This window comes from Mastacembelus armatus, chromosome 23, assembly GCF_900324485.2.
Source record: "Mastacembelus armatus chromosome 23, fMasArm1.2, whole genome shotgun sequence".
In the NCBI taxonomy this organism is placed as follows: domain Eukaryota; kingdom Metazoa; phylum Chordata; class Actinopteri; order Synbranchiformes; family Mastacembelidae; genus Mastacembelus; species Mastacembelus armatus.
In genome coordinates, this window is record NC_046655.1 from 4,896,503 (window position 1) to 5,021,778 (window position 125,276).

The 125,276-nt window shown below is 40.2% G+C and overlaps 3 protein-coding genes and 2 long non-coding RNA genes across 9 annotated transcripts; 2 read left to right on the plus strand and 3 right to left on the minus strand.

Annotated features, from left to right (window-relative positions):
- Positions 1–2,754: 2,754 nt before the first annotated feature.
- LOC113141998 (protein mono-ADP-ribosyltransferase PARP12) lies at positions 2,755–15,461 on the minus strand. The gene is made up of 12 exons (XM_026326709.2): positions 15,084–15,461; positions 13,483–13,618; positions 12,254–13,007; positions 12,106–12,156; positions 11,864–11,990; positions 11,581–11,746; positions 9,816–9,936; positions 9,633–9,729; positions 9,441–9,519; positions 5,162–5,292; positions 4,748–4,899; positions 2,755–4,482 (listed from the first exon to the last, which is right to left on the minus strand). The coding sequence occupies exons 1-12, from the start codon at positions 15,350–15,352 to the stop codon at positions 3,701–3,703; spliced, it is 2,865 nt and encodes a 954-aa protein (XP_026182494.2). The 5' UTR covers positions 15,353–15,461; the 3' UTR covers positions 2,755–3,700.
- A 2,480-nt stretch (positions 15,462–17,941) lies between these two features.
- Positions 17,942–39,685, plus strand: etv6 (ETS variant transcription factor 6). Of its 4 annotated transcripts, none has more exons than XM_026326385.2 (8): positions 17,942–18,371; positions 20,790–20,919; positions 32,686–32,850; positions 35,482–35,625; positions 37,281–37,901; positions 38,093–38,235; positions 38,898–38,998; positions 39,135–39,685. In XM_026326385.2, the coding sequence occupies exons 1-8, from the start codon at positions 18,342–18,344 to the stop codon at positions 39,235–39,237; spliced, it is 1,437 nt and encodes a 478-aa protein (XP_026182170.1). In that variant the 5' UTR covers positions 17,942–18,341; the 3' UTR covers positions 39,238–39,685. The 4 variants fall into 4 exon arrangements, with proteins under 4 accessions (XP_026182170.1, XP_026182171.1, XP_026182172.1 ...); XM_026326386.2 differs by having other exon boundaries at positions 17,944–18,371; positions 20,793–20,919; XM_026326387.2 differs by having other exon boundaries at positions 17,947–18,371; positions 35,482–35,616.
- On the minus strand, positions 19,154–27,371 carry LOC113141821 (uncharacterized). 2 transcript variants are annotated; one of them, XR_004463023.1, is made up of 4 exons: positions 27,327–27,371; positions 21,316–22,877; positions 21,072–21,176; positions 19,154–20,915 (listed from the first exon to the last, which is right to left on the minus strand). It is a non-coding gene; the product is annotated as an uncharacterized LOC113141821 (long non-coding RNA). The 2 variants fall into 2 exon arrangements; XR_003296823.2 differs by lacking the exon at positions 27,327–27,371 and adding an exon at positions 24,567–24,710.
- Positions 39,686–40,425: 740 nt separating the features above from the next.
- Positions 40,426–84,656, plus strand: tafa2 (TAFA chemokine like family member 2). Its single transcript, XM_026326389.1, has 6 exons — positions 40,426–40,897; positions 68,634–68,737; positions 75,943–76,098; positions 79,660–79,784; positions 80,391–80,447; positions 84,185–84,656. Exons 2-5 carry the CDS (start codon positions 68,635–68,637, stop codon positions 80,418–80,420), a joined length of 414 nt encoding a protein of 137 aa, XP_026182174.1. The 5' UTR covers positions 40,426–40,897; position 68,634; the 3' UTR covers positions 80,421–80,447; positions 84,185–84,656.
- An 18,571-nt stretch (positions 84,657–103,227) lies between these two features.
- Positions 103,228–108,136, minus strand: LOC113141815 (uncharacterized). The gene is made up of 3 exons (XR_003296821.1): positions 108,070–108,136; positions 104,110–104,229; positions 103,228–103,361 (listed from the first exon to the last, which is right to left on the minus strand). It is a non-coding gene; the product is annotated as an uncharacterized LOC113141815 (long non-coding RNA).
- Positions 108,137–125,276: the final 17,140 nt, after the last annotated feature.

The window sequence follows — 125,276 nt, forward strand, 5'->3', positions numbered from 1 at the left end:
TCCATCCATCCACCATCTCCCTCTTATTCCTGCTATTCAGGGCTGTGGGGGCCTGGAGCCAATCCCAGCTGACACTGGCCAACAGGCGGGGTACACCCTGGACAGATTACCAGAGTATCACAGGACTTGTGGCACTTAATCATTTATTTATCTATTAATTTTCACAGTCAATTTAATTTTTCTATTTACTCATTTATCTATCTGTGACCCTTTTGGGCTCCCCCATACCCAAAATCCTCAGCTTCATTTTGACAAACTAATTAGTGAAGAAAACAAAGTGCAGTGACTGAAATATCTGTCAGGCTGGTATTAGCAGAGGTAAATATTTGATGATAGCACTCAGGCACAGAAGGAGTCAACTCACATCTGCCACTGATGTAACCAAGAGTAATAACATCAGTTATGTCTTTTATGTCCCAGTCTGCAGCCTTGACATCCCTGCACAGGACTGCTCTGCTCTGCTGTGTTTGCAGCTCAGGAAGAAAAGCCACAGTGAGGTTAAAGACACATTTCTTTCAACTAAGTTGATACCATAAAGGTATTTTTTAAAACATTTGATCATATCTTAGAAAGTTTCCATTGATGCATGGATAACTGTGTGAATGAAGGAACAAATCCTGCAGTGAAGCTTATTACACTTTAATGAAGAGCTGTGGTGCAGCTTCCAGCCCACTGGAGACAAATAAATTCACAGATACTCTAAAAAGCAACTAATTACTGTAATTCTGCATTTAATGTTGCAATGCAGTATAATCCTTCAAGTTGGCTATTTATAGATAAACAATTTTTTTTTGTATTTTACCTGCCTCCTTCCCTCGTCAGTCCTCCTTTGGGCTCTTTAACGGTGTCAGTGAGAATTCAGAGAACTTGAGCCATGAGCCACTTTGTTGTCCCTTCTCCCTCTTGCATCAGTGAAACAGCTGTTGCACCTGTCTACAAGAGAGACGGAGACAGCACCCCAAAGTGTTGTCATCCAGCCAGACAAAACTGCATACTGCAACTGAACAAAAATAGAAACAAACATGGTGGGACAGCCTCAGAGGACTGCAGTTATTTCACAGCAGGAGTTTTGCTAATACAAATTTCTCTACACACACATATATGGTGATGAGGCATGATGGAGGGCAAATCATCATGTGTGTAATGAATCTCGAGTCAAAGTTGTGGACCAGTCTAGGATAAAAAAAACAAAAACAAATGTGCCGTAAAGCAGTTTTGAAGTAAAATAAGTGGAGTGATTGGGTTTGACATGCTGCACCTATAAATACACAGAGAATGTGACTAACAGGAAGACAGAGTTACCATATACCTTTAATAATTAGCTGATCCACAGGTGATTTATTGATCTTTAGAGGCTGCATATGCTGTAGATATGCTGAGTGCAGCTGTTGTTTCATTCACCACAGATATTTCAGAAACTTCTCCTGGCATCAGCCAAATAAAGATCTGACTCACTTCCACTCATCGTTAGGCTTTTGCCGCTGTTGCATTCTTTAATCGGCTGGAACTAAGCCATTATGACTCAGCAGAAACATAAGAGAGAGATGCACACAAAACAAAGGGAATCATATTTAATTCATAACCTCTTGTGATGCAGGAAAACCAGATTTTCCGACACACTGAGGTCTGGAGGCTCCTTGCAGCTGGCTCTGGAGGATCTGCACTCTCTACCAGGAAACAGCAGCCGCCGCAGGCACACTCCAGACAGGAAGTGGCTGCTTAGGCTGCTTAATGTCAGTGGATATTTACTGTCACTGGGTGGCCTGTTGCTTCCTGCAGGGCACAGCTGCATTTCCCATAGGACAGCTTCATCGTAATGGCCAGTAAATACATAATGCAGCACAGGTGGCAGAGAAATGGATGTAGTGGTCATGACAGACAAACCCATTTTTATTTTCTTATCTACTAGTTAGAGCTGCTTGTACTTTTACAACCAAGGAGGCATAACTGTTCTTGATAAATGCCATTATACCTAACCATTAACACAAATTCATTCAGAATCATTTTATTTTGAAATAACACAGGATTGTATGAAGTAAATTACATTAGTGTCTCGATAAAAACTACGGCAGCCTTTGAGGTCCCAATAAGGAGCCCTCATGGATGTACATTTGTTTGTACAATGTACTGTACATTTCCTGTACATTTGTGGAACTGATTTAATAGTCCAGGGGGCCATCTGTTGAGGCTGTTGGAAAGATTGAAACAAACAAACAGCAGCAAAAATTGAAAGTTGTGGGCAGTAAGGTGTGTACCTTTAATGCTCACATTTTCTTTGATCCGAACCAAGCTGGTGTATTTCAGTAATTTTTCTATTGGGATTTGGCATTTGTGAAAATCCGAAAAATTAAGCAAAAACCTTGCAGAGCGTACAAAACAACAGTTCAGTGTGAAACAGAGAAACGTCTGTATATTCAAAAAAAAAAAAAATTCTAAACATAGAACAGTGTAAATCACAGTCATCACTGGAAGAAATCAGGGTGTTTAATCACATCCACACTTCATCAGGAAACACGACGGGAGATGGTTGCCAGTGTACATATAGTGCATGTAGGTGTGTGTGTGTGTGTGTGTGTGTTTGGGGGGTATAATGTCACAAGAAGCACAGACAACCATATTGATCATTCTTCATACCATGCCTCATTTCACTAAGAGGCTCAAACCAAACGCTGGTGGCGCTTTCAGGTTATGAGAAAGCTTTAGAGAGATGAATGGGGAAAGCTATATCAGTAATGAACAAAGCCACACAGTGTGAACCTGAAAATAAGAGTTTCTCTGAGCATTTATTTGTATTGAAATCAATGTCTGCAAACAATACAGTTTGAACAAAAGAAATATTTTAGTTGTAATGGAATCACAATGTTCAGCAAATGAATCAAAACTCCAAATTTGCAAGTGGTAATTTAAATAATGAAGACGTGTACAGCCCCAACAATGTGTGATACATAAAGTTTGCACCCAACAAAACCTCACTTGCATTTTGGGAATGTGATTATTTGCTGCAGAAGGTACAGCCAGGCTGTGTACATTTTTACATGTTTATGTGATAATAAATTAAAAAGAAACATCACAGTGTAGTTAATGTAGGTTTAGATTTTAAGTGATTTCAGCAGGATGGTCTTCACCTCCATGTTTCACAAATGATACCATCAATTTCCTATTTTTGAATGTCAACAAGGGCCTTTGTCGCCCTCTGCTGTGGCAATGCAGCTGCATCTTTTAATAAAATTATTTCTAAAAATGATTAATTATGACAACTACCACACATGACTTATGACATGATTTAAAATACACTGTGATGTGTAAAGTTTCCTGAGCAACAAATTATGAATCACATTGCATTTTTTCCAAATTAGAGTTTATGACACAGTTTCATAAACTGAACATACAAACATAAAATGTTTTTCATAAACCATGTCGGTAAACTGAAATGGAAACAGATGTAGTGAATTAAAATCCATAACCTTTATTCAAATGAATAACATAACAGTAGTAGACGTAACATTAGTAGATGGACCCTCACAATTGACATTTTGCTGATTGCAGGATATTGGATTAATTGGATTACTCATTACACCCTTTTAGTGATATTATTATTGTATTTAATCTATGCACCCAATTACCCAAACCAGCAAGGTTTTTCAGAATGATCATCCAGCAAATTATTCAAAAAACACCAGGCCTCATGTCAGCTTTGTACCTAAGCAATGACACAGGAGTCGGAGTTTTTCTTTGGTGTGGGACTTGGTGAAGAAGTATTTGCTGTGGTACGTTGGTACTGGTACATGCCTGTGCGGGAGTTGTAAGACAATGTGGGGCTACTGTCTGAGGATGTATTGTGATTAACTGATGTGCTAGGTTGGTAAAATGATGAGGAGGTCGTAGTGAACTGGTATGAGGTCGTGCTGGGCTGGTGTGAGGTCGTGGTGGGCTGGTGTGAGGTCGTGGTGAACTGGTATGAGGACGTGGTGGGCTGGCGGTATGAGGCCGTGCTGGGCTGGTATGAGGACGTGGTGGGCTGGTATGAGGACGTGGTGGGCTGGCGGTATGAGGCCGTGGTGGGCTGGTATGAGGCCGTGGTGGGCTGGTATGAGGCCGTGGTGGGCTGATATATAGATGTGCTTGGTTGGGCAGCTGGTTTGCTGGGCTGGGGAGCTGCTCTTGGTGCTGTTACTGATTTTGGTGCAGGTACTGATGCAGTACCGTATAGGTCAACGAGTGCGTCCATGGTCTTGTACTGCAGCAGGTACTCAGGAAAGATCTGGTGCTTCTCAAACACAACAAAGATAGAAGGGTTTGAAACATCGTCGACACAACTGTCGTAAAAGTTTACGTCACCACCGTCCTTGGAAGGAGGTCGAAGGTAGCCAGAGGACCCTTTAGTGTAGTCGCCCACCAGTACACGGGAGACAAACATGGATCTGACATTAGAGTCTCCGGCGTAGTTGTGGGAGTATTTAGCGTCACGAGCAAAGTAACTCCCTGGGTTTGGACACAGAAGGAGATTTCAGATGTTTGAATTATTGTATGTGGAAAGATACAAGGGCTGCAAGTAATGGTTTTCATTATTGGTTAGTATGAGAACTTCTTGAACAAACACCTATTTATTTAGTACAGTATATAAAGTGTTATCAGATAGTACAAATTGTTTTTTAATAATTTGAATTTGCAATAAACTGAGGTTTTTGGATTGGTTTACCATTGTTAATGTTTCAGACATCCTTTTTAATACAGCTCAGCCTCTCACCTTTCCCAAACGCGGTTCCATGAGTTCCACAGATTCTCCAGTCAAAGTTGGCGGAGCAGATAGCATCTACGTGTTTGGTGTCAGTGCCATGAAAAAGCTTTTTTTCCATCACACTTTGCACTCGATTCTTGCTCTTCATCTGATTCTTCTGCCTTTAATTTCGAAACAAACCAGAACACTTAAAGAAAGCTAGTACATCTGAGGATGTCTAACATAAAGTCAGGGTATGTGGACAACACAGTGGACAACAGTCAATGTAGACACGAGTGGCAATTACAGCATAACGATAAAAATTTAAATATGGCAGTAGAACAGCAGAGAAATTAGAAAAAGACTGACACTGGAGCTTTCCAGAATAACTGCGAGTTTGTAGTTTATGATTGCAGAATAAAAACAGCACAATAATACACATACCACTGGAAGACTTCCCAAAGAGCTCTGTTCTGAATCCTCTCAATTTTGACAATGTCAAATCCTCTCATGGTGTGACAGAAAAGAGCTTGAATCTCCTTGAATTCATCAGAGGTGTGTGGGAGAGAGACTCGCTAGAAAACAAACAGACAAAAGAAGATGTTCAGGAGAAATCACCTGGAATAACTGATGTCCACCTCAGCTGGGAACAGAACAGTAACATATCAGCTTTTAAGTTGATATGAACAGTTTCTTAGTTTCACAAGCTGCAATTACAGGGCAACACTATCATTCCTTTGGAGCTGTGTTTCCGTCTTTTTAAAACTCTACCAACTTCTAAGGAACAGCAAATATTGATTCCTTACAAAAGTGACATTTTAAAAAGAGCAAATGGGTGGCTATTGGGTGGCTACCTACTGGCTGTCCTAAATGTTATTAATAAAAGAAAAAAAAAAAAAATACAGATAATGTCATTCTCTTATTATTATTACTTATGTTCAGCAATAAAGGCGACCTGCTCACTATGTAGGTTTAAAAGGATCGAAGATTAAGAAAATCCAATGGCTGATATATTCCGGTGATTACACACTAGTAATAACATGCTTATGAATACTATACTCAATTTCTGAGGCCCATTCTTCATACATGCATTAACACGTATGAACACTTCTTCCAAAGTCATGTTGAGATTGTTGTCCTGGCAACATATCTACAATCTCAAATCTGTTTACTTTTAGGAATGAATACATTTATCTGATACCTCTTAGCTTATAAATAATGTTTGCATAGTTACACACACGTTTGTAGAATACACTTGTATGGTACTTTCATTTGTTCCCAGGTTCTATCTGCGAGTGTACTTCCACTGCTGAATGCAGAGAAATATAAATAGTCCATGTACTGTCATGTTAGCACAGTGGATATGATATGCAGTTGTGGCGACTGAAATGATTAAAAGGAATAGTTAAGCATTTCATTTGTCCGCCACTTTTCAAAATTCATTCTCTGCAGTTTCAATTTATACAAAGTGGCCTTGGGTATGAATTTCTTCAAAGTCTTCATAGTCTCTGGCACCAGCTCCTCTTCTGCTGTGGTGAAAATATGCGCTCCATCCTTCAACACTGTAGCCAGTGGGAATTTAGCTGATCAAGGTTTCGATGGTTGATATATATATGGGTTTGTCAACAATCATGAGAGCATGCAGTTATCCCACCAACATAACCACATATCCTGATCCATGATTAGAACATCCAGCATTACTCTTTTGATCTTGGATCTGTTAAGCGGCGTATGAAGAACAGACCTCTGCTAATATGCCACTGTAAATATTACACATTGAACTTTTACTTGATTGGATGTTTAAAGTTAAAGAATGGGAAATAAGCAGAGCAACAGAAGACAGAGAATTAACACACACCCTCAAGATCCAGCATTTATTAGTAATTAGTTAATGAGACGGTTACATTTTCACACATCATGAGGGAACAGTGAGACATGTTGATTTTAAGACACATATTAGAGCAAAGATAATTCTCAGGATAATCAATCACTGCTTTTGAAAAAGGGCCAATGATTACAAATGAAACACAAAGCATACTGAATAGCAAATTAAGTAAATCAGTAAGCATTCGCTACAAAACAAATAAAAGCCAAATCAAATAGAATTTTGAAAGACAAAAGCAGAAGAACACATTTACATTGTTTCATTTAAATCCATATAAATCAGAACATTTGAACAATAATAAATGCTCAACTTATAAGGAGGAAGAAAGAGATAATAGAGGTAGAAATAAATCACACTATAATATTGATTATATAAAAGCACATAAACTGTAGGTGTCTCCATTAGATTTTACACCAAAATGGTATCATCATCAACAGTGTTAAACATACAACATACCAAATTAATGGATTTTCTACCTGGAGTGATGTATGTAAAGCAACTGTACTTGAAACTGTATTTTCCGGACTATAAGTCATGCTTTTTTTAATACTCTGGCTTATCGGCTGACTTATATAACAAAGCAGCTCATATGTGTTATATTTCTTTACTGTCAATCTGTCAAGTAGACATTAGCGTTAGATGGCACTCTGGGCACAAATGAAGATAATACTGCCCGGCCATAAAAGTAAAAAAGCTAATGTTGACGCTAATCTACGCATCCTAATGTAACACGAGCGAAAATGTCGCCCAATAGAAAGAGCTATACTGCAGTATAGTCTGCAGCTGAAACAAAGTTTGGAGTTGTTTTCATTCAGACAACCTGAGAGAGGAGGAGGACACGCTGCTTCACCTTTTCCCCGACATTAGCACAGTTGTTTAACGTTACTTGCACAGATTAATGAATTTTGTAATGCACTTCTGCTTGTTGTTATGCCTAGTCTACATTCTTCATAGGCTAATTTAGACTATCTATCTATCTATCTATCTATCTATCTATCCATCCATCCATCCATCCATCCATCATCCATACCCCCTTATTCCTAACCAGGGTCACAGGGATCTGCTGGAGCCTCTCTTTGGGTGGAAGGCAGGGGTCCACCCTGGACAGGTCACCAGACCATCACAATAATTGAGACTATAATTAGAAATGCGACTTATATATGTTCTTTTTCTGTTCAATAAGGCCACTTTTACTAAAAGCCACTAATATTCTAGTACGACGTATAGTCTGGAAAATACGGTAATTTAAAAACAAACAAAAGGACATGCTTTAGTATATATATTATACTGTTGTATAAAAGAAAAATAAAGATTTATATGGATTTATCACTGACAGCTATACGTGTAAACAGCCCCTGTGCCTGCTGCTATTGGTGGTTATGGGTCTTCCCGTTTGTCCTTGCATCTCTGCTGCAGCTGTGTTTTGGCCCTAACTGGAATTCCCGTATGTGCTCCATTGATCACAAGTAAAACTGACTTTTGCTTTCCAGAGATTTTATTTTTACTTTCTACTGTTCCTGTTATGCCACCACAACATGTTCTATCAAAGCATATTAAAGTTAGTAAAATTTATACAGGGACACAGAGCTCATTGGATTTAATGGAATCTCAAAGTTGAATGGAGGATTTTAAATACCAGATCATCTTCCTGCTCAGATATTCTACTTGCATTGTAACATTCAACATAGCAATGGATTCATACTCAAGACGCAGGAGTCTAACCTAAAAACCTCAGTCCTCGGATAGCTCTTCAGAAGTTGCCTTTAAGTCGGACTACATGGAGGAACAGAGGAACAGAAAGAATTAATGACTTCAGGACTTTTATTCCCTGAATAAATTTGCAAAATAATTTAGCCTGACTAATGCAGAATTTTTCAAGTATATGCAACTTAGAAGTCTAATTTGCATCTGTTTTAGATTTATTTGGGAAAACTTAACTGGAAGAAATTTGGACTCAGAAATAATAAGTATGGTCCAGTTTAAACGATATGATATGTGATATATGATCACTTTGACGATATGAGATGTGATAACTTGTGACTAATTAATTATAAAATAACATATAAAATATACCAGAGATAAATTGATAAATAAAAAGAAACTTAAATTGAATCAATCACTATGTATATTTCATGATATATTAGGTAACTGAGCTGGATTATTTGTTTGTTTCTTTTAATCAATTATATGCAAAAAAAAAAGTTTAACTCAATATGAAGATCTATGTTTGATCTATGGTCAATCATGATTGATTGTTTTAGAATTTAGAGCATATATTTAATATACAGCGCAAAGGTTTTAGGCACTTTAGATGTTTTTGAATCTTATCACACACCATCAGGTGTCTGATTGATCCCAGAGTCATAGTGCAGCCCACTGTGCAGGACAACACCATAAAGTATCCATTACAGTTCATGAAGAACTATTTTCAGAATCAAGAAGAACCAGGAGTCCTGCAGCAGATGGTCTGACCCCCACAGAGCCTTGATCTCAGCAGTGTGGAGTCACTCTGGACTTTGTTTCACTCCACTTTGTATGAAGTTAACTGATAAATGAAAAACTACTTATGTCCATCCATCCATCCATCCATCATCTATACCCGCGTATTCCTAACCAGAGTCACAGGGATCTGCTGGAGCCTATCCCAGCTCTCTTTGGGGGAAAGGCAGGGGTACACCCTGGACAGGTCACCAGTCCATCACAGGGCACTATTTATGTCATTTATGTTGAAAACATCACCTGTGTATTTTTAGTGCCTAAAACTTTTGCACAGTGCTGTATTTGATAGTATGTACCTCTTATTCACAGTATTTTGAAGGTGTGATGCATTCACAGTACCTGAAATCCTGTTGGAGGAATCTGTGTCTTGTCCCAGTGTTCTGGTACAGTGGCAAAATTTGGTTCACTCTGAGGTCTTCTGTGGAAAGGAAAGTGGTGTCAGGTTTAGTGTTCCTGTGAAGCTGAAGCTCAGATGAAAGGCCTCAAAGAAAAAAAGGACCAACATACAATAGTACACATGGGATGTCCTACCTCACTTTCCTTGTTTTGACATCTACTGCAGAGACAAACACAGGTCGTCTTCTCACAAGCCTCTTGGTGCCGTACTTCTTGTTGGTTTGTATCATGTCTGAGGATTAAAAAAAAGACTCTGTTATAATACACCTTAATATTTTAAAACCATAAACTCAGATTGTTTGCATAATCTTTCCTTACCCTGGAAACTGAGTGAATACAACTGTGAACCAGCAGCAAACTCCAACACATCTTTGTCATTTTCCAGAAACCTCTGCTCCAGTTTAGCGCTGTTGATGTCTGCTACTTTGTGTTCACCAGCCTGGAAATCACAACAGATGAGGTTGTTTTTACATTAAAAACATTTCCAGATTGACAGATGACCAATCAGGTGCCTGTTGGTATGGTATGCTGAGAGATTCTTGTCTACACAAACTGAAGATACTCATGTAATCTTTAGTCCAAAACATTATAGAGCACATGTATATCAATCAGCTTGGGAATGTTTGATGGTTAAAAAGTCTGTCCAGGTAACCATCAGAGTCAAAAAAATAACCTTATTCACCAGCCTCATTAATTAACATGTCATTTTTAACCTTCAGTAAGTGAAAGATAACTACACATAGGTGTATTTTGTCTTCTCTGGACAGAGCAGGACAGCTGTTGCCAGTTTTCCAGATTTTCTGCTGACCTAAGCCCCAATTTCTAGTCTTTATGATCAGCCAAGTTAACTGGCTGTGAGCTTCTTTACAGATGTTTAAAAAGTGCTACCATTTTTCTCATCCAACTCTCCTGACCAAAAAAAAAAAAAACACATATCCCTCTTTTTAATTGCATGCCATCTGTTCCAGGATTAGATTTTCATAATTTCATGGATTTTTACACCACAATATATACATTATTTTTATGATGTGTTCACAAGCTGCTCTGAAAGTCTGAAATCTATGACTTCATATGAGTTTCCTTTTGGAATTATAAACCTTTAGGACCAAACGTTAAATGTTAAAATTTGAGAACAGATCAGCTGTAGTGGAACTAATGTCAACACATGCCTTTAAAACATTTCAACATTCAAATGTTTGCAATCTTGCTACAGTCTCTGCTAGTGCTAATCCACAGAGATCATTACTGTCAACATAAAACAGACAACAGATTATAAAGAGCTGCAGGGTAAGAACGTGGCCACCACTACAGTGCAGTTTTACTAGAACATGAGTGTGAAGTTCAATCCTGGTGTTAGTTTCTGTCCCTTTAAAGACTGAATCAGAGGTTGCTGCACTGTGCCACAACAGCTGATAGAGTCCACATGGACCAGAGCCAGTGCAACTCCATTTGCTGGCTATTATATCAGAAGACTAATATTACATAATAAATGTCAGAGCACACCTTAGACAGTTCTCGTTGCTTCGTCATGATGGGCAACACCCAGAGCTTAAACACACTTGTCATTACAGTGACATTTAGGGTTGCCTGGAAAATGCCACTGAAACAGAGGTAAAGTTTTTAGCCCAATTTTATCCCAAATCAGCGCCACTGGTTTTACTTGCCCAGACATGTTGACAGCGGGCATATCTTCAATAAAAGTCTTGGTTGCAGCAGCCACTTTTTAATGCAGCTCCACTGTTTGCTAACCCACACTGCTATGTATAAGGTACTGTTTCCCATTGCCAACAAGAGATATTTAGTTTCTGTGACGTGCCTGGGAGGAATCCTGATTCCATTGTACAAATGTTGGAAATAGGGGATGATGGGACATTTATATTTCTGAATATTTAGCAAATGAAAAATAATCTATTGTGACCTTCAAATGTATTAACTAAACATTTTTGATACGTGGGGCCAGAGCAACAGGCTGTAAGCAAGATGAAATTTTGTCCCTTTACAAATGGATATGTTGAAGATTCCTGCCATGTCTCATGCGTCACCACTGCTAAAATGGACTAAGATTGTGTTGCCTGTCACTCACAGTTGAAGCGTACAGGTTCCAATTTCCAAACTCATCCTCCCAGTACCAAGCCCACTCAGTGGTGTGGATGAAGGTCGGCTGAAGCAAAGAGTTAATGGTAGAGAGTCGGCGTACTTTATTCGTTCCGCGGGTCATCGTGTCAAAGTGCACAGATGGACTGCCACCACTAAAGACAGCAAAATAGGTCAACTTTGACACTGAAAACAAAACTGGAATTGAAAAATAAAACATTGAAGGATATGTGAGAAAATTATTTATACTGAAGAAAATTACTAGAGAGTACCCGCATGTGTTTTTGGGGTCACAGTAGTCCTTCTCAATCGTCTCATTACCAGGCAAGGCGAGCCACTGATTCCCCTCCTGGACCTGCCATCTGTACGGCATCTTGTCATGGGCCTTAAAACACTTATCTGAGAACACAAAGGTCCCATAAAGCAATATTTCAATCAAACAGCTGTGACAATCATACTAAAGTAAGTGTAATGATTAATGTTTTGCATGATGATCTGTCATTCGATGACTCACCCTCATGTATACAGTGTCCTTTGATGAAGTACATGCATATCTCAGTTTTATCTAAAGGAAAAATACAAGAAGTAAACTATGAAATATTTTTTTAAATTGCATGGATTTCTTTCAGAAAATTGTGAAAGGGTCTGCAGCTGGAAAGTACCTCTGGACAGCTTCTTTGGTCCGTCATTGCCGTTTGCATCTTTGCCCCTGGCACCAGAGGTGAGGTCGTTAGTGGAACAGGCTTTTTTCATCTTGTTCTGGTTGCCTCTGTTGCCGCGCTTTCTGTGGTGGCCACCTCTCCCTCTGACGGCACCTTGAGTTTTATTCGGCTTGTCTGTTTGCTTGCCGTTCTGACCGTTGTCGCTGTCAGTGTCGTTGGCGGCAGCGGAGACATCACTGGTGGAAGAGTTGTGTGGACTGCTGCTTTTGTTCAGCTCACCAGAGGTGTACAGATCTAAAGAATCAATGTCAGCAAGGATGTCACTAGTGGAATAGGTTCGTTGCTTCAGTTGATGGTAATTATTGGTTCCTTGGCCTCCTCTGCCTCTCCTGTGGCCCCTATTTCCACCGCGCCCTCTTCCTCTGTACCATGCCCTTGTTGTTCCAGTGTCACTGTACACATCAGCACCTGCAGCACCAGAGGTGTCTCCGGGGAAAGGTTTGTGGTGGTTGTTGCCTCTATCAGCTCTCTTGTCGAAGAACCTCAAAGCCTCTATATTTGCATAAACAGGCTTCAGAGAGTGAATGAGGTCATCAGGCAAGGCTCTCTTCTTCAGGTTTTTTAAAGGCTGTGGGGCATTAAAATCATGAGTCCTGAAGCAGCTGCAGTCGCGGTTCAGGTTCAGCTCGCAGACGTGCAGTCTCTGGCACTCATCTCCTTTCTGACACCGACCATTGTTGTAATCGTGACATATCTGACAAGGAGAATAAGACAAGGAGATATGTGGTGACAATCAAGCAAAGCAAATCTGTGATATTAAAAGCATGTCATTTGACAGTCAACCATCTTAACCATATAAATCTATAACAACAAAGCAAAAACAGAAGCTTCTAAAGCAGGGGTCTCCAGCCCTGGTCCTCGAGAGCTACTGTCCTGCCTGTTTTCCAAATATCCCTGCTCTACCCACTGGATCAGGTGTGTTTAGCCAATCAGAAACTGTTAGGGCAGGGACAGTTGGAAAACCTGCAGGACAGTAGCTTTTGAGGACCAGGCTTGAAGACCACTGTTCTGAAGTATACCCAAATGCAGGTACAGAGACCTTAAAACCTCTAGAGTCTTTAGCAATTTTATTTCCAGGATATTCAGTCCATACACTGAGTCCTGATATACTTGTGATTGATTTAACTTCCTCCTGTTTGAGTGCATCCCCTCCATGTTGTCAGACTTACAGAAGGCAGCAGCATGTTGTCCGTCTGCAGCAGCAGAGTGCACAGCTCCCTCCTGCTCAGACTCTCCAGCTCATGCTCTCTGAGGATCGTGGTGTTGTATTCAGAGTTTAGCTCATGTGAGAAGCTGCATCCTCCCCTGTTATGAAACAGTTCACTTATGAGTTTGACTGTTCATGTGTAGTTTCTCCATGATGTTCTGTAAAGCCTGACATCCACAAAGTCAGTGGCTGCTCTGTTTCCTTCACTCTGTCGCTCTGTGATCAAACTCGGCCCAAAGTTGAGAGAAAGCAAAGAGCAGTGGCATCATTAGACATAATCATTCAAGGCTTCAGCTCGATTCTTTTGAGCTCAGCCCTGAACATATTAGGTTCTGTCAAAGGTTAACACTAACACTAACTTAACGGTAGATTAACTCAAAGGCCATGGACTGACTTTGGACTGAACAAATTACACTGGCGGAGAAAAGTGTGGTGATTAAGTGATGCACATCAAAGGGGAAGCGGAAGGAAGGTGCAAATTCACTGACTAGCACAGTCATAACAGTATGAAACGTTCTGATGGGAACACCCAGTCTAAAACACTGAGAAAAGTAGAACATTAAACTGTGTATGAAACAAAGTTGATGGCTAAAAATTGATTCTATTACAGATAAAACTTCTGGTTGCAATGCAAACCAGTGGGAATATTTTCTGCCAAATGCAAATTGCCCCCTAAGTTACACACGCTTAACAGTGGAACCATTTGCCACGGTTTGCAAATTATTGTGTGGCCACGAAAGGATGGACAGGCAATTATTAATATGAAATATTTCATCACCTTAGAAACAGAGAAGCTAACTGCTAAGGCAAAGTACAATCTTAATATGTACAACTACATAATCAACCTGAGTGGATGGATGGTGCCCAAGAACTGAAAAACATTTACTAAAGACAAATACAGCATTATTTATTATATATGTAGGTGAAACCTCTGCAGCCCAACCTACAGTATGTCTGCTCTCACCAAAGAAAACATAAGTCCAGTGCATCAAGACCTTACTGACCACTTCAGGTGCTAAAGTCGCCCCTGGCAGAGACCATCCAAAACTGTTAACAAAAACTCAATTTTCATTTTATTTCACTTGGTCTGCTCTAAAATCCTGTTAGTGGCCTCTCTTATTTGAATATATTCAGCATTAATCGCCAATGCAGAAAACAAAAACAACAATAAATAAATAAATAAAGAGCTGGATGAGAAAGTGTTCCAACTTTTGAAGCTACAGCGCCATCAGACTTTAATCGTCCAAGCTGTTAGATCAGAGCTGATGTCACGTTTGTTCTTACGGTGAATAGAAACCAACAATTACAGCTTGGACTTTCCCAGCAGCACTTAAACGCCTCAGCGTGCCCTGGCCTTTGGACAGGTAGACCTTAAAGTTAATGGTATTCAGTTTACCAACATGTGACAGTGAACATTGGCTCGTCATAGACAGTAAAGTGATTCCCAGCAGTAAAGCTTCTCTTAACAAACAACAGGGGCAGGTTGTCGTTGAAGGAGTCACAGGCCTCGAAGTGCCAGCTCATAACCAATAACCGTGACTCACCGGAGACAAACATGTTTACCTCATTCGCACGAAGTGGCAGGTCCCGCTGAAGAGGATGTTTTTACACAGGTGCAGCCCCCGACACGTCCCCAGACACTCTTTGTCTCTGCACAGCCTCAGCCGGGTCCGGGCCACCACCCTCTGCTGTCCATTCAGATACAACAAGGCAAATTTCTCCTGGTTACTGACGATACCCGAAACATCAAAGCCGAGATTAGCCTCCAACTCTTTACTGTTCGCTGCTCCTTGGTTGCTGCAGATAAACCGGAATATTTCTAATTCCATCATCTTTGATCGCTCTCCGCCGTGTTTCCGTCCGTCTCCGAGCAGGACAGCGGCTGTCGGGGGTGTCTGCTGGGTTACACCGTGGGAGGACGGCTCGGTATCGTTTCTGACGATTGGAAAACGAAACTTAACTATTGGCAGCCGGCAGTGACGCTGTAATGCTGTAATGCTGCTCTTTTCCACTAGGGGGCGCCACGGTGTCACACAGACCTTTACAATCATGAGGTCAGAGGAAATCTGTCTTCTGATTTACAGCTGACAGATGTTCTTTAACAGGCATATTCAAATTTATGTCTTTCCTGAACTGTGAAGTTTCGTTGTACTGTTTCTCTGTTTTTCTTTAAAGCGAGTAAATACAGAATAAAACACATTTAAGAAAGAACCAAGTAAAAAATCCATGATCACCAAAACAAATAACATTGACGTTATTTATTAACCTAAATGTTTTCTGCATTTCTTGCAGTAAGTATGTTTTTTTTTTCCATATTTGTGACTGCAGTCTAATTACTTTGTTTTCACAATAAGTGCACAAGAGTAAGACAAGAGTAATCCAACCAGTCCCTCAGCTCCTGCCTATAGTTTGTCAAGTCAGTAAAAACACAAGAATTACACTCTATATAATTTCCTCCCTACAGCTGCATGAATGACAGATCTAAAAATGATTATGAATATGTCTGTATTGTAAAAATAACAAATATAAATGAAATAATTATAATACTGTTGTGTAGTTTTTGACAGGAATGGACTAACAAGCAGTTTGATCTTTCAAACACAGTTGTCTGCATCATGACGTTTTACAATCAACGTAAAAGGCATGAATACTTTGTGTTATAGCTGTCCTAAGTTTGAATTATTTTCTGCAGAGTTGTTTGCACCTAATATGTTGCAGATATAAAGAAAAATAACAAATTATTTTCCAGGTCTGATTCTGCAGCATCAGGTTGACCGTGTAACATCCCTCGGCTTCGCTGATCTGCAATCGCTCATTAATTTGCTGCACATTTCCCATCAGCCTCATTGCTTCCTGTCCCCCTCCTTTTCCCTGAAGAGAATATAAATGTTGGAAGTGATTCTCACTCCTTCCACCATCTGCTGCCACCAGAAAGTCTGATGCTTTAGGTTTCACTTTAGGTTTCACTGCTCTGAAAGAAAGCCACTCTGATCTGGAAGCTCACAATAGTTCAGTCTGAAGTCAGGAGGCAATCTCATGGTCCACCAATCTAAGATGCATACCACATTATCCAGAGGTTATCATGTGCTTCCATACTGAAAAGTCTAAGACTACGAACATTGTCATTATCAGATCTCAAACTGGTTGAACACCTATGGCGGACTTTGTACCAACATGTTAACCAGTGTTCACCAGTGCAGCCAGCAAAACACCAAAGGAGACAGGATACTTTCATTTCTAACGGGAAATTCACCATTTTCTACTCAAATTTTAATTCTAAATTCAGGAAATTTTGTTAATTTTAGTTTGTGATGGAACATAAACTGCAGAAATAAGTCTGAGCCAAGAAGTAAATCTACAGCCACTAAATCCACATCAGCTTTGGCTCTCTGCTGTTTGACCCTGAGCAGGTAGAGTGTGTTTAACACTTTTACAGTAAAAAATAAAAGGCATGAGCCAAAACGGTAGTTACAGCTGTAAAACCAAAACAATAAGACGAAAGATGCTAAGATGCTCCACAGAGCTTAGGAGAAAGTGGTAATAATTATCTGTTGCATTGCCTGCAGCCATTCAATCCATTATTAATATAAAAATATTGACTAATGCAGCCTTAATTTTTCTGCCAATTCAATGTTCATTCAGATGTGCACACTGTTGTTGTACATTTCCCCCATTGTACACACTAATAATTATACAGTGACGTAAAATCAGCACAAAAAACTATAGGAAACTGGACCTAGCTGGGTTCCTGAACCTTACTTTGAAAACCACATTATATCTAAAAGTTTTTTCTATTTGGACCAATGTAAATAAATAAATACATAAATAATAATAATAATTTCTTTATTCTCTTTGAGACCATATGAAGATAAAGTATTTAATGTCTTACATGCAACACAATATTCATTCCTATTTGAGTCTTAGTTTTCCTGTTGTAGACCCTGTGCCTCTGTACAAAAACAGCAGGGACTATCTCAGAAGTTACCTTTCTGTACTTTGTGGTATTTTGTTTGTTTGCAAAATAATCTATATGCAGTATTAACCAATTCAGATGAATAAATAACTAAATATGTATGAATTCACATGGAGTCCCTGTCCCCTGAGCTACCCCCTGTGTGCACTGTGCACTGCATGCTGTCAGATTTGACCTATTATGCAACATCACTTGCATTAAGCCTTGATTGAAATCAAGAAATAAAGAAATAGAACAAGTCTTTGTGCGGCTGCATGTCTTCAGCCTGTAGTGGATGTACGTCTGCAACGCGACCTGCTGCGATTTCCTGCTTTGGGTTTCCCTTTAAAAGGGGGCAAGGCTCAATGCTGGGAATTCACGTCATTTCGCCGTTTTACACACATCCAAATCAATGAGAGAGAGACAGAGAGAGAGAGAGAGAGACGGACACTTCTCTCTCTCTCTCTCCCTTACTCTCTCACTCCCTCTCTCTCTCTCTCCCTTACTCTCTCTCTCTCTCTCCCTTACTCTCTCACTCTCTGTCTCTCTCTCTCCTCGGTGTCTCTTCCAGGAAGGGATTATTAACCAGCGCGCTGCCGACATGTGAAGGGAAAACACACGCAGACAAAAGAAGTTTTCACACCGACAGCTGCGCTATGGACCCGACTAGGAGATAGAAAAAGAATCAAGACAAAAAAAGGGACTACATGAAACAAAAACAACTTCTGCCTCGATAAGAAGCCGAGCAGTGGGACCGCTTCTCTTTCCTCTTCTTGTGCCGCTGCTGTGCGGGTTTGTGAAGGAAAGAAGAGGAGCTACAGAGGAGAAGCAAAACGGAAAAGTGCAAGGAGAGAAGTTGACGGGAGATCATGTCTGAACCCTCCTCCGCGGCGATAAAGGTAACACCGTCGGCTCCCCCTTCTCCTCTTTTGTTTTCCTTCGGCGGACACTAGTTTGCAGTCGGGGTGTCCGGCGCTATGGCCGGGGCTCTCCTCCTGCAGGGGGGTTGCAGGAGCTCGGAGCGCCGTGCAGCTTTCAGGCGCGTTTGTTTTGCTCGTCATCTGTTGCTCCACGCTTTACAGCTCGCCTCCTCTCTGCCGCCGCCGCCGCCGCCGCTGCTGCTGCTGCTGCTGGGAAACAAGTCGTGACTGCCTGCGATTTAACGGCACCGAAAAGTGACCGGAGCCGGTGGGCGAGCGCGATGTGAGCCAGACGTGGAGACATTTCTGCAGAGGAGCAGTACAAAACAAAAAAAACAAGGCTCAGTCAGTTACTACATAACAATAGAGACGGAGAGGAGGTGGAGGTGTTAAACTCACTTTAACATATACTACAGTTAACTAGGGAGCAGTTCTTTACTCCGTAAAACTACATGGAAACAGACGCCAACGTTGATATTTTAGTCATTTCTGGAGCTGAAACTAGAAGCTGATCTCACTGATTAATCGACTATCTGTTTCTTTTGGTTTTAAATGGTTAGTCAAAAGAAAAAGACACATGAAGGCTCCACTTTGGACCCGCCATTTCCCCCCTATATATAAACAGACGAATCAATTAATTAATAAAAGCTATTAATGCTTTTTAAAACTGTCAACTCTAATTACATTTTTTTTTTGGTTCGGTTGTTTCTGGTCAGACTGTGCAAACAATCAGAACACACGTTGTGCTTATGATGCTGTAATCTAAATAACAAATCCTTTATTAATTAGTAATGAATAGAATCCTATCACAGGTGAAGAAAAACAGTCTGGGATTTATGCCAGCAATGATCAGCACAGAGTCATCCTCAGAGCCAACACTATCCAGAGCTGAAAAATTCATTTTGCTGTCCATGATGCAGCTTCTGTGTGTTTTCTCTTTCTTGAACTTCAATATCTGGGGCTTTGGGCTGTTAGTGTGGAAAAAAAACAAAAGATATTTAAAGGTGTGATGAACACTTTTTAAATTTCTTTTGACAATTCAAGAATCAAATCAACAGGTTAATGATAGAAGAGATAATGACATCATTAATTGGGATGTCAAGAGAAGAGCAGCTACAGCAGATTGAGTTATGGTGTAAGTGAAAACACCCTGAGCTGTTTAATGACAGAAAGTGAAATATGCTGCTCTGTTTATGACTGTACGTCTCCTCATTATTGAGTCTGATGTCACTTGCGATTGCAGCTGCATGCTGACGAACGATCAGCACTTCACTCTGATAGAAGTTTTCCACCACACACAGGACTCCCCGCCCCATTCACCTTCACACTGTCACAAATCACTTTCCCTTTTCTGCTGCTTGTCCTAAAGTGTGAACGCTGCAGTGGCAGCAGAGAAGAGGCTGCTTCCTTTCTCTGGATGACTGAATTTTTAGAAAGTGGATGTCAAGCTGGGCGAGAGAGGCGTTCGCCTCTGAGAGGAGGAAATAGAAGTCCGAAAGATTATTGCCTGGCTTCCACAGGAAATTCCTGGTACATACAGTTGGTGTGCAGGTCCTTGAGTGGCTGGGGGGGGGGGGGGGCTGGTGAAAGTGGAGGGACAAACAGCAAAACCCCAAGCTTCATTTCCTCTAGAAACCGAGGTGGCTTCATGCTCTGTCTCTATTTGCAAGAAATCAAACAAGTCAGTGGAGAATGACCACAGAGTGGAAAACCTCATACCTTACACTAGACTAAAAGCTCAGCGTATCCTGGGGAGGGCTGCAACTAACAACTGTACTGTTTCAAAATGTGCTGATTAGTTATTAATCATTTAGTTATTAATCATTTAATTTTATACAGTGGTATAAATACATTTTTAAAAGTCCATTACTGTGATGCAGAGCACACGGAGGGATGTTGATATTTGTGCTTTGTAACTGACTACAAAGACTGATGGATTATTGAAAGATGAGATGTGATTTAACACAGATGCCGTTCCAGTTGAAGGGTTAGACCCATTAATCCCTTCATTAGAAAAACATGGATGTCTGTATGTGCATGTTCTGCTTGCATTGTGACAGCTGATGTAGCTGGTAACATACTGATGTTAACATCTTATCAAACAGGGTGTTGCTTAGTTTAGGGCTTTACTCCACAGCAAAGCAACACATGCAAAAGCATGGATGGTGCTGTGTACATTTGCATTTCCAGGATGTTGTCTTTGCAGCATGACAGGTCAGTGTACCAGTTAATAGAAACATAGACTATACTCCCCTGTTGCTGCGATGAGACCAAGCGTGTCCTGCGTTGTGGGTGCACAGCGAGGTGAGGTGAGGCGGCGTGGGGCTGTTTGGGTTCAGGGCGGGTGTGTCGTGGAGCTCTGTGAGCCATGCTTTGTGTCTCTGTGTCTATTCATAGCAGGAGAGGAGCTCTTTCAGTCCTTCCGCGAACCCGCTGCCAAACTCCACTTCCTCCCCCGTCCATGCTCCCACCACGAGGCCAGCCAGTCGAATGGAGGACGAGCCTGCCAGGCTGCCTGCGCACCTGCGTGAGTCACACACACACACAGACACACACAGATGAGCAGTGACTCCTACACGCATTGATCAGACAGATTGATTTTTTGTTTGGCTTTTAGCGTCTTGTGCTGTAAATGTTTTAGTTTGGCTGATGTGGTCATCTGGGAAATCCAATATTTACCTGGTGTCATCCCAGAAAATCACTTGTCAGTCAAGCCATGTGGGTTTGAGCTTCTGCAGGTGGTAATATCAGAGTCCAGGACAGCAAACAGAAGCTGTAGACAGCCTTATCAAAATGAAAAGAGCTAAGGTAAATAAAAAATGTTGTGGAATATCAGTTTTAATAGTTAAACCTATCACATTCAATCATGGCAACATACACCCACCATTATTGCTGCATGAGTGCTGGCTCAGTCAAGCCATACCTTTCAGGTAGGAGGTGTTGAAGCAGATCCGGGGTCAGACACATGAACCGTACATGCTTTCACTGGACCAGAACTGACAGTCCTACTGCACTGGAATAACCAACAGTTTCACAGAAGCCAGCTATAGATAGTAAAGAGCAGAGAACACACAGAGGCTGGGAGTGATAGAAGACGGGTCAATGGTACGACAGGGCAGAGAGAGTTGATTAAATAGACCCCTGCAAATTTCAGTACAAATATGAACCTGCCACTTAAAGAGAAAAGTCTGAAAACTCGAGTGTAGGACGTTGATGCACCTTCCAACATCATATGAAAAAGTCAGGTCCAAGATGCATCCATCATCTCTGATATTTTCATTGATTTAAATAGGTCAGGTCCAAACTGATGGCCATTCTTCTGTTGAAAATCAATTTCAGCCAATCACAGCACAGCAAGCAACTGTGCAAAATATAATACAGCATTTACAAATGCTCTAAAAGTCTGCTTTGCTGAAACAATATAAATATAACTTTTTTTAATCATAAGAAAACTCCATCTTTTAATATTATGTATGTTTGATCAGTGGGAGGGCAGGTGTATCAAAGAGTAGCTGGAATCCATTAAACACACTAACTGGGAGTCATACAGTTTTTGTTTGCACTGAATCAGAACACACCAAATATAGAGCTGAAACACAACAATGGCAAGTTTTCTACATTGGTTCAGACCAAGGAAAACCACCTTTATAACGCACAGCGGTTTATGACACCTGACACTACCTGGACCTTCTTCTGTTCATTTAATTTTAGATGCAGTGTTAATTAAACCACAAGAGAAGCCAAAGGTCTATAGGTCAGTCAGTAAAATGAAAACATGTTGAAATCTGTTTTGAAAAGGTGTAAGTAAACAAGGTGAAGCAACGCAGTGACATTCACGACTCCACAGGGCTTCGGTTCGATTGCATCGACTCACTGTTGCTTAACCAATCACAGGGCAGGTGGGGCTGGAGCGATGCCAAGAGATAGGCTGCGTGTTCAAAGAGTAACCCTGAGCTGCTTTGTCCATGCGTCCGTCAATATTTAACCAGTTTATTATTTCTTTTTTTTTCTTTCCTGGCAAGTGTGAAGTTCAGGCCTTGTGTGGGGCGTCGGGCTGGGCGTCTGCACAGTCTGAGGTTGGATGAGACACACAGGAAACTCCCTCAGCCCACTTCCTCTTTTGCATTGTTGCAGAAAAAGGAAGAAGCTCAACAGGTCCGCGTTGAGTTTCCTGTCGAGTAAACCGATGGGTCAGTTCACATCCGCAGACATGTGGAAGTCCCACTTTATTTTAGTCAGATTTCAAACACAGTTCCTCACACAGACTCAACACATCTGCAGGTCAGGAAAATGTCTTTTTTTTTTTTCCCTCTACAGTGTTTAGTTTGTGAATGTTCCTGGTTGGGATCCACTTTCATATCTCTGTCACTGTGCACACACTGTCCAAAACACCTCTGCTCGTCCTTTCTCCTCGTGCCTATCTAAACACACACGTGTTGGAAAACAAGCCGTCCATTAACCCCCACACTCAGAGGCAGTTTTGTCCTGAGGGGAGAGAGGCAAGGAAGAGAGAGGGGTGGTGGAGAGAGAGAGAGAGAGAGAGAGAGGGTGGGGGAGAGGGGGGAAAAGGCAGAAAGAAAAAGAATGAGGGAGGAAATTGCAGTGTGGGCAGAAATCCGCCTTCTCCATTTCCTGGGGAGGAAGTGGATTAGATCGGGGAGAGTTGCAGCCTGCTCCTCACACTAAAGAATGCTACCAGGCTCGATTTTTAACTCTTTCAGCCAGACATGACTGTATCACACTACAACATATAAAAACATATGAATAGAACTGAAATACTCTCCTTTGGTTACCACTTTGTCCATCTCGTTTGTTGTTTTGTAGGTTTTTAAAATCAGGTGCATCACAGTCATTTCACTGAATCGTCAGTGGAATTAGTGTAATAATCCTTTCCATTCATTAGAAGAGACATTTCAGTAGAAATGATTATAAAAAGCCAAAAAAGCCTCTTAATTCTGAAATCATTATGGCTATAACATTATATTTAAAATACAGACATGAGGGTGGTATCAGTCTTTTCATATACCTCTGTGTATTCTCCAATATGTTTAATTTTTGAGGTAGAAGGTTAAGTAAACGTGAAAGAAAGAGCGGGGACTACAGGTTTCTATTCACACACACTCTTTTGCTTAAGATGGCACTGTCTAGGAATCTGTATCAAAGGATATCTACTGTTTTCTTCAGTTGTAGCCATAAACACATCCACATTAAACAGGTCATTAAAGAGTTAAAGGAATCATCCTGGACTATTAGTCTGCCGGTAGACAAATGTGCAGTTAGCAGAGGAGTGTTGTCAACCACCCGTGACATTTTGTTTGTTTGTTTGTGACAAAAGTGAGATGAGTCTTAAAAGGCCTGGGAGGGTTTCACCAACACACACAATGAAATAGTGCACACACTAGCCAATGAACTGGATTTGTCTGTTTTAATTCAGTTGCAATCCAGGCATAATTACTCAAAATGGCTCCCACGTTCTAAAACATGACGCAACAGAGATCGTGAGTGAGAAAACAGTGAATTATTTAAAGGTCTGCAACACAAGGTGTTCCAGCATTATTTCACAATAAACTTAAATACACAAGAACAGTAGCTGCAAGAGTAGAAATATATTTCTGGATGATAAGAAAAAAAATTCTATGTCCATGGAAACAAGACTGGCTGGTTTCCTTGGTGTGTGTGCTCACAGCTGGGTTTGCACTATGCATGCTTGTAGGAGTGGGTGGTTGAGTGTGTGTGAATCTTGTGTCTTTGTGCAAGGCTTGCCAGAGGTAGTGTAGGTGTATACTGTGTGTGTGTGTGTGTGTGTGTAAGTAAGTAAGTGTGTCTTTGTTTTACCGTACATGACTGTAAACCCCTCACCAGCTTCCTTTGGTGTCTGTCTCTTTCTTTGTGGTATATTACCCATTTTACAATGTGGGGGAATTGATGTTATAAAGTGTGTGTGTGTTTGTATATTGTGTGTGTGTGTGTGTGTGTGTTTAGGCCTTTCTGAGGGGAAATTTCCTGCCCCTGGAAGCAGCTCTTGTCCTCAGGAATTTCCTGAGTGGGCAGACGGCGCTTCCTGAATAAATGTTGTTGTTGTTGTTGTTGTTGTGGTGTGTAACTGTGTGTGTGTGTATGTGTGTGTGTTTTAACTTGCTGTCTTTTCTCCTCTGAAAGGGAAACTGTTCTTACATGCCAGTGAGTGAGCTGAGCACAGCCCCCTTCTCTTCCTGTTCACGACATACTCCACATGGCGTCTCAAACTGGGGGGTGGTGTGTGGGGGCGTTGCTTTACTCCAAACATCACAATCAACACGCACTGTTAATGATTTACAGGAAAAGTCTTAAATAATAATAATGATAATAATAATAATGATCATGATATCCCCTAAATAATAATAAATATCCCTGTGAATCAGATGGACTCTACAAAAGAGAATTTCACTGGTCATGGAAATGACAATTAAAGATAGTGTGATTATGAAAAAGTCTCTGGAGAGTTCAAACACTGAGCTTGGCAAATTGCACAGATTCACTTTACAACACTAATTATCATTAGCAAACAGTAGTGTATAAAACACTCAGGTAGCAGCTTCTCAGTTTTAGGGGTGCTAACCGTCGTTTTCACTGGTTAAAGTGACAAACATGGCCGGCAGCGGGGCATATCAGCTCCTGCTAATTAACGTTAATTCCATGAGTAACTTGATGACTGGCCAGAATGAAACCGTCTGTTGTGTGGTTAAAGCGCATTCTGCAAGCTGGTGTCTGTACTCAGCCAAAGACTGTCTGTGGGGGAACAACCCTCACAAATGAGGTTTTCAGTTGCGAGCCGATTTCTGTAGTTTACAGTGATACGTCTTCTCTCCAGCTGAAGGTGCCAGTTCATTTTCATGAGCCACATTCTTCCAGTTTGTCCTTTAATTCTATCAAATCACTACAAAAAATAAGGTGTGTCAGATTTACTAGGGTACAGCTGTTATTTCATTCTCTCAATCTATTAATAAAACATTTAGGTAAATATAATATATAATATAATCTGATTAGACTAAATATTGGCAAATACCCAAAGCAGTTGGTTTAGGACATCTGCATAGAAATGCTGAGATTTAGTATCACACACTCATAAAGTCAGGGCACGGGCGAGACACAAAACAGAGGCAACAAGGGCTCAGATACATGGACTGTTAGTCCTCATTATGGACCAAAATCCAAAGCCAATAAATCCTAAGACTTCCCCTAATGCAACACTGATGTCTATCAAACTCCACGTCTTTGCCCTATTTTCATACCACTGCATGCTAATTTCAATTAAATAAAGTATGCACTATATACCGTTCTTTAATACTGTTATCTGATAGTATCTGTACTGTCATGATGCAGTACAGATAATATCAAACTGGGACTTTGTAATGACGTCAATTAAACTTCACAAAGACATAAATGTTTTTTTTTGAAGATTCATTTATTTACTTATTGCACATTTGCCTTTATTGCTAAAGATGGTGGAGGCAGATAAGAAACCCAGGAGACAACATGCAACAAATGTCCTCAGCTGGTCTAACAGACTGTATCTTACCAAGACACCCCCGAGAGTTCATTCTAAAATGTTTTTTTTTATTTGTTTTCCACTGCCTTCCCAGAGCTTTTCACCATTTTCTACAGTGTATTTTAATTCTTTCACAGCTGTGAATAGCTCATATACTTCTTATTAAGCACTGCATGAAGCAATAGCGCACAAAGATATTTTTGTCTGCATACTGAGTGTTATGAGATTATTGAAATGGTATGGTTTGAACACAACACAGACCAATAGAGAGGTACAGAATAGAATTAGGGCGTACAGTGTTGCCCCCAGATTTGTACACAGGCTTTTTAACTCACTATGATTAACTGGCTGAGACTTTTGATGTAATTTTCTCACAGTTAGCCACACACCTCCAGAGCAGCAGAAGACACTGCAACATTTACAGGCTGTGTAGATAATCACTGTGGCTCATGAATTGATTCTGATTTATAACTATTTCTTTTTAGTTTAATTGGGGATTCTGGGAAATGCAGTGTTAAGATCCTGCATCACACAGTGAGACTGTCCCAAAATAAGGACTTTCCATCTGTCTTCTTTGAAATAAGTGGCATAAATAAGCACTTAATAAGCACCGCTTCTAATCTGAGGAAACTTTAGCAAAAATATTTGGCAGCATATAATTATAATTATATATATATATGACTTCTGAATATATAATATCTTTAGTTGATCTCCTTAAAGATCGCAGACAAACTGGGAGAACGTTCAGAAGTTTAAGACAGGAAGGTCTTGAGCTTGGAGCTTTTAGATGTGACAGCTAATGTGTTGCACTAAATGCTGACTTTACTTTCTCTAAATGGAAAGAAAAGAAGTATAGGGTGCTTACAGGGTGTGTGGGGGGTGTTTCAACAAGAAGGGCCCTTTTGATTTACTTCACAAATGTCTTTGAAATGTCTGCATTTTCAAAAAAAAAACAGAAAAGAAAAGAGAGAAAAAAAATTGGCTCCCGAACAAAAGGAAGAGTGGCAGTTAATGCTGGATTCAGGAACTAACCTACAAGAGCCAGCTTGCTCCTGCGCTCAACAACAAGCTATCAAAAACAGGTCGCGCTACTTCCTGGCCATAAAAGTTCAGTGTGATTGATGACCTGTTTTATGTTTGTTTTGACTGGATGAAGTCCAGTTTCTGTGGACGGGGACGTGCACGTGCATGCCGGTAGAGGAAGCAGAGGATGAATATGAGAGAAGTGGGGGGTGGGGGGTGGGGGGGGGACGTGAAAAGTAAAAGTGTACGTGTGTGTGTGTGTGTAGGTGGATTTTCCCTGCCGCACCCACCTGAGAGGGAATCAGTGCAGAGACACACAAAGTGAGAGGAGATGAATAGGGTGTGAGGATTAATAGAGGAAATGTGTGTGCTCTCATACTCACATGTTCCTGTGGGTGTCAGGAGGTCATGGCCAGCCCTCCTCCTCCTCCTCCTTCACCTCCTCCTTCCTCCTTCCTCCTTCCTTCTTCTTCCTCCTCCTCCTCCTTCTCCGTCTGGAGAAAGAAAAACCTTTTCTCTATTCAGATAGCAAGACCAATATCCGCCTACTTCTGCTTTGAGAGAAAAGGTAAACATTTACTGAAGAACTGAGTGACTTAGGAGCTTTGAGTTTGGAGAGCAAAGTCCCAGCCTTACTCATGCAGCCAAGCTTTTTTTTTTTTTTTTTTTTTTTTTTGTATATTTATAGTTCATCCAGGTCAGGCTAAACTGAAATCCTCTGTCTGACATTTCTATGTGCATGGTTGTGTCTTTTATTTAAACTGTTAAAACTCGGGAGTGTCTGATAGAAAACAAAGCCAGACTTTCACATCACAGAATGACTCAAAATACAGCATGTGTGCAGTTTTGTTTCAGTTTTACATACAAATAGAAAAGGGACAGAAGAACACGACACACCAGAAAGACTGAGCACAACCAGCCAGATTAGAAATCATTAGGATCAATACGCCTAACTTCACTGGGATGGAAAATAACTGTATGAAACGGAGTGAAATTTCTAATAAATATCTAGGAATCAGTGAGTTTGGAAGCTCTTGGCTCTCAGGTGGAACATTTTGTAGACTCTTAACTGACTAACCAAAAGAATGATCTCTAGATGCCTTTTTAGGAGACTAGGTTTCGCTGTGTCTTGCATTGTGAGAGTGTAGTGCTCATTAAGCTCAACAATGCAGCACTTTCAGTAGCAAAAAATCATTTTGTAATTTTTCCAATATGAAAATAACTAATACATTTAATACTATGATTAGAATTAGCATTCAGCTAGAAGCTAGGATCTGCACGAGCAACCTAAGCCAAAAAGAAATTAGAGCGAAATAACACACAGCTGTTAGCACAGTGTTTACCCTACATCAAAACTATGGACCCTCAAACATGCCTAATGGAGATAGTGGTTACAGTTAGAGGCTGTTTCTTGGTTGTCAGTCACATATCAAGGGACAGTTGTCGTTGCAGTTTTCAGTCATGTGAGAGAAACATAAGCAGCAAGGGCACTGGTGTGAGTGCTGCTGAGCCGTGCAGAGCTAAGCCGCGATTCTGGACGGGACTTTTAAGCTTCACAGCGGGACGGACCTCATTAACTCGTCTGGATGAGACGGGAAGTTGAGGGCTTCTGTACAGCAACAACGAAACAAGATACCAGTGATCTCATCCTCCTCTTCCCTTCATTCATCCCAAGCGCTTAAGAGTTACCCTGGCAACTTGCGCGCTCTATGCGTGTATGTGTGTTAGTGAGTGTGAGCGGGGGCCTGAGAAACCACATAGTGAAAATTATGTGTCATCAGAGAGGATTTGGAGCCCACGGTTTAGTCAAGGCTTGGGATCCTGCTGTTGTCGTGCTTGAGGGTTTTATTCAATGTAAACACACACATTTCTCAAGAACGCGCGCACACACACACACACACACACACACACACACACACTGCAAACCTGAGATGCATTCAACAAAGGGAGAATGATGACAAGCAAGACTGAAATTGATTTTCTTCCTGTAACCTGCGACAACTCTGTAACAGATTCTCTGACAGAAAACAACCAGAAAGGACGAATTTATCAGCTGAAGGAAGTGTGAATGTGTTCTCGAGTGGCAGAGTTGAAGGTGCTCTATTTTCTCTTCTCACTCCTTATCTAAGCCATTTATTTTTCTTTTCACCTTAAAATAATCTGAGGATGTTTGTGTCTGACTAGCTGCACTTTTCACTTTAGGAATCGCTTCCTGTCTAGATCACATGGGTATGAGATACAAACTAAGATCCTGAAACTCGCAACTTGAATGTGACGGTTTTAATCCTGGAATAAGAAATGATCAGTGTTGACAAGGTGGCAAATAAATCTCCAGTGGTTCACCTTCAGCTGTCAGAGTTTTGGCTGTCTGCTGAGTAGTGGTAACATGCAGTGAGAGACTTACCAATGGGCCAGAACAATTCAAACACACACACTGAGCTGGAATTGGTTATGAAGGGATTTGTTGGTCCATTAACACATTTCAATTTTTTTTTATTACTTTACATGATTCACACTGTCAAATGACTTTTGAATTGTATTAACAGTTGGATGTGTTAACATCAGTTTTTTACTATGCTACAGTAATTTATTTAAGTAGTTTGCTGATTGCTGCTTATACAACATATACATTGTTATATAAGCCAAGCATGACAGACTTTGTAGATTCGAGACTTGGACTTGAGTTGTGAAAATAAGGACTTGTATTGGACTCAGAATGACATGACCTGTAGGCAAAAAGCAAAGACCTCAGACCACAAACTTGAGCCCAGACTTGGACTTCAAAACAAGTTGGTTTTCAGGAATCAGTGAACTCATAAACTGAATTCTTAACAAATCCCAAGTTCTACTTTAGAGCAAGGTAATAAAACAGAAAACTGCACAGAGAAAACAGTTAAGAGTCAGATATGAGCAGGATTCAGGAGTATGATGCCTTGCTCTGTGAACTTTATGTAAGTACTGGCTTAGGATCTGTTTTCCTTCCTGTTTGTGCATCTCTGTTTAGTCCTCTTGTTCCTGCTAATTTAGCACATCTGCCTTTATTTTTCCCCCGTCCATGCACACTACCCACTGCTGCTCTCATCACTCTTTCCTTTCTGTTTCCACTCTTCCTTTTCGCTTCTCAGTCTTGCTGCCGTCTGTTAATAAACCTCCCGGCGTCACTCTCTAACCTTACCGCAGGAAGTTTCCTGTGCTGAATCAGAGCCCACGCTGGATTGCTTCCTGCCAAAGTGCGTTGTGGGACATGTTTGTTTGGGCCCTTCTCTTCCTCCTTCTACTCCTCCTCCCCCCTTTCTGCTCCCCTTGTTGCTTCCTCCTTTGGGCTCTGTGCAGATGGCGGAGGCCGGATCTCGGAGGGTTTTTGGCAGAGCAGCACCACTCTCCGGCCCTGGAGAGAGCATACCGCAGCCATGACCTCGCGACCTGGGCCGCACTGCTGCTCGCCTCGGCCTCCCTGCTCTCACAAGTCAGCCGCGAGAGACGAACGTACAGCTGCTCCATGCAGTGCAGATGGCAGCTTGATTCAATATTGATAAAAAGTCAATGATGTAGTCAGGAAGAGTGTTCCATTGCATCCTCGATCTGTTCCTGGTCAGTAGTCCTGTTACATTTAAACCGAAAAACATTTGTAGACACTACAGAAGAAACAAAGCTTAGCAAACCACTAGTTCTCTGAGAATATTCCATATCAACTATACTGCTTTAATCATCAGCGCTGCTGGAAAAGGGACAGCATATACATATATTACACATAGAGGAGTTAGAAAATGTCTGGAGGAAAAAAGAAGTGGAAGAAAATACATAGAAATACACAGTAGTTCCTTATCAGCCCACAACTAGTTCCTGTGGTTGTGAAACACCTGTATCCTATTCCCTGACATTAGATGTCTGTGGACGAGCAGAGGGTCAGAGCTCGATGGGCTGTGAGCTGTGCTGCAGATAACCTGAGCCTTCCCGAACTTATCGACGGCGCTCGTGCCACAATCTGAATATAGAGAACTAGAAAGGAAAGGAAGATATAGGAAGCTGATGATCTAGACAGGGTTTCATTTTATATTGATCGCGCTCTGTGAAAACTTCCTCTGTTTGACGGGTGGGGGGAGCTGAAGGGGAGGAGGCCTGAAAGCGAACACAAGGTTCCTATTACTTGTGTGACAGTGACATTGGCAGCCAAAGATAACAGCTGTCCGACTCCCAGAGGAAGCGTTTGAGGCCGGGCGATAAGTGAGATGTAAGAAATTAGTAGTTACGTTTCATGTGGGTGTCATGGATGTTCTGCACTGTTGCAACGCTGTTTCTATGTGTGTGTGTGTGTGTGTGTGTGTGTGTGCGTGTGCGTGCGTGCGTGCGTGTGTGTTTGTGTGAAAATGAGAAGGAGATTTTAGAAAAAAAAAAGAGGGGGCGAGTCTGAGTCACACTGTAAATCATCGGGTTACACCAGGAGTTTAAACTGATACAAAGAGCTGGAAGCATCTGTGTTAACTGGAATAAATAAGGGTCAAAAATGTTTATGTTTAATGCTAAAAATATACATCCTGTTATGTCAAGACAATATCCAGAATATCTGAGTTGGGGAACATTTCAGAAATAAAACTCAGCTGGCAGATCCAGAGAACAACAGCTCATCTGCTTGTATAAAGTTTGAATAAAAATGTTATAAACTGGTAAACTAGGCGGCAGCTAATGAAGCCTAGTGTCCTGGAACTGGATGAAAAAAAACTATTGGAATATTTAGTCATTAAGGTTAACGACTTATTTAACTGATTTCACAGCCTGGTATTAGGATTTTTTAAATGTGGGGGTGTCTCAACTTTTCATAAGGCCGCAGAACACAAGCAATGTTGCTTACTTAATAAGCTGACAGACCATAAAGTCCTTGGAGGAACTTCATCTTCAACTGTGGTATCTGGTAGTGTCATGTAGTGTCAGGTAGTATCTGGGTGTAATCAGTCAAATTCTGTACAGATTTTAAGTGAGGTTGTTGAGCTTTTGTTAAGCCTCTCGGCTGCTGCCTCAACATGCTTGGTGGTCACCAGTGCAGATGTGTTAGACTCCTGTTCCCACGGCAGTGAGAGACAGTTCAGAGTGCGAGGGAGGGACAGAAAAAAAAAAAAAAAAAGACACCGTCATTTCTGTTTCCTCTGCAATCCTTTCCTCCATGTGTCCCATATACACAAAATAACAAACTGTCCATCCTCTGATGTGCCTGTCAGGAGTTCAGAGAGCAAAGAGCAGAACAGATCATAGCAGATCAAATAAAATAACAGGCTGGATATCTTTCTCATATATTCCCCTGCCCCTTGTGCTTTATCCTTGTGATTCATTTCGTATTCTTCCCCTTAACCTATCATCTTCTAATCTTTTATTCTAACCTACTCTCCCTTTCTGACTCCTCTCTGCCTCCTTCGTCTTTTTTTTCTTTATCTCAGCTGCCGTTCCCGTAATCACTCCCTCCTTTTGGCTTTTATCTTCACTTCCTCAATATCCTTTTTACTGCCTCTGCCTCCTTCCTTCCTTTCTCCCCCTCATCTCCCTCCTCCCCATCCCTCCTCTTCACCCTCCCCTCCTTCCTGCCTTTCCTTTCTTCCTTCCTCGCCCCCAAACCCCCCCCCCCCATTTTTCTGCTTCTTCTTCACTGAGCTCATCCTTATTTTTTTCCTTCCTATTGCCTGCAATTACGTTTTCCTGCTCCTTAGCCGAACCCTTGTCTTAACCTCTTCTCCCAAATCCTTCTTCCTCCAGGTCTGCAGCCGGTCTTCTGGAGCAGGGAGGACGTGGCCCAGTGGCTGCGATGGGCAGAGAAAGAGTTTGCCCTGCGGCCGATCACCAGCGGCTCTTTCCAGATGAACGGCAAAGCCCTGCTGCTGCTCACCAAGGAGGACTTTCGCTACAGATCCCCACACTCCGGTACTTCTCTTCTTTGCACCTATTTATATGTCTCTTGGGTGTATTAGAGACGTGTTTCAGGATGGAAAAACTAGAGGCACCAGTGAAAAGGTTCAGAAATGACTCAGCATTAGATTTTTGGTCTAACTGGGCAGGACTCAACCTGGAAAACAAGATTTACCAACGAGAAAGGAAGAACTGTTTTAGGTCATGGAAACACTGTTCGCAGAAAAACCATGGAAAATTGATGCAGTTATATATAGATCTCCTTTTTTAAAGGGAAAAAGGTAACAGCTACTGTCACAGAAAGACTGATAGTGAAAGTGGATTGTTTGGGGCCTTCACAGAAAAAATAACTGCAGAATAGCTACATAAATATAAATTTCAAGTGGCACAAACACTGACCATTCATCAGCTGTGGCCTTGCTTCAAGGTTAGACCAAAATTAACAATTGTCTGTACATGAAGACATTTACGAGTGTGGTTTTAAAATCAATGTGTTTACAGCTAAACTACACCCTTTAAAGATCAATAAAGTGAACTGGAGCAGAGGAGGGAGGGCGACAGTGTCAGGCGACAGTGGAAGGAGGTCGCCGTTACAGCGAGGTTTGTCAGGGAGGAAGTAGGAAATGGTTGATCAGGAAGTACAAACCAACCTCTACTGTTGCCCGGGCAACGCCAGTGGCCAGGCATATGAAAAGAAAAAAAAAAGGCAAAGAAAGAGGCGTTTTCATATTAAAAATGAAGCAAGGCTTCATGAAGCACTGTGTGTGACTGGTGTCGGGTCCTGGAAATTTCACACTCCACAGAGATGAAGTCAGTGGCGTGTGTTGTGGTTGAGGATGACGGTCACAGCAGTGGGATGTAATGAGTGATCAGCATTGTAAAATGTAAAAATAAGACAAGTTGGAACCTGTGATTCCAGGTTAAATTCAGGTCATTTTAGCTCTAGAAGTATGTCTCAATTGTACAGAGGAGTATAAATGACAGTAAGCTGTATAGCTAATGGACGGATATGAATGATTAATGAATAAGTCATATCTGATCCTCTGTACATTTGAGAGGAACTCTGTAAAAGTAAATAAAAGTTGCTCAATATATATTTCCTACTATCATTCACAGTGTAGTGCATGTTCTGAGAAATAGCCCATAGTTACAGAGAGACACGGCCCAGCTGACAGCTGTTGCCAAGCTCATATCAAGATGTTTCCATTTGAACTCTATTCAAAGTTTTCACATCCTCAAGAACCTGAGTTTTAGGAAAATGTGAATCATGGTTAGAGGTTTCATTAGCTGATGTTAGCTGTGACACGCTTTCATGTACGAGCAGCTTTAGATCATATCTTTGTCCTAAGACTTAATCATAATCAAAAGCTGCCAGTTCAGTTGCTTTGGCCCTGTTGTTAGTGACATCAGTGAACATGTCATTTTAAGGAACAGTGCAATTTTTTGCCATGTGTTGAGTCTGTTTCCTCCTTTGAGTAAATATGCGGGTGCAGTTCCCATCAGTCTGTTCTTTGTGCCATGATTTCCTTTAAGAAACTCAACGTGTAATAGTGAAATAATAGACCACCTTTTTCCAGGAATGTCTGACCCTCATTTCCAATCATTTGCAGCACAGTTTATGAAGCTACATCACAGCTACATATTTAGACTTGAATATGTTTAATGGGGAAAATGGACACCTGTCACATACAAAGTTACAACCTTTTGATTTCTTAGTGATTGTGATTCATAGTCATAAACATCATTTTGCAGATTTTAGGCAAAATGGGGAGCTTTAAGCTTGAAAATCAAGGCAAACATTCACGCATCAGGAAGCAGGAATTTTCCCCATGCTGTAACTGAACGCCACAAGCACAGAAAGTGAGAACTGAAAGGGGTGTGTGTGTTTGTTTTTATGTGCATGTTCACCATCACTTCCTTTATGAGAATCATTTCCTTGTTATGGTAAGCCTTTTAGAAAATCTTATGAGATGGCTGTCCACGCTGTTACTGTTAAAAGAGCTATTAATCATTGATTGAACTTCCTGCTCAGGTTTTGAGCCCGGTGTCACCATTACCATATAAGTACTTAATGGAGAGCTATGGCTCATTTGCTTGTGTCAACAAACAACTGTTTTTTTTTTTTTTTTTTCTCTGAACTGTCCTGATCTATGCAGGTAGATTTTTTTTTTTTTTTTTAACGTACATTCTTGTATTAAAAATTCAAGCAAGAGTGAGAAATGTCCATTTTAACTTCCAGGTTAAAATGCTAATTCTTAAGAGCACTGTGTTATCTCGCTCTATGGAAGAGCCATATCTCTCCTGTAACAGGAAGCTCACTGGGTGCAGTCACATGACAAAGAACTGACATTTTTTGCCATCCTCTATGCTCACTGGATCTTCAAGGTTAGGTTTTGAATATCTAGGAAATGTTGTTCTAATAAACAAGTCTGGATTTGCCATTGCACCCTTTCCTGAAACTGTCCAATGTGGCGTGCGTCTTCAGTGACTCTTACAGTATTGCTCAAGCTCCCTGTTGCTTGGAAGGTTGGGGGAAGTGGAAAGGGAGTCTGATTCAGTGGATGACGCAAACATTAAGCGTCTATTTTATGCAGTAAAATGCTAAGGGGAGACATATGGTAACCTCTGACCTTTGCATCTCTGCAGGAGATGTCCTGTATGAGCTGCTGCAGCACATCCTGAAGCAAAGGAAGCCCCATGTGTTTTACCCCTCTGCATACTTCCCCGGGAACTCCTTCCACTCGCTTGCTGAAGGCGCTGTGCAGCACCTGAAGCACGAAGGTCAGTCCGGTAAATTGATATTTTCTTCTTTCTTACATGAAGTTTGTGTATTTCCAGCTCTGGAATTAAACAGAATTACTTTAGGCCAAGCTGACATGTCCTGTATGTGTATTTCCAGCTCTGGAATTAAACAGAATTACTTTAGGCCAAGCTGACATGTCCTGTACTATATAACCCGCAGATGTCTAGATTACTGGGACCTGCATGTCTACCATTAGTGGGTCAGAAACTACATATATTAGTATCAGTGGTTTTTTTATTAATAATACATATAATGCCAGATAAATTTCACCCACAAATGATTTAAAGACCTCATAACTGATTCCTTACATATACAATCCGAGTGCAGACGATTTTTCACTTGACACTTGTTTTGTTCAAGGAAGTAACGATAAAGGTCAGTGAAATACCTGAGACCTGTTTTCTGGCTCTGATCTGAGGGAACGTGGCACAGCAGCAGTCAGACGGGATGGAGCAGTAACCTTGCAGACTCCATATATTGACAGTAAAACCTGTTTAACAAGGAAATGCTGCTTTCTTTAAACAAACTGCTCCGGTGGCTTAGTGTAGGTACAGAGATCACTTTGCTGGTATTTGCTACTTCTTCCTGGTTTTAAGTGTCACTGTGTAGGTTTGTTTTTCAACTGGATAAACCGATCAGAGCAAAATTCAAACCACTTTCACCACAAACCAGAGAACCTTTGCCAGAACTCATCAAAACTAATACAATCAGGCTGCTAACTCTTACTGCAGGACACTAGTGACACCTAGTGGTCTTTGGTGTGTGTGAAGCCAGTAAAATAATAAGCACCTTTAAATTACAGCACGAGGAATGCAGCCAAATGACTGGAAATACTAAAAGCTGCAAGTCACTACTTCGGTTTGTGCTCTGTTACTCAAAGGTCGTGGTAAGGTCATTGTATTCTGGGCCTTTTTCTCTTTGAACACTTGAGATAACATGTACTATGGGTGGACATAATAACCAGGACCTCCTAGATTTTTATATAGTCCAGTATCACAGCCCTAACACTAGTATGACGTTTTTAGAGCTCAGAACGCTGAATTTAGTTGACACTCTCAGGTCTTTACTCAGATCTACGTCTATGTTTGACTTGATCGACGTGCTTCTTTCTCACACTTGGCTTGCAGTGTTTGTCATGTGATTTTCTTTGCAGTAGCTGCCAGTCTCACCTTGATAGCCTTTATGTATTTAGTGTTGGCATGCCTGTATGATAAATCCAGAAAAAAATATACACTTTGAGGTTTTCCTAATAGAACCAGGAAGCTGACTCTACGCAGCTGAATGTTGGCTGAACACACAAAGTCACAGTGATAGCCTGTACTGCAGTCTGATTCATTGAATTATTAATTATGTTCATAAAGGGCTGCAACCAACTATTAGCATCAAAATTTACAAGCATCCAGAGTCATGGATGGTCTTTAAATGGCTTTTTTGCGCTCTGATGGTCCAGAGCCCATTCATTTTAATACACTGTAATTCATAGCCAACTATCACATTTAAGAAGTTGTAACCATCATATGTAATGCATATTTTCAGAAAATAAACTGTTTCAGCACAATCTCAGTATAGATTTGTGTGGCCTGTGATATGAGCTGTAGAATCTGTCGATATTTAAGCCATGTTGTATCTTTTGTTACTATAGACACGGTACGGCGAGGTCCACGTGGTACAGAGCCACTCCCCCAGCATCCACCAACCATCGAGCTGCGACACCGCTCGCGCTCTCCCCATCACCCAACCCCAAGACGGTCCCCTCCGGAGCCCAACCACCCTCGCCCTGCCAATGATGACCACCTCCAAACCTTCTCCCAGCTGCCGGACAGCAACCACCACCTGCCTGAGGAAATGTACCCTCTGTCAGTGTCCCCTGCTGCACCAAACGGCCGTTGTGCAACACCCCGAGAAGCCCCCTGCCCGGGAAGCCCTGCAGGCCAGGAGGCGTGCCCTCCTCGTGTTATCCAGCTCATGCCCAGCACTATAATGAATCCGCTGCTCCTCAGCCCGAGCAGGAGCAGTGGGGGTGCCGGCATGGACTTCAGGCACAGTCGCAGTGGGCCGCCATCTCAGGCCTCACTCGAGAACGGGCGTGAAGGGAAGGTCCACAGCCACCATCATCCAATACCACTGGCACAGCAGCAGCAGCAGCAGCAGCAGCAGCAACAGCATCTACTGCAGCAGCAGGAGGAGTCACTGTACAGGAACCATGTCATCATGCCCGTGTCTCCGCCAGAGGAGCAGCAAATGCCCATCGGACGAATAGCAGGTAAGATTTAGTTCTCACGGCTCACGAGTATACAACTGCATGACATCTTCGTTTAAAAACATATCTGTTTCTTCAGTCACACTGTGAGCCCAATATTAGAGAGATGGACATAAGATTCTTTTTTTTAATCTCATCTCTGAAAACCAGCGTCTCACACGCTCTCTCACTGTTTCCCTATTGTGTCCCCACAGACTGCAGACTGCTGTGGGACTATGTCTACCAGCTCCTGTCAGACAACAGGTACGAGAACTACATCCGTTGGGAGGATCCAGAGAACAAAGTCTTCCGCATCATGGACCCCAACGGCCTGGCCAGGCTGTGGGGCAATCACAAGGTAACCAGAGAGTCAGTGAGCTCCAGGGGCTTGATGTCTTTGATCTGGCTCCAGGTGTCTCAGTGCACAGCCACATCCCAGATCAAGCCAAGTTTAAAGCTGCAGAAAACAATGTAAAGCAGCATCAATGAGCCACTTTTGGCTCATTTTATACCTCTCAGCAACCAAGAAGACATTGTGCGTCATTTGCACCAAACAGCAGACAGAGTAAGCGATTATCTGGTCAATAAAATGTAGCAGCTAATCACATATTTCCCTCCGCAGGTTGGGACAGAACAGATCTTAGTAGTCTTAGTATTAGACTTAAATTCTCCATGAGGGCGGAAACAACTCCGAATGAGCTCTAACCTTGCTTTAACATGTCAACTTAAAAGGTGATCATGTCAATGTTGTGACGGCAGATTCTTTCTGCTGCCACCAAGTGGCCAAAACATATAAATACAATATTTCCAATGCCAAGAATGAAGTTGCACACACTATTTAAGATTTTGTTATAGAAAGGTGTTTTTCATAGTGACAAACTGAACTGTCACAATAAAAGGAATAGGTTGGCTGTAACGACTTTATAATGTAATAGATAATATGTCAAATGATCATTAAATGGCACAGACTCTAAAGATCAGCACACTATTATTAAAGTGCTGCTCATTGAACTCTTACAGAACAGGACCAACATGACGTACGAGAAGATGTCACGAGCACTGAGACACTACTACAAACTGAACATTATCAGGAAAGAGCCTGGACAAAGACTTCTATTCAGGTACAGTTCAAATCATTAAGAGAAAAATCTGCTGTGCTATTCATTATATATGTTATATTTTCTTACATTGGACCACCCACAAAACAATAAAAAGAAATGACCGAACTAGTTTCCTTGTCTGCGTCGTGCCCACCAGGTTCATGAAAACCCCTGATGAGATAATGAACGGACAGACGGACCGGCTGGAGCACCTTGAGTCCGACACAGACGAACAAATCTACATCAAAGAGGAATGCTGAGGAACTCTGGGAAAACAACTCTATGAACTACTTACTACTACTACAGCCGCTGATGCCTTTCAGAAGCAGCCTGAACAATCGATGTTGAATCTGGAGCGCTGGGACGTTCGCTCACATCAGTCCTACGCAGAGATATGTGAAACCTGATCTCTTTTGTGACTGCCTTAGGATGATAATGTCTTAAAGCAAGAAGAAGAAAAAAAAAAACTGATGGACAGAGCTGAAAAGACTTTTAAGTGTTCCTTTTTATTTCTGGATGAACTGCAAAAGCCAATCAGTTTGTGCTTATGTCACTTTTATGATTTTTTTGTCTCCTCACATGCATTATACTATGGATTTTTGCCGTCTGTAAAAAGAAACGCTGTGTGTGTGTGTGTGTGTGTGTGTGTGTGTGTGTGTGTGACAGGAATGTTTTCACTATGGAATAAACCTTTTTGATCAAAATTAATTCTCTAAGGGTGGAGTATATTTACATTTTAAAATACTATTAAAACGATCCATCACATTTTCTCAATATTTCTGATTTCTCTGGGTGAAGACTTTTAGGGAGGTCTGCAGTAATACATCAAATATCCACACGATGGCACTAGTGGACAACTTAATGAGAGAAGAGCAGCAGTGGCCGTTTCCCACAGTTATCAAACATACTCTACACCTTTCTAATAAAAAATAATGTATAGGAGAAAGTATGGGTGCTCACAGTTAAATCCAATGTTAAACCTGGTAGAAGAACAAGGTTTAAACTATTTATTTTTGTATTTCACTTCCTACATTTAGTGATTATTTTTTGTATTTTGCCTTCTAACATAATCAGAATGATTCAGTTTTTTTTTGGTGAATAATTATTCAGCAGTTCCTAATGAGCCATTTCAGATGATGACGATGATAATGATGATGATGATGCTATTTTTCGGTTTTGAGGATTTCAGGCCATTAGTTTGTGCTTGTTCAGTTTGTCCTAATCTAATTAGATAATGATCGATTATTCAATCTGAGATGCTAGAAGCACAAACCGCCTTGTCACGTAGACATTAAAAGCCAACAAATCAAACTGAAATATGTCGTGAATCTGTAACAGTAGTCAGATTACTATAATGCTATTGCCAGCAGAGGTAGCGGCGCTGCGCCCTGCGCTCCGGAGTCTCTTTAAAAGTTAGTGCGCACAGAGCTGAGCTGTCAGACTGGGGAGAGACGCGGCGCAGCAAAGACTGGAGGCTGAAGTGATTGATCAGGATCGATCCCACTTTTGAGATTTGAAAATATTCTTTCCAAGTGTATGGTCCGATCCCCTGGGTGTCTGCCACTCACGAACTAAGGCGCACCAACAGGACGCAATTAATACTCATCAGCTGCGTAAGTCTGACAGGCTTCTGTTTGGTTGTGGAAGAAAAGGGACAGAGGAGGTTTGGATGCAGGAGAATCGCGGCTGTGCGGTGGATGAGATGCCAAAGCTGCCGCGTTAAAAGACGAATAATCGTGTCCGTTTCGGACAAGGCTGTTTGATTTCATTCGGGAAAAATAAGCCACCACTCCCGTTTTCCTTCGCCAGTCCAGGACCCAAATGTCTCCACATCACAGACTCATCATTGGATTGTAGCAGCAGCTCCACCGATGGTTTAAAAGGGCGTTAAGGTGCGGGAAGGGAGTGGGACAATTACAGGTAAGAGCCATTCATGCGACCCCAGCGGTCATTTTCTGCCCTCTTTCGGGGGATGTTAAGAGTTTTCCCGCCGGTGAGCGCGCAGGTTGAGGCGCAGAGAAACAGCCACTGCAAGTGCTTTTATTTGCACCAATATGCAATCAGCCCTGAAACAGTTACCGCAAAAACAAGCGCAGGCCTGGGTTAGCTGTCAATCACTCCCCCAGTCTCTTCCAAAGAGAAGAGCAATAATTTCCATTTATCTCGGATTCGTTTCAAACAGGTTCATAAATTAAGTTCAGTTGGATAAAGTCAGATCTGAACTGGAACGGTTTACACTGTAGTGATGCTTCATATTTAATTTCTTACAAAACCGGACTAGTGATTTATTTTACAATACAGTCTATTTTTTTGTGAAAATATTAATATTTCACGCAGGCTCTATGTAACTTAAACTCAGCCTCATAAATGTAAACTTCATTGACGCAGGTTACCATCAGTTTACAGCCACTTGAGTTTAGCTTATGTCACCTCATCGGTACTTACTTCCATGGAGTCCTGGGTACATAAAACCTGGCTGGCTTGATCAAGCTGTTTTATGGGGTCAACAGAGGTTAATGAAGTCAGCACTGAAACTAGAATTTGATTATTCTGGACCCAAGTCTTTACGTCAGCTCTGTGGTTTTATAAAATAAGTATTGCATTGTTCTATATTCTTCCAGATACCTAGACATCAGAAATTCAGCATTCAGCAATGCTACCAAACTTCCATCAGAAATCAGCTCATTTTGAAAGTGATTTATTGATTTGACCTCCTGTGCTGAGACTGCCGTCAACTCACCTGAAGTAAATATAATTGTAAGTCCTCTGATGCTGAAATGCAGAGATGCAGGACTGATTTGGATTCTTGCTACTCTGCCTGCCAGCACCACAGATGACGTTCCTTGGTCAAGGTACTGTCAGTGAACAGAAATTAGACATGGTGACGATTTACAAAGCTGGTGCACGTAAAGATGGTACAGTGGATAGTGGACAATAAGATTACACTGTAAACAGAAAAAAAAAAAAAAAACATCATACATTGAAAGCAGATACACAGCAGCAATGCCCACACTGCATTTTCAAGGGTGGAGCCCCTTTAATGGCCAAAATAAGTTTCATTGCTAAAATTACTTAAATGTTTGGGGAGAAACTGTACATATCAACCTAAATAAAAAAAGCATGAACTTTTATTCATTAAGTGATGTCAATGGAGGTCCTGGCCGTGTACCAGCAGCTGTATTGTCAGACTGAGCTGGTCTGTTAGTCTCAATGGAGGAGCACTAAGGGCTGACAGAACATATGACATCATAGGGGTTGTTTTCTCTTGTCTCCCTTTAAAGCACAACTTCAAGCTGGAGGAGCTAATAATACTCCTGTGTTTTTATTGAAGATTTTGAGTTTTGGTTGTAATAGATACTATAAAAATAACAATTTGGTACTTTCACCTGAAAAGATCTGAAAGAAACGATCAGAATGTTTCTTTCACCACTAGCGTCTCTGCTGTGTAACAAATCATAAATCAATGACATCATCTGGCAACTTCTAGCAGCCAATAGCTACTTCCCTCAGAAAACTGGCAGCCCTGGCAGGCCCCAATTAGCTGGAAGGTTTAGCAGCAGCTCGTCCGCTATAAATGAGCAGGTTTAAAGCTCTAGGCCACCTGGCTCAGGTCGGACCAGAGCGTCCCCTCCCCCAATCCCCCCCGGCTGGGTGACCTGGTGCTGACTGTCTAGCCAGCGCCAGTGGATCAGCCAATGTGACCTTTTCCAGTGGGTCACGTGACCCGGTCCTCGCGCTACCTCACCATTGATCCAAAAGGGATGACATCAAGGTTTGCATGGTCCGCTGCTCCTCGCCATCCAGGCTTAGTAGTGTCTCTGAACAGCTGTGACATGCAGCACAGTGGCAGTGGGGGGTCTTTGAGTTAGTCTGTGTTTGTACGTGCCCAGGTCTGTTTTTTATGATTTTTTTTTTTTTTTTTTTTTTTTAGAAAAATGCACATTTTGGACCTACATTAACAAAAAAGTGCCTTAGAAGGTTGAGGACAGTTACAACAGTACAGAGAGAACAATATCAGAGGAAGATAATTGTATTAATGTTTGTGTATAGATTAAACAGATTAGTATATAAACTGTAAATAGTCCTTTTCACAGAAGACACTTTAACGTGTAGGAAAAGCACTACATAATATAAATCCATCCATCATCTGCACGGTTATTTTGTCGATCTGGAACTGATCCCAGCTGACACTGGGCAGGAGGCAGCTGACCCTGGACAGATCAGTAATCTATCACAGTGCTGACACATAGAGGGATTTTCAAAGTAAATGCACAGTGTTCCAACCAAATCGCACAGAGCCACCGTTGCACAGTCATTTAAGCAAGGTAACCTTTTAGCTGTATGGTTGTGGTCTTGTTGTGTGAATAACTGCATCACATTTTCCTGCCAAACCCAGTAATTTCACTGATCAGCTGTGGAGCTTACTTTTAGCTGCAGCTATGGACATATTATCTAGTATCATATTCATTATATTTTGTATACAAACCCTGTAACTATCTATATGTTTGTTAGATGCATATACATCTTGTTTTTACTTGTAACACATTTTCTTCACAATCATTGTCGCTCCATAGGGACAGGATATATTTTTTAGAAAAATAGTGTGCGAGTTATGTCACACACTTTTGAACTATTCCTTTTAAGAGGGAAAGGTCCCAGAGGGGTCAGTTTCTTGTTTTCCATCCAAATTAACTTATTTGCTTAATAATGGTGGAGCAATCTGCCTTTAACAGCATCTCATCAAAATGCTTTTAACTGGTGAAACCACAAAGAAATAATGGGGCTTATGACATTACCACTTGCTGGGTTTGAGACTTGAGGATGACTGGATAATTTTTGCATTTCTGTGCAAAAAGCATTTGAATGTGTAATATATACATCAGTGTAAACGGCCCAGGGAATATTCCTCGCTGATCTAAATGAAAGGTCAGGCGCTCGGTTTCACCACCTTGACTGTGCATGTTTGTGCTCTCTTCTCCTGAAACTATTGGAAGTTGGGTAAAATATCAGTGGCTGATTGGCCCCCACTGTGCAGGTCTTTGATCTGAGTAGGAAGCAAGGGCCTTTTCACTGTCTTTCACATTCTATTTGATCTGCGGCATGCTCTCCTCTCTCCTCTGTTTCATTTGAAGTAAAACAAATTCACCAGCTGCTGAATAAACAGAAGCTCTGCAGACATGATGAAATAATAGCAAAAGGTTCCTATACATTTTTTACTCTGACCTCTGTTTTATTCTTCTGATTAGATTTCTCTTCTCCCTCTAGAGGTCTTTTTGCTATTTTTCCATATTGACTATAAGCTTCTCTTTGGCTAAATGTGAGATGAATATGATTGAAGCTGCTGCCATTAACTTTCTATTGCTTTTGTACTGTCGAGCCAACCACCTGCTATAAACACCATATACTGTACCCTTGGTGGGACCTAAAAGTTGAATCCTCTCATCTTTTAAACTCTCAGTTCCTTTGGATAATTATATTGGAATTAAATTAGAGAACTGTACAGTTGCAACACTGTATGAAACAGCATACACTCACAGATTCTGCAGATTTTTTTAAAATCTCTTTAACCAAAGAAATTATGTTAGTACTTGCTGTTTTGGAAGAGATTTGTTATGCGGTGAATGATGGGCCCATTAGCTAAATATGATGATGATCAAAATCCATCTTAAGCAGCCAGCATTGATGAAGTAACAGCAGCATAACTGAGAATTAAACCAGTTCATAATGGCCTTTTCTCTCTTATTCAAAGAGTTGAACAGGCATACAGATAATGGATCAAAAGCATTTGCCAGTTGCCATATTACTGGCAGTCAGGTTCAGAAAAGAAAACTCTACTTCATTTTCAGCAGAACGAAGGGGCAGAGAGAGGATCAAGGCAACATCACTCTACCACTTCATTGGTAACATCCAGCACATTGGCCAATCATGGTGCTTGGTACAGTTTTAAAAGATGAGGCCAATGGTATGGGCAGAGTTTTGATGACTTTGTTAGGGTTTGGAAGAAAAAAAAAGCATTAATTGCAATTCAGTGATGGGACATGTGCTGCAGTCTCCCACATGAACATCAGATGCGCTATCAACCACCCACACCCTTGCTTTTGCTTTGGTACATAAATAGCACACTGCTTCCTACACTGGCACTGAACGACGGCATTGGACATAAGTCGTGAGGTGCAGAACTGTACAACAAGAAAAACAATAAGAACTGAGCATACTGGGCTGCTTGTTCAACCTATGACTGGTGTATCCATGGTGTCTGGTCACACCAGTGAATGAAACTGGTGTGAAAAGGTGACTAAAAGTACCAAAACAAAACCCCACACTGTAAAACAAGGAATGTCAATCCATCCCTCTGTTTCATTTCTATGGCTGATGGTGTCTGGATGTAGACAAAAAACATTCCCACTCATTTAGTTTTACCAAGGCAGGTCCTGGGAGCTTTTTGTTATCACAGCAGTCTTTGCTGCTGGGATGCCCCCGGTCTTAACAGTTTTATGCTGTTCTCCTCCTCATCCAACACTCTTTCTCTGGTTAACTCTGATCCCATTTCAGGCAAAGGGAGAAAAGGGATCAAAGGGAGAAAAAAGGGGAGAACCAGAAAAAGAGTGAGAGAAAAAGGAGATCCAGTGGGCCTCGTCTTGGTTTTTCCCCGTGGTGTTTTTTTTCCTCTTCAGCAGCATCTTAGTGTTGTTTTGTGTGTGGCCCAGTGGTGTATAAACATGTGCCTGTCACGCAGGGCAACTCTGAACAAACACACCAATAGAAACATCTATCTTTGCCTTTCTGCCCTCCTGTCTTTCCTTTCCCACCCAGCCCCATCCCTCTGTTTCATTTCTATGGCTGATGGTGTGTGCAGAGCTGTGGGCCGACAGTAGTTTCATGATGTGAGCCAAACCCATCTGGGACTCAATATCCTGTTTACCAGCTCTCAGCACTCTGAAAACCACAACAATACTGAGCTGAGCCAGAAGTTCAAAACTCATTACGGTTTGTTGAGGTCAGGGACAAGGTCAAAGTCTTCTCCTTCTCTGTTACTCTGCCGTGTCGTCTTCAGAAAGCAGACTGGTTTTCTTCATCTTTTTCTAGTCTGTATGTGCTGAAGCTATGTTGCTTCAAATGTGTCTGTTGGTATGACTCTATACTACTATATTACAAATAATACATGTACCCTATATAAGCTACTGTGGCATTCAGCATCAGGGTAATTTGTTCCCACACATCTTTAGAAATATTCATTTCTATAACGGGCGGAGTCATTTCCTAAAACAGCTGGCTACTGTACTTCCTAGCAAATGTGACTAAAACATCAGTAAACACCGCATTTTGGTGGGGACTATTTTCAATCGCGGATTAATACATATTTATGACAGCAGCAGACTGACATGTGGGTCTGACTCAAAATAAACTAGTGTCCTGTTCATAGTAATGTACAAAGGGCTCACTGGTGTTTTTAAACAGATTTTGGACAACAATGACCTAGTGCACATACAAGAATAATATCAAACTTTGTTCCTTGGAAATTATAGTTATATACAACCATATTTTTGTGCATGTTTTAAAGGAAAGATAATTGTTTTGCACCAACTTGACTCAAAAAAAAAAGGTGTTCGGGGAGGACGGCATACTGCGCTTTGAGACTGCAGACAGCGGTTCATATAGTGAGTCGGTGCTGTGTAACACTGATGTTAATGGAGGCTGGGGTTTTTGTTCCATTATGTGAATTATTTTTTTCCAGCTACGCTTCAACACACAGTGCTAAAGACCTCGAACATGGCCACCAGAGAGCAGAGTTAATGTCTCTGTGGTGATTCATTTTATCATGATAATAAAGCAAGTTTTTCCTATGTATTTCACTGCCTGAATTATGATTACGACTGGATCGTCTCGCACCTGGCTGCCTGTTACAAATCAAAGGTTGAAGTAGGCTTGAGCTGCTTTATAGTACAGGCTACACTCTCAATAGATCCACCTATCTCCAGTCCTGACGATGCTAAATGTTGATTTTGGTGTATGTTTGTTGTGTGGACTATAGAGTCTTGTGTGTGTTTTCCTCTGGTAGAGTTTTGTCCTCACACACTGAACTGCACGCCACGTTTGCTCCCTCTGTGGACCCGGGCTATTTAACCCTGGAGCTGTAACCTAAAGACTTGATAGTGGCAGCCTGTGGCTTTCAATCTGACCGCTCTGCCTCACTTATCTGGCAAATAAGCCGTTTTAATTGCTTACACACAGAGCCCTATCAGGCCATGTAGTGAGCATGGAGATAAGGGTTACACAGAGCCAGGCATTAGTAACAGGATGAGAGGACCGCAGAAAAACAGAGCTGCAGGGTCCCAAGAGGAGGAAGAGTCAGGAAATAGCTATGGCCATCCTATTAATTTCAAACTCATAGAGCCATTTCTCCAGCTAACTGTAGGGCTCGGGAGATGGCTGCTGTTCACCAAAGCCAAGGCAAATTTAAATGATCTCCTTAAGATAATAGTGTACAGTGTGCTGACATTATCAATGGGTAGAGTGGGAGTAACAAATTCGCAAAATCAAGCCAGTCATTGTGCAAACAACCTTGACACGTTCAGCTTTTTTGTGCATTAGAGTGGGTGAAAAAGAAAAATGTGGAGTATTTGCTGTTAATGCACAATCTTAATAAGTCCAGCTGCCAGGAATTTGTCGCACTGTCACCGATGTACACAGATGCTGACAGTACAGTACAATAAAGCAAGGACACAGAGCAACACAAATGGCAACACTTCACATTTTTAACTTCAAATCTGACCACGAGCGGTTTAAATAGAATGTGTATGGATTCATCTTTCACTTTTTAAAGCTTTATTTCAGCATGTCATTGGTTTTAGTCAACATCCAGCTGTTTCACTGGCTCCAGTGGCCTTCCTTTCCAAAGAGATTTGGATTGTTGAAGTTTCACTGTGTATTGTTTTGACCCATGTGCCCCACATGAAGAGCAAGTCAACACAATAGCTGGGTAAATGTCAGCTACACTAGGCTTCTAATGAGACCAGAAACTAAGGAGAGGGCTGACACCATCATAGGCTCTGTGCTGAGAGCCTCATTTACATTCTACCAGATGACAACTGGAGATATAAGGGGAGAGGAAGTCAGAGAGAGCTGGGGAAAGGAAAAGACAGCTAGAAAAGCATGTTAGTTTAAAGTCTGCAAACATTTCTCAAAAGCATGAATGATCTCATTGGTTGAGTTAAACCCAGCGGGTGGCGGCAAAGACACATTTAATTTCCTGGTTAAAACCGCATATATGCTACCTGGCTAGCACCAGACAGGCAGCAGCTAGCTGGTGAACATTTTGGTACATTTAGCAAGTAAAGAGCCAAATATTGCTTTCAGGAGGTGGTGGAGACCAAAAACAGAGCTAAAAGGAGATGGATTGTTAAATTTGCATTTGTCACCAAATGACACCAAATGAATGCTGATGCTGCAGTGCATGGGTGAGTAAAATGAACATAGTTTCCGTGTTCCTTAATTAAATAAAAATGGGGACAACACAGAAAAAAGTGACAGGTTAGTGTTTCTGTGTCACTTCTATTAATGATAGCATCACTATGCAAACAAGAATTCTCATATATATATATATATATATATATATATATATATATATATATATATGTCAATTCCTGATCTGTTCCATTGTAGGCCTGTGAAGTTTAATCAAATGTCAGACCTGTAGTCTTACATCAGCTGCTGTCCTTGCAATCCTAAAGAAAAAAAAAAAGAAGACAGTGATGAATAAACTCTACATCATGTCCTTGCCTCTGTAGCTTCCTATCCCTTGTGGCTAAATGTCAGGCTACTATACACACTTGTGGGAAAGTGAAAAAGAGAAATGCAGCCAGATTGGTTTGTGAGTCGAGTACACTAACACGGCAGAAATGAGTAACAGCTCTAGTCTCAAGGCTCTAAGACCTGTTGATTTGTTGATGTACAAGGCAGATGTTCAAATTATTCAATTAGCAGTGTTTTGCCTTGTGGGTAGTATTAGAAATATTACTTTTTTTAAATTAGTTTTGCTGTTAAACCAAATAAAACAGCAACAACCAACAAAAAAAACAAATTTTGAGACTGACATACAAACCTTCTGATCAAGTTCCTCACTGTCATAGTAATGGAAATGGTATTTCACCTGGTTTGCTTAAAGAGCTGCATTTCAACAATAATGGAATCACTGAACAGCATGGCATGATTTAAAGCTGCTCTGATCAACAATGGGTCAAACATATATGTGTGATATGTTGCTTATAGTGGCAAAACTGAGAGAGAGAGAGAATTACTGCACAGCTGTCCAATTCCTATTTTAGCATCTTTCAGCTCATTGTTTTGTTTTTTTTTTTGTTTTTTTTTAAATAGTAGGACTATTTAGTGTCACTTCCACAACTTCCAGTGTGACCAGTCAGTACTGGATCTGACTGTGAGAGAAGAGCGACAGTAAATTCAGCAGTCTGTTCTTATTGTTGGAGGTTTGCTGCTGATAGCTCAAACACTACGGTACACTGAATGCTTCCTTTTCAGTCACTCTGAAGGACACAGCACAAATCAAGTTTTCAAAGAGTCAAACTCTGATGAGTCTGAAGTAGCATAGAAACCAATTATATAGTCAAGCTCAAGGTGCTACTTGGAAGACCCAGAGAGGGCGAACACTTGCAATGTGCTGTCTGCTCAGAAAGCAAACCTGAACATTGAGAGTGATATTCATCAAGTACTGTATGTGAAAATACACCCTTCTTTTAAGTCTAGAGTCTAAGGAAGGAGACTGCTCTATCCTGACCAGGTGAGCTGCTATAGAGTCACCACATTAGCTCAAATGAAATTCTGCTGATGTGTACTGTTTGGAAGCTTCTCTGCCCACAGGGAGGAATGAATCCAAATTTTAAGGCTGCGTGTGCCACCTCTTTTTGTTAAGCAATGTGAGGTAAGTACCAGCAAAACACATCAGCGCTGCTCACACCAGCCATTAGACCTAGCCCACTTTGTGCAGATGTGCATGCCACGAAACTGGATCAGGTTGCACCACAACAACTCCTCCTTTTGTGGAGATTTAGTTGTTACTAAATATTTAAAGGCAGAAACTGCCAAGTGTGACTGCTGCTCAGCTATAAACCCTACATTAAGATATGATGTCAATTACTGTTAATAGTTCGTTTGACCACCTCACAACCAAATTACAAATGACTCTTTTTTTGTACTAGTTTGAAACAAGCTAATAATAACTTCAAAAATACATTAATTGTGTAATGTTGTGTAATGTCTTTGGCGGCTCTGGAGAGAGCTTTTTAAGGTTTAGTAATCCTGATGATGCCATTGTGGTTATCAAGTTGCACTATGACTTGATCCATACTAGAAATCAAATGTCAGGGTCTCTCTGCCTCTGCTGCATTGGTTTTGATGACTCTTGCTTTAATCTGCCTCATGTGAGTCCCTGAGCTTCATTCAAGTGGAATATTAAAGAAGTACTGATTATAACTTGATTCAAGGGGGGAAGCTGCATTACACCAAACGGGTGGTAATATTTCACTTTAGAGGAAAGATTGGCTTCAGATTATAAAAAGCTGTGATGTGGAGCAGAGGAGAAGACTAAAAGCTTTAATAGAACGTAAATGTTCTCTTAACATCCACTTCATGAAAGCACTCAGAGTATCAGCTCACTCCAGCAGCTTGCAGTTACCTCCTGATATGTGAGGTGGTTTCTTCACCAGGCATTATCCAAATGCACAAGACTTAATACTGGGCAGCATTTGCTCAGCATAGCGCGGTGTATTTGTAATGAGACAGAGATGTCTGTGTGCATGAAGGTATCAGGGTCCTGTTAATGAGAACACACTGCTATCCGAAGCAAAACAAAATTCATCACAACTAACGAGAACGACTTGGCAAACTAAGCACAAACGTCTATTGATTTTTGATTTTGCTTGATCCTGATTTGAATTGGAGGAGATCTGCTTCAATGTCATATGTACCATTAAAAGAAAACACAACATCTGTTCACAGTTATTTCTGCCCTGTAAGTGAAACTCATATCAAACACTGCTGTAGCTGTTTGTCATCTTTAAGTTGTCAGAGGACGTCATTTCAGAGAATCTAATTATCTGCTTTTTTACATACTAAATGATGTTGGATGCTACCTTTCTTTTCAGAGATCGATAAACTTTTTCAGAAATCTATATTGGAAGGAATGGTAAACAATTTTGCAAAATTAGCTCTACTTTAAGGGAATTATTAGAATCGTCAGCAGGCGTCTGGTAATTTCTGTCTCAGTTTGATTGCTCACTTGGATTTTGTTAGTCTCTCCCCTCCAGTCTTTGGCGTCTGTCCACTGAGCAAATAAAGCCACAAAGACAGATGACTTGTAAATGTGTAGGACTCTTCTCTGATCCGCGACTCTGTGTCTATTTGAGAGTTTAATGATGCCTCCCAGTCTGTACAGAAATGCCTTATCAGAGTGGCATGGCTCAATAACATGACATCATTCTGAGTTGTTATAAGGACAGGGAGTAATTATGGTTTATATTGACAGCTATAGGCAGCAGTAGGAGCTGTAACAACACTGATAAAGTTTCCCAACCAAAGTCTGTGGCAAACTAAATCACTGCCACAATCTCCATTGATTCCTTTGAGATACGGTGGCTTTTCTTTTTTTAACCCAGTAAGATGGGTAAAAAGAAAGAAAACTTATTTTGCTTTTAGTATGTTTTTTTTTTGTATCATCACTTGATGCACTGTCCTTCATTGCTGTGCAGCTGAAGTTGTAGGGCCAATTTGAGCATGGAGGTTTATTTTTTAGAGTCTTTTGGAAAAAATAAGCAACTTTCAAGGGTCTGGTCTTTCAAGCTCGTGGGCTAATAAAGACAGCGAGATGCAATTGAAAGTTTCTAAGGCCACGTCTAGACTGTCATTAGGATTGCAAGGAAAAAAAAAACATGGTAAGCTTCTCATTTATTTCAATTAGGCTGAATTCATACCAACTTTAGTCATGCATGTAAAGGATCCCTTCCTCATTCAAATGAATAGGACCTGGGGTAAAAAAAAAAAAAAAAACAGCAAACATAAAAGAAACAAAAATGAAAGGTCATCCAAAGTTGAATGTGGATAAGTTTCCAGAGTTGTATAATCCTGTCTCAGTGGTGGTATAAATGGCTGTGCAGTGTTTTGTTGTGTGATAAACTCATGGTTGGCTCCCTTGAACTAGACCTCACAGACCACACTTTATTGTCTCAACGGTAGCTAACACAACACGCCCCCACCAGAGCAACTGTTTCAACACAGGGTTGTTCTTAGTCTCAATGCATGTTTACGCCACGCTACCTCGCATATCTGGCAACTCAATGTGTCAGCCAATCAATCTGTCTTATCAGGCAAAACAGCTAATTTTGTGATTTCTGCATGGAGACAGAGGAGAAATGATTCCTCGTTATTGCTACCTAACCTAAGCTCAGCCAGCATCTTAAAGTCTGACAAGCCTTTAAACTCTCCAGTTTATATTTTCTCACTGGAAACACAACAACACCATGCAGACCCGTGCAGTTATTTGCTAAGGGTTATTTTCAGTCTGAATAGCCCTAGTGGGTGGCATTCTGGTAGGTCAGAAGGGTAATTGCAACATCTTGCTCTCTGAGTGGAATCCTTTCTCTCTTGTTTTTCATCCTTCTTGTCTCCATCTATTTTTGAGAATCTAATGATGGCAAAAATGCCCAAAACATGACCTTAGGAACATATAGAAATATATACGTCACTGGTGTTTCCAGTTTTGTGCCTAAAACTCTTCATGAACTCTAAAGTATACCACTGTCAAAAAGTACTTTTTTTTTTTCAAGGACATACATTTTGCACCTGGCAACACTTTGTTGGCTCACTGAAACTGATTAACATTGTACACATTTTGGGCACTAAGGCAGAAAGTCTCCTGCTTTAAAGCTGTCATCCCCAGTTAATATACAGTTGAAATACATCTGTTGAAATACACGGACTGTGCCTTACCATGAGTGTATCTGTATGCAGCTGAATGTGTGTGTTAGACCTCATGGTTTCCAGGCTTATGACATGCAGTGCAGTCATTTACCCGTCCAAACAGTACGTCAACAGCTCGCCAAGTTACAGGCCCTTTAATGTTAGCGATTCAAGAGATTTCAGTCATCTGTTTTCCAAATGTGTAGAGTCATGTGGCTATGGAGGTTTGTAGGGGGAACTTCTGAGTGATAGTAATGAGCTCTAGGAGACAGCAACGCTGCGGTTGTAGTCGGCACGGTGCCCAATTATCCACTGGCACCTGTCGAAGCCGGTCGTGGCTGTACGGAATGGCGTTTTCAGGCGGCATGCACGCAGTCGTCCCACCCCTCAGCTTTCCACCATATGTCCTCTACTCTCTTATAATGAGAGGAAGGGTTGCTATGGCATTGCATATTTTAAAGAGGCTCTATAAAAGAAATTCACTTATATCTGAATTGTCCACTTTTTTCTAGCAGCTATAGATGAACATCAAATTTGGACTTGTTCCTGTTCTGCTCATACTCAAATCCACAGGTCTGTGTGACTAGATGACCCTCATTGTTACAGCTAAATTTCTCCTGGAGAAAATTGATTTTGTGGCCATTTATACACACACACACACACACCCAGCTTTCTACTCAGCCCTTTACATATAAGCATATATATAAAGCAAAAACTGCTGGCAGGTGAAGTATCAGTGGCAGCTCACACATATAGTGGTGATGCATTAACACAATTATCTTCTATACAAAGTCAGACAAACAGAACTAACACAAACTAAAAGTCTAAATCAGCTCAGTATTTGGCTATTTGTCAGCCATTTATACTAGTACTACAGCAAGCTTTTGTTTAATGATATAACAGACATTAACGGACACACTTTTTATGGATAGGAATTAGTCACAGTGATAAAAATGGTCATTTGAAGAAGAGAACTGATATCTTAAGGGATGCATGGAGCTCAGGATGAAAACCTTGTATCTGTAATGAGTGGGTGATGATGATTTATTCATGGCATTTCTGTGGGAAGGTTTTCCTTGTATGAAGGAAACTGGTGCATTGTGGCATGACACTTAAGAAAATTCAATAAGTCATCCAAATACATTGACTGTGGAGTCTGTCATGCTGGAAAAGAAGATTGTTTTGTTGGGATGGAGGTTTAATAGCTAATTTTAGCTCATTTTAATTGTCCTGGCAGTTATTTGTTAAGATAGCCTCGATCAATTAATATTATGGATCATGTTAAAGACCGGAGCTTGCAGCTGGCAGATCCTTCCCAGAACAGATTACATGTATGCTTGTTTTTGGAACGCACTGACAAATGATGCACTTGGTTTAGCTATGAGGACCGCTTAGGGTAAAGGAGAAACGCAACCTAAATCATGGTTATAACTCGCAACTCCTACTCTAAGTAGCTTCACATCCAATTTGTAACTTTGTAGTTTGAACATCTGAATTCAGTTCCTCTGATATATCGGCTTGACACCGACACACACACACACGCGCACACGCACACACACACACACACACACACACACACACACACACGCACACACACACCCTCACACACACACACAGAGCCCTCTGGTGTGTCGTTATTACGTTGATATATGATGTAATAACTTTGTGGAATGTAATAAATTGTCTTTTACATGGCTTTAAAATGCAATAAAGTCTGGTCAGACAATTTCAGCCAAATCAATTTTCTCATCTCAGTTATTACATTAAGCCCTAGCGTAATATTAAATGATGATTCAATAAGATTAATAAGGATCAATAATGTTATGACTTAAGTTATTAAACTCCTTTTCTTACATCTTTGCACATTTTATGCAGATTTATTTTACACCTTCACTTAGAAATCTTAATCCATATTCTGGTTTTTGACACCTCATAGTAAATATCTCAGTTTTTTTCTCCTTTAAATTGCTGAAATAAATTATGTTGATCTTAACAATGTACTGCCATCACTCATGATCTTAGGACAAAAATACTGCTAATTGAGTGTGATAATTCCACTTGTATTTAACACTGTGAAGTTTTAAGCAAAGGTCTTTAAAACAGCGCGAACGAGGTGAATCACTTCCACGGCATCAGCAAAAATTGCTTTTAATTAAAGCGAAGTTGTGTTGCTTTGCAAAATCTCTTCTTGTAGAAAACCAAACAATCACACAGTGTGGAAATCATATCTGTTCGAGCGAGTCCACAGATTTTGTGGACATTTGCAGAGTCCTGCTGTGCCTGCGTGCCACGCCCCCCCTGCATCCAGATACATGATGTGCATTTAAACAGCACACATTTTCCTGATCTAACATCTGAATTGTACCCGGAGGTCCCTGCAACCGCGATGGATTCTTTAAATGAAGAATTTCATATTTTAGCATTCATTGTAATATATTACATTTTCTATGACAAAAGGAGGACCGGGGCCACCATGTTCTTAATCACTTAAATCCACATGCAATCTGGCTCAGCCATCTTAGCCAGGGCTGCAGATCCATTAGTCCCTTCTCATTTCAGGCAGAGAGCTGCCAAGCCATTAGTTCTGCTATGCTCTGCTAGATTTCCATATCCTTCCATTTCAGTATTTTCTGCAAGAAAATGGAAAAAGTTGCGGATTAATTCTAACTAATCCTCCATTTTTCTATTGCCTTTAATTACTTGTTCCGGCCTCTGACATTCTGAATGGCCATCAGCAATAAGTTGACTTAGCATGGGCCCGTCTTATTGTAAAAGAAAACGCTCTTGTGTCTGAGTTTAAGGGAATATCTTAAGACTGCAGACTGGTATTAACATCCCCCACCACCACTCTCTCTCTCTCTCACACACACACACACACACACACTTGATTTCTTTCTATCATGTTTTTGTCTCCCGATGTTAACACCACTACAGTCTCCTCTTGTCCCTTTTGATGGATTTCCAGTCCTGCAGAAAACCTATTTTCTCTTTCCATGGACTTTTAGCTCTATTTAACTCTCATTGCTCATTATAAAAAAGACTTACTTCACACTGTGATTAGACTGAACACCCGACTGATCTTGCACAGCTCCTGTTTCGTACCTTTGGCTCAATCCTTCTTGCTTGTTCTCCATATGCCATGAAGAGATTGAACACGACCGTGGAAATATGGCTTCCGGGAGCTACTGTGACACCCTCCTCCTCCTTCTCCTCCCCTCTGTTTGAGCTTCCATCCACCAGCAGTCACACAGCAATGTGACCACTGAGGCAGAGCAGCCTTTTCATACAGCTAACGTTCAAAGCGGGCCCAAACGACCCAATGAAAGCAATCTAATACCACAAATTAGCCTGTCACTTAGCCTGGATTATGAGCCTCACGAGGGCCACGGCTAAAATAACTTGTCTGATGTAAAACAGTGGGGAGAGGAGTGTTAAAAAAAAGGTGCAATTTAATTTTAAAGCTTGTGTGCTCTGCTCAATCGCTTTGTGTAATTAAATTGATTCTTTTTTTTTTTTTTTACCCCTCCTCTTGCTCAGCTTCTTGCCGGGGTCATTCTGTCCTGGCGGCCCCCTGCTGGCCTTTCGACAGAGCAGCGGCTTAATCAGGGCCCAAGCTGAGCTGCCTCTGGCGCTCGTCAGTGTGCTCCCACTCTGACACACGAGAGAGGTCGACACAAGGGAGCAGGAGATAAGAGGGTGCGAGGCACTGCTGAGTTATGGCTCGTGTCAGAGGAGCTTGTCATTTGTGACACGTTCATGACTGTCTTTGGTGTTGTACTATATGATGGGAATGTAAAGACAACCTGTGCAGGACTACGTGGATTAGTTATGTTAAGCTGGCCGGACTGTCTTCTCTCTCCATCCTGCCTGTCTTCCCCCCTCACACACACATCTTGATTGTACTACCACTGCAAAAAGCATTACAAGCAAACGCAAACACTCGACACCTAAACGCAGCATGCAACTCATGCTGCCCATGGCAACTTCAACTTCATTCAAAAATTCAAGTGTCTGAACTTCTCCTTTTCAGTGGCAAGCCCCTATAAACTTTCTTCAGAAAGGTTTTCTTGATCATCGACAAAACATTTCTGTAATTTTTCAATCGAAATGCCAAACATCCTCTGACTCCATCTACCCATATTCAACGATGAACTGCTTCTCTCTGTTTCATAGAGTTATAAAGTGAAGGTTGTCATTTTGGACATTGGAAAATGGACATTTTCCTGCATTTTATTGACCAAAAACAAAAACCGATTACTCAACAAAATAATCAGCAGATTAATTGATAATGAAAATAATCATTAGCTCCTGCCCTGAGGAATTATCTGTCAAACACTGACCACCATTTCTTCTTTCCTTTGTTTTGTTCTAGCTCTATATTCCCCACTGTCTGCCCTATTAAATTTTTTCGACGATTTCCTACATTTACCAGAATGCTTTGCAGAGAAGTGCTGTGAAGAGAAGGACAGTGATAGTGACAAATTTCCCAAGTGACCCTGACTCAGAACCCGACCTGCCTTGTTGCTGAATTGCATTCTTCTCTTTTTCGTTCTGCTGTAGCTGTATATAAATTGGCCTCTCTGCTTATTCTACAATAGATTTCTCCCTGTATGACTGTGGAGTGGCAAAGCAAAATGGTGGTTTTAGAAAAATGCCCTTGGTCTTAGCTCAGAGAAACATTTTTTGCCAGAATTCCTCTATAGTGGCTGAAAACACACACATACTGTTCTGAAAGCCACACAGATGTACACTTGTCAGTGGGAAAGTTGATGAAGAATCTTGTTTGTCTTTGATAAAGTCTCACTCATTGTCTTCAGTGTCACTGTATCATGATGTCTCCACATAACAATTAATGCACAATGTTGTATTTTAAGTCCATATTTCCTTGACTCTTAGACATATAACCTGGAGGCATCAGATGTGGCACATTCAGTGATGATAATTGGCTAACAGATATATTGTACCACAGCCCAGGAGCTAATTAAAGACGATCATAATCGCCTGTCAGTGTCTCTCTGCCGTCGGTGCAACAGAGAAGTTTCATCAAAAACCTAAAAATAGATTTCAACACATGCCGCATTCCTCACCTTTTCTTCTCATCAAAGCGTGAGAGCCGACTCTGTTCATGCTTCTGCCACACTTATTGGCTGCAACTAATCCGAGGTGGGAATTTTGGGGTTTCTCATCACAGCAAGTGCACTGGAGCCGAGCATGCTGAACCTGTCAGCAAAGACAGCATTTATAGTCACATGTGAGACAAAGTCGCAAAGAGGAAAAAAAAAAAAAAACATCCTTGGTTAGTGCTCTTAAACATGGCTATGAACTGATGATCACACCTTTTCATTTCATCTTATCTTCTGCTGTGTTCTTTAACAGCTGTGCAGTTCACATCTAAATTTAGACACAAATCCTCCCCTGGCTCATATCTGCACATGTTATTAGCCTGTTTTAGTTTTACAGAGAGCATTATGGCTGCAGCTTTGCAGCTATTTCACACACACTGTGCAAATATCACAATGTTTTGATTGACACACTCCTCTTTTTCGCTGTGCTACGTGTTATATACTTTCCATTTTCCTTCAAGTCCATATTGAGTCTAAGAATAAATGCAACAGCATATTTTCTCTTTGTGAAAATATTGCTAGCATTTAAAGATAATTACCCTAGTTTATAGACTTCTTTAACCTGTAATGGAGTCTATTATTATCTCACAGAGCAAAAAAAAACTTGCCATAAATTCCCCTTGAATCCATCAGGATCGAAAAAAGTAAGATGGGTAGAGAGAGAAAATATCCGCACAGGCACATGACTCAGGCGCTGCCTATTTGTTTAATAATGATGATAAATGGCAGGCTACCCCAGACGTAATGTATTCCTGTTTTCCAGTGTGATTTCTTAAGTACCAACCGTCCCCTAACTTTTTAAAGAAAATCAGCCCTGTTTTGAATCCGAAATGAATGGAAGTCGTGTTACTGTAGCAGTGATCAGTCCCTCCACACCACAGTCAACATTTAGCTGTAATTTGATTGTGTTTCGGTTGTTTATGCATACAGAAGTGACGTAAACTGCAGTGTAAAGCCGAAATCCAAACAAAACTAATCTCATCAGGTTCTCATTTCTTCTTGCAAAAATACATTTTCTCTGAAGAAAGTGACCAAAGCCCAACACAGCAATGCAATCAGCCAAGTCACAGATATTGTATTGGATTTAACTAACATTAAAGGCCCTGAAAATCTATTTTCCTAGTCAGCTTCTTGTTATGACCAAAGGGTTCCTGCACAAACACACAACTTTCTGCTAATAGTACTAACAGTTACAACAGTTTTTGGTTGGTGGACTTCTCAATGGCCTGATATAGGACCAAGTCATCTGCACAAATCAGAACTTTAGGTCACTGATCATTTTAAAGCTGCCACAAGGTTAAAGACAAGTGTAACAATATGTACAACATATAACATATAACACAGTATACAAAAGGCATAAAAGTGGAAACTATTACAAACCATCTGTTACATGTTGTAGGGTTTATAAAGCTAAAGACGCAAACAGGTGTTTAGGTAAAGGTTTAAATAAATAATAAATATTTCAATTAATAAATAAAATATAATGTTTGGCAACTAAAGCAAAGCAGTGTACCTTGTGTCCTTGTGTCCCAAATGTCTGGGTTGGAATCTAACAGCAAAGTCACAGATATTGTCACTCACTATTTTCACTATCAACCAAAATACCTTGAAAATCCATGTTTAAAATGCAATTTCTACCCTATGTGGCTTGAAAAAACACCGTCCTCCCACCTCCTCTCTGGTACTAAATGCAATTTCTCCACTGTTATCACACAAACAAACAAAAAAGACATTTAATATTCTGATATATGTAAAATCAAAATACCTGTAATTCAGCACTGGCTTATCACTGGTCTGACAGTGAAGCCCAGTGACAGAATAAAAGACTCAAACTCAGGTTGCCATGACCTGTTCTTCCCCCTTTTTATCCCTCAGAACAATTCCAACAACTGCTGAAAGTGTTATGTAGTAATCATCTTTTCTTTGAGGTGTTAGTGAGTTGGCAGAAAGACAATAAGCACAGCAGGCAACTGAATTTAATCAAATCAAACATACCGATGCATTTAAAACTGCACTAGCATCAAATTGTGACCGACAAAACTGAAATGAATGCAGGCCAAGAGCTTCCTGCTAAGTCTCACACACCTGAGTGGCTGTCAGGGATAAATATAATTTTTCATACATCATTTATTTATTATCCTCCATGTTGTTCCACAGTCATTGAGCTGACACAGTCATTCACTGTGACAGAGGGATTTGGCATCTCGCAGAAGGACGCCAGGCTGTCACAGGGCTCCAACCCGTGTCCTTCCAGTTACAGGACAGACTCTGTAGTCACAAGAACACACTGACAACACAATGTGACATTAATATATTTTTTAAAAGAGCTGACAAAACTCCTGTTTGGCGATTTAACCAACTCTGAACCCCGATGCAGTTCTTACTGACTTCATTTCCTGGATGTCCTTTATAAAATGATTTGAGTTTATGGAATCTGACACTTGACTGTGTATTTCGTCAACACTGCTCAAAGCAATTCTTATTTTAGACCTATCTACATTTATCTACATTTTATTGTGGGGCAAAAAAAATGGGTGTAGTAGTTGCAGTAGTCCATCACAGGTACACTGTTTCTTTAACAATGAATTAATGAACAAGGACCAAAATAAGATCATGCCACACCCTGATGTGTTAAATATGAAATGAACTAATTATCACATACTATCTTTTAAATTGCACAGTGGTGTAAAAATGAAGTTTTCACAGAGGGTTGTGTTATTAACTTTGGATGCATGTGTTCTTAATACTGATGCATAACTGTATCAGTAGCTTTGAAGAAGCAATTTCAGCAGTTTTTTAAATTTTCAAGTCTTTTACTGTTGTATCTGGTGATAATGGGGCTAATTTAAACCTTTCCATCATACTTTATGAGAGAATTTTTAAGCTGAGAGAATATAAATTGTGTCTAAAAAAACGGAGTAACTGTAATGTAGTGATGTGGTGGAATAAAAGTGTAAAATAGCCTAAAACAGTGAATAAGTTTAACTAGTAACAAGTTAAGGACTTTTTTTTAGGGTTGAGCCGCTGATGCTTAAAAAAATGAACAGATATCAGCTGAACATATCAAATCGAACTCTGTTCTGTTAATGTGCCACAAACATGCTTATACTGAAATGTTTAGACTGTGCTCATTGATAATTCATAAAGCGTCAGCTAAGAGAGCAATAACAGGGAGACAATAAGCTCTTGTGTTATCAGATCATAACTATAAAAGAAAAAAGAAAAGGTTTCAGAGCAGTACACTGTGATCTGTATGAACAGACCTACTCTGTGGTGCCAGGCAATTTTGAAAGGGGGGGGGGTTAGACTGAAATAGCACACTGGATCATGAGACGGTGATGCATAGACACTTTGATTAAAGGAAAAATAAGGTTGAGACCATTTGGCTCTTGTGGTTTTGATGAGCACGGCCTCTCAGATAGCATCCCGACGTGTCGTTACGGAAGGTCGTTTTGGTGGTTAACTCTGAAAGGGCACTCAGCATCAGTGTCCGGTTACGTCGCAGATGTTCGCTCTGCCCAGGCTTCTTCTTTGGTGAAGTGTGAAATCAAAAGGCCTTACTCGTTTGAGCTGCATTCATGCCACATCTGGAAGTTTCCTAAATTTGAGATTTGAGACTGAGACTGAGATTTCCCTTTATAAGTGTGAGAAGTAAGAAGCTCCTTAAAGCTCTTGGTTTTAGTTTTTGCTGCGTTGATCGGAATCCAGGTCGAATAAAGCCAAAGTAGAACTCACTAATTCTTCACTCTACACAGGGCAACATTGTGGAGAGACATTGTCATAGAAAACAGCTGGATACTGCTCGGTAGGAGCTTTCGAAAAAATTGTGAAAAAAAAAAAAAAAGGTGAAACAAAAACTGATCATCTTTGCATGTAGACATTTCACACAGCTGTCAGGTCCTTGGTTTGTGATATGGATTTTATCCCACAGTCAGAAATAACCAGATGTGAGTAGCAAAGCAGAAGTGAGCATGAAGGCCTGAGGAAAGAACAGGGCCAGCCTCACACAGGACTTGGATTGTGAACCTCACAGTGGAGGAGCTCGGTCTGTGCTGCAGGCTGGTGTGTAATGATTTGATTAGCAAGTTGTCAGGACAATGTGCTAAAGCAGGGCTCCTTTTATAGTCCTAGGTTCATACATCAACTTCAACATGATCCTGACAGCTGTCTTGTCTTGTTTATGAAGTGAACTGAGCAGGATTTGTGGCAGATGCTTCACAGAGCGCGTGACAAAGAGTGGGCAAACTCCCTTGTTCGGCGTGACAGGGTTGAGAGCTTCTCTCCTCAACTGTCAGAAGGGAACATCTGTGTTTTGGCGAATGAGCGATGTTTGTTGTGTGGCGGAGCAATCGGCTCCCTGCAGCCGTCCGAGGTGACAGTCTCTGTCACGGTCCAAGTGAAGAGTGAGATACAGATGGAAGGGAAGAGGGCTAATCCCTGTATCAAATCCAGCTGCAGAAACAGAGAGGGAAAGTCCAGCTCTTTGTGGTTTAGTAACACTCCCTCCACCCACCCTGCAAACTCTGATACTGTGGATTACACACTTGCCTTGTGCTTTCCAAATGTGCAACTTCCTACAATTCAGGGAAATTGAAAATTGAATCTTACACTTTTAAAATGATTACTGGCATGGAAATAAAGCACATTATAGTTTACTATTAAAGCTGCTTATGGGCAAGATGTTTATGTGAAAATATACCAGTCTTATGATCCTTAAAGAGCTTTCTATTCACACACAATGAGACTGTCCCCCCTCCACTTAAAAATGTATTGCCTATTTGTTTACTTCACTTGGATGTTTGAGCTCACCTTATATCTCAGTTTAATCGCGGGTGTATGTATGAACATGATTTTGAGGTATTGCAACCACATTGGAAACCAGCTTACATGTGTGATGTGGAAATTTATTTCTATTGATACAGAATCATAAGACACACATATTTTATATATAAGATGGGAATTGCCCATCTGTTTGCATCGCCTACAATCTAATGAAGTCACACCTCCGTCCACTAGAATCTGTTCTGTGTCTGAACAATGTTGACTAATCAGCCAAAACAGTTTTACATTTAACAAAACTTGAAGTTTTTTTTTAGAAGCTTACACTATCGTACAGGACAGGTTACCTTCGAAGATGTGCAGCATCATACAAAAATGTATTTGCTGTAGAAAGAATTGCATTGGAGTCACAATCACTTTAAGAACACTCCCTCAGCCTGCAGAGAGCAGGTGAAGTATGAATTCCCCAGTTTTCCTCAAACACTCGCTGTTAATAGGCCAAGGTCGACAGAGTCTTCTACTCGCTGATGAAAAGTATTGTGGCTTTGTGTAAACCCATCAAAGTAGGAAAATAAGTGACACAAATGGGACAACAATAGGAAAAGAGGTCAGAATCTGGATCTACACAGAGTCCTAGTGTTCAGCATTATTCTACCAAATCAAACACACTTTTCTACCAACTTTCCCTTTTTGTGCTAATGTTATATTTTTTTTCTGAATAAGATGTTTTGGTCCTAAAACAAAATAAAAAAAAGGATCTATTTACTACACAGGAGGAAAGAAAAATACTTCATTTAATATACATGGTATTTGCAGTTTCTAAATGTTCTGAGTACACAAGGGTGCAGGACATAAGTCTTCCTTTGACCAAATGCCAAAACAGCACGCTGTTTACATTAGACGGCAGCATGGTGTGCTTTACATTTTAAGTGTAGAACTGGAACAAGCTGGTAGCCTCTAGACATATTAGCCTGCATGCTAATGAGCTGTTTAGAGGAGAGAACTCCTAATATGGACGTCAAGGGTAGAAGACGGGAATTCAACCTTTGATCTATTGTTCAGTCTCACTGTCAGTACAGGGGAAAAAAATGATTGGGCAAAGTGTCAAGCTCCGGGGTTGTTCACTGTGTCTCCAGGCAACAGTATACCAAATGTTATTATTTCTCCATCGACAGCAATATAGTGGAAGTAGACTCTGGGCAGAGCTGCACTTTGCCCTGTCAAAACTTTTCTATTACAATTTTTTTTTTTTTCCTTTCCAACCAAACGGGAACTGCCTAATAATGGTGATTCAATTTGTAGTGTAGCTAAAAACAGGTACAAGACAATGAACAAAGCTAACTTACTAACAGGAAATCAGATGAGGAGATCTAATTTGCTTCGCTCATAATTTATATTACATTACTGCAAGGGCGGACTGATGTGGTGCAGGGGCATTAATGTCACAGTACAGCAGAAATGAAGGTGACAGCCTGACCACAGCATTCACGTTACTGCTTGTTTTTAATTTTTAGGGGTTGTTACAGTACAGTAAGACGTTTTCATCCTGATGTGCACAGAAGTCTTTCAGTCAAGGTCTCCAAGGTCAGGCTCTGAGTGCAGTGTCTTTAAAGCGGGCTCACTGGTCCGCTGCCATTAAAATTGTTTCATGGAAAGGAAGGAAGTGGGAGGGCAGGACAAAACAACTGAGATGATCAGAGTTTTTGGTCAGAGATGGGGATTTCTCGCTTCATTCAATTTTAAACAAATTCACTTTGTACTCTTGAAAGGAAATCCGACAATCTACACCGCAGGCTTATATGCCGCACAACAGAGCCAACTCATAACAAAGGGATAAAAGTCCAATCTCTGGATAAATTTGAGCACACAAATCCAGGGGAACTACTGAGGTGGCACCAGTGAAAAGAATATGCATTATTCCTCAATAAAGGTGTTGATTTGCATTTGAAAGTGTCCTCAAGTGCAGTGCATAATACACTGCACAGAGGAAAACGTTCTGTGTCTGCTGGCAGGGGAAGAAATAGATAGCTGCAGACAATCAGACAATAATTACACATTTCATTTAAGCTTCAGTTTATTAGTATTTGTTTTTTCATCTGCATTCTACCAAACGTAATGTGCAGTTCATAATTCATGCTTATGGCAATCATCTGCATACATGATGTGTTTCACTGCAGGGCCTGTTCTTTGAAAAAGTATACATTATACATGAAGTATTGTTACAATAAAGTGTACAATTAAAACTCTTAACTGTTGTAAACTGTTTCTAAGTCATAGTTTAATCACACATTTCAGATTTAGCTATACCCTGCAATTTAAAGTGCCTCCTAAAAACTCTACATGTATAAAATTAATAAAATGTAATAATTAAGCAAATCAGCAAAGTAATTAAGGATTGCCTATTATTCTGGTCTAATGACATTTTTAGAAATACTGAAGGAAAAGCCATGACGGTGCTTGAGCTGATCATACTGAAAGGAATATTTAACATTTTCCAAAATTACAGCTATTTGCTTTCTTTTTGAAAAGAGGATAAAAACACTTTTAACTCAAATTCTCTGTAGAGCTAATGGAAACATGGATTTAAGTGACCATTCTTGCACATCACTTATAGTGAACTGATCCATTAATGTAGAATTATTAATTTGTCCAGTAGTTTCCAAACCATTCCTAGGGTGGGCACGAGGCAGGTTTGAGCACTGGAAGCATATCATATGGCACCTTTTTAGATTTCCTAGAACTTTTGAAAGAAAGTTCCCATGTTTTTTGTGTAGGAACTGCAGGAACTAAGAACTATAATAGTTATTAGAACGCTGTTTTAGGGGACTTTTCAGTACAATGGGATCCACAAGTGACGAACGTATATGTTGATTCATCAAACTGGCATCTATAAAAGTTAATTTCAGTAGTCCAAGTTTTTTTTCTGAAAACATGGGCAAAAACCTCAGAAATGGACCGACACCAAAGTCCAGGATGCCTATGTGATAGAAAACTATGGTGAGTCACCTTAGTTTTCTATACAGCTGTGATTGCTTGAGAAGGCGTAAATGTAACATGTCTCCACTTCCTGTCAACATTTAAAATAACATATGCAAAAACCTCTATCAACAGGATGCAGGCTGGATCACTTTGTTGTGTATATAATGGCAATATTTATGCAGCAAAACAGAGCTGTATGTGTAAGACAACATGATGGTGACTTAAACAGCAGGTTGTTCGGATTAATGCAGCGATACTTTTGTATTTTGCCAAACCTGCTGAAGACCTCTGAGTCAAGGCCAAGATGTAAAATGGCCTCAGACTGTAACAAATCTTCAGCGACTCGCTCTGCCAGACACACCACTGCACCGATGACAACACAGCATATTCAGGGACAATGAGTTGTCATTTATAGAAGTGCACCCTCAGACAGTAGCAGCAAATGATTCGGTAGCGCTCTGCCCTCCACTCTGTCACCAATGACCCTTTTGTCACACATCGCTGTAGATTGCACAGAAACATGAACTGGCCACCATTTTAACCCAGCCTCTACTTGTTCAGCTAAGCAGCAGCTATAAATCTGTTGCCATAAAGGAGACCATTAGCAGCAACTGTTCTCATACGAGCAAATACATAAAACTTACCATTACATCGCTATCACAATCTACATTTGAGTGAATTTCTCTCCAATCTCTCCATTTACCTTGAACTCCCTGCCAAGTGTCATCAAGCTGACCAGTTTGACCTCTGTGGAGGTTTATGTCATTTTAGTGATGGAAAAAAATCCACCATGAAACCATAATAGATCCCCTGGGTCCATTTAGTCAGTCCTCTGTGGATAAATAGCTAAATGACCCAATGTTTCTGATATCTCTATCCATCCATCCATCCATCCATCCATTATCTATACCCACTTATTCCTAATTAGGGTCACAGGGATCTGCTGGAGCCTATCCCAGCTCTCTTTGGGTGAAAGGCAGGGGTCCACCCTGGACAGGTCACCAGTCCATCACAGGGCCACATAGAGACAAACAACCTCACACACTCACACTCACTCCTATGGGCAATTTAGAGTCACCAATCAACCTGACCAAAAAGGTGCTGTATGGAGGGATGGATTAACCACTGTGGCCTACTTGCTTGCTCTTCCACTCTACTGCTGAGCCTTGAGAGGTTTATGGACACCTGCTGGGGCAGCAGTGGGGCCTTCACCTTCTGTTCATGTTCTCACTTTAACCCTGGTGGGTTTTGAACCTGGAATCTTCTTGCTGTGAGGAATCAATGCTACCCACTAACAATATTTCTGATATCTCACTCTGGAAAATGTAGAATCTAACTAATTGAAGTGAGGCAGGCTGGGAAGATGAAGATGCAACTAGGGCTCTGTTACATTTTGCCTGTGCCAATATTTACTTTGGTGGGGTTGGGGAAATAATGACACATCATTAACATGACAAAGCTTTGAAGTGTGACTGACTATCAGCCCACCTACCAGCACCACCTATTGTTTTTGTCCACAAAAAAAAAATGAAAAAACCTAAAAAATCAAACCAGACCAATTGTTTGCAAGATGCTTTTATGAATATATAGTATGCAAACAGGAACAAATTAGCAGGATAAATTATTTCCCTCTTGTTTATGTTCTCATTGTCTGCATTCTAATTTCTGCGTGGAGCTGGAAGATATTAAGAAAAGTCTTGATAAAAGGTCATGTTCGCTTTTCCAAAATAAACTTAATTACACAAATAATTTGAGAATCCCAACGAGGTTTAGCCAATCTATATTTCAATGAGGCAGGCAGATAAGAGGCGGGAGGCGGTAAATAAGGTGTAAACGCAGCTTGTAACATTGTATGCTCACGCCATTCGATACCATGCCTCTTCCAGTAATTACCGTTCTGCTCCTGCATCCTCGTTTGAAATTTGATCGTTGTCTGTCAGTGATAACACACTGTGCCAGATGGTTTATGCAGTGTGGCCTCAGCTCCCCCACACTTCATTAGGGAGAGAGAGTGCAGAGGAAAAAGGTGCTGTGTGGAGGGATGGATTAACTACTGTGGCCTGCTTGCTCTCTTCCACTCTACTGCTGAGCCTTGAGAGGCTTATGGAAGCCTGTTGGGGCAGCAGAGGGCCTTCACCTTCTGTTCATGTTCCCACTTTAACAGCCTTGTGTTGGAGGAGAGAGCAACGGAAGTGCAGGGGAAGAAAAAGAAGATTTGGAGACAGTGATCTAGAGCACATTCACAGCTGTAGTTTGTTTTGAGAAGCAGCCTGTATCTCTGCTTGATAAGAGCAAATATATGTTCAGACAAGCTAAGCCGTTGAGTTAAACTGTGAGCTTGTGGAACAGCACCCTCTCCCTGGTCTGTACCATAAACCCAATAACTCCCATTGCAAAATGGCTAGTTGGGAGGCTGATGAGATGCTAGTACATGGTGATGGTTTTCCAGACTATAAGTTGCACCAGAATATTAGTCGCTTTCAGCAAAAACAATGTTACTGAACAGAAAAAAAAGTCGTATTGATAATTATACCATTTTCGCAGTACAGTACTAAACTCAGTTGAGTCAAGAGTGCCATCTAACACTGGTGACTACTCAACAAAATGACTAAATACAAAAGTTCTTTCACTATATAAGTCACACTACAAGCGAGAGGAGTAAAAGAAAGTGCGACATAGTGGAGAAAATACGGTAAATGATCCAGTGTCTGCTGTTAAAATGCACAATACAGACTATGTCTATTTCATTTGGAATTGGTTATTGGTTAATGACCTCCTCATGGTAACACTCCTCTCTGCTTTCCCAGGATGAGTGAGCGATACATGCAGATCGGAAGTAAAGGGGCTCTACTTGTAATGGTGCTTGTGATCAGTGTCTGGGAGATGTCTGTACCCACAGAAGGAACTACAGGTGAGTAAAAGCAACAGGTTTTCTTAATGGATTTTTCAAGTCTTATTGCTGTGACTTCTAACAAAAGCTAACATCTTTACACTCTCTCCGATAACACAACCGAACGCAGAGTTAAAAGTGTCACTTTCTGTTTTTGGTTGAGCTAATCCCTGAATGACGCTGTGCCTTGATTCATCAGTATGGTAACACTTGCACATTACAAAGCTGTTTAAGAAATTTGATGGTGGTAAAACACTATCAGCACATTTTGTCGGGGACTACCTTGGGCCTTACAGTGTGAATAGACTGGTTTGTGTTAGATTCTTTCTCTCTGTTGTTTGTTATGGGTATTATATCCTACAGTGGATCCAACCATGCCTAAGTCACTGTGCTTTAAAGTAGTACTGTATATTAAGATATGGGATTTAGAAGAGACAGATAAAAAAAATAAATAAATAATGCCTATGCCTTTCTCTGTCCACGCAGCCAATTGGTAACAAAGGCTTAATATAACATTATATTATATGAGACAAGCCAACGACACCATTATGGGTTATTATTTAAGAGTCGACAAAGCTCCACAGAAGATATTAACTGTCGTCAAAGGCTTGATCTGGAACCAGTGGTCATTTGTGCTACTGCACTGAACAATTATCATCGCAGCCCCAACAGGCATTTTTTGTCCATTATAAAAGAGATAATTGAAAATACACCTTACACTGCAACTAACCGGAGTCACATTCCTTGTTTGTGTGAAAAAACGTGGCCAATAAAGTTTGATTCTGATTCTAGCATTGGACATTCCTCTCATGATTAGGAATTTTTAAAACCACAGAGATTTTCTATTGGTAAAACGTTCACAGAGCATAGAAAAGTGAGTTTTCTTTCCACAGTGTGTTGTGAAGTCATGGGCAGGCCCAGCAGGAAAAGCACTAGTTCACATGTGCGGTGTGCTGGTCAATGCAGAAGTAAAAAGAAACAAGACTATCTGCTCATCAGTCCCACAGGTACAGTACTGAGCTTTGAAGTGAGAGCATTGCCCTAGTGTTTCAGTAAAAAAGGAAAAAAAAAAAAAAAAAAATCAAGGTAAAGATGTTTTGTCTCCTGGTTTACTTCAGTTCCCCCAGTCCCACCATATGCTTAACATGATCAGTGAGGTCTCTTTACGTCAAGACATATACAAGCTGTCTCTGGAACTTCCACATATAGGAAATGTCACAGTTGTAAAAAGGGACTAATTGGATTGAAACAACTATTTTGGAGGTATGAGTCAAACTCTTTTCCCCTAGCTTCATTAAAAGTGTTGTCGACTTGTCACTAGTAAACCCAGGGAGTTCAATTATGGCAAGTCAGCAACATTACAAGCAGAGGCCAACCCACATGTTTCATCACGGGAAGTCCTCCTGACAACACGCGGCTTCAGGTAATTGGTGGTATACAGGCACAGCTGCTGCCGGACAGGATGTCCATTTTGTGAGCATGTCAGAAATCACGCGTACCTCTTTCCTCTTTGTTGACCAATTAAACGGGAGCATGGCGCTTTGATGTGTGTGGTTTTGATTGACAGCATTCCTCACTCAAGGTGCTCATCATTTCAGCAGGAAGTGGATCAGAAAGATCCCACACACATTCAGTTTCTCTCTGATAGCCACCGCAGCCCTCTAATTTCCCCTGGGTGGTATTTCTGTTGCTGTAAACCTGTTATCATTCAAGGGATGGAATGAACCCAGAACACGTCTAAAATAGAAAAAAAAGTGCTTCTTCTCAGAAAGCACACAAAAACACTAAACCTATCCTCCGAGAGGCAGGGCAAATTTAGTTCATTTCAGCGAGGAGACAAGTTGATTTACTAATGCTTTGACTTCTTGAAATAACCGATTTATGCCAGTGAAGACGGGATCGTGTCTGCAACATTTGACATCCTCTTTGACTGACAACTAGGTAAATTCTGTTGATTTTTCATTCTGATTTATAAAAAAGAAAGTTTGTCTTTGTGCTCTCTAATCAGACGGTGATATTACGACAGAAGAGCCTGTCCTTTGCACAAGGATAGACTTTGCACAATAACTTAACAAGTGTCATGGCGGTTGTGTTCACCTTGGTGCTCGTCCTTTATTGACCAAGGAGGAGGCAGAGCAGGGAGTGTAGTCAGACTGGACTCAGTCCCAGGCCAGCTTGGCTTAGAAACTGTGAGGGCATCCAATTTATTCTAATTAGCATCTACATTATTCACTGTTTAAAGTGCTTTTACATGTCCACTTCCAAATCCAACTTATTCTTCTTTTTCTTGTTTCTTTTAGCTTTGAATTGTGGCATTGTGTTACATATAATTTAGGCCACATCAATGCAAAACATGCTAATTGGATTTGCTGATATTGAGTGGAAGCACCTTCCAAAATGTTACACTGACAAATTATTCAGCTGTGCTTTTTAGCTGTATCATGTGCGTCTTACAGAATAGATGTGTTTCTATTATATTCACATAATTTCTTATGTTTTATTCACATTATATGCTCAGAAATGAGTCAGAGTATTTTTATAGTCTGCACAGTGTCTAAATGAGGTTTCGAGATTGGTGATCCATTAAAACAAAATGATTTCAACTTGTGAGCCTCTTGCCATAAGTCTACACGTTTCTCCTGAGCAAAGCAACCAAAAGAGCAATGTTGCCTTTTCAAATTGTTCTGAAGAGTTTTTTTTACAGACCAAAGGAGACCAAACTGTACAGTAAATCAGAAGCACAAGAAAAATATTTTCTAACATTTTGTAAATCATCTCATAATCTCTCAGATTTATCTTCCAACCCCATGGGGCATTGCGCTTCGCTTCCTAGGCCAACAGTGATGTACAAACTGGCTTTTTAAAAATGCAAATGAGCAAACACAGAAAAGGTTCCTGACTCCACAATAACAGTAAGAATTAAAAACAGCTAGGATATGCTGAAGCAACATTCTGTAATGAAATATTAACTCTTATAAAACCCTAAAACGTGATTAATTAAATTAGCAATTATATAAACTTTAACTTATTGATTGAAACAGCTTTAAATGGAACACCTCCAACTGGTTTTTACAATGCACCACATCTCTGGACATTTGTACCATCAGATTTTATGGCTGTGAGTGAAGAAACTTTAAATTCTGACCTTCAAATTGTGCTACTGTGATCCCTGCAGACCCATTACAGCCTTGAATTTCAGTGTCCACAAAGGGATACCATTTAGCAAGAATCACAGCACACAGGTTGCTAAAAGGGAACTTGAACCTGGGTGGAATAAAACACATTTGATGGTCTACACTATTTTAGACACGTAGCACTCAGGTGGGACAGGTATGTGGCTTGAGGTGTTTGCCTTACAGTTGCACATTTGACCCTGATGTTTGACTTACAGGATATCTTGCATTATATGCGTGAAAATGTGCTGCTTGCTCTGCACCTTAGACCTTCTGCACTTTGTAATAAAAAAGAATTATATGTTGCATAAGGAGCATTTTGCCAAGTAAGGAGAACACTGAGCACACCCCAGAGAGAGCAGTATCAGTCGGGGACACTACAGCATACCCATGTTAAACGTGTCCACTGCTCGGTGGCTTTGTGTTTGCCTCTTTCAATCGAATTTGTAATTGTGGCTGAAAGACTGTGCTTTGACTGAAACAGTTCCTCATCTGTCAAACTGCTACTAACAAAGTAACAAATAGTTGGAGGGGAAAAATCTGTTCATCACCATTAACGTAACAGTTCTACACCTCATTATGTACAGTAGGTTTGTACTGAGGGATTTGTGTTTAGTGAGCTCATCATCAAAGATCATTTCTCTATAGGAGAGGCTGTGTTTGTAGCTACACATCATCTATTACATCAACGCCGTATATAAAGCAATGATTAAATTATCATTCACAACAGCTTTGTGATTAATACAAGTATGCATCATTTGTAGATTATTCTCTGTCTCGAGAGAGAGAGACAGACAACTGTCGTATTACACAGAGAGAAAGCCCAAGAGTCCATCACACCCCACTAAAAGCCACTCAAAGGATTCACGAATGCCTGGTAACAACAGAATTACTGTCTGATAATTAGCAGAAAGTCTTGGGAGATCACTGTGGAAATAGTTTTCAGAATATGACTGATATTTCATGCCAAGCCAGGCTAGCTGTTTGGCTTGGTTTCCAGTCTTTATGGTAAGCTAACCTTAGCTAAGCTCATGTTTCAGAGTGAGAGTGGTATTGATCTTTATAACCAGTCAGTCATGGTGTGAAGGTCTGAACGTCAGTGTGTTGGTTTTGTAAAGTTAGTTTGTAAAGTCAGACAGATACCCCTTATCTGACATAGCTTTCATGCTTATCTGAATCTATCTGACCAGCCAACAAGCACAACAGAGAATATAAAGGTTCACTTCAAACCTGAGGCAAAGAAAGTCTGAGAAACTCTCGCCGCACAAATCGCTGCTGCTTGTTAAGCTCCTGCGCTTGGAGCGCTGAGTATTGACAAGCAGGTATCATCAGCATTTTAACATCTCATCTGTACTTTGGTGGCTGGACAGCAACTCAAGAGGACAGCAATTTAATGTATTATGTGATTAATTATATACTTAAAGTTATCAGTTATGTCAATTATTAACAATGCAGCCGTAATTGTACTGATGTGGCTACGGCTCAGTCTAAAACAGGCTAACAATGGCCAATAAGTTGCTCTGAAACATGAGTTAAAGCAGAGGGTCCATGTTGAAAGCACATTAGTCTTCAGTGTGTTTTGGAGTTCAGAGCTGTGTCAGAATAACAATGGAGAAACTGTTGCCTTTGAGGGTTTAACACACCTGATGTGAAAAATAATGTGCCATGGCATTGTTACAGTTTGTACAGCACACTATTGTAGGTGGAAGACTGAAGCATTAGCCGCACCGCATGTCAGCACCACTCTACTTATCACATGTTCTTTTTTTGGCTTTTACTACATCAAATGAGTAGACCTGTCACTTTATTTGTCTGGAAACACAGCGGGCCGCTGGCTGCTGCAGCTCTACTAAAGGTAAAAATTTGATTCACTTCTAATTTCATGTTGAAGCATCACATTATGGCCTGATTATCCATGAAGAAAGAGTTTATACTTTCAGATTTCTTTCCTAGGTAAGATGATGTTATGTTAGACTAACTGCATGTTGGGTTCTAAGGCTCACAATCTGTTAATGAATTGCGTGAAAACAAAACCATCAGGTCTTGTCACTGCAAAGAACTTTGACAAAAGCTTCAGCTGAGCCGCGGCACACTCGGTGCCTTATTGTGAGAAGTGGTGGGAGCATGTTAAAAATCTGGCTGCTCAAATGTGAAATCTGATAATTGAAACAAAGTCATAACAAACAGTTTTTCTTTCATTTGCTTGCTTTTTTTCAGGCCCCTGTTACTGCACGTGGTTTTTGTACATTTTGTTTTTCAGAAATCCATGATGCCTTATGTTTTCTTCTGTCAAATGGATTCTAAAATCTCATAATACGAGGCAGTTAGTCGATTTCTACTTTTTCCATTTTTATCTTACTTACAGGGCTGGTTTGAAAATGTCAATGCAAGGAAGTCCTAAGAATTTAAATGTTAATATTACATGACAAGGAAATCATATCACCCCAAATGAAAAGGAGGTTTGGTAAAGCAGATTACTGATTACATATAGTATCTATGGTGCTTTTAGTGTATTGACTATTCAAACTGGGGTTATTTAATATGTTTCCTAACTACAGGACAACACTAAACCATGTTATTTACGTTTCATGGCATTAAAACTTTTAAAAAACACAAATATACAAAGCACATGCACATAAGCCCCTAAGGCAAGTCCAGGTCCAGTGCGATCGCCTGTGTCACAGCAGCAGTGCAGCACATTTAGAGCTGGACACTGGGTTTGCAAAACAGACTGATTCCCATGTTGATTGCTTTTCTCTGCATCTGCTGGCAGGAAAAACTGAACAGGCATTCAAGTAGAACTCCAACTCCAGTCAAAAACACAGTTTCCCAGTGTGAAGTACATCCTTTAGAGAGATACTGGCAGCATGCCTCTTATAAACATCTAAAGCAGCTCAGCTTGCTGTGTGTTTGTCCTTCACATCTTTTCTTGTTTTGGGCAGAGGATGAGTGAGCACCCTGCTACTTTTTGATGTATGAGGAAGGAAGGGGGGGATTGTTAAGAGGCGACATGCTATCAAAAGTTGAGTGCTAAATCAAAATGGAACTTCCTGTTTGTGTCTCCCAGTCTTTTTGCTTTACATATTTGCCATTTCTACCTTCTGCTCACTCATATTCTAACTTCAGCCATCGGTGATGTGTTTAAGGCAATCTAATCACAGACAACAGATAACTGAAAAACAGACAACCAGCTAATTTTACGTACTGTAAATATTTTCATGTGCCATACACTCTGAATCAAGAAACAGCTAGGCCTACATCCCTGAGGCATTGCTGAATGTTTTCACCGGATTTAATATAAATCAGTCCCAGCTGAATCCATCACTGTCTCAGTAGTTGCTTGTTACCCCAACATTACATCCTGAAGTAAATACATAATTAGCAGGGTTTAGCTGAGCCACTACAGTGTGGACAGTGAGAAGCGGTTTCACGCAGTCATTTCAGATTTGCTCTTTACAGCAGCAGCAGTGAGCATCTTTGCAGAAGGACACCTCATGAAAATGTCACATGCAATTAAAAGAGAACGGAGCAGCTCAGGCTGTAAATAATTCAGACAATGGAGCATGATCTGGAAATTGGCTCCAAATTCACAGTACAACACTTTACTTTTCACAAATAGCATCGGAATTTTTTTTAAGAGCTTGTGAGAAATGAATACCCATCATTACCTTTTCATTTGACATCAGCCTTCGTTGCTTTGATTTCGACCACTTGGAAAGTCTCCAAGCTTAATTAAAGTAAAATGATATGTATTATGTTGATTAAATAGCCCTTTATTTTCCAAACAAGTTATGGAACATGAAAACCAGCATTCCAACAAACCACATTAGCTCAGCACTCAAACAAAATAATATCCATATAACAAAAGAAAACTGAATGTTGGTAGTCTGCTCATGTTTGCATTATTGGGACAGAGGGATTTAGAGCAGTCAACAGAGACCCGAGAATGACTCTTATGAGTCTCAAACCAAGGCTAGCTGAGTGGGTGTGCAGATGAAGGTAATAACTATTGCACCACTGCTGATTATTTCATTTTTGCTGTTGTTTCTCCAGCAGCGCACCATGTCCGAACAGGCACCTGCGAGGTGGTGGCGCTGCATCGCTGCTGCAACAAGAACAAAATCGAGGAGCGGTCACAAACTGTGAAGTGCTCCTGCTTTCCCGGGCAAGTGGCCGGCACCACCAGAGCTGCCCCATCGTGCGTAGATGGTACGCTGCAGCTGAATATGTCATGGACTCTCTCCTGGTTTTGTTTGCTGACATGTCTTATTAGTTTTGCTGAGATCAACTACCTCACTTCAGATAAACCTCCGAGAGATGCAACGTATATTAAAAGAGCTGTCTTCATAAATTAAAACTACAGGAAAATCTACACATGAACAAATCTTAAACAAAAAGTTTACTAGATTAATACAAGGAATAGACTGGTGATAATATTTCTATTAAAATTTAGACATGCTAATAACTATCAATATCAATATCAATTTGGCATTAACAATATGCTCTGGGTTATTAAGTTATCTTTAACTGAGTCATTTCTCAATTAACTGCTTGGTCCCTACGACTGAAGTGCTCACATAGCTTAAAGGTGTGTATAATACGTTCCAGTAATTAGCCCTAGTAAAAACATGTGTCCATCCCTGATACAAGATCATGCTGAAGGGTAATGTAGTCCCATTTCATGTGTGGACTGAAATAAAAGAGGAAGTGGGATTCAATGTATGAGAGAAAGAAAGGGCAAACAGTGATCTATCAATGGTTATGCAGCAATGGTTAAAAGGAGCAACAGTAACACAACAGTAGTAAAAACAGCAGTAGCAGTAATCAGAGAATTAGGAGAGTGATAAAGCAGTAGTAGTAGTAAGTAGTAGTAGTAGTAGTAGTAGTAGTAGTAGTAGTACCCACATTTTCTTCATCGTTTACTCGTCATTTGGTGTGATTCTATAACATAATAGAGTCCTTGCTATATCTGACTGTACTGTATCTGCACAGCGTGAATAGTGGCCTGACAAAGAGGCTCCTGAAGGGCTGTTTTAATCACCTATGAGTGGATGTGAGTGTGTCCTCTGCAGACTGTAAAGTCAATGACCCAGAGGGTCTCTTAGCATGCTAATGTGTCAGACCCCCGACTCGGCCGAGGTGGCTGCTTCACTTTGGTCTGAAAAGCCGTTTTTCTGGCTAAACTCCGGACCCAATCATGTTTGACCTATTCCTTGACATTTTAGTATTGACATTTTCCACAAATTAGAGCTGTGAGCTACTGGCCTCAGTTTAAAGCTCTACGGGTGATTTCAGAAAAAATGATCAGCACTTAACCTTTTAATTATTCTTTCTTCTACAACTAGGGATTACCTTTAGTTCAACTCTGTGTGAGACAATCTCCTCTTTATACGAAGACGAATTAACCTCCATAGATCTGATAAGACACGGAATTGATTTGAAAATGCTACTCAGAAGAGGTAACCACAGGAAATACCTGTAAATTTTACTGAAAAAAAAAAAAAAAAAAAAAAAACACAGAGTTCGAGCTAATAAACCAAAAGCATTGGAATAATATAATTAAAACTTAAAGGGCTTGCAAATCAGTTTTTATGCTCCTACTTCTAATGAAGATGAATTGCAGATTGTATCATATAACCTTATCATGAGTGGGAAAACTGCTGCATGTCAGCTGAGCCACTGACTGTTTTCCAACAGATGCAGTGAAATCACTAACCTGTAACAGATAGCAGAAATGTCTTACGTTCCCTCAGTACTCTATATTACATCAGCATTAAAACCATCCGCTGGACTGCAGTTCAAGTGGTTTACAAGCATAGTACAGTGGGTGGGTTTATTTGAACCTGATGTGCTTATCATATCAACAGCAGTGAGATTTCATTCACATTCTTTAAGTACTTTAAGAAATACTTAATTACAAGCATCAAAATATACTTAAAAGTAGTAAAAACACTGAGCGTTATACTAAGATACATTGTATTATACAATTACTATTGCAGACTACTAGTACTCTAAGACAATTGAATTATGAATTATGGTGGAGTTATGGTACTCAAGCAAAATGTATGTATCTTAAATTTGTACTTAAAACAGTAATTAAGTAAATGTACTCACATCTCTACACTGGAACTCAATGTTCAAGTGATTTTAAGTAAGTATTTGATGTCATGCTGCAGTCATACCACTCAGTGTATTGTACTAGAGGCTCACATAAATATGGAGGAGAAAGTTATTCTGAGCATCAAAGTAAATGTAAAATGTCACCATGACCTTTGCTGGGAAAGTTTTGTAAGGTTACATGTAGACTTTCAGACAGAGCTACAGGGTTTGGTTTCTCCAGAGAATTATCACTGAACTTCCATAAGGTCGCGGGGGGTTACAACAGACTGATTTAAGAACGGACAAAACTGATCCAACAGAGGCTTTTAATTCTTGGTACGCTTCCAATCATGAGTAAACTGGAATTGACTTGTAAAATTGTTGGACTACCTCTTTAACGGCTAAATTATAACTTACAATCTGCTGGGCTTGTTTGAGCCAGCAATGTCTTGCCAGGAATATATCAACTTTGGCCATATTCCAAAGATACTCAGCCCTAACACTCATACTGGAGTCCTCAACGTTGGCACATGATTGTGATTAAGACATTTTAATGACTGACTAAAAAGATGAATGCCTCAGTTTTATTATATAAATGAAACTGATTATCAGTGTTTTTTGTTTTGTTTTTTTTTGACAGTGTAAGAATTGAGTTGTGAGCACTTTATTTCCTACACACGTAAAAAAAAAAAAACATCTGGTTATTTCTCAGGTTAAAGCAAAGACTTGTCTCCATTTTTACGATAATAAAAAGTTAAAAAGCTTTTTTCTCCCAGATGTTTTCAGTCTTTATGTTTTGAAAGTATCATTAGCTCCTAAGTGAAATGTATTCCATGCAACTTTGCATGTTTGGTTATCAATACTCCCATTTCATTACACTGGAAAGCTTTGTGGCTTTTTAATAGCTGCTGTTACACAACCACCATCTGCTTGCAGTTGACCTGATGCACTTTTTACGCCACACTGCTGCTGTAACCATAGCTATGTGATACAAATTGATTGCTTCATGTCATAAAGTATCCATTCTGTGCAATTTACTCTAGTGAGGATCCAGTGTAATGTATGGGTTATAATAACCGTCCTCTTCATTAGGAAAAGCTCTAATGCTGGTGAAACGTAGATAATGATGTCTCTAATATGCTAAATTTAAATCTTATCTTGTACAATGGAGTAGCAGACGTTTAACGATCTCTTTATGGAGGTGATGGTGGAGACGTTCTTGCAGGAGCTGAGGTTTTTCCACTCGTATGACAGGAGTCGTGTTTTTCCGGTTTCCATCCTGAACATATGCAAAGGTGCATCAGGGCTCTCAAGACTGTGTCTGAAAACTCCAAATATTTACTTATTTCTATCTTTGAGTTTAACTGGTCAAACAGCAAATCTCACATGTGAGATCTAAAAAAATGTGATGTGCAGATGCTACAGGATGATTGGATTTATACTCAAGGCTCAAATTATCATGGAAATGTGTGTGCAGCTTCCATGATATATTTTGCAGATGCTGCAATAATTAGCCATTCATTCGTCTGTCACTATTTATTTTGGTTTTGTTGACAGTAACTACATTTTTTTCATTGTTATATCCATTTTTAAAATACAAACGCGACACAAAATCTGCTGACCTCGTACATTTCTGACTAATTTGCTCTTTGACCTCTATGTCTTTGTCAGCCTCGATAGTGGAGCAGAAATGGTGGTGTCAGATGCATCCGTGCCTTGATGGAGAAGAATGCAAAGTTCTTCCTGACCTGAAGGGCTGGAGCTGTGCTACAGGGAATAAGATCAAAACTACTAAGGTGAGTTTAAAAAAATTAATCTGTCACTTTAATGGGATTAAATTTGAACCTGTTGAAATACACCTTACACACTACAACTGCTCAAAGTCAAGAAGCTGTGGCTACTGTTACAGTGGTCTGCCCTGTCGTTACCTAAAAACAGCTTATGGTTGCAGTTGGTGCTTGGACCCCAGGGGCCTGCAATCAATGGGCTGCCATGTCTCCTTAGCACTTTCAGGCCACTTTGAGCACCCAAACTGGCCAATTACTCACTCCAATTACCTGCTTTTAACGTTGTAACACGATGCCCGTATCCTTCACCGTGTTATGACGACCCGTAGACTTCAGTTCTGATTCTCTCCATGTATTTAATTATTTAAACTGTGCGCACCACACCTGCCTGGAGCCGGGAGCCTGGAGCCTGGGGTATTGATTCAGGGAGTTGTCAAGACCTAAAAAAGGGATATATATATTTTTCTTTTAGTGCTCCAGGCCTCTTAGGCAAGCCCGCGCCTCTGGAGATGTCTGGAAATTTTGGTTAACTATGAGGTCTTGACAAGAGGAAAAAATGAAGGTAAAAGCTAAACATTTCTTTTGTTGTCTTCTCTAATATGGACAACTGAAAAGATCTCCGCAGACAGAGACCAGCTTTGGTAACATCAGATCCTTCACAGAGGAATCCAGGTAATGATTTTTTTTTATTAAATATCTTAAACTATTAATTATTGTGGGTCTTCCTTACAATTGAAAAACAGAAAAGGACTCATTATTTTGCACTTAAATGTCCAAAAATATGTGTATAATTTACTGTGTATCGTCACTTCATGTTTAACTACATCAGAGACAGGGAGACGAGTGCCTAGAGGGGTGCAATCCAGTAAAACAACATCCTGTTCAAAACATCATCAGCATTACCCAGCGGATTTACCCCGCACATCTTTGAACTTAGAGAAACAAGTTTCTTAAGTTTATGCAGGCTACCTAAAGTACCAGGGGTCACACTTTCTTCCTCACCCCTGCTGAGCTTTTGGGAAACAGCACAACAGAAACCTGGGACCTCCAAGTATACTGACCTCTATCACTCCGTATCATAAATACATTCATACAGACTGGAAACACCAGGAGAATTCAAAATGTAAACAAAGCAGCCACCAGCTAATGCAAAACACTGGACAGAGCAGGGTATAGTGTTGTTCAGTTTGGAACAAGTCTCATAGCACTGAACTTCTAACATGCTGGAATATTAACCGGGGATATATAGCACTGATGTACACTGCAATGTTTATTCAATAGTAAGACAACAGTCAAATCTGCTGAGCTTTCTGGGTACAGGGAAATGCTGTTTATCACACAGTCTCTACTTCTCCTCAAATTTTCTCTGTCAGTTCTTGGTTATCCTACACATACCAGATCTGACTATTTAAGTTTGGCAGACACGACTGCATGCAGCGTCTCAGTGCTTTCTACATCACTCTGTGCTAATTAAAAGAAACATAAAAGAGGCAAAAAGCTTAGATACAATTTGTTAATATTGGACATGAACAAAGTTCAAAATGGAATCCATGCCAACCCCAGTTACTCCACCTACACATGGAAAAAATATAGGCTATATTTAGTCAACTTGTGTCAAACCACAGGATGGCTGGATAGTGAATCCTTCAAATCTTCGGCACTGCAAACATTTCAAACCCTTGTTGCCAGTCAGGGACGTCAAGGTGCAAAGTTTGCTGGTGCAAATTAGTGTGAATATTCAGTGACAGCCTTGATGCCTCTCAGAGGTATGACTGAAATTACTGTTTGCCTTGTGGGTGTGTTTGTGGCAGCACATTTCATGTCACAGCAACAGGTGGCCCTGTCCTCCTACAATCTACAGTATCTGATAACCTTCTAAATTCCTACACTACCATTCAAATGAATGTAGATAACTATGTCCTATGTACTGTTCTGGGGGACTTTGATTCATGCAAAAATTCCCCATTAGCCCTAAAAGTAAAGCTCAATTAAAGATGAGTCTGGATTGTACCAGCTTTCTGTTTTTTGCTGATGTTGCTTGTGGACTTTCACGTAAAAATCTGGACTAGAGCAGCTTTAAAATTGCCATACTACAAAAATTCCAGCCTTGATAGTTACAACACAAAACATATTGCTGAGAAGGACACTGGGGTGTGCCAATTACAGGGCTGAATTACACCAACACAAGCCCGTGCACCTGCTGTGTTAAATCTTTCAGCCAACCTTACTTCAGGCACTAAATGGAAATGAATCCTTTGCCAGTTAAATTAGCACTTGTCAACCACCAATTATACGAACGCAACGCCCACCGAAGACTTAGTTTTCCTCTCAGTATTTTTAGCATTGTTTCAGACAGTCAGTCAAATACGTTAATGATCCAGCCCTCCTGAAATGAGAGACAGCGTAGATCCATCTCTGAAGACATTTTCTCTTCTGACAAGAGGCCGCTCTACTCTTTGTCTTCTCAGCGTGGAATTATTCTCAAATTAGTATCACATTAATCACAGTGACAGCCACGAATGTAAATGACTCTGTAAAAGGGAAGAATTTATTGCATTCTGTTCAGCGAGCAGTAAAGTGCTGCAACAACCTAAATTTATGGAAACTCTGTACCCTGTGTTTGATATGATTATTCAGGGGTTTTTTGTCAAGTGATGGCCTGATGATTTTTGAATTGTTTTGCTTTTTCTGCATAATTGAGGATGATTTATATGACACTGTGCAGTGCCGCATTGTTGCTCTGCCCTGCTCTATGTCAAACAACCTATTTGTGAATTAATCTAGGCTGTCAGACCTGTCTGTTTCCTATCAAAAGTTCAGCATCGATAATGGAGCCTTACAAGTTCGGCTTCCCTCAGTCCATCAGACCTACATGGTGGCTGACAGACAGCTGGAATCGATAGCGGACGTCGTTATGAAGGTTGTTATGTTATGCTCCTCGAGAGTCTTTTCGAGAATGTACTTTTGGAGGTGCAGAGGAGCTGCCAGTCAGCCACTGAGCTTCATGACAGGCAATTTAATCTCAAGGAGAACGGAGGTCTTCAGAGTATCTGACAGCGTCTAACTAAGAGAGATTTTGTGTGGACCACAGACACACTCAGCAGCATTCTTTATTCTGAACACTCAGACATCAATATGCTGATATATGAAGCCAATAGAGGTCTTTTATAATGTCTGACTTCATATTCTTGTACCAAAGGTAGTTTTTTTTTTTGTATATACATATATATATATATATATATATATATATACAGACTTGTCACACCTGCGGTGAACCTGCACAAATCAGTATATCAACTGTATATACCATGAAAGGTGTTGCTCTTAGTGATGAACCAACTGCTAATTATCTAACGAATTCACAATTCTCCACAGCTTTAAGGAACTTTTACGTCTTATGTCATTGTTCTGATCTGCCGACCCACGCTTTACTGTCTCGATTCTTTCTCAGTATTCTCAACAGACCACTGTTTTTAGAAGTGAGGTTCTCAGAAATTCACTCGGTGTAACATCATGCAGTTTAACGTTGTACACAGTTGGTAGAGAGCAGAGATTAAAGGGAAATATTAGATGTACATATGTCAGGGGCCAAAACCATTAACTTTAAAAGGTGACATCAGTGTTGTTTACAGCTTCTTCCCACACCCACCAACTGTCCAAAAGATCTGATACTGCCAGATTGTTTTTGTGACCTTGAACTTTCCTTTAAGGTACAATTTACACTTGTCAACTAGTAATAAAACACTGTAACGTCTTACTGCAATTTAATTTACTGAGCACTTTCATGCTTTGCAGAAGTCAAACTGTGCCCTTTTGTTCTCAATAAGCATATTAATGCACCCGTGGTATAAACCCTTTTGATTTTGAAGACCCCATGGTCTAAACTCATACCTATAAGCCTCAATAAGAGGCAAAACTGTTGGCATGCTGTTTGTTTCATCCAACACTTTTCATCCTCTAAGGGTCATATTTTTCCTCTGAAGGTAATGAGTTTTCTCACAATGGAAAAACATAAAAAGTAAACTGCAAGAATGAAAAGAGGTCCCGGCGCTGAATAATGCATCTGAATTCACAGCTGCTTTGCCACAATCTTGACATGTGTGGGCGGGAGTCTCTTGTCTCTTTTCTTGAATTTTCTTTTGATAAAGTTGAGCTGTATTAATGTAGGTCATGCTCTTTTCTGTTTCTACACAGTCATGATATGTCTGTTGTTTTTTGTGTGTTATACCACTGAAATATACATTTGTGTGTAATATATCAGAAGATGCAAAGGCGAGAAGTATTAATTACACACTGCTGCATCCAGTGCTTCTGATGGGGTCAATTTCTTGGGACACATGCAGAGTTTAGATGCTGCCATAACTTTGATGGCTCTAATTTAATTTTAACAGACTTTTCCTCTGTCACAGGTGAATCAGTGGTGGTCTTTGTCGGCTCACCAAAAGAGAGAACGATGCAAAGGACCATTCTGTAAATAGAGACTTCTTCTAGACTGCAAATCTATCAAAAAAAACTCTGAATGCTTCTTCTTGAACTCTCTGGACATCAAAAAGAAGAGTAGATCCTATTAAAAGTACTGATAATTCAGCACTTCTGTTTGAAGGACACCATATGATTAGCCTTACCGGACGACAGGATTTAATCATTTACATTGTACTGCTTGTAGTGGAATACAATGGTGGTGAACTTTGCTTATATGTTCATTTCTAGAGTAATGTGTCATCTACAGGGGATTTTACACCACACGTCAAACAGGGTGAACAGCAGGTCAATATGTTGTAAGAATTGCAAATATTCAAAACAAAATGTGATTTTGTTTTAATGGTCAATTGTGACTTTCATCTCTTATGAAGTGTTGTTACATGAAAACGTGGCGGAGCAACAGACGTTTTTGGGTGATTTTCAAAGAAATAAGCGCAGTACTAGTATATTCAGAAATAGAAATGGAAAATAAATTCAACATAAATATACCACATATCTTCTTTTCAGCCCAGTGATTGTTGAGAATTTAAGAACTACCAAACTAAACCAGGGCTCTAAAAGGTACTGTTAGCTGTCAAGTTGGATACAGTCATGGTTTATTTTTCCTCTGAAAATCACTCTGCTATTTTGCCACTTCTACAAAATTTATTGATTTTTCTAGCAGAGTTTAGACTCTAGCATAAATTAAAACACACAGCATCTGGTTGCAACAAGTGACGACAGTGTTCCCCAAATGGTTACTCAAATATGATTTGCTAGTCACCTTTCAGTAGCTATCGCTGACACGTCTTTAGTCTGTGTAAGTGCTGACATCAGTAATAAACTATGGTTGTGTAACTAAAGCCTTGTGTCTTTTAATCATCTAAATGGAAGCAGTTCTTAGCCATGCTGTCAGTATAGCTCCATGGGTGGCGATGCCAGCGAGTTGGTTGGTCTTGTTTAAATAAATGCATCATACGTGACAAATCCACTAAAGGTCAATTCTTGGCCTCTTCACCTCTTCATCCATGTATGTGTGTGTGTGTATTGTTGATACTCACCAATCATATGTGTAGGCCTGCTTATTATGTATAGAGTCATGAGGTCTGCATACAAGTTGGCTGCTGTCTGTATCTCTCCTGGAGTATATCTCTTTAGAGTCACTGACCAAAATCACAAAATAACTTTAGGATCCTGGGGCTACTGCATAATGCTGTGCTTTGTATTCTTAGTTTTCATAGGGTCTTATACAGTATAATGTGGAAGGAATTCTCAGTCTATACTGAGATGCAAACTTATTGGTAACACTGGCTCTGTTTTAATCTAATCCAATACCACTGCCCTACAATAAATTCTACTCACTAAAATGTGAATTGCAGTACATTTAGGTTTTGTTCATACTGTGTTAGAGGTGTTGATACAGCTGGTGATTTTTATCCTTGAGGTTAAAAGTTGTTTCACAGTATCGATGTATAACAGCAGCGCGTCAGTCGAGTGTTTCAGCTGTCTTTCTGAGACACGTATAATATACATTCTACAGTTGCAGTGGAACCTCTTGTGTATGCAGCGTGTGCGAAACTTGCATTTATATACTGGGCTTGTGTTAAATTGTGCAATATAAGCACTTTGTTTGCAAAGAGCAGAGGAGCCTGCAAGGAAAAGAAACAAAAAAAAAAATCTACAGTTCAAAACTCAGATAAAACAGCAATAATTTTCTTTCTTGTGCAAAACTAAATCATGAAACCCATGGTAAGACACAAGAAAACAAAAAAATTCCAAAACTCAAAAAGAACTGCATGTTCTGTAGGACTGATGTAAGAAATCATTTATTTCTGTTCAGCATTTTCTATCCTCCATAGAACAATATTAGGTTATTAGCAGTTTATTGTCTATTGCCTAAAAGACTATTTTTCCAGCCATATATTTTGTCATGGAAGATTTATTAAGAGTTAAAATATCTTCTTGTCTTGTTCTCATGAACCAAATATCACGTATTGTGAGCTAAGTGTATCGCCCCAACCCTAGATATAATTTGTGCTGAAGGCTGTTATCTAATATGATGGTGAAAATGCTATTAATGCAAGATCCACCATAAAACAATGTCATTCTTTCAGGCACTTTGCTGTGTTGATGTTTGTGCGTGATGATCCCATCTGTAAAAATTTGTAAGCAACTTATATTACTCATAAAAAAGTGAAGGCCTGTTTGTAAATGGGAAACCACTGGTTCATAACTTTCAGACACAGACAGCTGAAGAAAATATTTTTAGTCATTTGATGACTGAATACGAGTTCAGTCAGCCTCTGTCATTTGAAATTCCCCAGCCGACATCAAGCGTCCTTTACACATTCATCACCTCAGAGAGGATGCTGCTGAAGTTATCAAATCAACAGCCAAAGTTGGCTGTCGGGGGGGGGGGGGGGCATCGTGACTCCTGTTATCACAGTGGAGGAAATCAGTCTTGAAAAGCAAAGCATTTTGATGTAAATCAGCAGGCAAAATGATCTGTTTATTTTGAAATGCACCTCCCTGCAACAGATTTATTCCTGCTTTGTTGTTTCTTGTTAAAAATTGATTCAAATGTCTTTTTTTTTTTCATCTCATTCTGCCTTCCACAACAAGAGTACCATCTGTTGTCATTTTGACCCTTTGTTTTAAAATGAAACAATCCTGTGAAAAATGACTTTAGTTCTCTCTTTTTCGTCCTTTGCGGCAAATTGGCACAACTGGCTCCTCCTGAAAGTGTTTCTGAAAAGTTGATGTTTCCTCACAGAAACAGCATTCTGGCAATTTTAGCTCTCTATATGCAGTTGGATAAAAGACAAAAGTGCCAACCAGTAGTCAGATTGGGTTAGAGTGTCTGCCACAGTATCATTTATACTATTGTTGATGCTCCCCCTTGCCTCAGGGTAACCTTAGACTCTTCACAGGGGACAGTTCTGAATGCAATAATGGTAGGTGCAACAAGTGCCACAGTAGATGTAGATTCATGATGGATGATTAAGGAGATTTTTTCAGGCAGGACCTGTAGCATGTTTATTTCCCACAGCACTTAGTGACTGGGAAGCACTCCGTTTGTTAAGCCAAACATGACGGCCCATTACAACATGCAGGTGGATTTACTGTAAGCGTGGTGCCTCTACTGAACTGTCAAAATCCTGCTATAAATGAACACCTGGTTCAGACTCTCACCTACAAAGTTCCCAATGTTACACATAATTCTGTTATCTAGATGAGAGGTTCTCAAATGTTTTTAGCTGAAGACCCTAGTGAGAAATTACCTTTCCTTGCACAGGGATGAAGGGTTATTAAAAAAGTTCCTACCCTTGTCATAAAGGGACCCACCAGCAACAAGCCTGTAAGTCAATTTGGATCTCAACCCACGGATTAGGAACTGCTGCTCTAGATTACTGTCGAGGATTGCTCATGCTTTTTGTTGCTTTGCTGACACCTCTTGATTTTTAAATGCTTCTCTTTCGGGAAATTACAAGAAAGAAATAGATAGCGTAGCCAGCTGCAGACACTTGATACGCACAGAGAAATATGAACGAGATGTTGCTCTTGTTTCTCTAGGTTTTTAAATGTGTTATTTTATTTCTTAACATACAGTGTGATGTTTTAGACACTTGCCTTTCTCTCCCTGCCTGTCAAACATAGTTACACTGAGTGACTGTTTCCCAGCCTGCTATTCGCTTCCAGACACAGAGTCTGTGAAATGTGTTGCAGTGAGAACTGAAGACAAGTGCTGCCTAAAGCATCGCTCACATGTTCTGAAAGGAGCGAGCGCTTCCCTCCAACATCAAACTTCTTTCCTCTGTACCAGAGGTGTCCTTTGGCAACATGACAAACATTCTCTGTGAATCAGAAGGCCGTGGCACCGATGGCCTCTGCATATCGTAACAGTTTGACACTTCCAGGGTCAATATCAAGCCCCCGCTTTGTATCTGAGCCAGTTCAGAGGAGTCAAAGAAGTGGCCAGAGGTGGGAGAGCTGCAAAATACAGAAAACCTCGCTTTCACAACTTTGATTTCTTTCAAGTGATTCAAATAAAGTAAAAGCAGCCAGTTCCCTATCTTTCTTTTTTCGCTGCAGTCATTACAAGAGCACATCAAAGGAATCTCCTCTCTCACCATATGCTGTATAGTTTCATAATATAATGAGGGCTTTGTAATTACACAATCCAGCAGGGGAACGGAGTTCATCGATTCTCTGGGAAAAGAAGCTTCATTGCACAGACCCACTGTAAACCATTGATGTTATCACCAGCTTTGTGCTTTAATTTCATTTAATCATCTTACATAACAAATCACTTGTTTGAATCGCATGTTACAGAGTGAATTACAGATGTTAATGGAAATCACTTTGATATGTAGTCTCCTTAAACCTCTCAGACAAGAGAGATTTTGAAATTTGGAGCCTGTCACTCCTGAAGGTATTTGCATGCAAAAAAATTCAACTTATTATGTCATTTGTTTTCTCTGAATAATTTGTATGACATTTGGATATACAGTATGTGTGATATACAACTAATGAATCCTGCTTTTTTTTTTTATGGATGCCCCTCACATCAGTGTGAAATCCTGAAGCATTCATCAAGCCGTCAAATGACAAATGAGACACTCGCTGTAGTGGAATTATTCATGTTGCTGTGGGTATATAATAAAGGCTACAGCTGTTGGAAGTGTTGACTCACAGTAGTCTGCTCTTTGCTGTGTGTTGAAATCCTTTTAAGTGAAGCCTGAGAACTCCAGCCTGAAACTCTCCTTTGGCTCAGAAACATGGCCATGACTAGAATACAACAAAAAGCTGTTTATGGAGCTGTCTGTCTGTCTGTCTGTTGGCCTCACAATAACTCTAATAAACATTACAAGGCCGTTTGCATTGTGAGCATCTGTTAATCAGTCATTAAGGGTCTGACACATTCATGTTTATATATGCAGCTTTAGGTTATTTAGTGGTTTGGTACTGTGGAAGCAAGAGGAAAGGTCTGTTGAAGTACGCCCTCAGTGGATGGGCCCAAACTCAAGTTTCTCTTGCCTTAAGTAATGTCAGTATAAAGGCTTTGTAGCATGAGGCTCACAAAAACCCATGTAAATAATCAATCTACGCAACACATTTCTCTTCAATTTGAACTTCTTTTCACATTCGTAACTCACATAAAACCCATCTGAGTTTATCCTACAGTTACATCTTCAAGCTGCATTTTGCCCACTTAGAGCACAGTGTGGTAAGTAAGTAACTGAAGACATCTATCAGACACAGAGCAACATTAACATCCTCTATTTAGCTCCACCTGCTCCTGAAGGAAATATCTGCATCGTTTGCAGTGAAATGCTCCACTTTGCAGCAATTACGTGCCAGGCAGGTAGCATACAGCTTCTTCTTTTTTTTTTTTTTTTAAACTAAAAACAGCTGACTTATGCTGCTGCAAATCAGGCTGCTGAGAGGGAATGAGTGTGAATGAAAACATTAAAACTGCAGCCTGTGAAAGCAAAACAATGAGATAAAAGACAATACAATGTTTTCTATGACTAAGAAGAACAGCACAGCTGGGTCATAGTTCTCTGTAGGTGTATCTATGCTAATATACCACTTTCACATTGCACAGTCATTTGAACAATTGTTACCATATAATTATTGTTGATTATTGCAGCATGTTTTAATAAGTGAATGTGATAAGTTCTGCATTTTGATGTGTTCCTTACATTTCCTGCTGAATACTGTAAAGATATGATTAAAAAACATTAAAAACGTCAGCGTGGGGAACAGGAAATAGACGACTTTAAATCAATACTTGATGAATCACTAATCTGTGGTGTAGCAGTAAGGATTACTGCAGCTGTGAAAGGCTGAAAGGGAAAATAAAAGGTTCAGAATAAATATGAGGCATTATTCTGTTTAATCAACAGGTGCTGGAGTTTCGAGCAATGTAACTGGCTGCAGACATGCTCTCCATACTGATAACTACACTGCACAATGGTGTGAGAAAACTTTTCATTCAGACCACATGCATTGGTAACTTCTGCATAAATGCTGAATCCCCCCTGAGGACATTCCTTACTGTTATTATAGGTGTTACAGTGATGCATCACTGTTGTATCCATTAATGTCATTAAGACTGCCCCCAGGAGTGTTAATGCTATAGTCTGTTATCAGGAATTTGATGAGAAATAGATCCCTGAGCACGTACACCAAGTTATCAACAGTATCCGTTTCTTCTCACCCCAATAAAACTGAGACATCTCTAATTAGCACTAAGATGGATCATGTCTGTTTGCTGCATTCCCCTGAGCTCTGTGAAAACATGCCTCCCAGTGTAGTGTTGGATTACATGTGGATAAGACAAAGGAAGAATAAGAGATTCATTGTGGTTTTATATTTAGGGCCAAAGAAAGTACATACCCGCCCCCACCTGATCACCATCTTATCAAAACAACCTCCAATCACATTTCCTTCAGAGTTTTTCAAGCAAGCAATTAAAAGGTTAAGCTATTTCTACTGGCAATGCAATGTTAAACACATGAACATACTGGCTTCTATCTGGACATGTGCTTTCACCTTTACAACAGGCTACATAACAACCTTGATTAAGCCAAAATGGAAGAGTGGCCTAAAAAATACCAAGGGAAGCTGTTTTTCCTTTTTTTCCATTACATGATCATGGCAACAGCGAGAGGCATAGTGAGACAAAAAAAAGTGGCAATTTTAATTCCATTAATACCTCATATTATTGTACCTTTTCACTGATGGATCAACAAATCAAAGCCTTCTCAGTGCTTGAAACCACGCAATTCATAAGATTTTCTGTTATAATCTTAATCTGAATTTTAATTGTTGTTACCATTTAGAGCTGCCATTGCTATTACCAATAAATAATACACTCAGCAATATACACTGTTATAGGCAGGGCCTGTCTGATTCAAGTAGGGATTCACAAGACAACATTCTATGCACTGGGTCAAATTCAAAAGACACTCAGTGCATGATCACACTGCTGAATATATGTTTGCATATGCAAACACAGTCCTGAGGATTTCAAACAGGAATCTTACTGTATATGCACTGATACAAGCATACCTACAGAATTTAGACTGAACTTGCCTTCTTTTGCTTTAAGCAAATTTGAAAGCATGGTTACAGAAGTTTTTCTGTCCTTAATGATCTATAAAAATCTGCACTTTCGAGTCAAACTCTTGGACTTGTATTATTACCACTAGACTTGTATTATCACCACCAGCGACCACAGGTATTGCAAAATCAACCAGATTATTAAAGATTATAACTCCACTCTTCTAATGAGCCCTCAGGTATAACTACACTGTTTTCTTGCTTACTGCCCTCATGTTAATGGACATTAAAACTTTACTGTGGGTCTTTTGTTAACTCTAATATACTGCATCAGTACTTGTAAATTCGGCTCTTATAGCTAAACTCAAACAGTGCTGCACTTGTGCTGAATGAACCACTAAATTTTTAACTGACATGAAGACAAGAACTAGAGAGAAGTAGCACCATTAATGTTAATTTAATACCACAATGATACATATCAGCACCAGTTTTGTGAACAAAAGCTGTCAAGGCAAGTGAGCAGCTTTGCATTATGCCCCAGCAACCAAATTAAAGACACAATGACACAATGAACACCAAGGCATCTGGCACAGCACAATGTCAGTAGGAATCATTGTTACCCAAACCTGTCTCTTCATTGTCTGCCCACTGTCACAAATTTTGAATTCTATTATGAAACAAAAAATTGGTTGAAAATTGGTAAAAGCAAGAGCAAATTAGATACTGTTGCACATTACATCTACTGTAACAAAGAAGACAAATGGATGGCACTGATGATTTGAGTGAGCCATCAGTGGCATCAGTACCTGTGTGCAGCATGGAAAGGCAGACAGTCACTAGATAAAACACAGTCTCCGATAATCATTTGCTTTGCCATTGTGTCCACCACCACTGCTACAATTTTATTATCTGAGCAGCCCGGGATGAATTTGCTATCATAAAACCAGGCCTGCAACAACAATAGCGTGAGGAGACTGACAATAACCAAATAACGCATGAGTGAGAAAACACAAGCTTTTCATGAAAGCAAGTCATTTCAATAAGTGTCAGATTTTTGGTGGCACATCAGAACTGAATGAATGTGTCTTTTGTCAGTTTTGTCAGCATCTTTGTTTCCTGACAGCGCCTTTATCTGCCTGATCCAAACATGTCGTCTAGGTACGTTTCTGTATTCATCAAGGCTTGGCTGAGATATTTTCTCCTTGTGTGACTGGCTGTTACATCTGCTGGGATACAGAATCATAATGGAGATTCTCTCTATTCCCTTGTGCATTTTACTCAAGCAATCATGAAGAATAAAATATGTGATCCACTGCACATCCATAGAATCTTGTATTTTGTGAAATTTTCCAGTAAGAAGTTAATTGATCAGGTAGAGATAGTGGGGTTATTGTATCTCAGGACCAAATGACCCATATTTGTTGAGATAGAAGAAGAAAAACAGCACCAGAAGCCTGGCCACTTAGTGTTCAGCAGCAATAGTCCCTGTTTCATCTCAGGGCCTCCTTTAACAAGATAAACCCACTACTGACAGTGACCTGAGATGAAAGTAGGAGGCATAAAGCTGACAAGAGTTCAGGGAAAGTTCTTTAATGCTCCACCTACCCATCTATCCACCCCACCTGAACCTGTATCAACCCCAGTGCTCGTGCTGCTGAGACATGGGAGGGAAGTGGGCAGGGCAGTGGAGTGTGATGGTGGACTAGAAAAGTTCCTTAGCCTCTATTGCAACTTCATGGTTGATCCCGTAAGGAGGCCTCGCTAGGTGCTAAAGATACTGGGATTGACGTCTCTAATCTTGCCAACTCTCTCTTCCTCACTTGAACTTGGCCTCTCCTTTTGTTCTTTAATCCCTGGATTCTTTGTTTCTACAGCTCTATTTAGACACAGGGGAAGGGGGTGGATGCTGCTGCAAGAGCCACAGCAGCATAAGAGAGGTTGCTGCCACGGCTGAAACTACTGACCCATGTGAAAGAACAGAATTTTCAATATTGTTGTCACCTGACATACTAAAAAATAATAAGTCATCCAAACCAGAATATTACATATTTACCATCATCAAATTCCTGATAATATGATAACACTTGGCAATTTAGTTCACAGTCTAGCTGCTTTTAAATGCATTACCTGCAGGAGTAAAGCAGCAGTACAGCATTAATAATACCTGGGCAGATAAAAACCAATTTGTTTTGGATAACTCTTGGACACTGTGTTTACACTGTGCTGTATTAAAAGGATTGTGAATATCAATTTAAGAAGTGATGCTAAAGATAATACAGAGTCACCTTCTGAGAAGTGTCAAGAACAGACAACACAACAAATATTGCCAGTTCTGCACATTACTTCCCTCTTCAGTGGTCATACTCATTTAGAAGCCGCCTAATTATGGCACCTATCAATGACATGCACCTCCTAACCTATTGGTAGGTGCATTTTGCAATTATGGATACTTATTATGGGTATTTTCCATAATTAAAAATGTTTCCACTGTTATGTGGATAGTAGTGGTCACTTCCTGTTCTAGTTTTTCCGTTATATGGTCAAGCCTCTGAGAAATGTCCGGACTACCCAGACGTTTTAGAGGGAAGCTCTTAGCAGCAAAGTCCGGCTAATATCCAGCCTGTTTTCCTCAGACAACTGCCTTTTTACATACAGCTCACCAGGGTAATGTCTAGCAATGGTCAAGTGCATGTCTGAAATCATATTGCTTAATTAAGGTTAATGCGCCACTCACTTTTGATTTAAGTATGAAATCCTAGTAAACAAGTTCCTTTTTTAAACATAAAATAAAATAAATAAAATTTAAGATCTGTTTGAATAGAGTCGGTTTTAATTCCATGTATAGCAAACTCAAGGTTCATATTTTGACAATGTAGAAAACAGATTCTTTGCATCCTTTTATAAAAACCTAATTAACCAATTAAAAACATAATTGAATGATTAATCAATTATTAAAATAGTTGTTGCAGTCCTAGTTACGATTAACCAGATTTTCACATTTCCCATTACATTTACTTAAAAAAAAAAAGTGTCGTCCGGCTCATAAATCTTAATGGTAATATTTTATGAGTGTTAAAAACGTAATCTGTAACATTTAATAATGACACTGGGTTCAAAGAACATGGACGCACACATCATTTTCATGAATTAGATACAATTAATTTGAAGAGCTGCTATGGTGTCAGCATGAATATGCATTACACTGAGACTATGTATACTATTAGTTACACTGTGTAAGATGGCAGCACCTCATTAACAGTGTTTGAGGAGTTAGATAAAAGGGCTGCTAATGAATATGTCCCCTGCTGCTTGAATCAACATATGGGGGAATGACAGTAAATGCCGACCCCCTCTTACTAACCCTTTGTTCGCTGTCTATTGAGAAGCGGGTGAAGCCATGGGATCTATTAGAGGCACAGCTCTCCAGCCTCACTCTTCAGAAGGCCGTGTTTGTTTTGCAGACAGAAACCGTAGCAAACAACGGTGCTCAAGTGGACACCAGGCTGCTACTGTGATACATTAATGACCACTCATTCCTGTGGCCTGCCAGCTCTCCCTCAGAGTGTGCTGCATAGTAAGCACCTGTAAGCAGCAGCCAAATGACAGGAAATCCCCTCACCCTCACCAATACGAACACAGCAACTCAGCTGAAGGCAAGACACCAAATCCATCCACTAAAAATGCCCCTGGTGGTGTACTGTCTCCATATTACCATGCCTTGTCTATGACAATAATGACCAAACCCACAGCAAATACGAGCAGCTACTAATTCTTCTGGTTTTCATCTGCACTCAGCAACAGCATGTGCTCTGGGAAGCTGAGTTTAGATCCCTAGTCAAAGAATGTAAAACAACTATTGTGAAGCAAAACTCATCCTTAGAAAACCATCAAATTATTTTGCAAACAATGATAGCAATGGGGAAGGGACCCAGTTGACCTTGACACAGACAGATGGAGGACAGTGGGTTATAAAATAGCTGGAAAAAAATATTTCCCATTTTAGCAGTGGAAAGGGTTATTTTTAACCATGTTACTGTAGCAGCATGGCTAGGGATGGCAGCTTTGGTCTCTCAGACCACTCTGAGCCACAGTACCACAACAACTAGTTCAGACATACATGTTCCCCATAGGATAAAAAAAAAAATCACTCTGGGGATGTTTCATCTAGTCCCATATAAACTCTAATCTGTTGGGTATGGTTCATACCTACAAAATAAACAGCATTTACATCAGCTGTACTTCACTTTTAATGCTAATGAGCAAATGTCAGTTAATTCCCAGGTTCTATTTGACTTCAATAGTAACTCTATTGTCTATTCTCGCAACTGTTTTTAGTGAGCCAGGCTTTTTTTTTTGGTAACTGATGAGGCCCTTACTATGGTACCAAAACTGCCTGAACTTTCCACGGGAACGAAAACAACGGATTGCTTTTTATTGACTTGCAGGATGAATATGGATGATGCTGTCTGAAGAAACAGGTGCCACAATAATTTAGGACCCTCTCTCATCTTAGCACTGCTTCGCTAAAACCAGGAGGCATGCTCAGTCTTCCCCTCCTCAGCACTCTGGAGAGAGAGGAAGAAAAGGAACCTGTTGGTTGTGAGGTCTCAACTGTAAGTGTCGGTGCAGCGGTGCCGTGTGTGTGTGATCTGTATGACTGTGCCAGGCAACAGGAACTGTCTGGCCAAAGTCACAGATGGTGTTCACAGCCGCTGGCACTCAGCAGTCGCAGAGGCTCAAGAAGCTCTCAGCCCCAACGCTGTTTTTATTGTGATTAAATGTAGAAGCTGACACCAGCAGCCCAACACACCCACACACACCCACACACACACACACACACACCCACACACACACACCCACACACACCCACACACACCCACACACACACCCACACACACACACACACACACACACACACACACACACACACACACACACACTCTGCAACACTGGTCAGGAACTTCAAAGTAGTCTTAAATGATGTGTTGTTTTGTTTACAATGTTTCAATGCTGCCAACTTGGCTATGTCTCCTTTACAAACATCTTAGTGGGACTCTTCACTCTGCTGCCCAGCTTGTGTTAGCTGACGACCTATGTCAGCCTATGAGCCTCATTTTATACATTTTAATATCATTGCTCATTGTCTATGTGAAAACAGCTTTTCAAACAGTCAGACATAAAAAGCAGGTGTTCTACTCATAGTTCACTTATGAAATCTCTGAATCACTTCATGATTTGACTACAAGTGTCTGTACTGGCCAACAGACACAAGCCGTGATGCTGTGCCTCATTCTGCAATCCGTTTCCATCACTCATCTCTGTTTCCACCAAAAATGAGTTAAGGTTGAGTCAATTTTACACAAGTCTAAAGACTGCAATGCTCTTGCATCTACTTTCCTCTGTCTAGATTCATGCTGCGGTGGTCCGACTGGCAGGGTAAAGGTTGACTCGGTCAGCTCTCAGCTGATGGACCATCTCACCGACTGTCAGGGAGCAAACCTAGTTTATCTCCTGCTAAACTGACAATACGCCAACATACTGATGTCAGATGCAAACCTGTCTACAAACCAATCTATGTCAAGTACAAACTGTGACGTGAAAAACTAATGGGAGAAAGTGTATACAATTTAACAACATTGGTTGGGACTTTCAAGGTGTGAAAATGCTCCTGGTCTTAGCTCTGTCAGTCTTGTTCTATGTACAAAAGCTCTGACAACCAATAATACTCTACCCTCCTGGAATCAATAGTGAAGTTAGCAATTTTAGGACAGTTTTGCTATATTTTGAGATTTATTTCTCCATTTCACTTAATGCATGAATATGGGATATTACAAGCTACATTCTGCTGTTCAGGAATATTATTCACATTTCCGTGCAAAAGAGCAATAACATAATGATTTAAGATTGGTAAAGGGCTAGTAAAATTACAGGTCTCATCTAACACATTTTTATTTAATATAACTATGACACCAACACGTCCTTTCAATCATATAACAGAACATGTTATTGGCCCCGAGTCTCCAAAATGACACACACAACCATTGTCTGCTTACTGCTATAGTTCTGGTTACGTTTAGGAACCAACATGACTTTGTTACACTTAGGGAAAGAGAGCCTTTGTTGTCATGGTTACAATAATACCCACTTACTTATGGTTCTGAAATGACCGTGGTCATGATTAAAAGAAACCAACAGTATAGGAAAGTAAAAACACTCTTGGTTGTACCCTCCACCTCTGCCAGTTGAGACTTTTCCACTCTGCAGTTTGTGGCTCCATAATATCATGTCCCTGCTTCTTCCTTTGCTCTTGACAGACTCTATGGCCACTAAAGGGCTTAGTCACCAGAAGGTTGTTTTTTAGGCATTTGCAGAAATGACTGTCCTTTGAAAGGATGGTCTCTATGATGCAGTGTTTTAATATGGATTAAAACCAGTACATTTAAGACTTATTTATGTTGTGACATTCATGTTTTCCCTTGCTTTTACTATTAGTATTCATGGTCATAATTAGTTTTTCATATTTACAGGCCTAGAAAATATAGTAAGTCAGATATGCTGCATTAGATTTTCTGCCTTCAGGGTCCCTTTTGACTCCAGCATCTTCTATGGTGCGTGTTCAGAGAGATGCCATGTGAATGTGTTCTAACAGACAAAAAGGGGAAGGCAAATCAAAAGCTTGTAAGTTTATGAATGTTCTGAAAATGCAGACTTTACTGTCCTCTTGCATCAAGATCTTCATGTCCCTGGGGATTTTTCTTGTCTATTTTCATACATACTGCCACTGCTAGGGACAGGGAGTCACGAAGGTTCAATAGGGATGGTGGCACCTCACGGAAACCAATTATACATGGACTCCGAAGCCTTCACTTCTGTGCTGGAGCTTTGAATGGTTTTGATATTCCATGATGAATTACCACAACCAAATGAGAAGGAGGGAGGGAGCAGGGGGGGAAGAAAGCGAGAGTGCAAGAGACTCAAAGAGAAAATCCAGGAGGAATTCTTTGCCTTAACTCCCTCAGGGTGTTCAGTGTGTTGGTGGAGTACTGTACGTTTCTCTGGCAAGCGTATCTCCTCTCTTCCACCCACGCGACTCTCTCAAACCGAGCGAAGTCCCAGCGGAGGAGTTCCTTCATCCAGCCAGTTTGTGTGTGTGTGTGTGCGCGCTAATGTAGCACACCTCCTCGTAATTAAACAATGGCGGGCACCGAAAATGTTGTTTGACAGAGACTGTGGAAATTAACTTTGTCTACGGACAGGAAAATATAAAAACAGTCATGCTAATCTCACCGGATGTAAGTTCATTATGCAGAGAGAGTTGGACCGAGTTCATTGTGCTTTATTTGCTGCTATTTGTTGGTTCAATTGTTGTTTGACTATATTTTAAGAGAGTACTGGGCATCATTTCATCATGGCTTCTTTGTTTCCGCTTTCACACAGGCCAAAATCCTTTTGTCTATTTGAGCAGATGATACATCAAATACATTATTCAAACAATGCAACACAGTCCTCCAGAGACCACAAGCATCCAAAACCAATTCCAGCAAGAATTCTTTTAATTAGAATTATCAACTTGGAATAAAAACACAGGTTTAGCTGCATATTTCTTTGGTGCAACATTGACTGAACACATTAACATGCACCCAGAGAGTAAACTCAGATCGGTGGCAGTAATCTGCTCAAGGCAATGCTTTGTTTACAGTGTATGAAGACGCACAGTTCAAAGTAATGTGATTTTTCTAATGAACTGGCATTTAGTTTAATGACGTAATAATTGGTCAAACACTCCCCACTCCACAGCGTGGGTCCGCATGGTTAGTTTAAATGAAACACCCAAAGCTGCCAAGTCATTGACTGAACATGTAAAAGTTCTGAGGAGAAATATAAACATAAGTGGGTACTACCAATCCAGTAACTTCTGTTCTGTTAAAAATCAGCAATATCATACAGGTTCTCCTCATCAGTATCAATACTTCTGCTCTTACTGACCATAATTTGAGTGGGATTAAAAGTTACAACTAGGCACAGCTGAGCTCAGTGCACACTTATACATTTTTATTTACCTAGTAATCATGTGATATTAGTCATATAGTCATTCGTCTAAAGACAGACTCGCCCAGGTTACATGTGACAGTCTGACTGACAATGTGTGGTGACAAATGAATGAGGTGCAGATGGTACCACTGACTGCCCAGGAGCTTCTCTGACCCAATCAGAACCAACCAATTTAATCATTTTTTTTCTCTACCTTATTCATGTTGATGTGAGCTTTTCCATTAAGGGTATCGCAGGTGGAATACTTCTATTGTCAACCTCGGAGAAAAGTCTTTGTGATAAAGGTTTATTTTCAGACCTTGTTTAAACCCAGTTTGGCTGTAAAAAAGTAGAGTGCTTCACACATTCTGGACAACATCCTTGCAAATGTGATTTATGTTCACAGCACAGCAAGAAGCTCAAGCCTTTAATTACCGTGCAAATTATAGGCCACTGTAATTCATCAATACACAACCAGCAGAACCTCGTTTAAACACCAATTTAATGAATAATTGGCTTCTTGGAAAACATGCCTTCTCTAGTATAGTGGCAAAGGCCTTGTTGATGAAGACACCAATGTGGAGCTGAGTTCACAAGTTCAACCAGTTTCAACCGCTATCCTTTTTTAATGAAACCCACGACAATGCCGTGAGCGTGAACTGGCTTTAATTGCATTGACGTGCACATCTTCATGTGGCACAGAAATTAGCTATTCTAAAACCGGCAGCCTGAGATTTTTGGAGCTTTTACTTTCCAATACAGGCAGTAGAGGATGAAGGAGGCTTATTTACCATCTTCCTTAATTTGTTCCCAGCTTTAGAGAGAGGCGATTGACCACAAACTCCCTCCGGTAAGATAAAGTTCAGCACATAGTTTACTAAAGCATTAGGCTGAATTTGAATCAAGGTGAAAACAAGGAACAATGACAATGAGTCTTAGTCTATATAGTTATAGTATAGCCTCAACTTATTTCTACAATCAGAAAAATCAGTGTCTGTCACTTATCACATCAGAGTCTAGCAGAAGAGATGGCCTTAGTATTTTCTTCCTGCAATGTTTTTTTAAACCAGGTTTCAATTTCAGTGTGTAAATGTTTCACGTTTTCTTAGAGCTCAATCTTACTGTGCAGAAACACTCTAAATGAAGTATAATTGCTAATTAAAACCTCACAATCTATTATTTTACCCACAGAAGGAAGTAAAAACATTAAACCAGTCCCTTTTCTATTGATTCAGTTCTTCATGTTAACTCTACTTCCTTCAATGGAAAGAGAGGAATCTGAAGGAAAGCTGGTACAAACGTGCTGACCTTCATTTGCTCCAAAAACACAGGATCCAGGAGCCACAGATTTGTATCCAATCAATTACTCGGTGGCTTAATTGATTTGCAAAGGTAATCACTGGGCACAAATCCATGAGGGCCGAGTACTTGATGTTTTAATAAATGGTTTTACAGCAGAAATGGATGACCGGATCGATTCACCCTCTGAAACCTTGATTATAACAGGAGTTGGGAGAAAAACAGCAGCACAATAGCAGTTGGTTGGGCTTACCTTTGTTTACATTGGAGCGCTGTGCAGCAGCATGGTAAAGATCAAAGTTGACCACAATAACCTTCCTCTCATAGGAAGGAAACTGAGACCCAACTCTTACAGTAGACCTTATAACACTGCAGAAAATGCAACAACATGTAAAAACAAATGAGTCACCTACAACTGACATTTACCATGATGGACACGCTGCACACAACATCCCCTTACGCTGTTACAGCTAACATTCCTCAGCTCGGGAAAGCTACTGAAATTTACAGTGATTAATGAACAAATCATTGAGCCTCAGCTAAAGAGCGTAGAGCCAGAAATATTTATGCAGCCACCACGCAAAAATGAAAAAAAAAAAAAGCATAAATACCATCTTGGTAATATTAAATGTGTCATATTCTACCGAACTGACTCGCGGCACAAAGAACAAAGAGGAATTAAATAGAGGACCTAAATAATGTTGGGTAGAAGCCAGGGATCCCAGAGGGCCAAGTAGTTTGTAGCACCATATACAAAAACACAACATACTGGAATCCAGACTCAGCCCAAGATGTTGACGTTCAACAGAAGATGATACATTTTAAATAAGATTAATGCTGTCCATGCAGTACAAAGCAGTGCTGTACTGAGTTTGGTAAAATAAACATTTGATGACGAAAAGTTATGACGAAAAGAGACTTTAAGGCTTTAACACAACAAACTTACATTCCCACGGGATCCTACAGCAAAGCCCCTCTAATGGTGTAGTCACACATAACTGAACACATTACAGTTCAAGCGTGATCAAAGTATACAACAGGCAACACAAAGACCTTGCCCATCAAAATACACACAAGTGTGATACTGTGCTGTCTGTGTTCATTTATAAGAGCCAGTGAACATGAATGAAATCTGACATTTTCAACAACAGTGTAAATGTGCCAGGGTTATCTAAATAACTACTAAAATGAATGCACCAATAAACCACAGGTTTTCTAGACAAATAAATGATTAATGAGTATAATGCAATAATAACTACTGGTAATCAAAAAAACGTAGCAGGAGATAATCTATGATTTGTAGAACACAAAAAGCTACATCAGTTGCCTCTAAACAAACACAGAATATCCTTATCAAGTTTCTGTTCCCAAAGCTGTAGTGTTCTCACAATCTAAAAACACAGAAAGTATAGAACCGCAAATGTGTAAAATAAACATTGTGATATAATATTATTACAGACACTGAATACAAAAAATGACATGGCAGTCAAAACCATGGCCTTTAAGACTGATCACAGATGAGTACAAGTCAAGAGTGAGACATAAGGCTGACAGAGCTAGTCCTATCAAAATACAGCTGAAACATGTCATACCCCTTTTTATCTCCATAAAATCAGTTCTGTGATGCCCTAAGAAGACTTCTGTGATGTGGAAAACCTTACACCACAGGCCACCTCTCAACCTGCCTGTACCAGGAGGCGCAGAATGACTTAAGTTCATGCAGGTGCGAGGGAAGTGGTGTGGGGTGTGTGCTATGATACAGTGAAGCGGTATTGAGAAGACGTGGATCAAGTGACAGTACGACACTGCAATCTGTTTTTCAATTTTCATACAATGTGTTTGATTTTTTGCTTTTATCCTGGTAGAAATTTCAGTACAAGCTGGTTAAGGTTTATGAAACCTTATAAACCTGGTTAAGGTTTATGAAAAGGATTTATCAAAATACAGTCTAGAATTTGCAGACATTAACAGGAGTTACAAAGTGTGAGCACAAAATGATATGCACTGAACTACACAAACAGCAAATACCCAAACTGCCTCTATTGTTGCAGTAGTTGTTTTACTAATGTTTATGTGCTACATTACATTAGCCAGTTCAGCAGTGCTCAGTTCTGTAAAGCTTGTTTTAAACATGTGAAGAACATACTAGCATGTTCTAGGCCTGTGGGCAAAGTTGTTTGCTGTAACCAGAGTTTCATAAAAAAATTAAATTAAATTAAAAGAATTTCAGACTCATTCCGCAAATGAACCGTAAATTAAATACTACTAGTATCTATCAAACTATGGCTATTGTGCATATCTGGATGCCGGCTTTCCCACAATATGTTGGTTCTGATCTTTCACAAGCAGTTTAGTGCAAGTTCACAGCCTCACTGACTGTGCCTAATGAAGCATTTGAAAGTGGTTAGTGCACACACAAGCTGACTTTTGCAAGAACTTTGCCATCAAAAATAAAGTTCAGCCACTGTGCCTTTGCATTTTCAGAGAATTGATGCAGTGACTTGTGTTACGAAGCCGACAACATTACAGCGCCTGAGCTGTTTCCCTCCGGTAGCCGTTGTGCTAATGACTCCAACAATGCATTAATTCAGCTGGTTCAGCTAGTGTTACCTTCTTCACGGAGGGCAGGGTGTTGTGGAGAGACAGCTGACACACTCTGGGCATCTCTAGGCCCTGGAAACACTGGTTTTGCATCTTCTGTCCCCTTTAAGGAGGTGAGCCGTAGATCTGCAACAACCGTAGAGTCAGTTGGTTCAACAACTGATTATTTATATATAAACCAATATATCATGTGGATTAATGTAACTTCTAATCAGCCTAGACATCATCTTAAAATTTAAAACTCATTCATAATTAAAAATAAAACTAAAAAACGAAACTAAACACAAGCTCCATAGAGAATTTTTTAAAGACTACAAGTACCCTGAGGTCCAAGTGAGCACAAGCTTGTTGTTAAAACTCCTCTTGACAACATTACTGTTGTTCAGGTATGTTCATCTCACAGTATTATTTCCCATTAGGTGCTCAAAATTGTATTGCATAGATGAAGACAAGCAAATGTTTAGTGTTAAAACATAAAACAAGAACAAACTTTAACCTGACACCCCCCCCCCAAAAAAAACTCTTTAACTTCCATGTCAGCCTCATACTATGCTGTATGTCTCATTTAAAAAGAGAAAGTCTAACAAGACAGATTGTTTCCCCTAAGCCTGATATAAAGTTGTTCCCATTAGTCTTATATTAAATCCTCATTTGGATCCTTTTCAGATAACATGAAGAAAAACTGTGATATAAATGAGGACAAATACTCTGAAGTCAAACTTAACACCCATACAGCTAATCAGAGCCTCCTCCAGTCTCTTTGTAAATAAGCTCCACACCTTCAGTCTGCCACAGCGTGGAGGGAACGGTGCCTCTGGGAGACACTTTTGAAGTTAAACATTTCTATGGGTTTACTAGTTGAAAGGCTGCCCACCTGCCAATTTTAATTGCTTTTGGGGGCCATTAGGGCAGGTCATCCATCACCGCGGTTCAGGGCTGCTCGCCTCTGTTGAATCGTCTGATCGTAACTCCAGCCAGGTCAGACCACCCCTGTCTTCCAACATCAGAAAGACAAAGGAGTTACAAACTGTGGTTCCCTTTTATAAGACAGTAACATGTATACCTCCTTCTCTGGTGCTAATGCCAGTCAAAAACATAAGATTAAAAAAAATTAAATGAAAACTAGACAGGACTTCATTCTGTTTGAGTTTGCAAACCGTGAGGAGCCACATATTTAGTCATCCAAAGGTCATTTTAAAACTTCTCAGTAAAACATGGCAGCAGGCATATTATTAAAGCTGTTCTAATCTATATACCTGCTTTTATGATTCACGTAAAAGTCAATTGTAATGGTGATATCAAAGAACTCTGCAGTTCTGCTCACCATTACAAAGTTTTTAGTGTGATTTGACTCATTGTTTGGTTTTCTCCAGCCTGCAACTTACTCTTTTTTCCATTCAGTCTCATCAGAAACATCCATTTGCTGCAGGCAGCTGCTTTTGACTGAAAACCCACTGTGCACTACCTGCTCAGCAGCAAACAGCAGACAAAGTTAGCAACTAGCTGGTGATAGCAGTGAAGCGTTCAGCGGAGAGAGAGAGAGTCATAATTCCCTGAGGAACTGGTGAACACCAGGGGGCCTAATCCAGAAAACAGGTTTAACAAACTGAAGTTGGCTCTAAACGATGAGCTGATTAACCCTTAGATGGGTTTTCAGATCCAGAACAGCTAATCTGAGTCTGTTCAAACAAGAGTTAACACGTGATGACTATAAAAGACTGTCGTCAATAAAGTTCTGATTCTATGATTCACTGTGCTGTAGCAGTGGGTAAACAGAGAGCAGAGCAGCCTGACATTAATACACATTTATCTTAAAAAATGAAAACACAGCAACAGTGCCAATGAAAGAGCCTGAGCTGGAGTGTAGAAAAGAATCAAATTAACACCATTATTATTCATTATTGCGCAGACATGAATTTCCTAAATGGATGATAAAGTGCTGTAATCACACTGTTTATATGAAATTATGATGTCAAGATTCATGGGAATACTACTGTTGTTCTGTCTGCTCCGTACCATAACAGCTTCATATAGTGAAAATATATAATATGTGATATATATATATATTTTATCATATATAAAATATACAGTGTTTAATTTAGGTACACCCAACTCAAACTCACACAGCCTAATACAATCATTTGACACTAAATCATCCTTTATGAAGGTGATAATGTTAAACTATTTCAGAATTGCTGACTGAACTGTATGGTCACTTTGGAGGCTGCAGTTCGTGCTGCTGCTGCACTGCAATATACAAAGAGCAGAGTCTCTTTTTGAGCCTAGCCTCACTGATATAAATGGGTGGACAAAACAATAGGAACACCTTTCAATATAATTCTATACAAATCAAAAGTAGCACAAACTAGTGGTTTGTGTACACGCAGTTCTGTTCTGAGGAACTTAGACCTGGTCTGAACTCTGCTCAGCTTAATTGGGTATCAACTGACTACAGAAATGAAATGTATTTCATCTTCTGCACTGTTGGTAATATATTTGTATTCAGATATATTAACAAAACTCAGTTAACTATTAACAGCCCAGTATTTAATTGTTAAGTATTTCCTGAAAATACACTAAGCCAGCTTAATCTCTGAACCTGAAATGTACACCTGCACTTGCAAAGGTCAGAGACTGAGACGTAAGAAATGATTAATAGAATAAAATCAGCCGAGAGCAAACAAGTAATAAGGTGAGTCATTGCTAAATCAAGACAGGCATAAAAACAAATAAACAAAAGAACTGAACTGTAAGGGAGCTAACGAGAGCTGACTGAAGGTAAAAAAGTCATTTCTAAGGAGAAAGTGATGTATTGTTGAACGGTTGTGCTGGCTGCTGCGCCCATGGCTGCCGTGGGCCCTCAGAGAGCTGCAGTCCGCCGTCACCTGATTATTTTCACCTTGTTTACGGCTTCACTCCTTCACGGCACTACCTCGATCTCCCTCCCTGTGTGGACCTGTCTCATTACGTCCATCTCAACGAGTCAGTCAGCCGAAAGAGAAGAAGAGAGAGGAGGAAAGAGGGACGGATGGGCATGGGGGAGGGTGATGCAAGGACAGGTGTGAGGAAAGACGATTAAAGAGAAATACATGTAGCAGAGGGAACACTATCTAAATCCAACCTGACAAGAGACGAGAAAGTGTTTAGTGTGGAAATCAGTCAGAGCGTGTAAATTCATCTGAAGCAGGACGGGCAGGGAAGGACAAAGTAACACCTTACATAAAGTGTTGCCTGCTTTATATCAGGAACTATGTCTTTGAGAGGTGTAAACAGTTGTTCCAGCTAATGTCCTGCAGCACTTTGTGCAGCTCATTAGTCTTTTATAAAAATGTAGTGTATAACTAATGCATGTTATCTTTTATTTAAACTGTCAAGTTTGAGAAATATCTGTTATACTGAAACTTTTCCCAAGTTGTGCATGTATGACTTTCCAGCCATAGTCTTGGAATGTAGGTGCTCACCTTCTCCTGCCGACTCCACTCTTATGTATTAGCAAACTAACGTTTTGTTCTAGTTACAAAGCAAGAAAAAGAGAAGTAGTCTGGAACACAACATAATACACAAGTAAACACAACAACTAATTATGAGAGTACATAAAGCAAAACACGCAATCTTATTAACTTTCACCTAACACACTTGGTATTTTTCAAGGAAAATGAAGCATGAATTGCTTTACTTGCAGTCGACCCTGGTAGTTTCCCTGCCATCGTGTGTTACAAGAGACGCACTATGCCACTACACCAAAATGCCCCAAAGCTAGAAAGGTTTGTATGTGTCTGGGCCCAGTCTACACAGTAACACCTTTGCATGCAAGCACTAGGTCACTATGTGAGTCCAACTCACTTAATGAGACAATAGTAAAAAGGGAGTATGAAAAAAAAAAAAACGAACATACAAACAAAATACTGGTTTAAAAGGTATATCCTTATCCAAAAGCTACTTCTGTTACAAGATGTATAGTAGATTGTGTTAAAACAATAATAAATCATACATTCAACAATTTAACACCATTCAATTATTCATAAAACATGAAAAGAAAAAAACAAACAAAACTGCAATGGAGGTTATTTGTTGTTTTGCACGTTTTAAAGTGGGCTATACAGCATCACTCATGGGAATCTATTTTACAGCATCTTCAGTGGTGGTTATGGCCTATTTAAAGCAAAGGGACATTTGGTCTTACAGCAGAGCTTGTAAAAATAACTGTAAACAGGAGAGCACATTTTAGCAGTGCAGCTGTTTACAAGCCAAATCAGACAATAGGACAATGTCTATTCTAACAACATCATCAATAAATCTACATTTGTACAACTCTTTCATTTTGGTAGAACACACTAAACCTGAAGATGGCACATAACACAATGCTACTTAAATAACTTCCTAGCATACTGAATCTTTACAGTACCACAAAGCTGATATGTGTGTGTCTCTCTCACACACACACACACACACACACACACACACACACACACACACACACACACACACACACACACACACACACACACACACACACACACACACACACACACACACACACACACACACACACACACACACACACCTCATGGTTTCTTATAAAAGCTAATTACTCTTTGTCAGGTGAGTGAATAACCAAGAAATGCAATACATGGTGTGTGTGCAAACACCAGCAACAACACACACAAACACACTACACAACACATGAAATTCTCAGACATTTAACCCTCAGGAAGGAGCACACGTCTGACACTGAAAACAGCCTGTTTCTGCTGATTATTTTGTAGAAATGTTAACTGTCTATTACTTGTCGTGAGGCCAGAGTATTCAACGACCAAAGCACTTTAAATCTCACCTCATACTTTCTTTTCCAAAGTCCAGTCCATCCAGTCTTGCAGAGGTTGATTTTTTAATCAGCCTCACCTGGCTCCTCTCAGCGTAATTAAGGCAAACAGTTCACGTCTGACCACTGGGGGCACTGTTTTTTATTTTTATTCTTTACTTTTCAAAATTATTTAATCATGGCGTATAGACTGATCCCATTATAGCTGTAGTCCACACCTAAAGGAGTCAATATGATTTCACACACATTTTATATATTTTTCTTTGAATATTCATAAAAGCTCCTTCATCTTCCTTTCGTCTTCATTTGTATGAGCATGTAAAAACTCTGCGTTTTGAAGTTGTACTTCCCAAATTAAAAGTAGTGCTGTTGCTATGTCTTCAGCAGTGAAACCCCTTTAATAATAAAAACTATCTAATTTAAAGGTCAAAGCTACAAAAATAAGCTCACCTTGAATATCATATGTAATATTTTTATCTAATATTATACACTCATAATTTGTCTTCTTTTTCAATTAAATTAAATGGGACTATATAAATCAGTAGTACAATAACAGTAAAATTTTCACTTGCAGCATATCTATTCACTTATTACTGAAATAGCTGTAATAGTAAACAACTAAACTATATGTATATTTATAAGAAATATATATGAATATATATATGAAATGGCCCAATAAGCAAATGAGTTTCTCGGCAGGGGCAAAGTTCAAGTGCAGCCACTTAGAGTCTGAGTCTAGAGCCCAACGGGGACAAAAAAACCATTAAGGTGTAAAATGCAAATGCATAAGGTCTGACTATGTTTCCTGACAGAAAAGAGCAGGAGACAATGTTCGCTTTGCACAAATGCTTCTACTAACCACATGCAGTGGTTTGCAACATTTTCTCAGTATGTAGGATTATGTGAATCACTGTTTCTGGGTGATGTTTTGACCTTTTTCATGAAACCTTCCATACAAACTTACATCTGGAGACCAGAGAGAATTACAGGGGAGGGTTGTGTTTATAAAAGCAATAAAACAACTATTGTACATCTTGATCATGATGCAGAATACATCAGAAACTCTCCAGTAGGCTGATGGGTAGCCCATCAGTATTCTGTGCAACTGATCACTACTGTATATACAGAGAGAAATACTGTATAAATGATCACAAATACAGTGTACAATATCACAATCAACTTTTAAAAATGTTATTTGGTAAAAACAATCTTTCACCAACAGCTGGGTGTCAGAGCAATAACAGACTGTTCAAATGTTCTGTATCTTGCTAACAGGATTTTGGATTTGTTCAAAAGAGGTCTGACAGACAGATCTCTCTGGACTCTAACACAGTCTAAAGATAAGGTCAAATTAACATGTAGTTGTGTGATGGTTTAATTTTGATGGACTTGAAATTGAATTTACACAGATTGGAAATGTTTTGTGTTCTAACTGCTATGTGCAGCTCACAGCAAGTACACATATAAATGTAAACAATCATTTTTACTGAAGGTGATTACATTTTAGGTGATTTATATTTTATGCACTAGCAATGGACCTGATCTGAAATTAGTGTACAGTATGATAATCAGTCAGCTGTATGTAGGTGTTTTCAGAGATTAATGTAATAACACCAAATCTTTTCCCCCCATGATTCAGTGGGTAACACTGACACTGAGGCATCTGGGAGAAACCAGGCATGCAACAAGGCCCCTCATGGCCAAATTAAAAATTCAGCTCCAGGATAAAAGTTTCTCACTTACATGCTTGGCCACAAAAGCACTTTTTCTCTGTGCAAACATTATTCTTTGGAAATTAATTCAGTGCTGCATATTTGGCTGCATAAAATATTAACAGTATTTTAATATTTTAGTGCAAATAATGAAGACTCTTGACCTTTGTATTTAAAATTAATCATTACATGCAGAATTTATTAGCATTTTCCTTTGTCTAACGTTTTCAGTAATTTTCCAAGGAAGCACAGTGTGATGAGAAACTTCTTTCCATAACAGATGAACACAACTGAAGAATCATCAGGCAAAGAGGGTCATAAAGTACACATGTTCAGTAAAATAAATAATCTACTTAATCTGACCACTTAATCAAGAATCAAATATTTCGCCACTGAGCTCTGTAGTTATAAAGTAGGAAGCTGCTTTGGCAAAGCATGAGGCGTGTGACAGCTCCATCACAGAGCACAGCATGAAGGTCAGCCACAGCGTAATTGCCGCATCTCGCTCCCATTTATCCAAACCGAGGTGTTTGCATTCAGAAATCAGCTGCAGGTGAAACAGCATTTGGATGCCTGTCTTCCTCAGTCACCTTCATCCCTGCAGATATCACTGCAGAGGTGTGTGTGTGTGGGGGGGGGGCACAGGTAGAACTGCAGCTCTTATCATCAGCCTGAGACACATGGAATAAAAACAGTCTTTCTTTATTTATTTATACAACAGACACACCGAGTGAAATTGCACACATGTACAAACAAACAAATAAATGATGTTATTGCAGTGGAACGGGAATGTGACGCTAATATGGCTGCAAAAATATGCATTGTGTCTGTGCATGCAGCAGGCTGGCAGTACAGGGCATATTGCAAACAAATGTGGTGATCCTATCATATAATAACTTCATTTTGCAAATTTGGAAATTACACACATTTCAAATGTATAGAAAAGGTGCATTCACATTCACTGAGTTTGCAAGATAAGATACTTTCTCACTTTTAATTGCCCAGGTTTACAGATGCACATTGAAGTGTGCGACATGTCACAGGTCTCCCTTTTCTCTGAATCGGCATGCCTTGCTGCTAAGTAGTGCATTTCTGAACTGAGATTTTAAAACAAACGTGTGGCTGATAAAATGCTGCTATTGTTTAATCTAGTTATTCTGTTTCACTATGATGGGCGGCATCCCTGAGGTGGCTTGTTGCAAACCTTCACTACAATCCATGGATTATGGCATCAGATTCATTAAATAAAGGAAAGCAAATCAACCAAGGGGAGATTTAAACAGAATAGTTGGTGCCAACATTTCAGGTTTCTGCACTCAGTCAGCACAGTTGGAGATATTGTACAATTGTGTTTGAGCACTTGTTTTCATCCTTCTGAAGAAGCCATTTGCTGCTGTTTATATTCTTGTTCAGCATGAAAAACAGCTGAGCAACAATGAGATAATCCATCACCGTAAACAGGAGAAAAGTTTGTTTTATCCTTATTTTGCTGAGCCACGTACTGTGTTTTCATATCAGCGCTGCATAATGTTACTAAATGCCTGGTATCAATCACCTGACACCCACATACAGAAATGGAAGCAGGTAATTTCAAGCTGCGTATAAAATCAAATTGCATATACTGAACACTGCTTGGGGGAATGTAAACTATACATTTATACACCATATAAGTACTTTATATTTTACAATCTTTTTATTTAAAGATTGGTAACTTGTGTTGTGAGAAATCCTACGTAAATGAGAAGTTATTTATATAAATGGGACCTAACTTTTCAGGCCTAGATGATGCTGTTTGCTCCTCTAATAAAAGATCAATCTGCAATTTTTGTCTCTACAGAGAAACCGATCTTGTATCCACTCTCTTAAAGACCTATTATAGCCTTACAAATTATAAAAATGACAGTGCACCAAACACAAACACACAATGACACATGTTATATACAAGGTTGCTAAGTTCAGCAGTAGTACTATTATTCTCTTCCCTGCTACATGACACAATGTACAAACAATTGTAGATGTTCTTCTTCAAAATGCCATGTTTCTTCCTCACAATGGAGCACTGTCAGCAAGTGACAGCAAAGTCTGAGTTTATCTAGCTGATGAAGACTTCGTCTGCACAGCGTCTGTTTAAAGATGCTGCCTGAACGTCCCCCATAAGTCACTGAAAGGAGACAATTTACATTCGGAAACATAAACTAGTGCATAAATTACTCTGATTTTTAAAAATATGAAGCGAAGACATTTCAACAAAGCATGGAGTTTCTCTCTTATCAGTTTCCTGCCATCAGTCAGTTTGGCTGTAGTGACCATGTGCCAGCTAATGATTCTCAGTAATCAGATTTCATCACTGGCAGTATGTTTCAATCATAAAAATATTTTAGGAGGCAAAAATTTGTGTCAGTGGTGGGATCCAATGAACCACTCCTTATTAAACATAAACGTTGTTATGGGCCTTGGAAATAACAATCCCAAATTAATATCCACTTGTCAGCTTTCTCTGAATGATAAATTACTTCAGCTCAGTTCAAATAGCCATGGTCACTGACTCTATAGCTCATTCACTGTTTTGTAAGCTGTGCAGTCACATTTTTAAAAGGCTCTTTAGGACATGCAGGTCTTTCAGTAAGTCAGTGTATCACTGCTCACTGGTACCTCACTGAGTAAAAACTATTTTTCAGGGGTTACTTCAGTACACACGTCGGTTAATGCACCACTGCTCGAAGGTACACCAAGGTACTGCAATATGTTCTTCAGGAAGTACACACATCACATCAATATTCAGATTAGAAATTTAAATAATCAAAAAGTAAAAGACTCCTTCGTCTCCCTCTAACTGTCATGTGACTATCACGCTCGCAAATGCCTCCCTGGTCCCAGCGATACTATGGATAAAATATGTCTGACACAACATGGGAACCAACAGGATTGACGACTATTCTGCTGCACTCCCAACATCATGCATGTTATGACCACACATAAAAAAAGAGGAAAAGGTCACAGCAATATGACATATTTTAGTCAGAAAATCTGAAAATCAGTGGCAGAAAAAACAGAAAACAGGATAAAAAAATAATTAAATACAAATTGAAAAATAACATGAGATGAATGAAATGACAGGAACATACGGGAGTCCAGTCTGGGACAACGAACAACCCTAAGACCTTTATTCCACTAGAAAAGATGGATAGGGGATATTGATTCCTATGCATCTTTCACCTGCAATCAGATACTGTACAAATTGCCTTTTGTCGATTCGTAATTATATAGGTGAATGATTTCCTGGCAAAGTCTTGCTACTGATGAAATGTGCTTTTTTTTGCTGATGCTTGGGTTAGCCATGCAAGGCAGGGAAAAAGCACAGGGGAAGCTTAAATCTAAATAACTTCTGGAGGGGAGGGGGTTCTCTATCCCAGAAGTGTGAATATCGTCTTAATAATAAATTTCAGCAAGTTCAACGGGACAGTGTTATGCTTATCGTAAACAAATTTCCATCTCAGTCAACATGACCTCAGGCCTTGGACTTCATCCACAGCTTGGGAATGTGAAAATAGATTTGTTTGGGTACAAGAGCGTGGCTCTGACTACTGTCAGTGAGAAGGGCATTAATTTGGATTTGATCTGTCTTCATTAAAAAAGAAAGCTTAGAGCGTGATGAGCACATACTTATTCTGTCTTTTGAATTTTTGCACTCTGCACTGCCCAAGATCTGGAGGCAAACAGCAGGCAACAGTATATTGCAAACATTGCTCAGTGTTGTATGTTCTTCTAAAACCGCTCCTGACTGATGCATTCTGGTGCTGAAAAGTGAAAAATGTTCCTCCTCTCCCACTGTGGCTCAGCTGAAATCCTAACACTGCCCTGCTGTGGGCCTCTGCTCCTTGAATACATTTTTTTCTGCCAGTCTGTAATGACTGCATCAGCAGATGGTGGTGCAGGAGAGAAAGAAAAATGGCCTTATCTGCCCTGCTCGCTGCCACCTCTGTCTCAGTCGCATGACATTTTACATATTGTCATGGTACTGCTGAAATATTCCAATTTGAGTGTTCAAATACTTAAATGCCTTCAGATCCTTGAGGTCCTTCAACGAATTAGCAGCACATCCAAGCGCTCTGGACCCGTGCCTTTGCACAGATGATGGTAGTTTACACTGATTGGAGAACAGCAGTTGGAGTTTGACACTTTGATAATACACAAGAAGGGCCTGAATGTATCTTTCATTAAACTATTAATCGTTTTCATAAGTTTGGTTCCAGCATTGAAAAACGTACGGCTGGACTTATCAGTACTACAGTAATAATGGTTCAGATGGTTTTGTTTGATGTTTGAGCAATGACCCCACAGAGAATAATCCTAACTTTGCAGATCCGCTCAGCTCTATGTAACACTTTATTATCTGTCTGATATGTGTTTTAGTTTAATGGCCCACAGTTTTACTTTTTATTTCACTATCACTGAAAAAAAGGCTCTGTTATGTGCCGTGAACTAAAATAGAGCAAGTATTACCAAAACTGTCCAACGTTACCCGACTATAACGCGTCTCACCTTCTGACTGATCGTGTTCCTTGTCAAACTGAATTTTAGCAATGTTACTGCCTTCTTGAATAACAGCAGTAACTTTGGTGAGCACAGCACTATTGCCTAGACATAAAGGCTTAACCCATGAAATGAACTGAAGTTTTTTAAATAACTGGAGCTATTGCATGATAATGAGAAAATAAGATAGATGGTTGACAGTTGATGCTATGTGTGGAAATATAACTATAAAACGTGATACATTTTACTGTGGTTTCTCATGCGTCTCTACATTGTTCAGTTCGTACTGGCATGCTGGTTCCCTCCCAGAATAGCTACTGTATGAACAGGGTGAAGGAAGGCTTAGAGAGAGCAGCATCAGCTCCTAAAACCCTCCTGCTAATACACGTCTGGCTCTCTCCTCACCGTCCCACTCCAGAGGTTTGACAGAAACATGTGGAAATTTTAAGAAGCCATCTGGATCTGTGGATGGGCAACTTCATTCATCTGTGTGAGAGGCAGAGAGAGATATTGTCAGCCTACCATGCAGCCAAAATAAAAACCCAGTGGGGGTTTGGAAGACATTTTACATGCAAATTACTTCATACTTACAGAAGCACTTTGTAGTATAATAAAGGAAAATAGCAGAATTAAGTAGAAATACATGTTTGAGCTGGACTGCTGGATGATTTTGTGGAACATTTAACATACAGCTGCCTTCCTTGCTCGTGCTTCGGTTTCATTTTCGGAGGTTGAAATGAGGTCGGTGATAAGATTGTGAAGAGGGACAGTGTCTCTGCAGACTCACATTTTCCCATCTCGATGGGCCTGACCCCCAGCTTCACCACAGCAGACACATCTTCAGATATTAAAAGATTATGCCAGTCAGAGGTTACAAACACTGACAAGTAACTGAGACATGAACAACAACCTGAGCAGGGATATATCTCATATTAGTTTCCCACCGTGTCCCTTTATCTCATTCCTGTGGGAGAACACGTTTGTGTCAGTCAGTTTTCAGCAAATCTATTTTGGTTGTGTGTGTTTGGTTTGGCATTCACAGCCACCTAAACTCTGCAGTCTTTCCTACCTTTGTTTGTCCAGCTGAGAAAGCTGCAATTTTCCAGCAAATGACAACATGGAGAGGCATGAAAATGAAAGTTAGGGTTGTCTAAGGAGAGAACTGTGGTGCAGCACAATAGAAGTGGGAACAACTCAAGCAGCCTCAAAATGCAAAGAATTATATGTAGGAGGAAGTGATTATTTTTATAGGTATTTACTTAGGTAGGTTGCATATGCAGGCTGAACTAAAACTTGAATGTGAAAATTATAAATAATTGTGTGTTTTGCAAAGGAGCAAGGTCCGAGATGAAATTGCACACAAAACAAGTGGACAGAAATAATACCCCAGAGATCGACAGCAAAACAACAGAACCTATGAAATAATGAGACACATGGAATCTTGCACAGGCATGTATCACTCTGATTATCTGCTGCTGCGTAAATTAGTTTTTTCACATGGAAAACAGCATTTGCATTTTTAATTCGTCATGGATCCATTAATGCGTAGAGCCCGGAGACACACTCGTGGTTAAGAGTCTTCACTAACATGGAAGCCTTGAGACCTGCGACTTCATCTGCAGCAGAAAGTGAATGGTTATTCCTAATGGTGACATGTGATATGACAGTTCCTGATACTTCTGGTTTGAAAGTGAAGACATTCACATTTAGAAAAGGATAAAAAAACACCATTACTGAAAAAAGAGAACTATCCAAAAATGCCAACCACAATGATATGCCAAGAAAATACTCAGATAAGGTAGCAAAGGAACAATGCCAGTGACATTCTATGGGTACCTGAAACTTCATTAAAGCAGATCACAGCTTGATTTGAAGTTTACTTTCACTGCAGGAGTTAATGAGCTGTTCCTCCGTCAGGATTCGTGTCTTGGCAGTTTATCATCACTCTACAGTGGCCAAAAGAAAAGAAATCTGATCAGTAGTAGAGTCCTACTTTTTGCTTCTCACTGTCTTCATGCTAAAATTACACAATATGCAAATTTAAGATTTTATTTATTTAATTAAAGTACAGCCCATCTGTGAATAAAACTGTCCAATAAAAGATGTCTGTAACTGATCAGTGTCAAATGCACCAAAAAGCGAAAGCAGCATAAACTTCTTGTCTGGTCTGGACTAAAGTAGATAGCAGCAGGTGTGACTGCACCCTCACTGCTCAGATGGGAAATGGTGCCTGGTGTGGTGCATCCTGCTTTGTGTGATTCACATGGCAACAAGACCCTCCAACCTAGAGAGGTCGGCCACGCAGGAATTCTGAGAAGCTGGCCTGTCAGATCTGGCAGCCACTCAGGCGTAGTATATGAAGTAGCAGGGGAAAAGAGCAACACACACACAAAGTGGCGCACACATATGTTCACTCAGATTCCCTAAGTCCATCAGCGTAACTCCCTATCCTGCATTACTGTGTCACTGCTCTGTGCTTGACTCCAGAGCTCTGTCCTTTCTCTCTGGCAGCCAGCTCGGTACTTTTGCCAAGTTAAACTGATACTCTCAGGGGCCGGATGGGTGGCAGGGGCCCAAACTTGCAGGTGAGAGTCAGGGTTTCAAGGGACGCAATTAATCTCAATGAAAATTCCCCTTTTAGGTGTGATTACAAACGAGCTGGGCTGAGGAGAGAGTCAGAGTGCTCCAGCAGCAGGATGGGGGCTGAGCTGTAGACTGAGCTCAGGATACTTTGTCTCACTAACAAGGATGTGATATTGATCAGGATGCAGACTGAGATCATACAGCACCTCGGTAACATTTTCTCCCTTCTATTTATTTCTAAATATTTGACCAGGTCACAACTTCAAATAGTAACAGTTTTAGATTTTCTTTTAGTATGGAAGCCTAAAGAGGTCAAACAAGATGAAACAAGAAAAGTTATCAACTCTCTAAAATGCATAGTTCAATCAGTCAACGTTTAGATAATTTATTAAAAACCTGAAACTGAAGTCTTTCATTTACAAAAGTATTTAGACCCTTTGCTATACTGTATATGCACATATTACACATCAGTCCAGTTTACAGACCCACATGCACAAAGCTCCGTGTTGGACCTGACCTGACCAAACCAAATGCGTTACAATTTTTTTTCCCTGTTACACATAATTTCTGCCGGTCACCCATTGGGTACCAGACTCTTATGAGACTATCAATTGTGACTTTTACAAGAAGTATTGAATCCTGGGTTGTTTACAGCCTCATTGTTGTAAGTAACATATGCAGCCTTGTTTAGGTAAATAAAAGGAGAGGTTTTCTGCTGAGATCGTATACTGAGTTTAGTTAATTCATCGAGAGTTGCTCTGGAATCATGGTTACTCTACCTAAAAGGTGGTAAGAAACAAAATTTGTTGATCGTTGTTTGTGTGACTGTTGAAAGCTCTGGAAGCTCCATTTTAAAGCTGTGTGTCCATTATGAGTTGTTCTAAAGAAAAGAACCAAATTAGTGTTAAATTGAAATATAATACTCCAATGTTTCCAATCACAGCTGCTTGTATTCTGTTTCAGTGTGCAGTGCTTGCATTTATTGTGTATGTATAAGTGTTATTTTTGTGCTTATCCTCTAGTGGTCTTTTTCTTCCTGATGAATACCCTTGCAACTGCACCAGCCAAATTCCCCCGCAGGGATCAATAAATTTTTATAGAATCTCATGCTGTTTGGATATTTGATTCAAAACCCAACACTAAGCAGAAGCGGAGAATACACGCTCAGGTTGCAACACCTTCATCACTTTGAATTTGGCGACTTCCTCTGTGATAAAGACCCTTGATCTCTCTGAGCTGACCCTCTGATCACCATGTCAACAGATACATCTCTTGTTAGCAAAAGGCAAAGACAGGACAGGAAGAGCAATGCATGGATAAGAAGCCTGCTTTTTCAGCAATTAACAGGGTATTCTGCATGATTAGTGTGGGTGAGCGTTAATAAAGCAGAGTGTTTGAGTGGACCACAAGAGGTTATTTAAATGCAGAAGAGCTCATGAGCCCTCAGAAAGCCATTTCATAAACCTGGCTGTGGACTAAATGTTTGATTCATAATCTCCTGGTAATGACTTTGCAGTGAGCATGAGTGTCAGAGTCAGATTTCATCCTAACCTTGTTCTCCATAATGCTCTAGGGCCTCTAAGGTGAAATGCAACAACAAAACCCATAGAGAACCATTATGGCAAGATTCAATGTAAATTCATGTACATTAAGGGATGATTTATTGATTTTCACCCAGCAGGCTCTACGTAGTTTGCTTGATTCCTGTGTTTTGTTGCTTAGTGGTGTTTGTGTTGATAACACCAGTTGACATTAAATCTCCAGTGGCAGCAACAAGGATGCATGAAGAAGCAGGAAGTATTGGCTGTAGTACGCAGAGGTGGTGTCTCCAGTCCACTCCAATCTTCTACGATTGATTGTTAGGCCGCCTCTAACTGTCGCAGTAATTATGACGGGGGGCTGTGGTGGGATGAGGTCATAGTGGCTGCATGGGTCAAGAAAACAGGATTTTCTCATGGGAGACACTTCAAACTAGCTGTTTCTTTAAACCATGACTTAGCCACACCTTAACTGTGCTTATTATTGTAACCATGACAACAAACATGCTGCTGACGGTTGCCATGACGACAAAGGGGATTTCAGGAGATAGTCCAGTGTGTTGTATCATATGAGCGCTTGTTGGAAAGGTGTAACTGGGTAACGGCCACAGTTGGTGTTACAGATCGGGGACGAAGTGGTGGAAATATGGCTGATCGGTGGTTCAAATGAAGTACATTTACTCAAGTATAATTTTGAGCTACTTGTACTTGCGTATTTCCATTTAACCATACCTTCTACTTCTACTTCACTAAAGCTAATTTTTTTTTAAATTGCTTCATATAAGAAACTCAGTCCAGCCTGTAATCTGACTGAAATACTTCAGATGGCGTGCCTTATGGAACAATAAACTAATAAGAAAAATCCATATGAATAATAGAAAACACTAAGACACATATTAAAATAAGTAAAGTTAGCATCTGTTAGTTTTATTACAAACAGAACGAAATGGTCCAGTCAGTTGTGAAGTAAGAGCTAATAAATGAACAGTTATCAGCAGCCACTCACTGATTGATCGAACCAGGTAATGTCATGTTTTCAGGTGCACCTGACTCTCATCTGTACAGTATAATTACATAAAGTGGAAAATCAGACTGTAGATGCCTCGTACACATGATAGTAATGACGATTAAAGCCACGTTTGCACTGACCATGTAATTAAGATCAGTATTCTCTGCACTATTTTACTGCACGCTGGCTTTAGTAGAAGTAATAGTATAACTAACTACAATACTGTGCACCTATAGACCTATTAAAAGCTGTTACCCCAGACACACACACACAGTCAAACGTACTTTATTGTCTCACATCTTACTTGCTCCTGTGCTGAGTCACACATCTGGGCTGCCACTCAGCAGCTCAGGGACTCCTCGTGTGAATCACTGTTTACACCGAGGAGGTTTTGCATTTGAGTCACTAGCTGCTAACAGAGAGGTCATTTGTAGTGATTAATTAGGAAGGACGCCTCACTCACATGCTTTACAACCAGATTAATTGGTAGGACAGTGGACAGAATAGTGGTGTTGGCACCTTAGTACACTTTATATAGTCCAATCAGACTGACACCAGCGTTAGAGACGTTACTAAACACCTTTACTGTGTCGGAAGCAGTTTCAGGAGTTGGTAGTTTCTCCGACTGAAAAAATTTACAGTAAATAATATATGTCACTGTCTGGTCTACAAATCATACATTCCCCATTTTCTAGATGGGATTGTAGCTATGTTCATTTGCAGTAAAAATAAAGATTAATATACTGTCACAGTAATGGTTCTTGGATTTTTTTTTAGGTTTTCTAGGTGCTGCTAAAATATGATAGAGTGTGCCGATGCAAATATACAGAGGAGTGAAATGTCCCACCCTTGACTGATTTGAATTGATGCAGAAAGCAGAAATGGTCTCCACATAGATGTTTTTAGTGCTTTAAAACACAGAGCACACTTTCAGTGCTGGAAATCTGGTGCTACTGATGTCACTGCCTTCCACATTCATATTCCAAATGCCTCACAATCAGGCAATTACTGCAAAACCCCACAAAAAGCAAGACAGAGAAGCAGGAACTGCTGCTCGCAGATTTATTTGCCATATAAAAAAATGTCAGCTTAGTGCTGAATGATTTAAAAGAAGAAGAAAAAAAAACAGCACCTATCTGATGTCGCTTTACTCCACATGTGAGGCTTCATCTGAAGCACCAGCCTGGAGCAGGGCTATCCAGTGCAGGTGATATGGAGATCAAATGGCCTGCCAGCCAGCCACGGCGACCTGTGGCAGCCAGCGCCACCCCCAGCCGCCTCTTGAAAGGAGACACAATCCCGATAAATGTATTCCTGTCAACATTGCTGCGATGCCTTTTTAATACAGTCCCCGGAGGATTCATGGCAAGAACAGTCTGAGTCAAACTCCATTTCTCTGGGCTGAAAGAGAGATGTGACAAGAGGTTCACACAGGTCAGGGACAGTCAGGGACTGTCTGGCAGCAAGCAACCATGGAGGACAGACGGATAGAGGCTTTTTGTTTTTATGTGTTTTCTTAAACACAGATCAGTAAGCCCACAGCAGCATGAACAGTGGAAGCTGCACCTTTCATGTGCAGACTCCACTGGTTAATACAGTTTGATTGTTGAGGAGAACAATCAATTGGCCCAGTGGTTTTCAGGATCCAGCCAGCGCAAAATCTGCAAAGAGCAATTTAGGGTGCAGTCACACTTCCAGCACAGTTGGGTAACTTCAGTCTGATCCAGACTGACTTGTTGCATTCTGAGCTGGTATGCAAAAGTCCTCAGTCTGAGTCCAGCATGTGGACTCTTTGCAAAAGCAGTGTGATTGTTGGATATACTGATTCTTAAAGGAGCTAATTCACCTTCCTCTGTTTTGGTTCACTGGGAATAACCAGCATATTTACAGTTGACACCACAGTCAAAGTGCAAAACTCTGATAATTGCCCATTTTAAATTAACACAAAGCAGCAGTGCACAGTTTTGCCTTGTGATGTCAAGCTGAAATACCCGTTTTAGATTTAAAGACGTGCATTTTGCACGGCCTCTTTATGCCAAAAAAAAACAAAAAGCATATCAAATTGTTCTTAAAATAAACTTTTCAGGTCATGCTGGCAGTCAACACAAAGTTACAGCTTGTCCTGCATTTTAAGGTGCTTTCTCATCCTTTCAGACAGTGGGATACATCCTTCAAGAAGCCTTCTAAAGGTCCTTCACCTGGTGGCCAATAATCCAATGTCTTGGATGTCATGCCCTGACATTACAATAACACAGCTTTCATCATGGGCCGCCAATCGATTCTTCCACTAGGGAGAAGCAGTAAGGGATTGATTATTGTACGAGAAGCAAATGGTTTAATGAGGACTGTGTGGGTTAATGGTGCAGCAGCTGACAGAATAAAACTGAATATAAGAAGACTCACATCTGTTGGGACAAGTGCAGGTCAGCTCCCACATCCCACTCTGCTCTCTGTCCTGGTCTGGCCTGGTGTTATGCTCTCAACATTTATCGACATCTGAAAGGTCACTTCTGACCATGGAATATAGAGCATTGCAGACACGGTAAAAAACCTCAGCTACAAAGATGAAAGAAGGGCATAAATAAGCTTGCCGGTGGGCTAAGTATTCCTTTCCTATTTACTTGCCCGGGTGAGGATGTCACGCCTTTTTATTGCTCAGTCGCCAGCACATTGAATCACAAAAAAATGCATCACTTGCCTGCATAAAAGCGTTGAACAACTCAACTGATTCCTCCTAGAAACCTGAGCACCCCTGAGTTATTTCATAGTTTAGTAAGGATTATTTTTCTGATAAATAAATCATTCATTTATTAGGCAGTATAACAGAAAGCGTTGGTGTCCCATGATGATTACTGTTGCTGCTGTTTAAAAAGGTGGAGATGTTTAATATTTTCTCCTACTAAAATGAGCAAAATGAAAAGATATTGAACTTTTTTTATGTTCATCCTTTCGTTGTCTCCCCAATTTATTTAACAGAGTAAGTTTTGTCCCTGTGTTTCATTGCTTTTTATTTCCAACATCAGTGAAGGGTTTTTTATTGATATGATGCACATCGTTTATGTAACTGTTCTGTTATGTCCGGGTCTGTGTGTTTTATTATACTGATCCCATAAGAGATTATTATGGTGAAAAATCAGTACAACGTATGAGCTACAGCAGGCAGTTCATCACAAAATGTCTTTATTAGCCTTGGAAAACACATCAGCCAAACTCAGTGTTTGCCATAGGTGCTCTGTGCAGTGTTTGCTCTGTCTGAGATCAAAGTGGACTGGAGGTGCAGCACTGCAGTCAGTGGAGATTACAGCGGACTGCCAGGTCTGGTTCGCTGCCAGCAGGCTACTTTGGAACTGCTAAGCAGTGAAAGTTTGCTGTTAGAGGGCTTTTCTTTATGGTAAATCACAGACAGGCCATATCAATAATTACACCCATCACATTTCTGGGAAAAACTTTCAGTTTTTCCATGCGTGCACCCTGCTCTGCACATCTGCAGCTGCAGCTAAAGCCAGAGTGCACTGTGAAATACAGACAGACACTAAAAAAGGAGAAATCTACATCACAAGTTGTTAGATGTTAATCAACAATGGTTACGGTAATGGTACTAGTTCTGACCTAGCATCTCTGTTGTAGCATTGCCACTGTGGCCCACAAGGGTCAATTACAGAGTGCATTTGGTGTGGGCATTACAGTATACTGTGTAGACTGGTTAAAAAGTACCTTTACTACAAAGTACTCTATTGGTCACAAAATACAGTATTAGCTCATATAAAAACTTCACGCATTAGTTGCAGGTAATAATTCGAGTTAGAGTTGATATGCAAGGCTTGGATATGTGCATTAGAAGTTCACGGCCTGATATAGAAGCTACTACTGAGTTTAGGTAGACGGCAGACATCTAGAAGTTTTCTGTAATTGTATATTTGGTGTTGAAGTATGGCATTATGAGAAGTTTATAGCAGCCCAGTTTATAGTGATAACAAAGTTGATGCATGCTGAACGAATGCCAGACGATGCAACAATTTTCATGATCCTACTTCTTCCATTACCTGCAGGTCTTTTTTTTTATTTTTTTTATTCCAGTTCGACTAAATCAGCACTCGCTCAGTGTACCATCTACTAGTCATACCAAAGTCCTGGATAAAGACTTTCTGTTCACACAAGAGCAGACACACAACAGTCACTACTAAATCACAGAATTATACAAGACCTTATACTTTTTAGACTCAGGGTTGTTGGCACTTAAAACAATAGAATTTCCTGCCTATACTCTCTCACAATATGAAACATGGTCCTCAGCTACATTTAGGAATATTCACACAGTCTGTATTTATCTCTGAGATGGCACCAAGTCATTCGCTGTTTGGCCATGTAGTCAGGGGTGTTAGGACTTACCCTACCAATTATTAATGCCCAAAATGCTTTGTTTGTTTTTGGCAGTCAGTGCATGTTAGGGGGATGGCCACACAGTCCTGTGACTGCCCGATCCCATCAGACCTCGGAAGCCAAGCAGGGCCGGGCTTGGCTAGTACTTAGATGGGAGGCTGCCTTGGAAGATCAGGGGCCGTCAGCCCCAGCCAGTGTGGTCTTATTATTGGTTTAGTAAATTTAATACCTGAATAAGTTTGAGTGAAGAAGTACGACCTTCACTTATCTTTTATCGAGCTGTTGCAGCTTTGACAGCTTTGTTTTCTGTGTTTTTCTAATTCTAAAACCACTAACCCACAGCTCAAAAATCCTTAATTGTTCACAGCAACAGGGCTGTAACAAGTTATATCTCAGACTGCTAATGATCAGGAATAATGCCAAACCAAACCGCTTGATGACGTACGTGATTGCAGACTCAAACAACAAATGTAGTAAATATATATAAATATTTTCATTGCTCTGTACAGCAATTAAATCTACGTATGTTTAGAGAGGCTTTTACTTGAACTTTTCAAGAGTAAGAGGAAATGAATGAGACTTGCTACTGTCCCCGCAGGTTAACCCTGCAAAATAAACATAAACCTTTCTTTTTTTTGAGTCAAGGCTGGAAATCAGCAAAGAACTCTTTCTTTTATTCTGCTGAAAATCTTGTTCCAGCTTAAAGAAATTGGACTTATTCTCTGGAGTTCAGCTATCTGAGTTGTGATCAACATCCCTCCAAACCAAACATCCCATACCTCATTCCAACAAATGATGTGCTGACAAATAATACACAGGATACAAATGCATTTACATATAAATTAAACCCTAAACCCAGCTACAGCTGCACACAAATGCTGCGTTATGACTCAATAATTTAGACTAATGACTGCAATAATAGCAGCGTTACTATAAAAGAATGTAGGTGGGATATCATTTGCCTATAGGATGTGCAACATCCGTGACAGACACCAGCATCAGTCTTGTGTCTTTATTTTTTTAACTGCTTACAGAATAATGAGACAGCTGACAGTCCTCATGTTACGAACATTTTGCTTTGGAAAGCTTCATTTGGAAAAAAAAAATTATATAAACTACTATATAATCTATTTTTACGTTGTCCGAAAATCGCAGCCTTGTTGACTCAATGCAGCTACGAGAGTTTGTATAGCTTGACTTGTCATTTCTTAATTATCGCACATTATATTTACAGTCTTAGGTTTTAGATAACACTAGTGTGGTGTTAACAAGCTGTTGGAAATGTAACACTTGTTTTCATATGATCATTAGGTTGTATAATGCTAACTGAGCCAACTTGTGTGCTAATTAAGACAATGCTGCTTTACTTTTCCCAAGTCCAAGAATGAATTTTTTTTACATAACAGTCATAAAACGCTACACAATTTATGGAAAATAAGGATGATGTCTTAGTGCTCAGCGAAT

Coding starts and splice junctions, on each gene's coding strand:
- LOC113141998 (XM_026326709.2), bottom strand. CDS start 15,352: ATGATGGAATTAGAAATATTCCGGTTTATCTGCAGCAACCAAGGAGCA. Junction 13,008..13,482: donor ACAACATGCTGCTGCCTTCT/GTAAGTCTGACA, acceptor TCTCCTTGTCAG/ATATGTCACGATTACAACAA. Junction 9,730..9,815: donor GTATTCACTCAGTTTCCAGG/GTAAGGAAAGAT, acceptor TTTAATCCTCAG/ACATGATACAAACCAACAAG.
- etv6 (XM_026326385.2), top strand. CDS start 18,342: ATGTCTGAACCCTCCTCCGCGGCGATAAAG. Junction 38,236..38,897: donor GGCTGTGGGGCAATCACAAG/GTAACCAGAGAG, acceptor GAACTCTTACAG/AACAGGACCAACATGACGTA. Junction 38,999..39,134: donor GGACAAAGACTTCTATTCAG/GTACAGTTCAAA, acceptor CGTGCCCACCAG/GTTCATGAAAACCCCTGATG.
- tafa2 (XM_026326389.1), top strand. CDS start 68,635: ATGAGTGAGCGATACATGCAGATCGGAAGTAAAGGGGCTCTACTTGTA. Junction 76,099..79,659: donor TGCCCCATCGTGCGTAGATG/GTACGCTGCAGC, acceptor TGTCTTTGTCAG/CCTCGATAGTGGAGCAGAAA. Junction 79,785..80,390: donor ATAAGATCAAAACTACTAAG/GTGAGTTTAAAA, acceptor ACAACTGAAAAG/ATCTCCGCAGACAGAGACCA.